The 123,336-nt window shown below is 34.2% G+C and overlaps 9 protein-coding genes and 2 non-coding genes across 11 annotated transcripts; 4 read left to right on the plus strand and 7 right to left on the minus strand.

The window, feature by feature from the left end:
• Positions 1-13,194: 13,194 nt before the first annotated feature.
• LOC138324981 (telomerase RNA component interacting RNase-like) lies at positions 13,195-21,975 on the minus strand. Its single transcript, XM_069270287.1, has 3 exons — positions 21,710-21,975; positions 20,810-20,884; positions 13,195-18,112 (listed from the first exon to the last, which is right to left on the minus strand). The coding sequence occupies exons 1-3, from the start codon at positions 21,947-21,949 to the stop codon at positions 18,005-18,007; spliced, it is 423 nt and encodes a 140-aa protein (XP_069126388.1). The 5' UTR covers positions 21,950-21,975; the 3' UTR covers positions 13,195-18,004.
• A 268-nt stretch (positions 21,976-22,243) lies between these two features.
• Positions 22,244-29,436, plus strand: LOC138324982 (NADH dehydrogenase [ubiquinone] 1 alpha subcomplex assembly factor 2-like). Its single transcript, XM_069270288.1, has 6 exons — positions 22,244-22,415; positions 23,347-23,442; positions 24,508-24,548; positions 26,341-26,415; positions 27,204-27,273; positions 28,806-29,436. Exons 1-6 carry the CDS (start codon positions 22,304-22,306, stop codon positions 28,904-28,906), a joined length of 495 nt encoding a protein of 164 aa, XP_069126389.1. The 5' UTR covers positions 22,244-22,303; the 3' UTR covers positions 28,907-29,436.
• Positions 29,437-39,382: 9,946 nt separating this feature from the next.
• LOC138324983 (carbonyl reductase [NADPH] 1-like) lies at positions 39,383-46,127 on the minus strand. The gene is made up of 8 exons (XM_069270290.1): positions 45,975-46,127; positions 44,630-44,711; positions 43,967-44,145; positions 43,055-43,167; positions 42,172-42,303; positions 41,622-41,763; positions 40,646-40,709; positions 39,383-39,616 (listed from the first exon to the last, which is right to left on the minus strand). The coding sequence occupies exons 1-8, from the start codon at positions 46,005-46,007 to the stop codon at positions 39,507-39,509; spliced, it is 855 nt and encodes a 284-aa protein (XP_069126391.1). The 5' UTR covers positions 46,008-46,127; the 3' UTR covers positions 39,383-39,506.
• Positions 46,128-46,887: 760 nt separating this feature from the next.
• On the minus strand, positions 46,888-58,191 carry LOC138324985 (carbonyl reductase [NADPH] 1-like). The gene is made up of 8 exons (XM_069270292.1): positions 57,296-58,191; positions 55,298-55,379; positions 54,545-54,723; positions 53,110-53,222; positions 52,221-52,352; positions 51,573-51,714; positions 49,993-50,056; positions 46,888-48,320 (listed from the first exon to the last, which is right to left on the minus strand). The coding sequence occupies exons 1-8, from the start codon at positions 57,326-57,328 to the stop codon at positions 48,211-48,213; spliced, it is 855 nt and encodes a 284-aa protein (XP_069126393.1). The 5' UTR covers positions 57,329-58,191; the 3' UTR covers positions 46,888-48,210.
• Positions 58,192-58,341: 150 nt separating this feature from the next.
• On the minus strand, positions 58,342-70,134 carry LOC138324984 (carbonyl reductase [NADPH] 1-like). Its single transcript, XM_069270291.1, has 8 exons — positions 69,344-70,134; positions 68,673-68,754; positions 67,871-68,049; positions 67,052-67,164; positions 66,001-66,132; positions 62,769-62,910; positions 61,490-61,553; positions 58,342-59,801 (listed from the first exon to the last, which is right to left on the minus strand). The coding sequence occupies exons 1-8, from the start codon at positions 69,374-69,376 to the stop codon at positions 59,692-59,694; spliced, it is 855 nt and encodes a 284-aa protein (XP_069126392.1). The 5' UTR covers positions 69,377-70,134; the 3' UTR covers positions 58,342-59,691.
• Positions 70,135-72,726: 2,592 nt separating this feature from the next.
• Positions 72,727-94,200, minus strand: LOC138324987 (uncharacterized). Its single transcript, XM_069270294.1, is given in 17 exon segments — positions 72,727-74,023; positions 75,052-75,103; positions 75,509-75,560; positions 76,250-76,986; positions 77,684-78,025; positions 82,432-82,559; positions 84,692-84,714; positions 85,264-85,395; positions 85,905-86,006; positions 86,812-86,910; positions 87,511-89,325; positions 89,441-89,599; positions 89,601-89,777; positions 89,828-89,921; positions 90,025-90,335; positions 90,371-90,590; positions 94,047-94,200. Coding segments are annotated over 14 exon segments (3,705 nt in total). The 5' UTR covers positions 94,055-94,200; the 3' UTR covers positions 72,727-74,023; positions 75,052-75,103; positions 75,509-75,560; positions 76,250-76,891.
• Positions 94,201-94,597: 397 nt separating this feature from the next.
• On the plus strand, positions 94,598-94,689 carry Trnam-cau (transfer RNA methionine (anticodon CAU)). Its single transcript is given in 2 exon segments — positions 94,598-94,634; positions 94,654-94,689. It is a non-coding gene; the product is annotated as a tRNA-Met (tRNA).
• Positions 94,690-97,790: 3,101 nt separating this feature from the next.
• Positions 97,791-100,336, minus strand: LOC138324986 (probable E3 ubiquitin-protein ligase MID2). The gene is made up of 3 exons (XM_069270293.1): positions 99,401-100,336; positions 98,698-98,797; positions 97,791-97,876 (listed from the first exon to the last, which is right to left on the minus strand). Exons 1-2 carry the CDS (start codon positions 100,073-100,075, stop codon positions 98,735-98,737), a joined length of 738 nt encoding a protein of 245 aa, XP_069126394.1. The 5' UTR covers positions 100,076-100,336; the 3' UTR covers positions 97,791-97,876; positions 98,698-98,734.
• Positions 100,335-102,509, minus strand: LOC138326213 (uncharacterized; the record flags this gene model as incomplete). The annotated part of the gene is made up of 1 exon (XM_069272340.1): positions 100,335-102,509. A coding segment is annotated over one exon (2,175 nt), but the record flags the coding sequence as incomplete, so codon positions are not given.
• Positions 102,510-106,752: 4,243 nt separating this feature from the next.
• On the plus strand, positions 106,753-106,844 carry Trnam-cau (transfer RNA methionine (anticodon CAU)). Its single transcript is given in 2 exon segments — positions 106,753-106,789; positions 106,809-106,844. It is a non-coding gene; the product is annotated as a tRNA-Met (tRNA).
• Positions 106,845-115,777: 8,933 nt separating this feature from the next.
• On the plus strand, positions 115,778-116,923 carry LOC138324988 (uncharacterized). The gene is made up of 2 exons (XM_069270295.1): positions 115,778-115,921; positions 116,345-116,923. Exon 2 carries the CDS (start codon positions 116,348-116,350, stop codon positions 116,696-116,698), a length of 351 nt encoding a protein of 116 aa, XP_069126396.1. The 5' UTR covers positions 115,778-115,921; positions 116,345-116,347; the 3' UTR covers positions 116,699-116,923.
• Positions 116,924-123,336: the final 6,413 nt, after the last annotated feature.

The following is a 123,336-nucleotide window of genomic DNA, read 5'->3' on the forward strand; positions in this document are numbered from 1 at the left end:
CCCGACACCCTGGGAACTGGACACTCTAACTCACTAACAATGATCTCATATCTATACAATACATCATGTTACAATACCTATGTTTACAATAATACAATACCTTATGTTACAACACCTATGTTTACAATAATACAATACATCATGTTACAACACCTATGTTTACAATAATACAATACATCATGTTACAACACCTATGTTTACAATAATACAATACCTTATGTTACAACACCTATGTTTACAATAATACAATACATGTTACGACCATAGACTGACCCCCACAACACAATCTCATATAGACTCACCTTAGCAGTACATACCCAAACCAAAGGGTATAATCCAAAGGAAATAACTCCAAACTAAAACTTCACATTTACAATATTACAATATATCATGATACAACACCTATGTTTACAATAATACAATACATCATGTTACAACACCTATGTTTACAATAATACAATACATCATGTTACAACACATATGTTTACAATAATACAATACATTATGTTACAACACCTATGTTTACAATAATCACAATACCTTATGTTACAACACCTATGTTTACAATAATACAATCATCATGTTACAATACCGTATGTTACAACACCTATGTTTTTACAATAATACAACACCTTATGTTTACAACATACCTATGTTTACATGTTTACATAATACAATACATTATGATACAACACCTATGTTTACAATAATACAATACATCATGTTACAACACCTATGTTTACAATATTACAATACATTATGTTACAACACCTATGTTTACAATAATACAATACATCATGTTAACAACACCTATGTTTACAATAATACAATACATTATGTTACAACACCTATGTTTACAATAATACAATACATTATGTTACAACACCTATGTTTACAATAATACAATACCTTATGTTACAACACCTATGTTTACAATATTACAATACATTATGTTACAACACCTATGTTTACAATAATACAATACCTTATGTTACAACACCTATGTTTACAATAATACAATACCTTATGTTACAACACCTATGTTTACAATAATACAATACATATGTTACAACACCTATGTTTACAATAATACAATACATCATGTTACAAACACCTATGTTTACAATAATACAATACTTATGTTACAACACCTATGTTTACAATAATACAATACCTCATGTTACAACACCTATGTTTACAATAATACAATACCTTATGTTACAACACCTATGTTTACAATAATACAATACATTATGTTTACAACACCTATGTTTACAATAATACAATACATCATGTTACAACACCTATGTTTACAATAATACAATAATGTTACATACCTATGTTTACAATAATACATACAACAATACCTTATGTTACAATAATAATAATACAACACCTATGTTTACAATAATACAATACCTTACCTATGTTTACAATAATACAACACCTATGTTTACAACCCTATGTGTTACAATAATACAATACATTATGTTACAACACCTATGTTTACAATAATACAATACCTTATGTTACAACACATATGTTTACAATAATACAATACCTTATGTTACCAAACCTATGTTTACAATTATACAATACTTATGTTACAACACCTATGTTTACAATAATACAATACCTTTTGTTACAACACCTATGTTTACAACACAATACATCATGTTACAACACCTATGTTTACAATAATACAATACCTTATGTTACAACACCTATGTTTACAATAATACAATACCTTATGTTACAACACCTATGTTTACAATAATACAATACATCATGTTACAACACCTATGTTTACAATAATACAATACATCATGTTACAACACCTATGTTTACAATAATACAATACATTATGTTACAACACCTATGTTTACAATAATACAATAATTACGTTACAACACCTATGTTTACAATAATACAATACATCATGTTACAACACCTATGTTTACAATAATACAATACATCATGTAACAACACCTATGTTATACAATAATATCCAATACTTATGTTACAACCTATGTTTACAATAATACAATAATTATGTTACAACACCTATGTTTTTACAATAATACAATACCTTATGTTACTACACCTATGTTTACAATAATACAATACATCATGTTACAACACCTATGTTTACAATTACAACGTTACGATTATTTTACAACAATGTTTACAATACCTACAGTTTACAAAGAAAATACATATGTTATGTTACAACACCTATGTTTACAAAATATAAATACATACAATACCAGTTTACAATGATACAATACCTTATGTTACAACACCTAATGTTTTACAATAATACAATACCTTTATGTTACAACACCTATGTTTACAATAATACAATACATTATGAATACAACACCTATGTTTACAAAAATACAATACATCAAGTTACAACACCAATGTTATACAATAATACAATACCTTATGTTACAACACCTATGTTTACAATAATACAATACATCATGTTACAACACCTATGTTTACAATAATACAATACATCATGTTACAACACCTATGTTTACAATAATACAATACCTTATGTTTACAACACCTATGTTTACAATACCTTATGTTAAAACACCTATGTTTACAATAATACAATACATCATGTTACAACACCTATGTTTACAATAATACAATACATTATGTTACAACACCTATGTTTACAATAATACAATACATTATGTTACAACACCTATGTTTACAATAATACAATACATCATGTTACAACACCTATGTTTACAATAATACAATACATTATGTTACAACACCTATGTTTACAATAATACAATACATCATGTTACAACACCTATGTTTACAATAATACAATACCTTATGTTACAACACCTATGTTTACAATAATAATACAATACAATCATGATACAACACCTATGTTTTACAATAATACAATAACCAATCATGTTACAACACCTATGTTTACAATAATATACAATACCTTATGTTACAACACCTATGTTTTACAATAATACAATACATTATGTTACAACACCTATGTTTACAATAATACAATACATCATGTTACAACACCTATGTTTACAATAATACAATACATTATGTTACAACACCTATGTTTACAATAATACAATACATCATGTTACAACACCTATGTTTACAATAATACAATACCTTATGTTACAACACCTATGTTTACAATAATACAATACCTTATGTTACAACACCTATGTTTACAATAATACAATACATCATGTTAACAACACCTATGTTTACAATAATACAATACTTATGTTACAACACTATGTTTACAATAATACAAATACATCATGTTACAACACCTATGTTTACAATAATACAATACCATGTTTATGTTACAACACTATGTTTACAATAATACAATACATTATGTTACAACACCTATGTTTACAATGAATTACAATACATCATGTTACAACACCTATGTTTACAATAATACAATACATTATGTTACAACACCTATGTTTACAATAATACAATACCTTATGTTACAACACCAATGTTTACAATAATACAATACTTATGATACAACACCTAGTGTTTTTTACAATAATACAATACAATACATCATGATACAACACCTAATGTTTACAATAATACAATACATCATATGTTACAACACCTATGTTTACAATAATACAATACATCATGTTACAAACACCTATGTTTACAATAATATACAATACCTTATGTTACAACACCTATGTTTACTAATTAATACAATAACCATCATGTTACAACACCTATGTTTACAATAATACTAATACCTTATGTTACAACACCTATGTTTACAATAATACAATACAATTATGTTACAACACCTAATGTTTACAATAATTACAATACATCATTACAATACCTAATACAATACAATACATATGTATTTAACACCTATGTTTACCATAACCCTATGTTTACAATAATACGTTTACTATAATACATTACAAGTACAACACCTATGTTTACAATAATCAATACCTTATGTTAACATACACAAAGGGGTATGAAACAAAATTACAAATTAGATACAATATTAAATGTGTGAATCATGAAGCAACACCGTATGTTTACACAAAAGTTTACAAACAAAATCATTATATCATAACCGATGAAATAAAATAGTGACTTCACTGGTTAAATAAAGTAAATTTATTTTCCATGCTACTTTATAAAATGAAATACGTTATTACACCTACGATACCATTGATTTTGCCCGCATCGTACAACAATGTTTCTATTATGACGTTACGATAACGTCGGGTTTTCCGCTCCATTTTCGGATTTCTTTTTTTTATCGTGGATTGCAAAAATCAAATAGGCCAATCAGACAGCCAGAAACAAAAGAAAAAATTATTATATACGAACGACAAATAGACATACACACACAGGACAAAATTCAATCATCAGTCATAAACAAGAAACTTTGTCTAGCTAGCTATACACTCTGTTCTTCCCTTTCAAATACGGCGTGCAATATCCTCCTCATATCCAAAGGATTTTTTACATATACAATACAGCATCTTACAACATTTATGTTTACAATAATAGGCTATTTCAAAACACATAGTTACAATACATATACCTGTGTTTACAATAATACAATACATCATGTTACATAACCTAGTGATTACAATTATACAATACCTTATGTTACTAACACCTATGTGTACAATAATACAATACCTTTTGTTACAACACCTATGTTTACATATAATACAATACATTATGATACAAACACCTATGTTTCCAATGATACAAATTATGTTACAAACTTATGTTTACAATAATACAATACATCATGTTACAACACCTATGTTTACAATAATACAATACATCATGTTACAAACACCTATGTTTACAATAATACAATAACATAATGTTATAACACCTATGATTACATACAATACCTTGTTTGTGGTTACAATAATACAATACCTCATGTTACAACACCTATTGTTTTACAATAATACAATACATTATGTTACAACACCTATGTTACAATAATACAATACCTTATGTTACAACACCTATGTTTACAATAATATACAATACATCATGATACAACACCTATGTTTACAATAATACAATACATCATGTTACAACACTATTTACAAATACAATCACCTTAGTTACAATATGTTTACAATAATACATTATGTTACAACACTATGTTTACAATAATACAATACCTTATGTTACAACACCTATGTTTACAATAATACACAATACATCATGTTTACAACACCTATGTGTTTACAATAATAACAATACCATCATGTTTACAACACCTATGTTTTACAATAATACAATACATCATGTTAAAACACCTATGTTTTACAATAATACAATACATTATGTTTTACAACACCTATGTTTACAATAATACAATACCTTATGTTACAACACCTATGTTACAATAATACAATATGAACACATACATCATGTTACAACACCTATGTTTACAATAATACAATACATCATGTTACAACACCTATGTTTACAATAATACAATACATCATGTTACAACACCTATGTTTTACAATAATGTTACAAACCATGTTAATACAATACCTTATGTTACAACCTATGTTTACAATAATACAATACATCATGTTACAACACCTATGTTTACAATAATACAATACCTTATGTTACAACACCTATGTTTACAATAATACAATACCTTATGTTACAACACCTATGTTTACAATAATACAATACATCATGTTACAACACCTATGTTTACAATAATACAATACATCATGTTACAACACCTATGTTTACAATAATACAATACATTATGTTACAACACCTATGTTTACAATAATACAATACATCATGTTACAACACCTATGTTTACAATAATACAATACATCATGTTACAACACCTATGTTTACAATAATACAATACATATGTTACAACACCTATGTTTACAATAATACAATACCTTATGTTACAACACCTATGTTTACAATAATACAATACCTTATGTTACAACACCTATGTTTACAATAATACAATACCTTATGTTACAACACCTATGTTTACAATAATACAATACATCATGTTACAACACCTATGTTTACAATAATACAATACATTATGTTACAACACCTATGTTTACAATAATACAATACTTATGTTACAACACCTATGTTTACAATATACAATACAAGTTACAACACAATACATTATGTTACAACACCTATGTTTACACAATAATGTACAACACCTATGTTACAATAATACAATACATCATGTTACAACACCTATGTTTACAATAATACAATACATCATGTTACAACACCTATGTTTACAATAATACAATACATCATGTTACAACACCTATGTTTACAATATATACAATACTTATGTTACAACACCTATGTTTACAATAATACAATACTATGTTACAACACCTATGTTTACAATAATACAATACTTATGTTACAACACCTATGTTTACAATAATTACTAGTTACATACAATACATCATGTTACAACACCTATGTTTACAATAATACAATACCTTATGTTACAACACCTATGGTAACAAGGTAGGAAGCGTCAGATCTTACTAAAGGTAATATAATGTAATTAAAGCCTTAGATACTATACAAATTAGATAATATATCCAAGTAAATATTTTGCAAAACCATAGGTACTTTATTTAAGCATTGAAGTCATTATTTTTTTCATTTCATAGGGGTATGAAAGAAATTTTGTTTGCAAACTGTGTGAATCCGCGCAACAAAATTTATATCATAACCCGATGAAATAAAATAGTGACTTCACTGGTTAAATAAAGTAAATTTATTTTCCATGCTACTTTATAAAATGAAATACGTTTACACCTACGATACCATTGATTTTTGCCAAGGGATTATTTTTTTCCAAATCAATACGAAACGTCAATTTTTCTATTATAACGTCATGATAACGTCGGGTTTCCGCTCCATTTTCGGATTTCTTTTTTTTATCGTGGATTGCAAAAATCAAATAGGCCAATCAGACAGCCAGAAACAAAGAAAAATTATTATATACGAACGACAAATAGACATACACACACAGGACAAAATTCAATCATCAGTCATAAACAAGAAACTTTGTCTAGCTATACACTCTGTTCTTCCCTTTCAAATACGGCGTGCTATCCTCCTCATATCCAAAGGATTTTTTCATATTCATTTCTTGATTTATACATAGGCTTTTCAAACACATAGTTCTGACATATATGTGATTTAAATATTTCAAACACACATAAAATTCTTTATTCTACAGTGATATACATATTGGTCACACAGACAGAAGTAGGTGAACAAATTTGTAACCACATTTAATGCTTGCATTTTGCAAAGATTTCAACTTTCCATACATTTGTGGGTAAATGTTGATACTCACTGGGAATGAAATTTCCCTTCACAGCCTAGCTTAATCAACATCCATATTTCTAATCAACAAGTAAGCTGCTTATATTTATTACGTAAATGTAAAATATATGGTAAACATGATCCAACAGGTATTCACTTACACGATGTTAAACAGCTGTTTCATTTCATTTTTAACACTTTAAGAAACATCTGAATATATTGAAACAGCGACATAACAAACCATCCTATAAATAGGAGAACAACAGCAAGCCATCAATTAGATGAGTGCTCGGGAACCGCAACATGACATTACTGAATTATTTGTATTTAGTGGTGGTTACTCTCGGTGTCTTTGAGGAGGTGAGCAGCACATCGAGGACACAGCGCGTGTTTCCGCATCGTCCGCTAACGCAATATGAACTGGATCTTTATGAACTCATGAGAAAAGAAGATACGGAACCGTCAACGAAGACAGGAGAGAGATGGACAACAGATAATAGTTCTGAACGGCGAGCAATACACGTTTTGAGTCCACAGTTCGGTGAGTTGGCATACCATTGTAAACTGCAACTTCAAATGTAGGTTTATGTCATTTTTTTGTCAAAACGAGCAGATCGCGGAAATTTTCCCGGCTAAATTAAATAATATAATAATTCAAAATATTCTATATAGTTATATTTAATAATAATAATATAATGTACATGTTTCTAAAACCGGCTCTAAAATAAGGTGTCAATGTGATTGATTTTTACCCTATTAAAGAATTTGTCATTTTTCAGCTAAAAATTAAAAACTCAACAGGTTAAATTTCACACTAAAATACTTAATATTTACATCACTGTGAACCGTATTTACAACAAAAATGAATGTTGAATGAAATTGGTATAGCTAAACATGTCGTCGCACAGACAATTTAAGTTAACATTATGTAGAAGAGAAAGGTGAGATTTTACCTCTCCATAAAGTTTAAGGATTATACATTTTCAAAATGGCCTCCAAGTCGGTAATTTCTTAAACGCGTTTACAACAAAAATTACAAACATTTTTTTATGTATATATTTTCTATGTGAAAACTTGATGCAAATACAATGTACTACAGAGACTATATTTTTGAAAATCACAAAAACTTATTAATGTTGAAACGAGACTTAAACGAGAACGAGAATCAATAAAACAAGTAATCTCTTTAAGTTCAGAAAAATTCTATTTTACGACAGGTAACATGCGCCTAATTTATTTTTTCATTTATTTTTTTCTTCATAGGACACTTCACAAGAAGACTGTACTTAAATCTAACCCCACAATTTTGTTTTCATTTTTTTTTTGTTTTTTTTTTTTTTCTTTTTTTTTTTTGCAAATGAACTTCTTTCCTCACAGGAAACTTCGGAAAGAAGCTGTACTTCGATCTAACCCCCATCCCTACAAATGCTATCATTACCCGTGCGGAAGTGGTCTTTTCTGCCTCCGACTCGGCCACCGAGATTGGCGGGATCACTTTACAGGATAGTGACGTGGGTAAGAAATATAAAAAAAAAAGTTTACATTATCTATAACGGAGTATTGGGCAGTTGCAGAACTATTTCGCCTTTGCATTAGTACAAAGTTACATCCCTCGAAATTCGCAATAACCAATATACTCCTGCAAGTACAGAAAATGTTTTGTTCTTGGACATTAATGAAAATGAGATTTAAATTTTAAACCAATTTCAAATGGTAAAATAACTTCATGCATTTAATATCGTGTATGTATTTACTTCCGTGATATTTGAAATCATTCGCACAAAGGTATCGAAATTTCAATATAAAATTTTAGTCTTGATTATACTATGATGAAACAACTTGATGATATATTTCTTTTATTCTAAACACAGTGCTGCTTGGAAATTCCACAACTTCTGGTTACAAAATTGACGTAAGCGATGCACTTCACGTCGAAACTACAAAGGGACACTCAAACTTTGTAGTTAACGTACAATTCCAGCAGCAAGTCCGTTTTCGGTCACATGACAGGAAAGATCAACGTCATCAACCCAACCATTGCTCGTGGTATTTGAAAACATTGATACCGATACATTCTTCCAAAAGACCAACCATGCACGTACTCGTAGAGCGAATGAAAACAGACGCGATGACCTTTCAAGTACACCAAACGAATCAGAGGAATGTGGCCTGCAACCTTTGACTGTGCACTTCGGGGAGATTGGATTAGACGATATCATACTTCCAACTTCGTACGAAGCAGGCATCTGTGTTGGGAGCTGCAAGAAACTACTATTGAATCAGACCATGTATCCTACATTTTATACATACCTGAACTCTTTGTTAGGCGCCGCGACATTACACTGTGTTCCGGTCACATTTAAACCTCTCACTGTCACTCGCATAGATAAAGGAGGAATGATAAATATCGTTCAGATGGAAAATATGAAGGTGTCATCTTGTGGCTGTATGTGACACCAGAACATGTATCAATTTGAAAGGAATTTTTATCAACATTTTCTATAGTTAGAATATAAGCCAACATGCTTTGTCCATAGATACTACTAATACTAGTATAGTTAGCATCATCCTCGATACTCAAAGGGTTCCTATCACTTACGATCTTTACACCCCTGGACTATCTCATAGTGAAATTAAAGGCAGCTACCGTTATACGGCTTGTTTGATGAACATCAAATGACTAAATTACCTGTTCTATTCTGTTGCATCCAGTTTTACTATGAGAGAGTCCAGGGGTGTAGAGATCGTAAGTGATCGGAACCCCTGGAATATCGAGGATGAGCTAGCATTGAGTGAAAACCATCTCCATTTACCCATACATTGTACACAAACTTAATGCGTTTTAAATAAATAAGGCTTTTCATGAACTGCTTCTTTTATTTCGGATTGTTGTCAACACCTACTTTCGTATGTGTTTTCACATACATGTATTGTATTGTCCTGATATTTTCTACTCTGGTAGGTGGTAGCAGATCACCAAAGAACAGCATGGCCACAGTTGATTTTTTATTAAGCGTGGAGGTCCGGTTTTCAAGCATGTTATTCTCGACATTTTAGGGTTTACTATCACTGTCGTAATATCCATCCCTGGACTTCGTCATAACCAAACCGAATGCCCTGTGACGGTGAGTCTGTCTACGAGAATGGATGAGCAGTTAGCTAGGTCCTTTTAATGAACATCGAAAGAATCGAATAAATTGTGGTTGATTGTGTGGCTTTAAAGTTGGGCGTCGCTCTTTGAAATCTTCAAAGAAGATTCTGCTAGCCTGTGATTGGTCAGATTTTTTTCTCCTAAACTGCCGTCATTTTTTCTACGATATATGCATTTATAGTCCGGGAGTGGATATAACGAGTGAAAGTAAACCTTACGTATCGAGGCTGCAAAAAATTTTACATCCAATATTGTATTCTCTAAGGGTTTCATTTGTTTTGTTTCATATAAACACTAGTGGGATGGATTTTACTTTTGGGATCTTGCATCTCGAAACGCGTCTTCCCCGGAAATGCTAGATAAAAAAGAAAATGGGTAACATTAAACGGTTAAAAACACCATTGCATACTAATCCAATGAACGAAAAGTCTAGAAATTCTTGTCATTTTGGGTCAAAATTTATATTTTGTTCATTTTTAGATATATTGTTGTGGTAACCATATAGCATAAACAACCGCAGAAAATAGACTATATACTGTATCTATACAATTAGCATATCTATATCAAAAATTCAAACGTTAAAGTAAATATTTATAAATATACATATATTTGTATACTAGGTATGTAATTCTATCTGATAAATACATGTATGTAATATAGTTTTTATTTACATTCCTTTGTCTCATTTTCATGAATTGTAAAAGTCTACCGATGATCTGCTACATGCCCGTCCAGAACGGTCTTACACGAGTGTCAATGTAATATAAGATTTATCAAACGAGTATAATAATTTGATATGCAACAAGCCTTCAGACCTTATAATTTGATATGCAACGAGCCTTCAGACTCTTAGCATCTACGATTATTTAACGAGTTTCATATTAGATTATATTTATTACATAACTTTTTTCAAGAGAATTATAAGCAAAAGTTTCGTAAAAGATATCAGACTTTTCCATACTACTATAATTATTTTTCTCTTTGTTTCTGGCTTTCTGATTGGCCTATTCATTTTTTTCATTCCACGATGAAAAAAAATCCGAGAATGGCGCGGAAACCCGACGTTATCGTGACGTCACAATAGAAACATTGACGTTGCGTATTGATTTGGAAAAAATGATCCCTTGGAAAAAATCAATGGAATCGTACGTGTAAACGTATTTCATTTTATAAAGTAGCCTGGAAAATTAATTATAAGCATTGAAGTCACTATTTTTTAATTTCATCGGGTTATGAAATAAATTTTGTTTGCAAACTGTGTGAATCCGCAAAGAAATTAAAAAATAGTGACTTCAATACTTATAATTAATTTCCCAGGCTTTTTTATCAAATGAAATATATTTACACGTACGATTCCATTGATTTTTTCCAAGGGATTAGTTTTTTTCCAAATCAATACGCAACGTCAATGTTTCTATTGTGACGTCATGATAACGTCGGGAATTCCGAGCCATTCTCGGATTTTTTTTTTTTTTTTTTTCATCGTGGAATGAAAAAAAAATGAATAGACCAATCAGAAAGCCAGTAACATACCCCGATGAAATTAAGAAATAGTGTCTTCAATGCTTAAATAAAGAAAAAACCGAGAATGGCGCGAAAACTCGACGTTATCCTGACGTCACAATAGAGACGTCGACGATGCGTATTGGTTAAGAAAAAAAATCCATTGAAAATATTATGTAGTCTGAAAAATTAATTATAAGCATTGACGTAATTTTTAACTTCATCGGCTGTCAAGCTATCGCTATACCAACTGACAGAGTGAAAGGAAGGGAAGTAACTCTGATGGATGAGAATGACATAACACCTGTAGGTACGAGAGAAATTGTCCCTACATTGATTGATATATGTTATTTCTGTCTTTTCTGTCATTGATTAACCTGTTACAGTACTATAAGTGGAAATCAAGCGTTAACACCATTGATTACATAGGTTTGAAGAAGTGGCATCCTCGATATTCCAGGCACTTCAGGTGAGAAAACTGACTAATCACATACCTATAGAGTCTTCATTCGAAGACTGAATAAAGAGCGAGGCCCCACTTAGAAGTCGTAGTGAACAACAGTGTATCGTTATTTGATTCTTTTAGTGTACAACAAAGAACGAAACTACCGGTCTCATCTGTCGACAGACACTTAACCTTCTGTTCGGTTATGACATTGTCCAGTGGTGGATATAAAGACAGTGATAAAACACCCCCCCCCCCCCCCCCCGAGATTCGAGGATGATTAGTGGTACCTTCGTTTTGACTCTATGAAAACAAACTACATTTCGATGGACAATTTCAAACGTGTAGTGCAGACATTAGTATCATTTACGATTGTCCAATTAAAAAACACCACATTTTTCAACAAGGGATCTTGGCGCTCACCGAAAAATTTTCTATATCTGGATGAGGGATCTTTTCTCTGCTTTTCAAACTTCCTAACGTGTAGGTATCCATTGCGATCTCATTTTTGTTTAACAAAACTGACATCGGGTTTTTTTTTCCTGAAAGATATGGCGTTACGCTTGCAAAAACGTGATATCACAATCAAAACCTACCAACAAGGAACATCAGTAGCAATGGATTTAGAATCAACATCAATCTGCTTGTTATATGAGTAACAGATTAACATAACAGGTAACACAGAGCATAATAATAAATGTTTATTTCTATTATCAGTATGCGTTACAGTGCATGATCCATGTGTGTCGAAGAAAAAAAAACGAAACAAAATCAAACAAACAAAACATAAACGATAAACAAAAGAAAAATGATGACCCTTTTATACTTAGTACATACACAGGTAAATTACAATCCATGAGAATCCAAAATAACAATCCAAATTAAATCTTCCACACAATACATCAACTTTTGTTCTCAGAGAAAAAAAACTTACATGTATTATTGTCTATTCTATACTTGCATATTTCACAGTCTTCTGACCTTGCGTGCTCGTATTGATTGTGACGTCATGTGTTTACGATTGTAACGTCATATTCATCAGAGAAATTGACGTGTTTTTCTCAAAACATAATGACGTCGCACAACAAAAGCAGACATCTGTGTAATATACAATGATAAAATAATCCATCTTTGAAGCTTGTTATTGATCAACTTCAGTTTAAAATATTGCTTGAGGAGAACCACTGTGAACCAGCTTCGGCAGTGCCAGCACCGGGTCACTTATTAAGACACTAACTCTTCATGGACATGAATGTTTGTACGCATTGAGGAACGTAAGTAAACTATATCCTTAATTTCCATATGAAAATATTAGATTAATCATTCAGAATCATCCAAAAGCAACAACTTTAATATAAAGTCAAAATCATATATGTAACTACATCATAAGCATAAGGTAATGCTGCTGTCTGGATGTGAATAGAATAACATTTTTTAAACATTCAATACTTTTTGAGCACTTTTTTGTTAGAAAACGACATGTAGAGCAATAGAAAAGTTCAACAAAAGATTTTTTTAACATTGTACAATACGATAACATACATTTATAGTACAAGTCAATATGTACAGCTGTCGATATTAAAAACAAACAACAACAAAATACAAAAATAAAACGTGTAAACGGCAGCAAGTTTCTCACATTAAGCTATAACGACTAAATAGCAATATTACAATGTTGTGAGTTTCCTGTCAGTCTTTATGTATTCAATTTAACACGTTTTAGTGATGGAAATTTAACCAGATTTTACAAAATAATCTTGGTACGTCTGATTCTAAACCAATCAAAACTTTATGAACGTAGCATTTTAGCAATTTTGTCAGTACTTTCTTATTCAATATCAATATTACTATGTTGTGATCACAGTAATTATAATTTTCGGTCAAATGTATTCAATTAAGTATAGCTTTCAACTTCAGATCTCATAAGACTTCTGGCCTCAGGATAATGAAACAATGAAGACTTCATTTTAGACTAGGGCAATCAAATATGACGTAACTTTTTGTAACGCCAGTTTTGATTGACTAAGTCTAAACTTGAGACTATTTTAGACTGTTCCGTGATCTTAGGGTCTGGGATAGGGGCAAGACAAGCGTTGCAATGACTCAACGAACAGATTAGTAAACAAAACATGTTCTTGTTGTCCAACGCTGTGGGGGACCCAGGTTTTGGCATCAAGAAACACAATATTTCAAAATTTCTTTTACCATATTCCTCAATGTCTAAACTCATCGAACTCCCTTGGAGGATCTGGAAACCATCCATGAAAGTATTCTGGATCCGCGATAAAAACGGTTTATTCTCACAGATCATGTAAACGGGAACGTTATCAAAAATTACTATATAATGTTAACAAAACGATCTAAAAACTTAACACAAACTCTTAAAGAAGAGTGGCAAGTGCAGAAGCTAGAGACAAACATTCCGAAGTATGCAAAAATCGCATGTTCAAATTTCAATAAAGAAAACATTAACAGGAACTGAATTGACTAAAATATGTAAATGAAGTATTTCAACTGCATTATGGAATAATTGCATTAAATAGGGGTTTATTTAGAAATGGCAAGAAGGAAAGATTTTCATTATTCTTAAGTAGTTATTTATACAAATAATTGTATATCAAAGCATTTATGCTTGACAGTATATTTAGGACCACTGAAAATTAACATGTCATTGACTTTTGAATGTAAACGTTCAATATGAACTAATTTGAATACACACATAACAACAAAATCAACCAAACACTAATTAAATGATTAGCATACACCTCTGATAAATGTCATGGGTTCACCATACTGACAAAACAACTGCAACCTCTAGGTATCGTTACAACAAAATGTCACTTAATATAAAACAAAACGAAATATGTAATCCTTATATTGGTCACACATTTAACACTTGTACAGCATAAACCTGTTTACACAAACGACCTCAACAGTATTGCTTTATATGAGTACATGTATATAAATATCTAAATATTAGCATAACAGTCAATCGAAATATTAGCATTGGTTCATGAATTTTAGAAAAATGTAACAGCTTAAAACATATCAAGCATATACCATCATTCAAGGAATTTAAACCATAGTAAACCTATGCTGTTCCTAAATTTTATTATTTCTATTTTAAAACATGGTCGTGAAATTAATTTTCATGAAATAAAATTCAATTTTATTGAAATTACGTTTCCTTTTAAGTAAGGTTAATATTTATTAGTTGAGATAGACTTTTGAGAATTACTTTGAAAGCAAATTTTGTAAGTAAATCTCATATGGGTTGATTTAAGGTAACTTTTATTGTTAGAAGTATCAAAAATCTTACATGCATGTTCATATTTTCTGTTCAATTGTTAGGAGAAAATTTAATGAGTACATACTCATCAGAGTGGCATACAGATTTATATGCATGTATTTTCATTACATTTGTTTTTATTGTGTGATAATTGCCAAGTAAATGCATTTTTTATTGTTTTTTTGAAATAAGATTAATGTTTAAACTAAATTACCTACTGCACAATGTAACAATTGATTTATGAATTTATCTGAGTACTGATTTACAACTTACGTTGTACATTGTTGATACAAAAGCCAAATAATCAGTTAAAATTTAAAGCATGACTGTGTATACCCTATACCTTCTTGACCTATATTAAATAAAAACATCTAAAAGAAAAATGATTGGACACTCTATCATTGCATCCTTTATCATACACCATTGAATACAATGGAGAATAGCATTTATGTAAACTTTGACCAGCAGAGAAGATGAAATGTTATTAGATCAAAACATTAGAATTTCTGAAAAAATTTGGGAGTACAAAATATGATCAGGTTCACCTTCTCAGTGACAATCTTCATCTTTATATATTTATATATTATCACACTATTGTGAATTATATCAGACTAACTTAAGTAATGTAAAAGTTTTGATATCATTATTTTTTTGTAATGCTGTATTTGTAACTAGAAAAATACATGTACATTTACTTCAAGAAAAATAACTCCTTACAAAATAATTGTATTACATCATTCCACATATAAGAGGAGAGGAGAAAAGGTAGCAGCCAGTCTGGGGTTCGAACCCTGGACCTCCAAGCACTAGCTGTATGCATATATATGCTCTACCGATTGAGCTACCTGGTCATCCATGATTTTCAGTGAAAATTTAAATATGAAAATATGTAATGTAACAAACATTCAATGTTGCTCATTAATTCCGTGGCACCAAAGGAACCAAGAATATTTATACACAACAAAAATTGAAGTTCTACAGTAATCAACATATACATATCTAATTCACCATAGATAGAAACAACCAATTATCATCAAACCAACTCAAAATCCCAATTTTTCAATTCCATTCTCAATTTACCTGTACTTAAAAATAAATAATTGCCTGTAATAAAGTGGATTGTTGTAGTTTTATATAATAGAATTTCAACAGTTTGTTAGCTCATATATGTCAAGTCACTAAAACAATGCTTATCAAACTTAGTATTGGACGGTTATAAAATAGGAAACAGAACAAGAAATGTTTTTTTCAAAGTAGTAAATAATTAAATTACAATGAGACATATAGTCGGCACAATTTCATATGGACATTGTATAATAATGAACAAAACCACAAACCCCTATAACCTAAACCAAATATAAACAGGATACAATAATGTAGAAATAATAAATGAAGTGATTATCATTGACAATAATGCTAGAAATGACAATAAAGATGTCAAAATTGGTGATTGAAAAATTCAGAGATTATTGATACCTATTTAACACATAAGGTGGCATTATTGTGGACATACACATGTCTTATTGAAGTAAAAATAACTTAATTTGTTATTCACTGGTTATAAATATATATAACAGCCTTCAGACATCTGCCAAAAAAGAAATAAACATATTTGGCCTAAAATGTCTAGTTTTAATGTAGATGCTTGTATATAACTGTTATGTTTTAGTGAACACCAAACCCAATTTACATAACCTAATTTATATAAATGAACTACAGACCGAATGTTGTATATCATTTAGCAAAAACATATAATAGTGTCAATACAGTTGTACTTTCTCCTTGATCAACCAGATTATTTCTTTCATTTACTTTGAATCAACTTCGAAGACTCTAACTATCAAACTTCATAAACATTTTCAAAACTTGATTCAAAGAAAAGGTTCAAGCTTTAAAAACTATCCTACAAATCATTATCATGTATCCAGTACATGTGTGTACCTGACCAAAAGTATTCATATCAGAATTTTAACGATTCAATGAAGTAGTAGAAGCTAAAGCATATTTTCATGAAAGCCTTTGTTATGATAATTCAACATTTTCATTGATCAATGTTGGTGCACCAAATTAAGTTGTTGTTCACTAATCTTCACAAATCCACAAATGGAGATCATATCCCTTCCACAATCTGGCAAACAGTCACTTCTAAGTGAATCTACTTTGTTCATTACTAGCTTTTGTCCACAAATACTCACTTTGCATGGAGTACTCATTTCACTAGTGGTCTGCTTTTATCCTCATCCATGCACATCTTAGATTTATACTCGTTCACTTCAGCTAAATACTTAGACCACGCGCTACCGTCCGAATCCACATCCTGAAAAGAATCTAACCTTTTCACACAACAACCAAATAGGTTCTATAGATTTTTAACAACTGTGCCTCTTTTAGAAAACCCATTTTTGTCTTTCTAATACATACCTGATAAAAAGTTAAATAATAAAAAAGATGAAGAAAATCTACCAGTATCTATTTTGAATTCATATGCAGGAAAAAAAAATTGTTCCTTAGCAGTAAACATGAATGCATGTCTATGAACACATTCCTGGTATTTCTTATTTTATTATTATTATGTGAATACATGTACATGTAATACATCATTTATCTTATATTTTATCAAATTGATGATATGTATCATTCATATGGAAATAATATAAGTAATTACATATTAGCAAGTTGGGTAAATATTCAATTGAAGTATATATATATATTTTATACAGGTAGCATTTACTGTATAACGTGCACTATATATATCAGAATGAAAAAGAAAGTTTTCAGCCAGAATCTGAAGTGTATATAATGTACATATACAGCGATACCGCTTATTATTTAGCAAAACTTGTTACAGTAAATAGTTTGGATCCCTTTGATCTCCCACACAGCTCGGCGACGATAAGATTGCAAAACGTTTCTGATTGGCCGACCAATCAGGGAACAGTACTGGCGTGAATGTAACACTGTGCTTGACCAGAAGTTTTGCCAGTAGGCGGGGTCAATGCTTGCCGTTAAAAATCCTATATTACTTTATCAATTTGTTTTGCAGTTGTTCAAATTCTATTTAAATGTTCATATTCGCTAAATTCAGCGTCCACTTTGTATCAAAGTTTTTACGTGTAAAATAAAATAGGATTTTTTTTATTACCATATATATACAGTACATGTATCAATTTCATAATATCGAAAATTTGCCTTAGAAATTAAAACGCACTGTAACACCAAAGCAAAAATTATTTATGAAAGTTTTTTGAAACCAGTTCAACCAAGTTTTTGCTACTGTATGTGATCTGAAAATTTAGAAATGTGGAACTCTCAGAATATTCAAAGCATGTTGGAATTTTTAACATTCTCTAACAGTTTGAAACACATGAAACATTCATATATCTAATATTTCAATAGTAATGTTGCATGTTAATTGTCTGTCAATGATATTTGATGCAAAGCTTCAGAAAATTTTACATTTAGATTGCCTAAGCAAATGTCAATATACATGTATATCGTTCCTGTTTGATTACATATATTTCAGTTTGCAAAAGCATATTTTCAACTGGATTAAAATTAAGGTTACATGTAGGCAGAAAGAGAGAGAAACACATCAGCAGATATTTTTTTTTCTGGTATCGAGCAATTATGTGTATCTTTGGTGAAAAACCATCAAATTGAAAAAATAGCATCGAACAGTTGCCCCCCCTATCATTCACACTGATACTGGTTTCTGATTGGTCAGCCAATAAAAAACGTTTGGCAAACTGATCTTTGCCGAGCTATTTAACGTTACAAGTTTTGCTAAATAATTAGCGGTATCGCTGTATATCATATAGGTTGTATAAGAATTTTAAGCAATTTGCAGATACAAAAAATATGACTAAACATATATGCCTATATGTGTCTACATCTTTGATTTTTTCATGTATTAAAAGCCAAGGTTATATCATGTGCTAATTATAAATAAGTACCGGTACCATGATCAGAATCCTCTAATATTGTACAAGAAAAAACAAAAATAATTTCCTAGCATGCTTCCTATACGTACAGGTTCACTTATATTGAAATTCAGTTAACCATCAATGAAGGAAGAGAGAAAACTTCTGAAGTTTTGATCATAGTCGAAGGGGAGACAACTACGAAGTATTTCATCTAAGATGACAACCAGAATGTAGGATATCTCTAGGGCAAACAAGTAATGCTCCACACGAGGCTCCATTTATAATGCGAGATCACGCCACAATGATCTATAGATTGTCACTGGGGATGAAATTCTGATCTGGTGTCAACTATTCACTTAAAACAAAAATATTAAAATTCGAAATAGACTTTTTCCCACTAATGACGAAAAATCATTTATAACAAATACATAAAACTAAATGATAATCTTATCCAATTTCCTTATTGAAGATTGAACTGAAATAAATATCATGATCAGTACAGATAGCTCTGGATCAACAGAAAACAGTCATGTCAAAAAGCTACAAGAAAATACACTCTACAGAGGAGTATAAGAAAGTATGGTAAAATAAGGTCAGTGTATAGTACTATATACATACTGTAAATGTCTACAAAAGGAAATAGTTATTATACATTTTTAGATCTGCAACTCAAAAATATAGATATGATCTCCTTTCATGTGCTCAATTTCATTTTTTCCCAACTTTATCTAAATATAAATGAAACAAATTTTTTAGGCAGACCAAACTGAAAAAAACAGTTTCGAAAAAAATCATGATGACTTTTATGGGGACTTTTCAAGTGTTTTGGCAAAAATGTAAGATTTCACAGTGTTTAACTGAATACAGAACTCAGAATGCCCACATTGAGTTATCTGCAGTGCCACCGTACATGAACAGGTACAATGCAAGCACCCATATATAATCTCCCTGTTAATAGCCTGAAATTTTGTGTAGTACATTGTGTAATTAGTTGAGTAGTCAGGTGCCAAACAGAGCCTAGAGAGGTCAGATTGGTTGGATCTCTTGGAAGGCTACACTGCATAAGCTGGTATTAGACCCTTGCTACTTACTTTTTTCTCTGGTTTTGGTTTCTTGGCCACAATACCAGTTTTGAGTGGGCGATTAGCACTTTTCCTCTTCCCTACCTGGCAACAGAAGTACTGACAAATTTAGACCAAGATTCTTTCACTAAACCCTAGCCATTAGCATTGGCATTAATACTGTAGAAAATGACAAGAGGATTATCAATTCTATTGTGAATTAATATGATAATAATGCTGATTGCAATAGGTGCTCACATATTGCAATCACATTAAATAATTTCTCTTAGGATGAACAATTTATCCAACAACTTAGGATGAACAATTTATCCAACAACTTATCTAGAATTGATGTACAGTTAGTGACAAGCAATAATGAAGTATTTAGACAAATCGAAATATATTAAGTGTGCACACACATAACCCATAACTTTCAACATTGTTTTTTTAATGTATGTACTGTTGGCAGAAAAGCATAATTTATAATCTCAGATGATTTGGTTGACGTGTAGTGTACTTTTCTGCTGCAAGTTTTATATAGTACATGTACAGTAGTGGAAAATTCATACAAAGTGTATAATATAAATCTATATATATATTATATACTGGTATATACTAACAAGATTTTTTTTTTAATCTTGTTTTATTCCTTTCTCATGTACCTTGAATAATTGCATGCAGATAATTATAATTTATCTCACGCCTACTGTCAAGGTAATATAAGCTTAGTCATTCTTAACAAAAAAAATATAAATAGGAGTTCAGAGTTGAAGATAGAGTTGTTTCCCTTGTTAGTTTCTCAAGTAACAAGGAACATAATTGATGATAAAAACGCAATAATAGAAAGACATCAAGCTCAAGAAAATCCCGTTCGAAATAAAGTTTAAACAATCTAAAAGGGTAAGCATTGTGTCCGATTTCCATCCTTACAATAGGTAAAACAACTGGCTTCTCTGTCTTAGGGGAATCGGAACTCTCCTGCCCGACGGATGAGGAAGATTTGTCTGTATTAGATGAGTTCGTTTCTTTGACTAGGCGTTCATGTTCATTTTGCTGATTCTTTTGTTCCATTTGTCTTTTAAACATTTCTAAGAAACTTCCATCATTCGAAAAACGGTTTCCAGAAAAACTTGGTGCCGGTGGAGCTCCAGCTCCTCTCCTCGCGGCCATTTTTAATAATTTATGTAAAGTGAAATTTGATTGGTCAAAACTATATCGTGTAAATATTTGCGATCAAAAACATCCCGGCGACAAAATAAGCTTAGGTCTAACATGTTACTGAGAAATAAAAACATTATATATATATACATCTAGAAATATCTGTACAGTATATTTCAGATGGAAAATCTAGCATTAAGCTTATTTATAATAATTGCAACCGAAAAACAACTGTAAACGATGCAACTGCTGCAGTAAGCACTGGCTGTTAGTCAAACTAGCTAGGCGCTTGTTGTCCATTCTCTGATATCACGTGTCTTTTAGTGATTCTACAAACAGATGAAATGAAAGTACGAAGCTGACGACATGCAGGCGATCGCACGTATTTTTCGAAATTTAAGAAATTCAGTGGCATTTTCGAAGTCAAATTTCATAGGAGAAGATCACTTAGGAAATAAATATTACGAGAGAGTGGCAGGTATGATATACAGTGAAGTCTTAGTTAGAGGTGGAGGTCAGACATAACGACATTCGGTTATTTTTAAAAGAGTTATTCCCCTTTAATTACTATAAAAGTACCATATACAGTGTACATACTGGAAAAAATATAGGTACTGTATGGAGTATTTTTTGGAAATCCACAAGCAGACACCTGTGTATAGGCTTGTCTCTACATCATTTTATATTTAAAAATACTAGTGATGGGAATCGGTTTCATTTTCATAATCGATACATTGGAATGTATTATGTAATTATAATGAGGAAAAACGGTATAAAGCTAGTATATTAATAATCCGAAATAAAAGGCCAAAATAAATTCAAAGTAAAATCAAAATCATTTCTATGGAATATATATTCAGCCACTATAGGGCCTTCTTCAGTCCGAAATAACACTAACACAACATGTAATTGGTTTTCAAATTCAGGAAATAATTGCTCTATTTGTTGGAATTATAAATACTATTCCGAGATTGCTGCGATGTCATTATGAAATATGTTGATAAACTGGTGAGAAATAACGAACTACAATAGATCTATTAGATCACTTAAATCACGATCAATAGTGCGGTAAGAAAACAGGCTAATGAGTCATGATGGATACTGTACTGTATTTATGGGAACAATGTCTGTAGGGTAATAAAAATGGGCTGATTATTTATTAATTGGTTTTACAATTTCTTAATCGATGATTGGTTTAAATATTTATTTTTCTTGACTAATTTTCTATTTTTTTCGATCATCAGCCTATCACTAAAAACTACTAACTTTATTTTACTCTTATTAATTCCGACATCTGCAACTGTATAGCATTACAATGTTAAAAGATGACATCATTTTTATTTATATAAACTTAAAAAGTGTATTTTTAACATGACATTGCTTTATCTGTCTATTTATTTATATTTCAGATGAAAAAAGTGCTAAGAAAGGTAATCGTTATGTGAAGTCATATGATGGACAGTCTAAAGCAGACAGTGAGCTGGAAATTCCTAATGAATGGAATGGTAATTAGTTATCAAAACATTTGTTTAATGCAAAACAATTGCTAGGTAGGCATTTTATCAAATTCTTCAAGACAATAAATCCAGGATACTATTATAACAAATGTAAGTCTCTTAGTTATCACTGACACAAGTTGTTGGAATTTAAACTTTTTGACCAATGGTCAAAAGTGACCCTGTGAAAAGGTCAAGGTCATTCATGAGAACACATACCGAAATATTTCAAGTCTAATATCAAATCTCTAGACATTTAATTAGTAAAATTTAGTTACATGTATTGACAAAAAGTTGTATACAGATTTTAGCCTAATTATTAAACTTCTGTGACATTGCAAAAATGTTATGTGTTAAGGTCTTTTATTGAACAAACTTGGAAGTCCTTCATCCAAGGATGCTATTGACTTAAGATCAGGTTTCCACAGGCATTCTAGTTTAATATTGATATGAAGTCATTTAACCAAAATTTTGATCAGTCATAGGAACTCCCCTTTATTTCTCTGTATCCATTTTTAAGGGGTGGACATCCTCGATACTCCAGGGGTTCCAATCACTTACGATCTCTACACCCCTGACTATCTCATAGTAAAATTGAAGGCCGCTCAGCGTGAAATATTTGACCAATGATCAATCACAGGCCAGTAAAGATTTTCTTTGAAGAATACAGAGAGAGCGATGTCCAACTTCAAAGGCACACAGTCAACCACAGTGTACCATTATACAGCTCTTTTGATGTACATCAAAGGACTAAATTACTGTTGCCTCCAGTTTTTCAATGAGATAGTCCGGGATGTAGAGATTGTAAGTGATCAGAACCCCTGGAGTATCAAAGGTGAGGGGTTGGGGATACTTCTGTTGATACATTAGTTGTTTCATTAACTTAAAAAAAGAATCACTTCTACACATGGCTGGTGTGCTAAGGAAGAATAAACTTTTGCATTTGGCTATCTGAAAAACAATGCTTCTGTTGGTACCATTTCTAAAATAAAGTATGCTCTCTTTTAATTGTGGGTGACACTTCAAATTATACAGTAATTATGAACATGAACATGTCTTCTCTTTTAATTTTAGCTTGGCTGAGGAACAGCAGGGATCACCCTCCCACCATTAAGGTATTTCTATGACAATAGCTTGCATGGTTTGAGATCACTGGTAAAACACAAATATGTTTACCATAATGATTTATGTCATTACTATCTGTGACATTGGAGACTTTGGCATTTTTAGCCTACCATCATCAGATGGTGGGCTATTCAAATCGGCCTGCGTCCGTGGTCCGTCGTCCGTCGTCCGTCCGTAAACAATGCTTGTTATCACTATTTCTTAAAAACTACTGCAGGGAATTTGTTCAAACTTCACATGGAGGGTCCCCTTGGTTCTTATTTGTGCCATACAGATTTTGTGGCTGATCGGAAAAACAAGATGGCCGCCAGGCAGCCATCTTTGGAGTTGAAGTTTGTAATCGATATTTCAGAACTCCTGAAGGGATTTTGTTCAAATCGATAGGTTACCTTGGTTTCTGTGCCATACAGATTTGAGACTGATCGGAAAAACTGAAGGGCCATCTTTGATTTTGGCAGTTGAAGTTTGTTATCAATATTTCTTGAGAACTTCTGAAGGGATTTTGTTCACTTGGAGGTTACCCTAGGTCCCTAGTTGTGCCATACAGATTTTGAGGCTGATGGGAAAACAAAATGGCCGCCAGGCAGCCATCTTTGATTTTGGCAGTTGAAGTTTGTTATCAATATTTCTTGAGAACTACTGAAGGGATTTTGTTCAAACTTCACATGGAGGTTACCCTTGGTCCCTAGTTTTGCCATACAGATTTTAAGGCTGATAGGAAAAACAAGATGGCCGCCAGGCGGCCATCTTGGATTTTGATAGTTAAGGTTTGATATCCCTATTTCTCAAAAAGTACTGAATGGATCTCAAATTTCATATGTAGGTTCCCCTAGGGCCCTAGTTGTGCATATTGCATTTTCGGACAATCGGTGAACAAGATGGCAGCCAGGCCGCCATCTTGGATTTTGATAGTTAAAGTTTGTTATCGCTATTTCTCAGATAGTACTGAAGGGATCTCAAATTTCATATGTAGGTTCCCCCAGGGACCTTGTGGTGCATATTGCATTTTGGGACCGATCGGTCAACAAGATGGCCGCCAGGCAGCCATCTTGGATTTTGTTATTCAAAGTTTGTTATCGCTATTTCTCAGAAAGTACTGAAGGGATCTGTCTCAAATTCATATGTAGGTTCCCCTAGGGCCCTATTGTGCATATTGTGATTTCGATCAGTCAACAAGATTGCTGCCAGGCAGCCATCTTGGATTTTGATATTCAAAGTTTGTTATCGCTATTTCTCAGAAAGTATTGAATGGATCTTTCTCAAATTCACATGTAGGTTCCCCTAGGGCCCTGTTGTGCATATAGTGATTTGGGACCGATTGATCAACAAGATGGCCGCCTAGGAGTCATCTTGGATTTTGATAGTTGAAGTTTGTTACCGCTATTTCTCAAAAGGTACTGAAGCGATCTGTCTCAAATTTTATATGTAGTATGTTTGAAAAAGTTTAAAAAGTAGAGAAAAGATCCATCTTTCCTTTGTCAGATATAGATCATTCTTTGGTGGGCGCCAAGATCCCTCTGGGATCTCTTGTAATTCATGTTTCATACAATGGTCTATAGATCTATAGATGTGTTATCACATTATTCATACACTTTCACAATTTTTATTTTTATGCCTGTGAACATCATCATATGTTTTTGCATATTCTGATTTCATTTCACTGCAGTTTGCACTGTATGCACCGTTTTTAAAAAAAGTAGACATTTCTCAGTAGGTGCGCATGTTGTTGATAGAAATCCAGTGGCTAGAGGCCTAAATAACATGTATTCTGATTTGATACAGGAAATTGAAAGAAATTATATGTTAATGATGAGAACACGACAGAGAGCGATGGAGGCTGATACGAAAGAAGATTTGGTAAGAAGATGGCTTCTGTTATTACAAAAAAAAGACTTTGTTTTGGTTTTGTATATATATGAATAGCTTTGAAGTAATAGTATATTAATGTTTTGTACATTTGTAATTTGACAAGAGATTGATTTTTTATCTGTGATAAACCTATGTAAAAAAAAGTTTGATCAATTATATAAGAGCGAAATTTTAAAGGCTCTCTATCTATCCAAAACAGATTTTGATTTTAAAAATGGGAATGTTAAACGAGATTGATAATTTTATAGAGTCGCAAAATTTATAAGCTTATTGTTAATACTACATTTATCATCGCCTTCTGAACAATGTAAATTTAATGTTAATTTTCATAACGCGGGTCGTATTATGTTTCCCATCATCATCCTAATTACCACAGATTAGTTGACTATCACTGTAAAAACGGCAACATAAATCTTCACTGTTAAGGTTAATTACAAATTACACAGGAAATCTCGCATTTGTTTGGTGTTATAACCTCATATATAGGAAATATATATACAGAATTGTTCAGCCTTTATTTTTAATTCTACTTCACAAATTTAACATAGACAGTGTAAAGAAGGTTTATGTTATTTATCTTTGTTGTCCTTGATCTGTCGTATGAATCTTCCCTTCACCAAAGCATGCTACTGGATTAAATAAATATCAAGCTTATTGTCTAAAGTCATCAAAGTACTTTAATTTGACATCAAAACTACTACCCTAAAACTACTAATACTAAAATGTTTAACTTTTTCCATTTTTTTTTTTTCATTTTTTTTTTTTTTTTGTAACAGGAAAAACAGTCATCAGGAACAGATAGTGCAATCTCCACCAATCTCAACTCCTCCAAATTAAGTCAAAAAGGTGAGGTGAAAATGTTAAAATTGGATTATTTCCCAAGATCAAGCTGGTGTGGATATTCAAACAAACAAAACCTGAGGTGTATTTGTTGACTGTGATATTATTGAACTCATTCCGTACTTTATTGTATTCTTTCCGGATTACATTCCATAAGTAGTTATTAGTCTAAACCCATCAACCCAGGTTAGTGTAATTATTTCAACTTGCTTATAAAATCATTTTATATTTATTATTGAAGACCTGCATCAAAACCTAATTTTTATATTGCGATCTGTAGCAAAGGTGCAACAAACCGACATTTTGTTATGATGTTTTAACATCTGTTTGATTTATGTTGTTCCATAAAAAAATATACATGGCCAAAATAAATATTTATTTAGCATCCAGCAAGTTTTGAACTTGAAATACTTTTCATATATCACAGCATTGAAAATTTGATTATAAAAGATTCATTGTGAAGAAATAATGTCTATATCAAGTGTCACCTAGTCAGAAACAGGGAAGAGGGAGGGTAAAATCCAATCAAATCTAGTTGACCATGGGGAAAATAGAGATGGTTGACAATAGTGCAGAAATAGTTAACAGTGCTAGGAACAGTCCATTATCAAGTTTTAGTATTATTGACAAAAAATTAATGAAAAATTTCAGCTTGTGTTTTACACATGTACCCTTGATTGAAAGTCAAGGTCTTTCATATGAACAAATTTAGTAGTCAGTAGTGTCAGCTTGCGAATCCACATGAACGACATCGCCCATCTCCCCTTGGTCACTCTGGCTGCTTGCGAATGGCAAAATATCCAATATCTGGGCCTCTTTTGTTTTTGAGAAGTCTTATTAAGTAACATTGTACAGAGCTGAACTACAAATACCATCAGTTTACTAATACTTAACCACAAAATGAATTTGATATTTGACTTTGGTGTGGCTATCACACACATTATATCCGAAATATATATAAACTGCCCTCCAATAGTTTTTGTTACACATGCATTTTTACAAATACATGTATACATACGGTACAGAAATATGTAAACCTTATTATTACAGGCATCAGTATATACATTTGTATATTTATTTATCAACTTTTTTACTCTCTCTAACTCATTAATTACATTTTTGAGAATTTTCTTAGAGACACATTGTCAGCGAATTTTAACATATTTGTAACATAACTTTTGGAGGGCAGGTTATTTAATTATATATATATATAGAAAAAGCAAAACTTAAACAAATTTGCGATCGATCTCTAACGTTTTCCCAACTGTCGCTGTACTTCAGAAGATGTATATATTGAATAAACAAATATTAATTAATATATATATATTGGATGGGGATGTGGGATGGGGCGCAGTGGTAGAAGGCGCAGGTATGTTTGGCTAGACGATTGGGTGCCGTAGACCGTGAGTTCGAAGCCTGTATAGGGCAAGAGTCAATAAATTGTCATGCTTTGTTAAATTGTGTTTCTTTGATATTCAATATATATACACATTTTATGTATTTCTCGTCATACATTAGACTGTGTTCTGTCTTTTCAGTACCACATCCTGATTTTGAAGATATGGAAATGACATCTGGGGCTAATAGAAACTTTGACTACAGAGATAAGGAAAAGCCCATTGACAGGACAGTATCTTGACACAAAAATCTCTGATACTTGAAAATCTGAATGTACATGAAATTTAATGTTGTTCCGAGGCTGTCAAACTAAACGTCATTTTGAAATCTTGAATGTTGAGAAAACATTATTTAATTAAATGAATTAGACAGGTAATCATCTATGAACAGTTATTTTCATATTGATTAACTAAATTAATTTGAGTCAGTTAAAAATATTCAAGTACCTGGTATTGTATAACTGTGTTGAAAGCAAGATATTGATGGAATTCTTTCTGTGGTTTAGGTGACTTATGTGAAGTTGTCTTCAATTTTAGTCTTCAGTCATTTAATTGCTATCAATACAATGTACATCAGTCATTCACCACAAAGAAATTCAAACTCATTTGTTAACTTGACAATGAAATGAACCTGATGATATTCTATTCTGTAGTACAGATTATTCACCACACTATATACATCAATAAAATTGTAAATATTTTTGATGTTATTAGATGATCTGGAAATATTGAATTGTTTTTGAAAAACATGAATAAATTCTGTGATATTTTACTTTGTTTTATTTATTTCTTGAAGCAGTAAGATTTGAATAAATTGAATGTATTTACACATTGAAGAAAGTGATTCTCAAATTCTCAGAGCAAGAGCAAGCCATTAATAATTCATCATTTAGGTACATACAGTTTATTCTGATGTCATTTTCTTACAAGAATGTTTTGACATCAACTTCAAAGAACTAGTAAAACATGGATTTTAGGAACATCTTATTTTGATGATCAATTTCTATTTACTACATATATATGGTAATGTATTACCACTTGGCGTTAAGTTTTAAAAATACAAAATCACTGACAGACATGAAACATTATAATACGTATTTAGCACAACGTCATTGTGATCAATTAAAATTTACTTTCCTTTGTTTTATTACATTAGTGACAATTCTAAGTTCAGTAAAAAAATAACGAGGTGATCTGATCACATGTACTTTAGAGTAGTGAAAGGAAGGGAGGTAACTCCGATAGATCGGACTAGTACTACCATCAGGTATATAATTCGGCTAGAGCAGAAGTGTTATACTCGTTTGACATTACATGTTGACATATATAAAATTTAAACAACCAGTACTAGTAAGAGTAGTTGGTATTTTAATTGTCCAACAATACACTTATATTGTGCCCTATTTTGTTTTGTGGTTATGTGACAGAATTAAAGGGACAATTCAGGCTAAAAGAACATTAAAATTTGTACATATATCGGAAACAAACCAGTTCTAATGGAAGTTAGATCAGTTGGTTTTACTGTAATATGCCAGAAAAGCCCATGGTGGTGAAATGCGTGTGGAGTGTTCAAACTCGCTCGCTGTCCGCCATTACACATTGTGGTCGAACTTCTTGTATGCCGAACCCTGTCCCTTGCTCGTAGAGTACTAGAACTGCTCAAATCGCTCTGACAATAGTGTGTTTACCTTATTAGGTGAATTGGCTCGTCTAAAAAAATCATTTTATCACCTCCTCAGTGGTTATGTAGTTCATATGTTAAACGTGCCTGACGTTGGCTCGGGTATGGGTACAGCGTCCATATTGTACCTGCTGAATCGTATTGATCAACGATTTATAATTACAACGGTATAGATTAAAATACTAAACAATGACGTGGAATTTGTCAACATTTTATGTTATATGTTTCATAAGAAATGTAGAACAATACATTTATGCCATATTTTGCTTCTTGGTTATGTAAAAGAATTAGCCTGAGTGAATTGTCCCTTTAACCTGACTATAAATTGTCCCTTTAATGTCCATATATTACAGTATTCAAACACACAGACACTTGTACTACAATATTGCGTAGTAAACATGATTTATTATAAATTAATTTAAGATGACACCAACATGTCGACAATATTGATCATACATTAAAGATAGGACATATGCATGAATAATGGTTTATACTCTTTAATTACAAAAGTGGTAAATATATTAATAATTTAATACAGGAATAAGTTTTTAAAACCCATGATTTATAAAAGATGAATTATATCTAATCATAGTCATACATATCTATCATTATATATTTGCATGCATTCAAAGCATTCGAACTCTTCCATTCAAAATCAAACACTCTGAAATTCTTTCATTCAACTTAGGAATGAGAAGCAAAAAAAAAATAATTCCGCTTCAAATGGTGTCTATGAAGACTTTTAGAAGTCATTTTGTTATAAAATGCAGGAAATGTGACACAATCAGTCTGCTTTCTGTTGCTTTTTCTTTATAGCTGCCTCTCGTTTAGCTTTCTTTTTCTTTTCTTTTTCCTTGGCCTCAATTTCCTGAGCAAGTTTCCATGCAAGGATTGCACTGATGAAGAAGAAAGGTGATAAACATAGAAGAATAGTGAAGACAAATTCCCATGGGCTAGTGGCTGCCCATTTTAAGATGTATTCTAACCATTCTCTCCAGTCAAACATGATTGTCTAGTTGAAATGTATACTTGTCCAGTTTACCACTCAGCTCGGAACACAGCCAACTCTTTTCTGATATTGGATATTTCTTGGTAATTTTTCTGTCCAGTATCTGCAATAAAATCATGTGGTGTTATTCAATTTATTGTAATATATAAACAAATTGTACATACATGTATGTGCTAGCAGATAGAAATCATCAAATCTATATATGTATTAACAAATGTATACTTATGATTTGTTACAAATACTCAAATATACTAATATACTCAAACATTTACCTGCATACATTTGCATGTGCATACAATGTACATATATATATATACACGAGACACTTTTGATCATTACGTCGTGTCTAACCAGAAGTTTCTCAATATCAGAAACATATATAACATAGAGATTGGAAACTCCTTCTTTGTCTTTGTTGACAGGCAGAGGGACCTCCGGTTTATAGGCATTTTGTCTTGGCCAACTTCTTGTAAGTGAATTCTTTTAAACCATGATATTTTTGCATCAACACAAAGTTTAAACATTATATGATGGTTTGATGTGATCAGTTTTCCCGATTGATGTTATTTAATATGATTTTTGAAGCACGAAAATAAGCAATTTTACCTGTTTTTTCGAAAATCAGGCATTCAATACCAGAAGTGCGTATTGTTTTATTAATAAATAAGTTAAAACGTTATTTTTTTATTCTATCCAAAATCGTTCTCAAACCATCTGAAAATTACTGAAATTTTACAACATATCAAAAGTTATTCTTTTTTATTCAACGACTTAAGAGTTTATCCTAAAAAAAAACGAAGCACATACAGAGGTACATCTGCCGAATGTAAAATTGGAGGAGTTGCCAATCTCTATGTATAGGCCTACTATATATGTTTCTGTCAATATCTACGTGAGAATATTATTGGATTAGTACATTGTACACATCAGTAAGTTACATATCTACATCATATAGCGGGATTACAATGTGACGTGTCCAATGTACAAGTTTCTGTGAGAAATAATCTTAGATTTCTAATGAAACCTACCTCTTTGCTTTTACAAAATAAACCTGAAATATGGCAAAATGCACAAAGAAGAACAATTACAACATAACTTAAGACCCATGGAGTATCACAAATACAGCCTATTAGCACTGCATCGCACACGCAGTTGTTTTATGCAATTCGGTCCGGCCTCCTTGAAACGGAAGTAAATTTTGACTAAGGGATATAATTCATATCCCTTCCACGGTCTCCTCATTCAGAGTTGTCGTTCTTCTACACACAGGACCATAGTAACTGGATCCCCGCCTCAGTTAACCGTCCCTTGCGTACGGCTTCACCTGAGTGAGCGAGCGCAGCCTGGCGGAAGAGTAGAGAACTAAGGGAAGGTGAACCAGTCTAACCATGGACCTGGCAACGAACATTTTTAACCAACAGTATTGTATGTACATCAAGGAAATTTAAAAAGTTGTGACAAGGATTCGTGACTGTCTCTTTACATTACTAAACACCAACGCGAGACGCCTATGAACCAGGGAATAAAAACCGTTTTTCTCAACAAATACTTGTCTTATCGAGTCAAACGAAACACCATTGTAAAGTTTATTAAATTTCACGACGTATATTACTTGCTTTAAAGACGGAATATTTAGAGGATATGTCTTAAATTTCGTTCAAAAAGATCGACAGCTCATGAAAATGACGGCCCCGCTTCAGAAAGTAAGACGGTAACCCTCGCACCCGCAAGCTACATCAAAGGCTGCGCCGGCGGATATCAAAGGAAAATCGGTCGTCGCCCAACTGTCACGGTCAGTGCACAAACACAAAAGCGCCAGCCTTGGACTTCCCCCAAAAGCCAGTGAGTGACTTAACGCTTCCAATATACGTCCCTTGATGTACATACAATATATTATTATAGTATAATTCAATGTTGCTTGTTACGAGCATTTCCATTGGCTTAAAAATTTACTTTATCAGCCCATAAAGAAAAAAATAGCGTCGCCGTTCTGTAACGTCGCTTCTGATTGGCTGAAATGACGGCGTAATAATTTCATAGACAAAAGAGTCCCAAAATGAATTTTAAATGTTTGAAGAGATGATCTTTTAGTAAAGTGAATTATAAGGATTAATTTGAATAGATTTTTATGTTATGGAGATATAACACAAAAATCTGAGTGTACTCTCATCATAAACCGCTTCCGCGGGTTTATTTTAAGTCCACTGAGATAAATTTGTGTTTATATCTTCATAACATAAAAAATCATATTCAAGTATAATCCTTAAGATAAAATCTGAGAAGGATTCCGTAGAGAAAAATTCAACAAGGCGGATTATGGTTAAAAGTAAGATGAGTACCACACGATGTTTTATCATGATATTTTTTTTTTACCTTTCAAAGATACACGGTCAAGACACCTCCCAAAGGAGATTCGTGGATGAACACCACAGTATATGGGTATTGTTATAACAACCCACTAAGCCGTAGATTTTGTGATTTTGGCTTGGTTTTTGAGGTAACCATTAGAGACGAGACGACATTTTCAATAGTAGGACAGGAGCAGATGTCCTACCAAGACTTTTTAATTCGTGAATTTTCCCGATTTCATCAAGCCATATCTTCGTCAATACTTGGCCCAATTAGTTCAACGAGCGACTACCCCCATCCGCACGCACAGAACAGTATGGGAAAAATAAATATTTATTTCTCTTTAATATAAGATATGCCGACAAAGTAGTATTAGAGCGGCCCAGTTAATTAAAATCATCAACGATTTATTGAAAAAAAAATAGATATGTTTTTCTCGACCGCCGAGATTTCATTAAACCCTTGATAATAAAATATATATTTTAACGTTACACTGATAGTTTAAAGAAATCGTGTCTGGGTCCCTGTGCTGCGGAAATCAAAATGAATACTTGAGTAAGAAAATTTGATTAATATTTTAATTTAAAGCATAGAATAATCCAAGACTCTATAATTGATTAAATGCGAACACAATTTTGGCCTGGGGTGAGAAATATACACGGAATGAAAAAGACTTTAAGATTATAATTAGTACACAGGATATTGGTCATACCCAACATCCCGGACCTCCCACCTATCAAAAGATAAAATGAATAAAGAGAATTGATTTTCGATAAAAAGCAAAAACAAAACCAAAGCTACAACCTCACATCACGGTAACAAAGACATGACGCAACCCATCATCAACCTTACAATGAAATGTGTCAAATCTGCTGACAACAACAAATCGACATAAATTAGGCCACACAATGGTAAATTCTGGTAAGAAAAAGAATATTTATTCCCCTTAGGCGAGACAAGAAATACGATACTCAAAATAATATTTAAAGTCATGGTAACACAAAATTATCAGTGTCCAGATTTGCAAATAATTGTAAATAGATAATCTAACATTTTAGTACCATATGCATTGGAGGCAAGTTAGAAAACACATCGCTAATTCAGAGATTTAAACAGAGATTTAAATAGTAAAAATATATCTACGTCTCTAGGTAATTATGTAATTATGAATATTCATTCATGTACATTATAACCCATTACACTGCAAGAAAAGAGGCGATTAATTGACAATTATTACAATTATTTGACAACACTCTGTTAACACTTTGGAATTGATATCTTGCGTAATTTGTTGTTTTATTATACGTTTTCTGGTAGTGCGAGCCGTGAGGCATGGCTTCGTGAAGTCCAGGCACAGATCATCAAAATACACGGAGTTTATTTCAGTCATCGAATTCCTCATTTAATCCTATACATTTATTCAAACTTAATTTGAACAAAACGTATTACTATAAGCCGTATTTTTCGTTCACTGCGTATAAAATACTTATTTATTTCATGACATGGCCTATCTTAAACGTTAATTCAGAGACATGCAATTTCTAATGATTAACATTGAGAATTAAACTTGAATAATCATTAATGGTCCAATTGTTTAATATTTTTGTTTTCTTTTTAATTTTGTAGAGCTTCCTTCTACTCCATACATGACAAATCTGATGATGAGGACTAGTACTCAGGGGGCCTTTTCGATTATGCGGTTTGACTGAATGGACCTAGTTGTTCGTTTATTAATTAAATACGGACCTGGTGATTTTATATTGTTTTCGAACGAGCCTTGACAAAGCCCTCACAGGCCTGTATCAAAAAATGCAGGTCCGTCAGGATTTATACTTTAAATAATGACTTTAACCAACGGTCGAACCGGTTGTTCCGAATAAAACGAAAACGGCCCTGATGTCCAGCGCTAGCTTCACTTATGAACACCTCACAACCAGCCTTATTTTATCGTGTGTCAGTGATTTAGTATATGTGTGACAAATTTCCTAGGTTATATATACACATACTTTTATCAAAGAACTCTTTTTGAAGTCAATTACAATTGTTGTCAACTACTTAATTTGGACATGCAACTTTGTTACACTTTTTTATATATATATTTTTTTTAATTTCAATTTATTAACTTCTTGATATCATGGATGAAAGTGTGTATTTTTTTTAATATTGATATATAACTTGTAATGTCTGAGAGATGTGTGTAGGTATGTCTACTGAGTGCATGGTGAGATTACAGGGGCTGTATATGTGGATACATTGTTTTCAACATTTACTTGTTGTTAAATAAATTCTAATTTAATTGAAATAATTTTTGTTTCTTCTCTTTTCATTCTGTAAATCCATTTAAGCTCATGGATAGAACTAAGTTCTGAAACAAAAATGGTAAACACATGATCACTTAAAGACAAATTGTGGCAATTTATAATACTTATTTGGTGAATGTTACTTAATGAGAGACTGAATGGACTTTGTAAATGACAACACACATTGCAAAGACAAATATATGGAAGATGTTCCTTGAAGTAAGACTTAAGGAATCAGCAGAGAATACAGAGACAAATACAGAACTGAAACAAAGCAGATATTATGGCATCCTGTACATGTTAATCCAAATAAAAATTAAATGAATACTTATCAAAACAGTCAACATTTTCTTTCTATGTCTCAGACATTTTGGAGAATTCACAAAACACTCCCAAAGTCTACTTGATGCCATAATATAGGTAATGATATTATAATCATTGATGACTATATGATGCAATGATATACATATTGTACAGTTGTTTCTGATATTAGCTGTATGTCGTATATAAAATGCCCTAAATGTTTTTATGTCGCGAAAAAATGCCCTATTTTTTGCCCAGAGCCCTGCCCTTTTCAAATCCTAACTGGAACACTGTTTGTGATTTATTTGTCATCTAATTGTGAAGTTTAAGTAATAGTTTACTTAAATATGCAAGTATACTTCAAGAATAAATCACATATTATTATATTTCAAGTTTAATCTTTCAGTAAACGTCGGAGTTTACTTGCATATATCAACTGAATTTTATACGAAATTAAAGATGGGAGTTTAATTCCCCTCTTAATCACAATATACTTAATTAAGCTGAAGTGAACAAATCTGTTATGCAGCTTCAAAGACCATGTGGCTTAATACCATTAATGGAATGTGGATTTTGTAAAAGGACAAAATGTATGTAAAACACTTGGTTTAACACGTTTTATGTAAACGCAAGTTGTACGTCTGTTCCACATACATGTACTATAAGGCTACCTTCCAATCAAAACTTTGCTTTCTCTTCAATGCCAAACCTATTCAGCCCTCTAAGATCCAAAATAAGGTGATTTTTGGACACACAATTCTGAGTGGGTCACCTAGATAGCTTCAGAAACAAAATCCGAAAGCTGGATTGCCGACTATCATTTTGAGAAAAACTCTTTGGAAGTCTACAAATAAAAGGATAACATGACTACTTTCTATTATATTAAGTATATGGCTGTTAGCCTCAATATTCAATATTCGTCTAAAAATGTACATGTTATTGAAGCGACCATTACGAGAAATTGTCTGTGAACTTTGTTAATTTATCTTCAAATTCGAAAATATTTTTGGTGTACATTAGTTCATCCATTGATATCATTAAACTGGTCGTCAGAATAAGCCAAAAAAAGAACTTCTCAGAAACATAGCCACTTTGTGTATTTTCTTCCGACAATGCTGTTTTTCGGTGTCAATTTCCAGCAGTGACCGTTGTCGTTGGAGGCGACGGGATCTGAGAATTAAGTGTACAGTGTATGTTTTAAGATATAGATCAGAAATTGGTAAGATAATATTCTACATACAAATGTAGTAAGATGTACACCAACACAATTGGCACTTTGAATTGGTGGGTCCAAATGATATATATTACACAGTATTACTAAAATTATCAGACCTCCCTATGGTTTGAGGGGACCTATGAAACGTCCTGATGTTTGTAAGGACGAAAAGAATCGTCCGTCTGTGCTGGTGGGTGCGGTGTTGATCCCCTTCCTTTCCCAGAATATCTCCCAATAAAGGACACGTAACCATAATTATGAGGCCTCCGCTCGCTGAGATATTTTATCATAACGTCAGACTGACAATGTATTGAATCTTCAGCTTTGTAATTCCTTTTATCCTTTTGTCAGATTGATATATTTTAACACTTCATTTAAAGCTGGTAAGACATTGTATCATTTTTTTCTCAATTTTCCGTTTTAGATGCCTTCAAAATATTGAAGATGCGAAGAGAAACAACTTTATTGGTATGGCATCCTCGATACTCCAGGGGTTTCTATAACTGACGTTATATCCACCCTGGACTATCTCATAGTAAAACTGAAGACAGCTGAAGAGAAAAAATCTGAACCAATCACAGGCCTGCAAAGACTTCATTTGAAGACTACTGAGAAAGTGACGCTCAACTTCAAAGCTACAATCAATCACAATTAACCGTTATATACGGTTCTTTTGGTGTACATTTAAGGACTAAAATACCTTATCCGTTCTGTTGCCTCCAGTTTCACTATGAGATATAGTCCAAGGGTGGATAGAACGTCAGTAATAGTAACCCCTGGAGTATCGAGGATGTTGATAAGTTGACTTTTGGCCTTTGTATAATTGAGTTACACGTGTCTAACAATTAAAAACGTTATCACTTGAATAGTCTTTACCGTCGCCGAAATACACTTCAAAATCGATATATGTAAGTTTATATCTTAAAGAAAAACCTTTAGGTGAAATGCACCATGTTTATAGCTTTACATGTATTTGCAAGCGATGGTAGACGTGTTTCATAATATATGTATGTTAATCCATTTTTAGTGTCAAGGTTAATTTTTTTTTACGTTTCATCGTGTGATGCAGCTGAGATTATGTTCTAATGATTAAGTATACAAAGATGTTCTGTCGAGTTGTCTCAAATAACCAGCTGTCAATCAAACCGCACATGACTTTACATTTTGTATTTTTTTACAAACATCTTGTTGATTACTTTGACATCTAATTTTATTTAAAGAAACCTAAACAAATATGGAGTAAAGATCGCATGCAAAAATTTTATTTAAAGAAACCTAGACAAATATGGAGTAAATATCGCTTGAAAGCTCACTCTCTCCATATTGAATCAGGCCGTCATAACGCCGTTCCCACAGGCAATAGATCTAGACTTTGTATTGTTTGTGACAAAAAAGATGTAGAAGATGAAATGCATTTTGTATTACTATGTACTGCTTATTTTGAATTACATAAAAAGTTTATAAAAGCATATTACCAATTATGTTACTAATTATGTTATTCTCATCATTAATTATGGTATTATAATCTAAAACTGTAAAGAGCTTAAATTTGCTGGGGAAATATTTTATCCAGGCAACAGAAAAAAGGAAAATTCTCATTAAACTGCAGCATAGCATACTCATATATTAGTAAATTTGTTTAATTTGTTTTGAAGTATATCGGAATTATCCTCCGCCATCTTGAAACATAACAATGATCACTGTATTATGTATTTGTGATATGCTAAACTTATATGCTGGATTGTATATGATAAATTAAAAAAATACAGTATATGTTACGATATTAAATAGGAACACATGCATGGATACATACTGCCTGGTGTTCGGACAGTAGATGTATTAAGAGAAAAATAAGACAACTTGTTCTGATAAGTTTAATACCAAGTTATAAATAATCACAGATATATTGCTAACAACATGACGTAACTTTCAGTCAATAAATAGTGAAATGACTAATGGTTTTATGAACCATAATTTTTTCTTTTTAAGATTTAGCCGCTTCCCATGGTCCAATCTTCCTATCAGACACATAATTTCCTTTTGGACTTGTTGTGTTTGGAGGCAGCAAGGCGAGGTAAAGAGGCGTGTCAGCACCTTGAATATGGAAAACAATAAAATGTGATTATAATTGTATTGATTTACTTTATATTTCAACAGATTAGTTTAATTTTTATTATGAACAATCGGCAAACATGTTACATAAGGTGCCGCTACTCGAAATGGTACACTTTTAATATATATATGAAGCAGAATGTTTAGTTTCTACACTGACATTAATTTTCCTGAACAAAAATTAAGGTGCTTAATAGTTAAAAGTAACATTGACATTTATCATATGTCATTTTCTTTCATGTTGCTTATTATCACAATTAAAGCATGAAAATAATAAAATTGTGAAAACAAATCCGGGAAACGACATCGTGCAACAACCCTAAAAACACCATATATTTTAAAACAAGGAAAACAATTACTGAATTATATATTTTTGCAGATATGTGACTTAAATAAACTAAAAAATGTTTGCAATTTCCTTCAATGGATTCAAACTTTATTAAAATCAAATTTAGGAGGTGTAACACAAGGTTGCGCCAAATTTAGGAGGTGTAACACAAGGTTGCGCCAGGGATGCGTCTATATATAAATATATGCTCTGCTGACAAGTAAACAAATCATGAAATAAAACTAAAGGCATCTGTTAGTTGAATGTTAACAGAAAACATTTCATTCAAGTACAAATTAGACATTTTTAACATTTATCCTCATTAAAGTGTACCGAATAAGATATTGTCACTTAAGATTACATAATAGAATGGTAAGTAAGTATTTCAGTAAGTAATCGAAGTAAGTAATATATAGTAGGTAAGTAAGTAAGGAAGGAAGGAAGGACACGAACGAACGAACGAACTAAGGAGGAAAACAAAAGGAAGAAAAGAACAAAATGTGTATGCGCATATGTAGCTGCAATATTGTAGCTCAAAAGACTTTTTTGACAGAAAATGGTGTCGTCTTTCCGGCCGAAAGGTATAGTAGGCCGGGTACGTATATTCGTTCTAGCGCATATGGTGAAAACCTAAGTCGATTAAGTGTTTGTTTGTTTGTTTGATTAAATTAATGTCCTATTACCTTGGTCGATGGTTTTAGGGCCCTTATGGGAGGACATGTCGGTATCCACATACCCAGGACAACACTGGAAGGTAAAAAACATATTATCATCATTATTCATGATTTAACTTTTGTTCTAGCATTCATGTTAGATGTTGAAAATATTATCATGATTTTTTTTTAATTTCATATACACATCATATAAATATCACCGTAATATCCTGAAAAACGACTTTTTGGGTTAAATATTTTTACTCGTGAATGTTCCCTACTGCGTACCAAACGTCTATTCCATATTTTTATCTGTAGCTACCGAGCGTTATTCTACAACGCGCTCGCTGTAGCCATGTATATTTTTTGTATGTTTGTTCCCATTGAAAATTATTAATAGTTTCCTCGCCAACCCTCTTATTGCGATGTCTTACAGTCGAGATGAAATATTCCTTCCCAAATGTAAGATTCTAATCACTTCAGTATGTTAAGATTGTTCAGCGTAATACCATGTAGCCTCAGTGTCCATAATACAGCACGCAAATGAAATTTTTGCTTTACATTATTAGTAATTTTACATATTTTTAATTGTTATTCCTAACGCCATTTTGCATTCGATCGTAACGAGATTTTATGTACTGAATAAGAACTACTTTAGCATAAAAATGAATTATCTTAAATATGCCTTATTGCGAAATCTATCTATTTGGATAGTATTTTCATGACGTCATTTTAATATAGACAAAGAAGGAAATGGCGACGCTTTCAAACGTTATTTGGATAAAATCGCTCACAATTCGGACTTACTGCAACGGAAGAACATTGCTAGTTAACTAGCTTTTGTGTTGTCAACTTTGAAGTTTTTACGTTTGCAATTGATTTCTGGAAAGAAGTGTTTTTAAAATGCAATATAATTAAGAATATATTGTTAAAATAACTTGCAAACTTTATTATGGCCATTGATTATAGCTCATTGTTCATATCATTACCGGACCTAGCGTCTTACCGCGTTCACTACTATATCCTTTCTCGTATCTTTTAACAGATCTCGTTGTTGGATCAAAGTCATGACCGTGACGCCAATCTTGGAGGCGCCATAGGCACTCTCAGGCCATCCTAGGTCGGCATGCTTTCCCTTCTTAGCTGCACTGGAAACCCAGATAAAACAATACAATCAACTATTTTCGTCAGTATTGCAACCTGAACAAGATTGGCGATTATCTTTAGATATGATTTGATCTAATTTGAAGCATAATTTTCACCATACGATTCAGCTTGAAGTGTACATTCTTAGATTTGCCCTGTGTGTAAAGACTACTTGACCACAACGTCCATTTTTGTCCATTGTGTGGTCTTTAAAGACAGATTTCATTGAATTAGTTAATTTTAATTGCTAATTTGTACAGAGCTAATTACGGATGCCAACTGATACATAATGTACAAAGTCCTTCATTAATGTTTTCTTTCATTGTAATTGGTTAATTTGTATCACTATTTTTGTACATAGCTAATTACACATGCTATAATTAGTAATGCGGATGGCAACTGATACGTACTCTACAAAGTCCTTCATCAAAGTCTTTAAGTCTTCCATACTAAGACGTGGGATATCTACCAATCTCTTCTGTAGGTCCAATGTACATTTCTTAAGAGCATACTGGGACGCCATACTGGATACATTGACCACCCTGAAAAACAGAGAATTTAAAATTACGACGAGAAAAATAAATGAGGTTTGGTGTTCAACTTTAACACAATAGAGCGGATCTTTTTACTCTATATTGTTGGAACTCGTTGCGTTATTGTTCGATTGTGTCTGATTCCATCTGCTTGGCACATTTAAGTGAAGATACACTTCTAAGACAAATCTATGTAGAACGAGGCCCTATGGGCCTTAATGGTCATCTGATTACTATAAATACAACATATGTAGTGCACGTGCGCAGTACAACTCACCTTTTCTTTGTCAAACAATTAAAGTTCCATTATATTTTCACAAAACTTTGCTAAGAGGTACATGTTCGTTAAGATGCCTTATGAAACGTCTTTCATTCGGAATCTTTCTAATGAGGATAATTAGTTTAATAATCAATTATACATGGTAGCCCTTCATCACAACATTTAAACATGTTCTTTAAATTATTATCCTCGCTTTGATAAAAGTAAAACAATGGTGTCTCAAAGTTTAGTCTGAAATTGTTTTGCCGCCATCACATCCTTTTATGAAAAATAAAACAAATTTGTTGTAATTTTTCATTCCTTTGCAGTATTTTATCATCACCATTACACAATGTAGTATCCAGGTGAGCGAGACCTGCCCTCAGTGACTCTTATTTAAATCTAAATCTACATGTTAACTTAAATTATCAGCTTTATGTAAAGATAATTTGTAAAACCGAACAAAAAATGTCAAATTCAAAGCAAAGATTCCAGATCTACCTTGCGTTTGGCCTCAATAGAGGAAACAATGCTTCACATACAGCAACCGTGCCATTAAAGTTGGTTTGGACGGTCACTTCCGCTTGCTCTGAGAAAGGTGCAGTGGAGGCTTGCTGAAACGAACGCGAACTAATAAAATATTACGAATACAGTAATTATATAATATCGTGAAGAAAACAAAGTAATATCAAATTGCGTTATCATTTGTACGTTAAAGCAACTAATACTTTAGATTTCACTGTTGAAAACAAAGCTAGGTGTTATGATTTTGATTTGATAGGGAGGAGGAGATCGTGTCCAATTTTATACAAGCTTTACACATTTTGTCAGGCCAAATATAGTTACAATCCATGCAGAATTCAATGACTAGAAGCGATAAAAATGATTTACCACTATTTCATCCCAATGGACCCCGTCTCTCCTTCCCCAGGGTCAAAAACATGGCCCTGCGGACCAGGTGAGCTAAAACGTCATTGTTCTTTTATGCGAAGAACCACAAAAATATTGTATGTTTATGTCTTATGCTTGATATTGAGCATATGCACAATAAGCTTGTATTTTCCCCTTTTGATTCATTTTTATTTCGACTCATTTTATAGTTAATTGATATTTTCATGGATTTCAAGAAATCCACATAAGTTTCTATCTTCATTCTTAACACAACATTATAGATTTTACAAAAAAAAAAAAAAAAAAAAAAAATTTCGTCTCTGCTTATTACAAAGTTTGCTCCTTTGCCAATAGGTAGCCAATGTGACGTCCTGGTTTTGTGAGTGAATCTCACGTCGTTTTTTCTCTGCAAAGTATGACGTTACGCTCACAAACACGTGACGTCAAAATCAATACCTACTCACAAGGGCAGATAACTCTGCAATATGCAAAGACGAAATGAACAGTTACTGTAAATTTTACCTTGTATGCAATACCAGCGTTATTCACGAGGACATCCAGGCCACCATAAGTCTCCTGAAGGAATGTTTTCAGCTTATTTATCGTGTCCGTCTTAGTTATATCAAGTTCGTGGAACTTGGCGTTGCAGCCTTCCTTCTTAAGATCCTCTACGGCTTTAAGACCGAGTTCTTTATTTCTGGCTGTTAAAAAACTCAATCTAATTGTTTTTTATTCGAGATAAAGAAACGTACAAGAATCAATTTGATAGTGAAAACGTAAAATGGTATAAAACAATGATTAATGAAGATTTCAGAAGTCATTTAAATAAACACGATATTTCTATCGCACTATCTTAATTAAATTTGTCACAATTAGTTAGTATGTCTCTGGATATACATAAATATTCATATATGAAATGACCTAGGTAAGTAGTTAAGAAAATAAGTTAATGCTTATCTCGATGGAAGACAGACGACAGACCAGGAGAGCTGGAATTCGTGTATCAACTGCTTATACAAACAAATTTAAAGCTTCCATCTCTACTTTCTTGGTCGTGCACCAAAAGAAACATAGTATTGTAAGATACTAACCATTTATTCTCTATATCACATCTTCTAATATTAAATATAATTGAATAAATATATATATGAGAACAAAATCACGTGAGCAAATACGCGGTCTTACCTGTCAGGTAAACATCCCCTTGAAACTGTTTACACAGCCCGCGGACTATAGCATATCCGATACCTTTGTTGGAGCCCGTCACCTGTACACAATATAGAACTACATACATATATACCTACTTGCATGTCGTGTTTATACATTTAGCGTCATTTTCAATAGTGACAAAAGAATTCCATTACTTATTAGCATGTGAAACCTTAAGAACTTGAATATTGATCAATATTTTTAGCTTCGACCGAATGTTAAAGTTTGATTTGCTTATGAACTCTACTTACATAACACTGAAAATTGGGTACATTGTTAAAGATAATTAGCAATGTTATTTGTTCTCCTTAACTCATGTTGTTCATATAAACAAATGCTGTAAACCTTTATCGAATACTGATGATTGTATATAACATTAATTGTAAATATGTTTTCTCTATGCATATATTATGATAAAAAGAAATAAAATGAATTTGAATTTAAATTAGTTAATGCCTAGTCACATGTACACAATATAGTGTGTATATCGTGTTAAAGTCAGTATCAGGATACTAAGTAACTAAATGTTAACTACTAAACGTAATATTAGTTAATATTTTGCATTGTTAAAATGGCATAATTTAGCTTACTGACATAATTATTCACTCCGAAACCGCACCTTCCGCACAAAAGAATAATATTAATCATGATATTTATTGTATATAAAGTATACACACTGGTAAATGTTTTGGCTCGGGCTCTCGTATCAAAGCAGGGCGCTCGTTTTTTAAACTTCCGGATGTAACAAAAATTGCACAAAAACGACAGGAACTATATAGAGGTACGTAAAAGAACATTTAATGTCCCATATCGAAAGATGTATACTTTTCATGAATTCGAAATTGCTCTTACTGAGTGTCGGAGGTATCAAGGCATATCTGTGTCAATAAATATTGAGTAGACGTCCAAACAAAGAAATATACTCGAAAAACAATCGCATGAAACTGCTATAGAACTGAAAAATCGTCGATTGTTTGCTTTTAAGAAGCGCTATTTAAAGAATGTTCTAAATTCCTGTCGTGTTTACAATCATTAACACATATCAACGCCAGTAAATGTTTAACATATATGTACATATACATGTACAACGCGAATAATTTTTGCACGTATAATAAGGTGTCAAGCTCATGATCAGTCGTTCTCGTCTTTGGCCGAAGTACATTGTATATGCGACTTCGGTTGTGACGTTAGAGCAACATATCTCGACAAATGCATTCACATACTCGTGCACGTATAAATTGTAAATCATTTGCAGATACAATAGTTTAGTTAATGATATTGAGCAGACGACTACAATATATATATTCATGTCGACACCTACCACAGCGACTCGCGTATTCCCACTAGTACTCATGTTGAAGGTCCGTTGTAGAATGCCCGCGGGGATACCCGGTGTAGTGGTTGTGATACTATTTATAGATATCACCGAGCACTAAAGAGGACGTGTTACAGTTTCTCACCCGTTATTGTTTCTCACCCCAAGCAGACATCAGAAACATGAAGGTTCATGTATGGAAAACTTAAACCGTTTATCCTGAATACACTGTATATTATTAGGCTTTAGTTTAAAAAAAATTGCCTAATATTAGCAAAAAATCATAATAAAATCAAATAAAACAACTAATATTGGCAGGTTTAGCGAACTAGGTAAATCTAGGTATATTTTGCATGCCAATGAGTTACTACACAAAAGAAACTTGAATTGAAATTGTTAGTATGCATCGGATCCAGATAAATAAGTATGTTCAGAGTACACAAAAATTATGATGTACATGTATTAGCTAAAACTTTGGTTTTAGCACAGGTGTTTGGCTCTATAGATATTTTCTATATATACAATGTACATATTTATACGATACGGTACGATATGTATGTAAAAAGTATAGCTACGTTTGAAAAGTAACATTGAATACTCATTGACTTGCATTGTTGTATACTGTACTCATCTGGGTATCTAAAAATGTGTGTACAAAAGTATATAAAATCATAACGATTGATTGTAAATAGACTTGAAGATGATTGTTTTAGTCAAATAAAATAACCCTCTGCTATAGAAAGACGCAATCAAATTAATCGTTGGTTCAATGTTTATCACACACACACAAAATCCTCTCGATCATGTTCTAATATTTATGCACATCTTGAGATATGCATACATTAATGTACTTTCGTGTTTAACTTAATGGCATGTTTACAAGTTGTTTTTTCTTCAAATTAACATGCACAAAATAATGTTCTTTTTTAATCAACTTTATTCATATAAAAATACCAACAATAAGGTAGTAACACAGTCATTGTATGGAATACAGCAAGGAAGTCACTACAAAAATATTAAATAGGTTCACAGCTGTAACTTTCCTGACACTTAAGTTATATTAGTTAAAAAATATAGCAACCATTATTGTTCGATTAAGGTATGCAAAACTTCATAATATGCATAACTTGCATCAAGGAGTTGTTAGTTATCCTAATAAATGTACATAATTTCGTCGGTGTTTACAATGTTTGATATTTAACCACATTAATGTTATTTCTTTCTTCAGTCTGAAGAATACATACTTACTGGTGGTTCAGATGTTAAAGCAAAAGGGCCTTAGCTTGTGAAAAAAGACGGAAAGCTCGGATATCAATTTTAATGAATATTTATTCATTTTCAAACATTTTATGAAAAATAATTCTGTGTTTTTGAATTTGTTATTTTTTGGGGAAAAAGTAAAGAAATGACGAATACATACTTGCTTATGGCCAAGATGTTAAAACATAAAGGGTCTTATATTTAAAATATGACAGAAGGCCCGGATAACAATTTTAATGACTATCAATTTTAATGAATGTTTAGCAAACTATGGTAGAAATATTTCATAATATCTTTATTTTAATCCATTTTAACTTAGTGTCGAAGTTAAATTTTTCTTACATTTCATCATGTGATGCAAATGGATAATGTTCAATTCTTTAAGTATACAATGATGTTCTGTCGAGTTGTATCAAATAACCAGTTGGCAATCAAACCGCTTATGACTTTACATTCTGTATTGTATATGTTTAATAAAAACACATGCGTGGATACATACTGACTAGCGATCGGACAATTGATGTATCAAGAGAAAAAAGAAGACAACTTGTTCTGTTAAGTTTATTATCGAGTTATATTTCAATTTTGATTGTTACCAGCATTTTCATTGGCTTAAAAATGTACTTTATCAGCCCAGGTGAGCTAAAAATGGCGTCGCCATTTGTGACGTTGCTTCTGATTGACTGAATTTTTATTAGTTTAACGTCCTATTAACAGCCAAGGTCATTTAAGGACGTACCAGGTTTGTTGTACACAAACCAAGTTTGTTGAACACAAAAATTTGAGTGTACTCTAAATAAACCGCGAAGCGGTTTATGATGAGAGTACACTCAAATTTTTGTGTTATATCTCCATAACATAAAATATCTATTCAAGTTAATTCTTAAATAAATAATTACAGATATATTGCTAACAACATGACAACTGCCAGTCAATATATAGTGAAATGACTAATGGTTTTATGAACCATGAATCTTTCTTTTTAAGATTTAGCCGCTTCCCATGGTCCAATCTTCCTATCAGACACATAATTTCCTTTTGGACTTGTTGTGTTTGGAGGCAGCAAGGCGAGGTAAAGAGGCGTGTCAGCACCTTGAATATGGAAAACAATAAAATTTGAATATAATTGAATTGATTTACTTTATATTTCAACAGATTAGTTTAATTTTATTATGAACAAGGACATAGTCATTCAGATCCCCCGCCAATGGAGATATCAAAGCTGAAGTAAGTTTGATTGTGGAGACTTATGTGTATGAAAAAAACCAGGAAAAAGTGCAAAAAATGAAAACCTAAAAATAGCGAAAGGTACTACTAGACCATAAAATGAATGTGTCTATGAAGTGGAAATATCTCTGCTGGTTTTAGAGTTATGCTCCGGAAACGAACCTGGTACAAAAATATGATATTTTCAGCAAAGTTTCCATGGTTACGGAAAGAATGCAAAAAATGAAAACCTAAAAATAGCAAAAGGCACTACTAGACCATAAGACCAATGTGTGTATGACGTTTCGAGGAAATATCTCTACTGGTTTTAGAGTTATGCTCCGGAAGCGATTCTTACACAAAAATCTACAATTTTTAGCAAAGTTTCCATAGTTACAGAAAAAAGTACAAAAAGTGAAAACCATAAAATAGCAAAAGGCACTACTAGACCATAAGACCAATGTTTCTATGAAGTTTCGTGGAAATATCTCTTCTGGTTTTAAAGTTATGCTCCGAAAACGAACCTGGTACAAAAATATGATATTTTCAGCAAAGTTTCCATGGTTACGGAAAGAATGCAAAAAATGAAAACCTAAAAATAGCAAAAGGCACTACTAGACCATAAGACCAATGTGTGTATGACGTTTCGTGGAAATATCTCTACTGGTTTTAGAGTTATGCTCCGGAAACCATTCGTACGGACGGACGGACGGAACCCATTTGTATATCCCCCGCCAACTTCGTTGGGCGGGGGATAACAATTGACAAACATGTTACATAACGTGACGCGACTCAAAATGGAACACTTTTAATTTATATGAAGCAGAAAGTTTAGTTTACACAGGCATTAATTGTCCTGAACATAATTAAGGTGCTTAATAGTAAGTTTGACATTTATCATATGTCAATTTCTTTCATGTTGCTTATTATCACAATTTAAATATAAAAATAATGAAATTGTGAAAACAAATCCGGGAAACGACGTCGTGCGAGAACACCATTTATTTTAAAACAAGGAAAACAATTGCTGAATGATATATTTTTGACAGATATGTGACTTAAATAAACTAATAAAAGGTTTCCTTAAATGAACATCTTTTATCATGTCTAGACACTTTTTAATCAAATCAAATTTAGGAAGTGTGTCATTTTTTATACTCAAATCTATTGAAACACAAGACTGTACCAGGGATGCGTCTATTTATAAATATATCTGACAAGTAAACAAATCATGAAATTAAAACCAAAGTCATCTGTTAATTTAATGTTAAAAGAAAATTTTGGAGTCAAGCACACGTTAGAAAATTTTAACATTTATCCTCAAAGAGTGTACTGATTTGGGTAGCGTCACGATATATACTAATGGTAATTAAGTATTTCAATAAGTAACCGAAGCAAGCAAGCAAGTAGGCAAGTAAGGAAGGAAGGGGGGAAGGAAGAAAGGATACGAACGAACGAAGAAAGGAAACAAACAAGAAAGAAAGAAACGAGGAAAGATGATGATGGATACCTTAGTCGATTGAGTGTTGTTTGTTTGATTACATTAACATCCTATTACCTTGGTCGATGGTTTTATGGCCTTTATGGGAAGTCATGTCGGTATCCACATACCCAGGACAACACTGGAAGGTAAAACATATTTTTATTCATGATTTTGCATTCAATCTCCTACCAATTTTTTTTCATATTCAACTGAAGACAAAATGCTCATTTGTTGTCAGACTCTCATACATATTCCAAGGGGATGGGTCATTGTGCATAAGCACGGGGACCTTTTGGCCTAATATCTAATGGTGTGTATGTATGTTAGTCTGTCAATAAATGAGCATGATTCTTATCCCTATGCAAAACTACAATCATTAGGGGTATGAAATCCAAATACACTGTAACTAAACTTGTTCTGAAACATTTTCTATTAAAAATGAAATTGGAGTTATCCCCCTTTCATTTGTAATTATTAATATTATTATAACTATACTGTAACTAATTCAAATTATTTGTATATATAAATATATGTATTAATGAATTGCAGAATGAATTCATGTTTATACTTTAAAACATGATCTGGAGATGACTTAAATAGGCGTAGCCTGATGTCCGATCCTATTGATGTACATAATATCAATAAATATTGTTCAAATTGAAAATTATTCACGATTTATAATTTTATTCTAGTATTCATGTTAGATGTAAGTAATATTATAAAAACATTTTGTTTAATTCCATATACACATCATATAAATATTACCTTAATATCCTGAAAAACTACTTTTATTGGGTTAAATATTATTACTCGTGAATGTTCTCCAACTGCGTACCAAACGTCTATTCTATATTTATATCTGCAGCTACCGAGCGTTATTCTACAACGCGTTCGCTGTAGCCCACTATTTTGTTTGTTTGTTTGTTTGTTTGTTCCCATTGAAAAATACAATTACTGCTCTAGCCAGCGTCTATAACACTATCTTGTTCAACACTACATATGTAATTCCTATTATCCATCATAATAATACACTGCATCTACTGTTTCCAGAATATTCTCCATTATCCTTTTATAATGAGGATCCTTTTTTCATTTGGCAAATATCATGCATTATTCAAACTTTGAATGATTTTTCTGCATAGGCACTCCACTATTATAGAAAAAAAACGTTCATCACAATATCATTATTTTGCTGTCATCTTATGAATCGAAAATAACATCATAAGTCAAGTGGACAGTGGTATTTCAACCCTTTTATAACATTTTCCTCGCAGAGTTTTAATATGTACTAACTAAAATCCACTTTAGCATTAAAAAAGATTATCTAAAATATTTTCCGTGCCATATTTATCGCAAAATCGATCTAAATTGTATTTTGATTACGTCATTTTACTATAGACAAAGAAGGAAATGGCGACATTATCAAACGTTCTTTGGATAAAATCGCTCACAACTCGGACATACTGCAACGGAATAACATTGCTAGTTAAGTAGCTTTTATGTTGTCAGCTTTGAAGTTTTTACGTTTGCAATTGTTTTCTGGAAATAAGTGTTTTTAAAATGCAAAATGATTAAGAATATATTGTTAAAAATAACTTGCATACTGTATTATGGTCATTGACTGTAGATCATTGCTCATCTCATTAGCGTCTTACCGCGTTCACTACTATATCCTTTCTCGTATCTTTTAACAGATCTCGTTGTTGGATCAAAGTCATTACGGTGACGCCAATCTTGGAGGCGCCATAGGCACTGTCAGGCCATCCTAGGTCGCCATGCTTTCCCTTCTTAGCTGCACTGAAAACAAAGATAAAACAATACAATTAATTATTTTCGTCAGTATTGCAACCTGAACAAGATTGCCGATTATCTTTAAATATGATTTGATCTAATTTGAAGCATGATTTTCACCATACGATTCAGCTTGAAGTGTACATTCTTAGATTTGCCCTGTGTGTAAAGACAACTTGACTACAAAGTCCATTTTTTGCCCCTTGTGTGGTCTTTATAGACAGGTTTCATTGTAATGAGTTAATTTTAATTGTTATTTTGTACAGAGCTAATTACGGATACCAACTGATGCATAATGTACAAAGTCCTTCATTAATGTTTTCTTTCATTGTAATTAGTTAATTTTAATTACTATTTTTGTACATATATGAGGGATCTCAGCTGATACATACTGTACAAAGTCCTTAATTAATGTTTTCTTTCATTTTAATTGGTTAATTTGAATCACTATTTTTGTACATATCTAATTACACATGCTATAATTAGAAATACGAATGCCAACTAATACTTACTCTACAAAGTCCTTCATCAAAGTCTTTAAGTCTTCCATACTAAGACGAGGGATATCTACCAATCTCTTCTGTAGGTCCAATTTACATTTCTTAAGAGCATACTGGGACGCCATACTGGATACATTGACCACCCTGAAAAACAGAGAATTTAAAATAACGACGATAAAAAAATGAGGTTTGGTGTTGAACTTTAACACAATAGAGCGGATCTTTTTACTATATATTTTTGGAAGTCGTTGCGTTATTGTTCCATTGTGTCTGATTCCATCTGCTTGGCACATTTAATTTAGTGAAGATATACTTCTAAGACAAGTGTATATATAATGAGGCCCAATAGGCCCTAATGGTCATCTGATTATTATAAATACATGTACATATGTAGTGCACGTGCACAGTACTACTCACCTTTTCTTTGACAAACAATTAAAGTTCCATTTTTATTTTCACAAAACTTTGCTTAGAGGTACATGTAAGTTAATATGCCTTATGAAACGTCTTTCATTTAGAATCTTTTTAATGAGGATAATTAGGTAAATAATCAATTATACATGGTAGCCCTTCATCCCAACATTTAAACATGTTCTTTAAATTATTATCCTCGCTTTGATAAAAGTGGAACAATGGTGTCTAAAAGTTTAGTCTGAAATTGTTTTGCCGCCATCACATCCTTTTATGAACCATAAAACAAATTTGTTGGAATTTTTCATTCCTTTGCAGTATTTTATCATCACCATTACACAATGTAGTATACAGGTGAGCGAAACATGCCCTCTGTGACTCGTATTTAAATCTAAATCTACATGTCAACTTAAATTGTCAGCTTTATGTAAAGATAATTTGTAAAACCGAACAAAAAATGTCAAATTCAAAGCAAAGATTCCATATCTACCTTGCGTTTGGCCTCAATAGAGGAAACAATGCTTCACATACAGCAAGCGTGCCATTAAAGTTGGTTTGGACGGTCACTTCCGCTTGCTCTGAGAATGGCGCAGTGGAGGCTTGCTGAAACGAAACGCGAACTAATCAGATATTACGAATAAAGTAATTAAATCATAACGTGAAGAAAGCAAAGTAATATCAAATAGCGTTATTGTTTGTACGTTAAAGCAAATAATACTTTAAATTTCACTGTTGAAAACAGAAGACAGGCGATATGTTTTTGATTTTATAGGAGTGGGGAGGTCGAGCACAATATTATACAAGCATTACACATTTTTTTCAGGCCAAATATGGTTACAATACATGCAGAATTCTATGACTAGAAGCGATAAAAATAATTTACCACTCTCTCCTTCCCCAGGTCAAAGCCATGGCCCTGCGAACCAGGTGAGCTAAAAACTGCTTTGTGCTTTTATGCGAAGAACCCTCAAAAATATTGTAGATGTCTTATGTTTGAAATTTAACATAAGCACAATCAGCTTGCATTTTCCCCTTTTGATTCATTTTTATTGCGACTCATTTTACATTTAATTGATATTTTCACGGAAGATAAGAAATCCATATAAATTTCTACCTTAATTCTTAACATAACAGGCTCCTTTGTCAGTAGGTATCCATTGTGACGTCCTTGTTTTGTGAGCATCGTTTTTTCACTGAATTGTATGACGTTATGCTCACAAACACGTGACGTCACAATCAATACCTGCTCCCAAGGACAGATAATTCTGAAAAATGCAAAGACGAAATGATAAGTTACTAGGAGGGGGGGGGTGTCAAGCACAATATTAAACAAGCTTTATACATTTTTTTCAGGCCAAATATGGTTAAAATCCATGCAGAATTTTATGTCTAGAAGCGATAAAAATGATTTACCACTATTTCACCCCAATGGGCCCCGTCTCTCCTTCCCCAGGGTCAAAGCCATGACCCTGCGGACCAGGTGAGCTAAAACGTCATTATTCTTTTATGCGAAGAACCACAAAAATATTGTAAATGTCTTATGCTTGATATCGAACATATGCACAATAAGCTTGTAATTTCCCCTTTTGATTCATTTTTATTGCGACTCATTTTACATTTATTTGATATTTTCAAGGATTTCAAGAAATCCACATAAGTTTCTACCTTAATTCTTAACATAACATTATGAGTTTTACAAAAAAAATCAATTTATTCGTCTCTGCTTATTACAGAGTTGGCTCCTTTGCCAACAGGTATCCAATGTGACGTCCTGGTTTTGTGAGCGAAGCTCACGTCGATTTTTCTCTGAAAAGTATGATGTTACGCTCACAAACACGTGACGTCAAAATCAATACCTACTCACAAGGGCAGATAACTCTGCAATATGCAAAGACGGAATAATAATTAAGCTACTCTAAAATTACCTTGTATGCAATACCAGCGTTATTCACGAGAACATCCAGACCTCCATAAGTCTCCTGAAGGAATGATTTCAGCTTATTTATCGTGTCCGTCTTAGTTATGTCCAGTTGGTGGAACTTGGCGTTGCAGCCTTCCTTCTTAAGATCCTCTACGGCTTTAAGACCGAGGTCCTTATTTCTGGCTGTTAAAATATACTGAACTCAATCTAATTGTTGTTGTTTTTTTACTTCAGATAAAGGAATCAATTTAATAGTGAAAACGTTAAAACGTAGGAACATTATGTAGTAGTAATTGTGTAAGGCATATGTGAAATAATTACCATTGACACAACGCATTAATTTATTTCAAAATGGAATTTGTTGATACAATGATTCCATAAGAAAATGGTATAAAACAATGATTAATGAAGATTTCAGAAGTCATTTAAATAAACATGATAGTTCTATCGCACTATTTTAATTAAATCTGTCAAAATTGGTTAGTTTGTCTCTGGATATACATAAACGTTCATATATGAAATGATCTAGGTAAGTAGTTGAGAAAATAAGTTAACGCTTATCTCGGCGGAAGACAGACGTCAGACCGGGAGAGCTTGAATTTTTGTATCATCTCTACTTTCTAAGCCGTGCACCAAAAGAAACCTTGTATTTTAAGATACTAACCATTTATCTCTGTATCAAATGTTTTAATATTAAATATAATTGAAGAAATATATATATGAGAACAAAATCACATGAACAAACACGCGGCCTTACCTGTCAGGAAAACATCCCCTTGAAACTGTTTACACAGCCCACGGACTATAGCATATCCGATACCCTTATTGGAGCCGGTCACCTATACACAATATAGAACTACATGTACCCACTTGTATGTCGTGTTTATACATTAAGCGTCATTTTCAATAGTGACAAGATCATTCTATTACTTATTAGCATGTAAAACCCTAGCCGCTCAAAGAACTTTGAATATTGACCAATATTTTTAGCTTTGACTGAAAGTTTGATAGTTTGATTAGCTAATGAACTCTACTTATATAACACTGAAGAAATTACAATGTATGTACATTTTGAAAGATAATTAGCAATATTACTTGTTCTCCTTAAAGGGCCACTACCTTTCCGGAGGAAAACATAAAGGTTTCTTAAAAACATTAATAACATCAGAAAATATATACCAATGGCCTAAGATGAGGTTACAACACCAAACATAATGCAAGATTTCCTGCGTAATGTTTGATAACAGTGGAGAGTAATTTCGCTGTTTTGCCGTCTGACGCCGTGATAGTCAACTACCGCGCGGTATTTAGGACGAGCGGCGGGAAACATAAGACGACCCGTGTTATGAAAATTAACATTTTATTTTTGTTAATCAAATTGTTCAGAATGTGATGACACGTGTAGTATTAACGGTAAGGTAATAACTTTAGCGACTATACAAAAATGTCGATCTCGTATTACTTTCCCATTTTAAAGGGCCACTACCTTTCCGAAACGGCTTTCAATTTTTAAAATAGGAATGTAAAACGAGATCGATAATTTTGTAGAGTCGCAGAAGTTATTAACTATACGTTTACTAGCACACTTATCATCACCTTCAGAACTGTTTAATAAGAATAAATAAAATGTTAATTTTCATAACGCGGGTCGTTTTATGTTTCCCGCCGTCGTCCTAAATGCCGCGCGGTAGTTGACTATCACTGCGCCAGACGGCAAAACAGCGAAATTAATCTCCACTGTTATAGTACATTAGACAGGAAATCTTGCATATGTTTGGTGTTGTAACCTCATCTTAAGCCATCGATATATATTTTCTTTTGTTATTAATGTTTTTAAGAAACCTTTAAATTTTGCTCCGGAAAGGTAGTGGGCCTTTAAAAATTTAAAGCCGTTTCGGAAAGGTAGTGGGCTTTTAACTCACATATATATATAAACAAATGCTGTATACCATTATCGAACACTAATGATTATATATTACATTAACCGTGGACATGTTTTCTCTGTGCATATACATGTATATATGTATATGTATTATAATAAAGAGAAATAAAATGAATTTGAAACTGAAAGTTTTAAACTACTAAACGTAATGTCAGGTAATATTAAAGCCCGTTATGTTTTGTTAAAATACCTAATTTAGCTTACTGATATAATTATTAATTCCAAAACCGCACCTTCCGCACAGAAGAATAATATCAATCATATTATTTATTGTATAAACGTATACACTTGCAAATGTTTTAGCTCGGGCTCTCGCATCGAAGCAGGGCGCCCGTTTTTTAAACTTCAGGATGTAACCAGAATTGCACAGAAAACGATAGAAACTAGCTTAGAGGTACATAAAAGAAATGTCCCATACCGAAAGATGCATATTTTTCATGAAGTCAATATGCTCTTACGTAGTGTCGGAGGTATTAAGGCATAATTCTATTAATAAATATTGAATAGACGTCCAAACAAAAAAATATACTCGAAAAACTATCGCATGAAACTGCTATAGAACTGAAAAATTGTCGATTGTTTGCTTTTAAAAAGCGCTATTTAAAGAATGTTCTAAGTTCAAGCTCATGATCAGTCGCTCTCGTCTTTGGCCGAAGTATACGAGACTTCGGTTGTGACGTTAGAGCAACCTATCTCGACAATACATTCACATACCCGTACACGTATACATTGTAAATCATTTGCAGATACAATAGTTTAGTTTAATTATATTGTGCAGACGACTACAATATATAGATTTATGTCGACACCTACCACAGCGACTCGTGTATTCCCACTAGTACTCATGTTGAAGGTCCGTTGTATAATGTCGGGGATACCCGCTGTAGGAGTAGTGCTACTATTTATAGATATCACCGACGTGTTACAGTTTCTCACCCGTTATTGTTTCTTTTCGTTTATTCGGAACAACCGGTTTGACCGTTGGTTAAAGTCATTATTTCATGTATAAATCCTGGCGGACCTGCAGTTTTTGATACAGGCCTGTGATGGCTTTGTCAAGGCTCGTCTGAAAACTATATTAATAAACGAACAGCTACGTCCAACCAGTCAAACCGTATAATCGAAAACGGCCCAGTAACATGAAGGTTCGTGTATGGAAAACTTAGTTCGCTTATCCTGATACACTGTATATCATTAGGCTTTTGTTTGTTGTTTTTTTTAAATGCCTAATTGTAGCAAAATATCACAATAAAATCAAATAAAACAACTAATAAAGGCAGGTTTAGCGGACTAGGTAAATCTAGTTATATTTTGCATGCCAATGAATTACTACACAAAAGAAACTTAATAAATTGTTAGTATACATCCAAATAAAAAAATGGTATGATCAGTGTACACAAAAATTATTATGTACATGTATTAGCCAAAACTTTGATTTTAGCACAGCTGTTTGGCTCTATAGATATTTTCTATATATACAATGTACATATATATACGATACGGTACGATATATGTACAGGTATGTAACAACGAATACTCATTGACTTGCATTGTTGTATACTGTTCTTATTTGGGTACATAAATGATGTGTGTATAAAAGTATATAAAATCATAACGATAGATCGTAAATAGACTTGAAGATGACTGTTTTTAGTCAAATAAAAATAATCCTCTGCTATGGAAAGACGCAATCAAATTAATCGTTGGTTCAATGTTTATCACACACACACAAAATCCTCTCGATCATGTTCTTATATTTATGCACATCTTGAGATATGTATACATTAATGTACTTTGGTGTTTAACTTAATGGCATGTTTACAAGTTGTTTTTTCTTCAAATTAACATGCACAAAATAATGTTCTTTTTTAATCAACTTTATTCATAAAGATACCAACAATAAGTTAGTAACACAGTCAATGTCTGGAATGCAGCAAAAAGTCACAACAAAAATATCAAATAGGTTCACAGCTGTAACTTTCCTGACACTTAAGTTATATTAGTTAAAAAATAGCAACCATTATTGTTCGATTAAGGTATGTAAAACTTCATAATATGCATAACTTGCATCAAGGAGTTGTTAGTTATCCTAATACATTTGTAGATATACATAATTTCGTCGGTGTTTACAATGTTTGATATTCACGATAAACCACTTTAAATTTATCTCTCCTACGACTTATTTCTTTTTTCAGTCTGAAGAATACATACTTTCTGATGGCTCAGATGTTAAAGCAAAAGGGCCTTAGCTTGTGAAAAAGACGGAAAGCTCGGATATCAATTTTAATGAATATTTATTCATTTTCAAACATTTTATGAAAAACAATTCTGTGTTTTTGAATTTGTTATTTTTTTGGGAAAAAAGTAAATAAATGGCGAATACATACTTGCTTATGACCAAGATGTTAAAACATAAAGGGTCTTATATAAAAAAAATGACAGAGGGCCCGGATAACAATTTTAATGACTATCAATTTTAATGAATGTTTAGCAAACGATGGTAGAAATATTTCATAATATCTTTATTTTAATCCATTTTAACTTAGTGTCGAAGTTAAATTTTTCTTACATTTCATCATGTGATGCAAATGGATAATGTTCAATTCTTTAAGTATACAATGATGTTCTGTCGAGTTGTATCAAATAACCAGCTGGCAATCAAACCGCTTATGACTTTATATTCTGTATTGTATATGTTTAATAAAAACACATGCGTGGATACATACTGACTAGCGATCGGACAATTGATGTATCAAGAGAAAAAAGAAGACAACTTGTTCTGTTAAGTTTATTATCGAGTTATATTTCAATTTTGATTGTTACCAGCATTTTCATTGGCTTAAAAATGTACTTTATCAGCCCATAAAGGAAAAAAATGGCGTCGCCGTTTGTGACGTTGCTTCTGATTGACTGAATTTTTATTAGTTTAACGTCCTATTAACAGCCAAGGTCATTTAAGGACGTACCAGGTTTGTTGTACACAAACCAAGTTTGTTGAACACAAAAATTTGAGTGTACTCTAAATAAACCGCGAAGCGGTTTATGATGAGAGTACACTCAAATTTTTGTGTTATATCTCCATAACATAAAATATCTATTCAAGTTAATCCTTAAATATATAATTACAGATATATTGCTAACAACATGACAACTGCCAGTCAATAAATGGTGAAATGACCAATAGTTTTATGAACCATGAATCTTTCTTTTTAAGATTTAGCCGCTTCCCATGGTCCAATCTTCCTATCAGACACATAATTTCCTTTTGGACTTGTTGTGTTTGGAGGCAGCAAGGCGAGGTAAAGAGGCGTGTCAGCACCTTGAATATGGAAAACAATAAAATTTGAATATAATTGAATTGATTTACTTTATATTTCAACAGATTAGTTTAATTTTATTATGAACAAGGACATAGTCATTCAGATCCCCCGCCAATGGAGATATCAAAGCTGAAGTAAGTTTGATTGTGGAGACTTATGTGTATGAAAAAAACCAGGAAAAAGTGCAAAAAATGAAAACCTAAAAATAGCGAAAGGTACTACTAGACCATAAAATGAATGTGTCTATGAAGTGGAAATATCTTTGCTGGTTTAAGAGTTATGCTCCGGAAATGAACCTGGTACAAAAAATGATATTTTCAGCAATGCTTCCATGGTTACGGAAAAAGTGCAAAAAATGAAAATATAAAAATAGCAAATGGCACTACTAGACCATAAGGATAATGTGTCTATGAAGTTTCATGGAAATGTCTCTGATGGTTTTAGAGTTGTGCTCCGGAAGCGATTCTTACACAAAAATCTACAATTTTTAGCAAAGTTTCCATAGTTACAGAAAAAAGTACAAAAAGTGAAAACCATAAAATAGCAAAAGGCACTACTAGACCATAAGACCAATGTGTCTATGAAGTTTCGTGGAAATATCTCTTCTGGTTTTAAAGTTATGCTCCGGAAACGAATCTGGTACAAAAATATGATATTTTCAGCAATATTCCCATGGTTACGGAAAGAATGCAAAAAATGAAAACCTAAAAATAGCAAAAGGCACTACTAGACCATAAGACCAATGTGTGTATGAAGTTTCGTGGAAATATCTCTACTGGTTTTAGAGTTATGCTCCGGAAACCATTCGTACGGACGGACGGACGGAACCCATTTGTATATCCCCCGCCAACTTCGTTGGGCGGGGGATAACAATTGACCAACATGTTACATAACGTGACGCTACTCAAAATGGTACACTTTTAATTTATATGAAGCAGAAAGTTTAGTTTACACAGGCATTAATTGTCCTGAACATAATTAAGGTGCTTCATAGTAAATTTGACATTTATTATATGTCAATTTCTTTCATGTTGCTTATTATCACAATTTAAATATAAAAATAATGAAATTGTGAAAACAAATCCGGGAAACGACGTCGTGCGAGAACACCATTTATTTTAAAACAAGGAAAACAATAGCTGAATGATATATTTTTGACAGATATGTGACTTAAATAAACTAATAAAAGGTTTCCTTAAATGAACATCTTTTATCATGTCTAGACACTTTTTAATCAAATGAAATTTAGGAAGTGTGTCATTTTTGATACTCAAATCTGTTGAAACACAAGACTGTACCAGGGATGCTTGTCTTATAAACATATCTGACAAGTAAACAAATCATGAAATTAAAACCAAAGACATCTGTTAGTTTAATGTTAAAAGAAAATTCTTAATTCAAGCACACGTTAGAAAATTTTAACATGTATCATCAAAATGTGTACCGATTTGGGTAGCGTCACGATAAGATACGATTGGTAATTAAGTATTTCAGTAAGTAACCGAAGCAAGCAAGAAATTAGGTAAGCACTGTAAGTAAGTAAGGAATGAATGACACGAACGAACGAAGAAAGGAAACAAACAAGAAAAGAAGAAACGAGGAAAGAAATGAAAAAAAAATGTGCATGCGTATATGATGAAGAATACCTTAGTCTATTGTTTGTTTGATTAAATTAATGTCCTATTACCTTGGTCGATGGTTTTATGACCTTTATGGGAGGTCATGTCGGTATCCACATACCCAGGACAACACTGGAAGATAAAACATATTATTATTCACGATTTATCATTTGTTCTAGTATTCATGTTCGATGTTAGTAATATTATAATATTTTTGTTTTTGTTTAATTTCATATACACATCATATAAATATCACCGTAATATCCTGAAAAACTACTTTTATTGGGTTAAATTTTATTACTCGTGAATGTTCCCCTACTGATTACCAAACGCCTATTCCATATTTATATCTGTAGCTACCGAGCGTTATTCTACACCCCGTTCGCTGTAGCCATGTATTTTTTGTTTGTTTTTTTGTTTGTTCCAATTGAAAAATTACTGCTTTAGCCAGCGTCTATAACACTATCTTGTTAAACACTACATATGTTATTCATATTATCCAACATATTAATACACTGCATCTACTGTCTCCCAGAATATTATCCATTATCTATTTATAATGAGGATCCTTTTTATTCATTTGTCAAATAGAACGTTTCATGCATTATTCAAACTCTGAACGATTTTAAAAATTGAAAGATTAAAAAAAACGTTCATCACAATATCATTACTTTGCTGTTATATTAAGAATCGAAAATAGCATCATGTGTCAAGTGGACAGGAGTATTTCAACCCTTTTATAAAATTTTCCACGCCAACACATAGTATTGAGACGTCTTACACTCGAGGTGAAATATTCTTGCATATCTGTAATATTCTAATCACTTCAGTATGTTTAAATTGTTCAGCGTAATACTATGTAGACTCAATGGCCATAATACAGTTCGCAAATGAAAATTTTGCTTTACATTATTAGTAATTTTACATATCTTTAATTGTCATCTTTTTATTCAATCGTAATAAGAGTTTATGTACTGACTAAAAACCACTTTAGCATTAAAATCGATTATCTGAAATATTTTTTGTGCCATATTTATCGCAAAATCGATCTTAATTGTATTTTTATGGCGTCATTTTACTATAGACAAAGAAGGAAATGGCGACGCTATCAAACGTTTTTTGGATAAAATCGCCCACAACTCGGACATATTGCAACGGAATAACATTGCTAGTTGAGTAGCTTCTATGTTGTCAGCTTTGAAGTTTTTACGTTGGCGATTGATTTCTGGAAAGAAGTGTTTTTAAAATGTAAAATTATTAAGAATACATGTATATAATTAAAACTAACTTGCATGCTGTATTATTGCCATTGACTATAGATAATTGCTCATCTCATCAGCGTCTTACCGCGTTCACTACTATATCCTTTCTCGTATCTTTTAACAGATCTCGTTGTTGGATCAAAGTCATGACAGTGACGCCAATCTTGGAGACGCCATAGGCACTCTCAGGCCATCCTAGGTCGGCATGCTTTCCCTTCTTAGCTGCACTGGAAACCCAGATAAAACAATGCAATTAAATATTTTCGTCAGTATTGCAACCTGATTGTGGAAAAGACGCAAAGCTCGGATATCCTTAGATATGATTGGATCTAATTATAAGCATACGATTCAGCTTGAAGTTTACATTCATAGATTTGCCCTGTGTATAACGACTACTTGACCACAAAGTCCTTTTTAGCTCACCTGGCCCGAAGGGCCGGTGAGCTTATGTCATGGCGCGGCGTCCGTCGTCCGTCGGCGTCCGTCGTCCGTCGTCCGTCTGTCCGTCAACATTTCTTTTAAATCGCTACTAGTCATAGAGTTCTGCATGGATTGTAACCAAATTTGGCCACAAACATCCTTGGGGGAAGGGGAACAGAACTTGTATAAATTTTGGCTCTGACCCCCCGGGGGCAGGAGGGGCGGGGCCCAATAGGGGAAATAGAGGTAAATCCTATAAATCGCTACTTGTCCTAGAGTTCTGAATGGATTGTAACCAAATTTGGCCACAAACATCCTTGGGGGAAGGGGAACAGAACTTGTATAAATTTTGGCTCTGGTCCCCCGGGGGCAGGAGGGGCGGGGCCCAATAGGGGTAATAGAGGTAAATCCTTTAAATCGCTACTTGTCCTAGAGTTCTGCATGAATTGTAACCAAAATTAGCCACAAACATCCTTGGGGGAAGGGGAACAGAACTTGTATAAATTTTGGCTCTGATCCCCCGGGGGCAGGAGGGGCGGGGCCCAATAGGGGAAATAGAGGTAAATCCTTTAAATCGCTACTTGTCCTAGAGTTCTGCATGGATTGTAACCAAATTTGGCCACAAACATCCTTGGGGGGAGGGGGAACAGAACTTGTATAAATTTTGGCTCTGATCCCCGGGGGCAGGAGGGGCGGGGCCCAATAGGGGAAATAGAGGTAAATCCTTTAAATCGCTACTAGTCATAGAGTTCTGAATGGAATGTAACCAAATTTGGCCACAAAAATCTTTTGGAAAGGGGAACAGAACTTGTATAAATTTTGCCTCTGGTCCCCCGGGGGCAGAAGGGGTGGGGCCCAATAGGGGAAATAGAGGTAAATCCTTAAATCGCTACTAGTCATAGAGTTTACTTGAATTGTAACCAAATTTGGCCATAAACATCCTTGGGGGAAGAGGAACAGAACTTGTATAAATTTTAGCTCTGGCCCCCCAGGGGCTGGAGGGGTGGGGCCCAATAGGGGAAATAGAGGTAAATCCTTTAAATCGCTACTAGTCATAGAGTTCTGCATGGAATGTAACCAAATTTGGCCAGAAATATCTTTTGGGAATAAGAACTGAGTTTGTATAAATTTTGGCTCTGACCCCGCGGGGGCAGGAGGGGTGGGGCCCAATAGGGGAAATAGAGGTTAATTCTATAAATCGCTACTTGTCATAGAGTTCTGCATGGATTGTAACCAAATTTGGCCATGAACATCCTTGAGGGGAAGGGGAACAGAACATGTATAAATTTTGGCTCTGATACCCCGGGGGCAGGAGAGGTGGGGCCCAATAGAGGAAATAGAGGTAAATCCTTTAAATCGCTACTAGTCATAGAGTTCTGCATGGATTGTAACCAAATTTGGCCACAAACATCCTTGGGGGACGGGGAACAGAACTTGTATAAATTTTGGCTCTGGCCCCCGGGGGCAGGAGGGTGGGGCCCAATAGGGGAAATAGAGGTAAATCCTATAAATCGCTACTTGTCCTAGAGTTTTGCTTGGATTGTGACCAAAATTGCCAAAAACATCTTGGGGGAAGGGGAACAGAACTTGTATAAATTTTGGCTCTGGCCCCCGGGGCAGGAGGGGCGGGGCCCAATAGGGGAAATAGAGGTAAATCCTTTAAATCGCTACTTGTCATAGAGTTCACATGAATTGTAACCAAATTTGGCCACAAACATCCTTGGGGGAAGGGGAACAGAACTTGTATAAATTTTGGCTCTGACCCCCCGGGGGCAGGAGGGGCGGGGCCCAATACGGGAAATAGAGGTAAATCCTTTAAATCGCTACTAGTCATAGAGTTCTACATGGAATGTAACCAAATTTGGCCAAAACATCCTTGGGGGAAGGGGAACAGAACTTGTATAAATTTTGGCTCTGACCCCCCCCCCCCAGGGGCAGGAGGGGCGGGGCCCAATAGGGGAAATAGAGGTAAATCCTTTAAATCGCTACTAGTCATAGAGTTCTGCATGGAATGTAACCAAATTTGGCCAGAAATATCTTTTGGAGAATAAGAACTGAGTTTGTATAAATTTTGGCTCTGGTCCTTGGGGGCAGGAGGGGTGGGGCCCAGTAGGGGAATTATAGGTAAATCCTATTAATCGGTACTTGTCCTAGAGTTCTGCATGGAATGTAACCAAATTTGTCCACAAACATCCTTGGGGGAAGGGAAACAGAACTTGTATAAATTTTGGCTCTGATACCCCGGGGGCAGGAGAGGTGGGGCCCAATAGAGGAAATAGAGGTAAATCCTTTAAATCGCTACTAGTCATAGAGTTCTGCATGGAATGTAACCAAATTTGGCCACAAACATCCTTTTTGGAAGGGGAACAGATCTTGGGTAAATTTTGGCTCTGGCCCCCCGGGGGCAGGACGGGTGGGGCCCAATAGGGGAAATAGAGGTAAATCCTATAAATCGCTACTTGTCCTAGAGTTTTGCTTGGATTGTGACCAAATTTGGCCATAAACATCCTTGGGGGAAGGGGAACAGAACTTGTATAAATTTTGGCTCTGACCCCCTGGGGGCAGGAGGGGTGAGGCCCAATCGGGGATTTAAAGGTTAATATTAAAATTCTCTCAGAAAAGAAACAATTAACCAGTATTCAGAATATTACTTGGCATTACAAACCAGGTGAGCGATACAGGCCCTCCGGGCCTCTTGTTTGTCCCTGGTGTGGTCTTTATAGACAGGTTTTATTGTTATTAGTAAATTTTAATTGCTATTTTGTGCATAGCTAATTACGGATGCCAACTGATAATACTGTACTGTACAAAGTTCTTCATTAATGTTTTCTTTCATTGTAATTAGTTAATTTTAATTACTATTTTTGTACATATGACGGATCTCAACTGATACATACTCTACAAAGTCCTTCATCAATGTTTTTAAGTCTTCCATACTAAGACGTGGGATATCTACCAATCTCTTCTGTAGGTCCAATTTACATTTCTTAAGAGCAAACTGGGACACCATACTTGATACATTGACCACCCTGAAAAATGGAGAATTTGAAATTACGACGAGAAAAATAAACGAGGTTTTGGTGTTGAACTCGCAACAGAACGGGCTTTTTTACTATATATTGTTTGAACTCCTTGCGTTATTGTTCTATGGTGTCAAATTCCATCTGCTTGACACTTATAAGTGAAAATATTTTTCCAAAACAGACAAAGCATGAAAAAACTATGCCAGATGGACCTTTATGGCCATCTGAATACTGTAAACCAACTGTTGCGGCTATCAAATTTCAAGATTTCAATTTCAAATTAAGTTCGTGAAGATATTTATTCGCGGATTTAACAATTGAATGATAATTCCTGTCAAAACAAATGATTTAGATATTAATTCGAGGAGAAAAACATTCGCAAATTTACTTGGGTCGCGAAATTCGTGAAAGTAAATCGCACACGAATGAAAGTTTACAGTATCATAAATAGTATATAGTGCACGTACGCAGTAAACGCTCACATTTTCTTTGACAAACCATTAAATTCACATTATGTTTTCGTAGCACTTTGTCAAGAGGAACATGTACGTTAACATCCCTTATGACAAATCCTTCATTTGGAATCTTTCTGATGAGGATATTTAGATTACAAATCAATTAAACATAGTATCTCTTCATCCCAGCATTTAAACAGGTTCTTTAAATTATTATCCTCGCTTTGATAAAAGTGGACCAATTGTGTCTCAAAGATTGGTCTGAAATTGTTTTGCCATCACATCCTTTTATGAAAATTAAAACAAATTTGTTGAAATTTTTCATTCTCTTTCCAATTCAGTTAATCATTATAATATCCAGGTGCCCTCTGTGCCTCTTGTTTAAATCTAAATCTACATGCTAACTTAAATTGCCAGCTTTATGTAAAGACAATTTGTAAAACTGAACAAAAAAGATCTACCAGATCTACCTTGCGTTTGGCCTCAATAGAGGAAACAATGCTTCACATACAGCAAGCGTGCCATTGACGTTGGTTTGGACGGTCACTTCCGCTTGTTCTGAAAATGGCGCTGTAGAGGCTTGCTGAAACGAAACGCGAACTAATAAGATATTACGAATAAAGTAATTAAATCATATCGTGAAGAAAACAAAGTTATATCAAAAAGCGTTATTATTTGTACGTTAAAGCAAATAATACTTTAGATTTCACTGTTGAAAACAGAAGCCAGGCGATATGTTTTTGATTTTATAGGGGCGGGGAGGTCGAGCACAATCTTATACAAGCATTACACATTTTTTCAGTCCAAATATGGTTACAATCCATGCAGAATTCTATGACTAGAAGCGATAAAAAATGATATACCACTCACTCCTTCCCCAGGGTCAAAGCCATGGCCCTGCGGACCAGGTGAGCTAAAAACGTCATTGTGCTTTTATGCGAAGAACCACAAAAATATTGTAGATGTCTTATGCTTGATATTGAACATATGCACAATTAGCTTGTATTTTCCCATTTTGATTCATTTTTGTTGCGGCTCATTTTACATTTAATTGATATTTTCACGTAAGATAAGAAATCCGCATAAATTTCTACCTTCATTCTTAACATAACAGGCTCCTTTGTCAGTAGGTATCCATTGTGACGTCATTGTTTTGTGAGCGAATTTCATGTCGTTTTTTCTCTGAAATGTATGACGTTAACACGTGACGTCACAGTCAATACCTACTCGCAAAGACAGATAACTCTGAAAAATGCAAAGACGGAATGATAAGTTACTGTAAACTTTACCTTGTATGCAATACCAGCGTTATTCACGAGGACATCCAGACCACCATAAGTCTCCTGAAGGAATGTTTTCAGCTTATTTATCGTGTCCGTCTTAGTTATATCCAATTGGTGGAACTTGGCGTTGCAGCCTTCCTTCTTAAGATCCTCTACGGCTTTAAGACCGAGTTCCTTATTTCTGGCTGTTGAAATGAACTCAACTCAATCTAATTGGGTTTTTTTTACTTGATATAAAGACATTTACAAGAATGAATTTGATAGTGAAAACGTAAAAACGTAGGAAAAGGATGTAGTAATAATTGTGTAAGGTATACGTGAAATTTAATTTTCATTGATACAACACATTAATTTATTTCAAAATGGTATTTGTTACAATGATTCCAATATACTTTTTCATATGAAAATTGAATAAAACAATAATTAATGATGTTTTCAGTGTTCGTTTAAATAAACATGGTATAAATGGAGTTCTATCGCACTGTCTTAATTAAATCTGTCAAAATTGGTTAGTTTGTCTTTTTCTTCCTGGATAAACAAAAATGTTCATATCTTAAATAACCTAGGTAAGTAGTTAAGAAAATAATTAAATGCTTAACTCGCCGGAAGACAGACGTCGGACCGGGAGAGCTGGAACTTGTGTATACTATAAGTATCAATTTGAAGACATGTCTAGATCTATGAACTAATAGACAACTCAGCAAAGATACTAACCATTTATTCTCTACATCATATTTTGCAATATTACATAACATTAAATAAAATTGTGTATATGAAAAAAAAATCACGTGAGCAAACGTGACCTTACCTGTCAGGTAAACATCCCCTTGAAACTGTTTACACAGCCCGCGGACTATAGCATATCCAATACCCTTATTGGAGCCCGTCACCTGGACATAATATATAGAGTGTATGTCTTGCTTAAATATTTAACATTATTTTCCATAGTGACAAGAGAACTCCGTTATTTATTAGAATGTAAAACCATAGCCGCTCAAAAAACTTTGTAATATTGATCAATATTTTTGGCTACGACCGAATACTTTACTTTCATAATAACACTGAAGAAATTGTTTGCATTTATACGGATAATAAGCAGTATTATTTTTTTAGATGAACAAATCGTGTATACCTTTATCGAACACTAAATTAAGATTGTATATAACATTAATTGTAAATATGTTTTCTCTATGTATATATGATGAAAAAGATATATAATTAATTTGAATTTGTTAAAGGCTAGTAAACTGTACACAATATATCACGTATCAACGTTAGAAAAATGTTTAACATATACTATACAACGCGAATAGTTTTCGTGAGCAGATTAAGGTCAGACCTACTAGCTCTCGTCTTTGGCCTAAAAATAACATAACATCGTCTTTGGCCTAAAAATAACATAACATATACATTGCAAATCATTTGTAGATAGTTAAATGCAATTTAGCAATCGGTTATAATATTCATGTCGACACCTACCACAGCGACTCGTGTACTTCCACCAGTACTCATGTTGAAGGTCCGTTGTGTAATGCCGGAATTACCCCTGTAGCAGATCTAGAAAGTGCTACTATTTATAGATATCACCCTAGCATTAGAGAGACCGTTACTGTTTCTGACATGACCCCGTTACTGTTTCTGACCCCAAGTAGACATCGGGAACATGACTGGTCATGTATGGCCCCTGTATAGTTACTCCCCGCTTTCACCGAAACGGAGGATTGTCCATCTGTCCGTCTGCCTGTCTGTAACGCTTGGTTTCCGTACAATAACCACGTGCACCACAACTATAAATTTTGTACCAAGGGCTCGAATGAGTTCGCTCGGCACTTTCATCGGACCCTATTTGGCGGCATTATGGCCCTTTGATTAACGGAAAACAGCATTTTCGGTTGTTTCCGTTTAATAATTCTCACAAATATTACCAGATTTTCTCGAAAGTTGGTAACACATTGTTACATGTTCAATTGGGACTTTGATTGGACCCTATTTAGCGGAGTTGTGGCCTTTTGATTAACGAAATTGGGGGATATAAATTCCACAAATTTGCTTGTTATATTTTGCGCATGCCAATGAATGCTTGACGGCCGGGGTTCGATCTCTGGCAGGGACGTGAAAAGGTTAGTGATCACCTGCCCGATCTTCTGGGTTTTCTCCGGGCACTCCGGTTTTCTCCCACATTGAGACCTCTCGCGCGCTTACATCCGAGCCATCCAAAGTGATTTGCATAAGTTGTATAACTTGTTTTCCCAATCGATGTAAATTAAATAAATTGTATTTGATTACTACACAAGAGAACCTTGATACGTTGTAAGTATGCATCCATATAACTAAGTGTACACAATATTTATGTATGTACGCTTGCATATGTATACATATACTTATTATTTAAACTTTGGTTTTAGCATAGATGTTTGGTTGTATGTATTCATTTAAATATATAAAAGAAGTGTTATTATGTTTGATAATTGTGGATATCTACAAAGCTATATAATACCACACCGCTTCTTCGTAAATAGATTTGAAAATGACTTTTTTTAAATAAAATAAATTCAATTAATATATCACAAAAAATCCTCTCGGTCATTTTTTTTACATTTATGCACATTTTGAAATATGCATACATAAATGTACTTTCGTATTCAACTTCTATTTTACACGTTTACAAGTTATGTTTTCAAATAAACATGCACAAAATAATGTTCTTTTTTAATCAATTTTATTCATAAATACCAACAATAAGGTAGTAACACAGTCATTGTATGGAATGTAGATATCGAATTATTTAAATTACTGATCATATCATAAAATGGACAATTAAAGTTCCAAAATCTTCCCATAAATTTAGATTATTTTATTATTGTTCTTTTCATAGTTATATGTACAGAGAAAACATAGTTACACTACAGTAACCATAAGTGTTCGATTAACATACAGCACTTGTTTCATAATATGCATAACTTGCATTAAGGTGTTATTCATCCTATAAATGTACACAACTTCTTCTTTACAAGGTTCGATATTCACCTTTAATCACTCATACAACTTATTTCTTTCTTCAGTCTGAAGAATATATGCTTTCTGATGACCCAGGTGATATTTTAACGAATATTTCAAAATACTTTATGAAAAATAACGCTATGTGTTTCTAATTTGTTATTTTTTGAGAAAAAAAGAATAAAGATACGACGAATTTATATATAATTTTGATGACCCGGATGTTAAAACATGAAGAGTCTTATCTTGTAAAAAAAACGACAAAAGGCCCAGATAAGAATTTTAAAGATGCTCCACCGCTGACAAATGGTATTTTTTCACTATCAAAAACAGGAGCAGACGATTGAGTATTTTTGTTCAGTTACAAAAGTTACGTACTTCACACCATTAACACATTTGAAAAGTTTGAGCTTCTAATTTTACATCAAGGTAAAGATATGAAAAATAATTAATTGCATCCCGAAAAATTCCGTGGCACTATATCCTATATGGAATGAAGTACTGATTGCGCATGCACCAAAGGCAAAATAAATTGTTTTTATATTATTTTTTGTGTTAATAAGACAGATATATCACAGGTGTTCGTTTCTAATATAAGTATAAGTATAATACTGGGTCAAGGTCTATAACTCGGCCGGCCATATAACACTACCCAATTTCAGAAAAAATATGATTATTAACCAACCGTATAGGATATGATAATAAGAATACTCTCAATCGACAGCCAGATAATTTATCTTTAATTTGGTATATGATACAATATATATCATGCCGTATAAATGTCACTAGGTATCCAGAAACATCGGAAAACAGCCAGATTTCAACTGGTCGGACACTGTGGTGTCCTCCGATAAACACGCCAGGGCTCTAATGGGTAGCTCAAAAACCACTGCATGTCAACACTTCAGCGTCATAAGAATAAAAGTTTGGTAGAAAACAAACTTACCGGTTAGTAAATCCATGGATAAATACCATCCATTTGCCTAACGTAGCCCTTTGAAATTTCCGATTGAAAAATTTATGTCTCTAGCCGCCATGTAAGTATGTGTGCAGTAGATTTGTTTTGTCGGCGTTGATTGGCTCTCGAAAATTAATTGACCAATCAACGCCGAGAAAACAAATGTACTACACACATATCAACATGACGGCTAGAGACACATTTTTTCAATCGGAAATTTCAAAAGGCTGTATTGAGCAAATGGATGGTTTATAGTTAAACACTAACATACCGGTAAGTTTGTTTTTTACCAAACTTTAATTCCTATGAAGCTGAAATGTTGACATGCAGTGGTTTTTGAGCTACCCATTAGAGCCCTGGCGTGTTTATCGGAGGACACCACAGTGTCCGACCAGTTGAAATCTGGCTGTTTTCCGATGTTTCTGGATACCTAGTGACATTTATACGGCATGATATATATTGTATCATATACCAAATTAAAGATAAATTATCTGGCTGTCGATTGAGAGTATTCCTATTATCATATCCTATACGGTTTGTTAATAATCATACTTTTTCTGAAATTGGGTAGTGTTATATGGCCGGCCGAGTTATAGACCTTGACCCGGTATTATACTTATACTTATATTAGAAACGAACACCTGTGGATTATATACACGATTACACACCAATTATTGTTCAAATGATGAATATCATTTATGCTCTGTCGGCGATGGAGCATCTTTAATGAAAGGTTATTAATTTTCAAATATTTCATTAAAATAATATGTTTTTGAAAAAAGTGTAAAGAAATTACTTTGAAAAAACGACATTTAATACAAAAAAGTCGTTACGCACGCGATCTTTGCTTTGACCCTCCACATGACCCAAATAAAAAAAAAAAAAAAATAAAAAAAAATATCAATAATCATAATTATTAGCATGTGTACATTTTATTGCATTATCATGTTGATCAGTTTTATTGTTCCAGAACTTTATTTCACGAGATCATGTATATACATATGTATATACGACTAGATTTGAGTAAAGAAAATTGTGTACACGTCATCTCACATGCATTCATACCAAACTTAGGAATGCTAAAATATAGTTACATGTAGATAAAAACACTCGCTAACGAAAAAATATAATAAAGTAAAAGTATAAAATGGTCCTGGCCTTAGGATCATGAAACTGCCTTATGTCCAAATTAGTCTTGGTTTAGAATTAACCAATCAAAACCGAAGTTACAAAAAGTTACGTAATATTTTATTGGCTAAGTCTAAAGTTAAGTCTAAGATTATTTCATTATCCTGGAGCCTGGAATCATCATCCACCAATCGTTTTTCAAACTTCCTTCTTACGGCTCAACTCGTATACTGTATAGTTGTTTTAATTAGCGAGGAATTAAATTCCACTATGTTCACGATCAAATGAATTTCCGCGAGAATTAATATCCGGGAATAAAACGGAATGAATTATAACTAAAGATAATCATTGTTATTTATAAACGATTCGCGAATATTTCTTCCCGCGAATAAGTATCGAAATTAGACAACTATACAGTAGCATTCGCCCGATTTCTTACATATGTAGTTTTGGAGACATATTTCACGAGGGACAAAATTACATTCAGTCTTCTGCTCTTACAAGAACAAATGATGTTAGTTTTTCCATACCACACGAAATGCCTTTCACGAATAAATGACAATGCTTAAAACACTATAAGTACAAGTATTAACTTTCATAATGAATAAATTAATATACATTTATTAGTCTTCCAACGCCCATTGCCTTCCGTTAAAGAATGTCACTGCACAATTACCTTTCACAAATACATGTCCATGTTTGTCTTTCTACAGACTGCAACTTCCTGACTCTTATCACCAATCACGAATGAATAATAATTTTCGTTTTCAAAAAATAACAATGTTGGGATTATCACAGTAAGTGTCATTCACAAATAAATCTAATTGTTTATTTTTAACATGGTATACGCTGTTTTTCCACACATAAAACTGACTTTCATTAATCAGTTAAATAGCAATGGTAATATTCTTTTTTCCCAAAAGTTATTTCCATTCGTGAATAATTTTTGACGTCTAAATCTTCTTCAATTTTAATTGTTTCCTTAATTACATGTATTTAAAATTTCTATTTAGCATAAGTTTCCTCTTTTTACTCTCACGCTGACCCATTAACGTTTCCCAGTCAAAATTTTCGACCTGTAAATTAAAAGTGTATATATTAGGACGTGTACACGTAATTGTTTTAAGACGCTAACGAAAGTTACGTAATTGAATCTTTTAGTGTCACATTCAGGTAATAGTGTTGCTCCCATACTTGACAGGGTTATCCAGGGAAAAGACAGCTTTAATTTTCACACGCTTTACAATGACGTCATCGATATATGCGAAGACTACTGATGAGGATGATATAAATTTTTCGATTTTTTTTTTTTTTTTTTTACAGTATTAGAGAAAAATAATGAAACATGAGTCTGTCAAGTGGACAGGGATATCTCAACCCGAGTGAAAGATTTTGCTCGCCTCGGGTTGACCAGCCAATCTGTTTGAGATATCCTTGCTCACTTGACAGAACCATGCAAGGTTCAATTATTCCTGATGTCCTATAAAGTTGAGAAAATGTCAATACCAAATCACGTCATTCGCAATGGGAAAATCTTAATCAATACCGACAGTGTATTGTGAATTTTGTGTCAAGTGGATAGAGATATATCAACCCTCGTGAAAGAGATTTTGGCTGGTTAACCCGAGGCTTACCGAGGGTTGACGATCAAAATCTTTCAAAAGAGTTGAGATATCCCTGTCCACCTGACTGGCCCGTGTACAATTCTTTTTCACTCATACTTTAAAAGGAAATGGTGAAAATTAAGTCGACATGAACGTCGCTGTGCGTAAAACGGTTGCCACATGCATTGATGACGTCACTGTCTAGCGCGTGTGAACTATCTTTTCCCTTCCCCGGTAAAGAGACGGAGTTATCTTTTCCCTAGTAACCGCGGGATAACCCTGTCAAGTATGGGAGAAATTGATATCTTTGACAATGAAATAGCAATCAAGGTCGGCTGACATAGCATATCCAGTCACCGATACTGTAATTTCAAACACCGTATAGCCAGTTAAATAATTCTAGATATTTTGCGGATCACATTTTCGCGATTATAGAAATATACCTGGTTATATGGTATTGTTACTATATTTTAGAGAGTGAAAAAAATCCGGTAAGATACCTTCCTGTGCCAGTATGTTATGTTGGTCGATTGTGAGTATTTTGACCTTCGTCTGGAAAAAGAGAGCGACAATTTGCTATGATGCGACGCATTATTTGTTTGAAATGCATAAATTACCTTATTTTATTGGATAATATAAGAAACAGCAAAATTATAACAATAGAAATACATTAGTAAAGGGTAAACAAAATATTTACCTTTCTTTTACTCCTAGTAAAAAAATAATTAAAGACTTTCAGAACGCAGGCTTCAACTCACTGTGTAAGTTAATTTAACAAATAAATCATATGAATGTATGCTAGACAGAAATAACATCAAACTTTAACTATATAAACTATATCCCAACCATACGGTAATATCCGGGAGAAATATTTATGTACACAAGAAATTGGGGAAAACAAGTACATTAATCAAAACAGATATTGCCATTCATGTTACAGTAACGATCCAGTTTTACCTCCTCGTAATTCTGTAGTAAGCCCTTGGTTTAAATGTAGATGGATCAACAGCTGTAAATAAAATTAATGCATGTTGGTATTAGAAGCAGCAACCTTTTGATATCTGAACTATCTATCACGAAACTGCTAATATTATAACTTTAAAGATGCTCCACCGCTGATACAGCATAAATAATATTCATTATTTGAACAATAATTAGTATTTAATCGAGTATATATATGTCTAATTAAGACAAAAAATAGTATAAAATAATTGATTTTGCCATTGGTGCATGCGCAATCAGTACTCCATATATGATATGGTGCAACGGATTTTTTTCGGGATGCAATTAATTATTTTTTATATTTTTAACTTAAAGTAAAATACATTTTGTAAGTAGCTCAAACTTTTCAATTGTGGTAATGGTGTAAAGTAAGTAACTTTTGTAACTGAAGAAAAATACCAAATCGTTTGCTCCTGTTTTTGATAGTGAAAAAATACGATTTGTCAGCGGTGGAGCATCTTTAATAAAATTTTGGGATTTCGACTTGCTATAATTAAATTTATCGACTACCACACAATTTATATAAAAATTATCTATTCTTTAATTATATTCCTTAAATCGAATTAATCATGTAAGATAAATTTAAGGACAACTCGTTTAAGGTTTCAATCCGTCATGGCCACCACAAGGCGAAGACCCCTAGTTATTTATCATACAAACTTTATATGACTACAGCGTTATAATAGAACAAAATACCTCCAAGTGATCGATACTTTTTGGACGCGAGGCGTTTTCTCCTGAAACATATTTGAAATATGAGAAAGAAATTAACGTAAATCTAAAGAATGTATTCATATTCCGTATACTTATAGGGTAATATTGTTATTGCATGAACAATACAATACTGTACTGTTAAAACCCAATACGTATCTAAAAATAAATAAAAACAATAACGACTGACTAGGGAGCGCTCACTAGTCAGTCTTTATTGTTTTTATTTCTTATAGATTTCGTCCGTAAGGATTTTTCTTTAAATTTATCATATATCTGTATATATGTATATATATGATAAAGATTATTTTAAATTGTTATATATCATTGATGTATTTAAAAGTTAAATTTCAAAAGAATAAATCAATCAATTATATCCTATATTTGCACTGCATTATTACATCCACATGTCCATCCATTCATCAATTAACTATTCGATTATGCCTCTCAATCACCCCTACATACATTTACGATAAGAATTCACACCATCAACGTTTGTTTTAATATGTTATTTTTGTGTCTTCATGTAAAGTCACATATCATACGCTTAAAATTTGCTGGACAGACAGACCTTAATTTTTCGATGGTCAATTGTGTCATATACATGTATAAACGAGTTTCTAATGTTTATTTTACCTCAAAACTCTGTGATAAATTCCGGATGTTTATCTGGAGCTGTGACAATATCATCTGGTCAGGAGATTCGTCCATGGCATTAGAAGCTGGCAACCGCCGAAAAAATGTTCAGTATACAAATGTACATTATCTAATGAGCTAATGCTTAGCATTGTTAGAGTTCAACGATGCATGTCAATCGTATGGGCCATACTTACAAGATAGAGACATGAGCACAATAAAACTCAACTAGTAAGTGATCATCAAATATTATTTTATCAAAACGATGTATTTGTATATGTGCAAAAGTGGTTTTGAGCTGTTTTACGATCACAGTGACTTAAAATTTCTATTGCAGCTTGATAGTCATGGACTATTTGGTCATAAACATAGCATCTCAAAAATATTAAAACGTAGGTAATAGGTAGGTAAAACATTGTCGTAAAAATAGAATACCATGAATATTTATCTTTTCAGGTTTTAAAAGAATTTTTTTTTTTTTTTTGAAATGGTGTCAAGGTGAAATGAAACCAAATGGGTTATATCTCGAACAGTCACCAAAATTTAATATTTCCGTATATACTGCATTGGTACACTTAAATTAAGCGAATGTTCCTATAGTATTAATACGTTCTCACAATTCATATTTAAAAAAACCATATACATATCAGTAAACAAATAAAAAACGAAAACCAAATTATCTTGTTTACGCGGCATCCATTTCTATCATGTATGATCAACTATCTGATGTGCAAACAAAAGATGTTTCTTTATCAAAAATAACAATAGAAACCAACAGCTTACCTGTAATAATTAGGATGTGACATGACTTCCCGGGTGTTGTTTCGTACGTCACAGAACTCGTCATCGTCCGGAAGTAAGGAGTAACCTTCATAAGATATCTACTGCTTGCATTGAGTAAACACGTATTTGGGGAGTTAAAAAGAAGAGACCCTGGACTGATCCTGCCCTTCCAGAGATGGTCCTGACTGGAACACCCCTCCTTTATTTCTATGGAGTATGTAATGATGACCGATGGAAGCGGGATATCCGGGGTATCCCACAGTTCGTGTGTTGTGATAGGTGCTTGGATGGTATCTTCTGGTATATATACCACTCTTTGGTGGGGACGTATTGCTGAACATGCTGATAACAAAATGGTTTCAACAATCCAATCATATATGCATTTTATGTTTCTGCGTTACGTGTTAACGTGCAATTTCTTTTCTTCATCAGTGAATATTACTTTATATCTTCCAGCAGAGTTCTTTACAAAAAACATGCATCAAGTAAGCTTCGTCAGATACCTATTTATTGTGGCTCTGATTATTTCTATAATCAATTGTGCAGTGGTATAGATGTATTCTTAATAATAAAACATTCGGCTCGGCCACAATCATTAAATGATCTTGTTCATTGACAAGAAGCTCAACGAAATGAAGACAAACTTATGTTCTCACTACCCATACATGTATTATGTAATTATACGTAGTCAGATTTGATTGCGCTTGACAATTGGTCAATGTCTAGTATTTACAATGTAATGAGTATGAATAAGATAACAATGTCAATTCATGTCTTTTTCGAGTAAAATTCAGGAGAATTTTTGGACAAGCTCAGTTCAGGTCAAATTGCCTGTGAATTACAATGGGGACAACCTACGTCATCGGAAGTGATATCGGACACACAAAAACAATGAAAAAACGCCCGCTTCAAGATGAAAATCGGCTGAAATTATGACATAACAGCAATGCATCTTCTAAACCTATCGCGCGTCAAAGACAGTGTATTGTTAGAGATTATATGAAGCTATTAAATATCGTCAAACTAGCTCAGTTAATGCAAACACCTCGACACAATATTTTTTGACAGCAGGGATATCGGTCACATTTTATTCAATAAACTGTTAAAAGTTGTAAATAAATAGATGTTGCTGTCACAAAACCGTCCCGTTTACTAATATGTAATATATGACTGTCGAAAGAAAATATTTCCTTCATTATATCTGCTAGTGGAGAAACATAGACGGTGCTTAATTAGAAATTATGAAAGTGATATCGGTCACATCCAAAGTTACGAAAATTGAATATTACAGCATTGTACATGTAGTCGTTATTTACGCATTCATGCAACTCCAATGGATACCCATCAAAATACTTTTATTGAATTGATCTTTTTAACCCACCATCAGCAAATGGTTGGCGAGCTATGAAAATAGCCTCCACCCATTGCTCGTCATCCGTCCGTCTTTAATTTCTGTTATTTCTCTGAAAGTACTGAATCGATTTATTTCGATACCGCTACATGTATTTACCAGAGAATATTAAGGATCTTTTTTAAATTTCATCTTTAGAAAGTCATCTTTCTTGATTCTAATAGATGAACTTGTTGCTATGGTTCAAATTCAACATGTGAGCTTAATACTTAATGAACCTTTCTGGAATTTTTTAAGTACTACAGGTATCTCTCTCTTTACTCTTGTTGTGCCTAATGCACCAATGGGAAAACGCAGTAATCGACAACTTCAAGTTCGTTACCATGTAGACATACAATTATCAAATATTTTGTTCGATATAGATATATTTTGATAATCATTTTTAACATAGGATTGTATTTATTAATGCTCATTTTTGAGACAGATAAGATTACAAAATAATGAATATTTGGCTATCTTGAAATTATTTGACTACCACGGTGATTTATAGCATTCATATACATATATTTACTTTTTCACTGCAACCCTAATATGTATACCTACCAAGCGCATTTGACATTCAGGGGTGCATGATCTGCTATCCGCTTATATTTATGTGATGTCATAATTTTTGTGCCATCGATCACAGAAAATGGCTGTTTCGTCCTTGACGATATTGATTTTTTTCTTTATAGATACAAATATCTTGGGATGTTATCATACAAGTGTTATCAAATGAAAATGTATTCATTAAATTGCATTCAGTTGACAATTAAGGGAGTATGAATGCCAACTGGACATCTGTTAATTCAACATGAAGCGCTAAAGATATTGGACCAACATGTTAAATTGACCGATTTGTAAATCCAATGGTAAACGTCACGATATCTCTTGGCCCTCCTGTTATCAACTGATTTGCTTTTATAATTTGTTTGCATATGATCATTTGTGCTATTGTTGTTAAGATATATTCTAAGTACCTTTTCAATCGTTATTGTGTGTGTTAAATCTGTGGAGAAATTATTAGTGAACTGACATGTAGAACTGTACTAACGCTATCAGCTAAAAACCCTCAGTGATCCTGTCTATCATGTATTCACGTATTTCTGTAGCTTATAGATCAGTGTGCTTTTCCTTTTGTTTACATCGGATGCCTTTACATCTTTAAGTTTTATGTAGTTTCTTCTATATTGTCACTGCGAAGTTTTTAAATTATACGCAAAGACAATGCAAGAACAAAGGGTGTGTACAAATACATGTATAAACAAAAACTAAACAATATACAGTGTACGAATACCAAAGTATTCAGCAAAAAAATTGTTACGATAAAAGCTAATGATGTATCATGTATCTCGGTAGTATTTCCTCTTTACTTGCATGATTAGTTAGGGAAAACAACGCTGCAATATTTCAGCAATCTTTACGAAGCGACAAAGCATTTCAAAATCTTTGGATGTTACCGTTACCCTGTGAACGACATTCTTTTTAAAAACAACAAAACGTCAGCTAGGTTATACATGTATGTCACTTTTGTAGCGGATAAAATGAACTATAGCTACTATTTGATATATAAGGTATTTCATGTCAGTAAATAACAGTAAAGTTAAAAAAAATTACACTTGACATATTTTCGGTGAATAAAATGTGACCAATCGCCACGCTGTGAAAAAAAAGACAGACTGATGATGAGCAATAGACGAAAAGCGATTTCAATAGCTCATTAACCATTTGCTGATAGGGGGTTCAAAAGTCGTCTTTCAAGATCAGATAAATTCAATAAAAGTATTTTGGCGTCTTATCCACAGTTTTCGTAACTTTGGATGTGACCGTCATCCCTAAAGTTCTAAGTGTGACCGATATCACTTTCATAACTTCTAATTAAGCACCGTATATGATTCTCCACTAGCAGATATAATGAATGAAATATTTTCTTCCAACAGTCATATATTACATATTAGTAAACGGGACAGTTTTGTGGCAGCAAAATTTATTTATTTGCAATTTATAACGTTTTAGTGAATATAATGTGACCGATATCCCTGCTGTCAAAAAATATTGTGTCGAGGTGTTTGCATAATCTGAGCTAGTTTGACGACATCTAATAATTTCACAGAGTCTCTAACAATACACTGTCTTTGACGCACGATAGGTTAAGAAGATGCATTGCTTTTATGTCATAATTTCAGCCGATTTCATCTTGAAGCGGGCGTTTTTTTCATTGTTTTTGTGTGTCCGATATCACTTCCGGTGACGTAGGTTGTCCCCATTGAATTAGTGCGTGTTGATTCATTGGAAATGTAAAAAAAAAAACATATCTAATTTTACGAAAAAGGTTCTCCCGATAGAGTTTCAGTGCTGCTCGAAATGACCACAGGGGGCCAACTTAATGAAAATGGATGTTGTCATACATTTTTTTGTATTTGGAGGATGGACTGATGAATATAAATGACAGTCATGTGATTTTTTCCCGAAAAATACGAGATTTGAAAAATTATTAAAAAATCGGGATATTTACTATAAAACAGAGAAAGGGACGACAGTCGCCATATTCCGATACGTTTGTTTTCGCGGAAAATTTGAATATTAAAACGAATCGGAATATCTCTGACGAAACCCATTGAATTACACTGCAGGGGAAGTCACTCTAATCGCTCTTCACTAGGACGTTGCTTTCGATGTCACAAGTCAGAAAGCGCCGGTAATTTTGGATTAAAATATTGCGTTCGACTATATAGACATCGTTTATATGCTTTTGCATGGTATGTGTGTTATTATGGATTATCGGAGGACTGATGCGTGATTATGACTCTAGGAAAAAAGGTATACTATTGTGAAAAAAATTACTTTAATCGAGGTGGGGGTAAAAAATCCAATATGGCGACTGTCGTCCCTTTCTCTGTTTTATAGTAAATATCCCGATTTTTTAATAATTTTTCAAATCTCGTATTTTTCGGGAAAAAATCACATGACTGTCATTTATACTCATCAGTCCATCCTCCAAATACAAAAAATGTATGACAACATCCATTTTCATTGAGTTGGCCCCCTGTCGAAATGACCAATATCACGAACCTTACTAAATGTCGTAGTTTATAACATTCTGTATTTGCATATTACAGAGTTATCTGCCCTTGGGGTAGGTATCAAATGTGACGTCATGTGTTTGCGAGCGTAACGTCATAGTTTTCCGAGAAAATGACGTGAATTGCGCTCACAAAATAATGACGTGATAATCGATACCTACCCACAAGGGAGCGAACTCTAACATGCAAAGATGGGTAATCAAAGTGAAATGGTATACTCGCAGAATAAAATATTTAATGTAAGCATACCAACTACAATGGCTGCATTTACTTACCGAATGTTAATTTTAGCTGTTGTAAATGCGTGGTTACTAGGAATAAACTGAGAGGAGTAGATGAAGGTGTCATGCTTGTTAGATTCACGGTCGGGATAGCTTCGGTTTCTTGTTGAAATTTCCATAACCTAATACAGGAAGAATAAGTTAACTACATATTCTTTTATATTGCTTATTGTATGGAATAATCGTATAGAATCAGGTCCACTACCATCCGAAACAAAAAACAACAACTTAAAAACAATAACAACTAAAAGAAAGCAAACTTATATAGATGCCTAAAATACGATAGCTCATATACGCCTTGTCAATATACACTAAAGCAACATAGTTTTGACAGTAATTTCACGTAAAAACGTTGTCAGCAACCACAAAAGCAGTCGTTTTATGTCAAGTGTTGTCCATTCTTTTTTGTCAAATTTTGCTTTGCTTTTAGTTTATTTTGTTGGCCCGTAAACGCCTGTCACTTTTCTAACGTTGCTTTGGGATAATTAACATTCCTTTTTTGATAACAACCGACTGATTTATTGGGGAAGGTGATATTTTGATACCTTAAGTTGACATTTTGGTGGTCTCTCGTTATCGTTGTGATCTATTATGGGCATGAAAAGATTACGGAGAAGAAGCGATTATATTTCCGGCTAACCAAGCTCTGTATCAGTGCTGGCTTGGTTCTGTCAACAGTAAGGGGAGGGGTGAGTGCAGGTCGAAAGGGGTCAGTTTAAACGACCTCGGTGAGATTAGGTCCCTGAGGAGCTGTCAGCTAATTTTAGTAGGTAATTAAGATGATTGCGATCTATTGTCTGGATAATTAGAGAGACTTTTGGTTAGACAGTTCAGGTTCGGATGTTGGAGCTGAGATGTTGTGGCGATCTCATTGTATGTGGCTTTGTATAAAATATGTAAATAAACTGTAAATTATTCTACTGATTTGAGTCTGACTTGAACCACACTAATCAATTATGGGGCAAGGAGATATTGGGGGTAAGGGAAAGAAGGTTACCTGCTTAGCGTTTAATACCACCTTTGTCCCATCAGACGGCCGAGTGTTATCAACGTTAGAAAAGTGACAGGCGGATACGGGCCAACACAGCGTTGACGAAATAAACTAAAAGCAAAGCGAAATTTGACCAAAAAAAATTGTACGACACTTGACAAAATTCGACTGCTTTTGTGGTTGCTGACAACGTTTTTGTGTGAAGCTACTGTCAAAACTGTTGCTTAAGTGTATTTTTACAAAGCGTAAATGGGTCATCGTACTAAAATGAGGTTACAGCATTAAACAAGCTTCCAAGTTTTGTCGTCTGGCAGAAAATATAAGGCGACCCGCGTTATGAAAATTAACATCTAGTTCTTTTCAATTAAACTGAATGTGATGATAAATGTAATATTAACGGTAAACTTTCGTGAATCTACAAATTTAAAATTACATTTCCATTTTATAAAAGGAAGCGAACCTTAAACAGAAAGATGGCAAACCAGGTTCCGTGTATAACAATAGTAATTTTATAGATAAAAATAAAATTTCTGCGCGAAATCTAATGTTCCTGAATATGACAAGATCATACTTGTAGTGTTAAAAGTAAATAAAATAATAAATCACTAATAAATTACAAAACGTTTTCGTTTTCGAGAGAATATTATTTCACAAACGACTAATCTTCGCTTTTAAATGTTTTCTGTATGAATTTAAAGTTGTCCAATCTTTTTTATTCTAAGAGGGTTTTAAACAGGACTACTAAATGCTCTCCTCGACACATATACCCATACATTATAGGTACAAAATATTGTATTAATACACACTCTCACTCACACACGCAGCATTCCGTAACAACAATAGAAAAGGAGAGAAAATGAGGTACAAAGAAAATATGGGGACGTTTGGGGTGTAAAGAAATTATCTTTTGGAGTCTATGATATATTCGGACACAATTTAAAAAAAAATAGTTTTTTTAAAGAAACATTATTATTTATGAATCAAATTTTGAGTTAGGATTGATATTTGGAGCCAACTCTTTTGCAAGTTGTAAATCAACTTTACAGGTTGCTAAATATTAGATATAGCACAATTCATTGACATTTTCCATTTTCAAAGGAATCAGCACAGAAATCAATATTTATGATTTATGCGCAGATTCCCCAGAAGATAAAAAAACATATTGATATTTTGTGATGTCCAAGATTTCAGTATTTAGAATGTAAAGTTGTAAGTATTTTAAGCTTTAAGTGTTTCTGAATTTGATTTCACGTATTTACTTACTGTTCCTGTACGCAGTTCACTGTCTGTAAAGGTTAAAATTGTTCAATATGAATAGACTATTGTTCAATATGAATAGACTACATGTTCAAAGTTAAGGATTTATCTTAGAGAACTCTTCATGATAGCTTTCTCTTTAAACCAATAAACAGGCAATCTGATGTATTAACCCCGGTAACCAGGTTACTTTTAGTATCTAGCAATTTACTTTCGTATTTTATTAACAAAGCTGAACTAAACAAAATAAACCATGAGAAAGCAAAAAGGAAATTTCCACAAATTAAAAGATAAATTGACAAAATTTATTGAACACAAAACGTGCAAAAAGTACGATTATGATAATGACAGGATTCCAAAAGTAATTATTACACTAAACAAAAATAGGGGGAAATCCTTAAATCTACAATGTAAAAATTCTACAATTGCCTAAAATAAAAAAATAAAATACTTTTAACGTCACAAGAGTTGGCTGAGCAAAATAATTTGATTGAAGATAAAAACAATACATGCAATTCGAGTAAACTCTTTCTTGAGTTATGTAAAGCATTTTTAGAAAACATATTTTTAGTCTGTACCTTGAGGAAGTGTGTTTTCGTGGTTCTATTCACACTGTCCAGCGATACTTGAGCTAGTCTCGCCTCTCTGTCCACAATGTCCCCGTATTTACGCCTTAATAAACTTAAATGACGCATCTTGGAATCAAAGTCCTACAACAGATAGTTGAAAGGTTGCGAATAAAATCCTTTGTTGGTTTCATCACGTCATTCAAAGACGGCCTCCCGTGTGTGTGGTGTCGTGTGTGTGTGTGAAGTGGGTGATGCGTGTTTTAGGAGACTGTGATATACTTGTGTTGTGTCTTCTTGTATAGTGGAAACTCTTGCCCAGTGCTATGTCACTTAGGCATGCCTCTGAAGACACCAAGTCGAAATTTTGCGAGATCACCTTAGATATTAAACATTGATATCAAGCTATCATATGACTGTTTCTTAATTCACAGCGAAAACGTTTGCTATGTAGCCGATTATTTTTACGCATCAAAATTTCGCGGTTTAGCTTCAATGGCCGATTATTTTTACGCATCAAAATTTCGCGGTTTAGCTTCAATGGTATATATAATTTTTAATGTTTCACTGATCAAATGTTTGCGATCATCGCGATGATCCGCAAAATTGGGAAAATATAAATATCTCTGATGGTTATCCGTCCTAATTCTTACCTTCTTCCCTTCCTTGATCAGGCTACATTCTTTCTCGTTTAGTATTTGTCTCAATGCTGCAAATTCATGTTGGATGTTTTGTTTCTGGTAAATCCACTCAAGCTTGAGATAGAAAAAAAATATTCAAATCAGCATTGGTAATATATTCTTGAAAATTAGACCCATTGGATATCTTCAAAATATATTAAGTACATGTAGGGTCATCATTGAATTAAATCATTATACAATGAATGTATCAGGTATATCATAAGACCTGTCAGAATAAGTCTTTCCCAGACTGTTTGAATTGGGTCACTCCATCTGATTCGTAGAAGCGCTCGTCATACCCTAAAGCCATTGATTTCAATCTCTTGCTCATTTGCGTTACGTTACATATTTGGCGTTTCAACTAAGCTTTTCTGAGTTTCGGGGAAATTGACATGTAATACTGACGAGTCCTATGGATATATAGAGAACGCATGGTCAGTGTCCTAAAACATAAACTGTATTTTAGTGGGGGTTTGTCTTTCTGTCCCGAACAAAAATACAGCTGATATTGTAAGTCACTGACCATGTGTTCTTTTTATCCTGCAAAATAACCCAAATGCATTTGATATTTTTTTATATATTTAGCAGTGTTACATATTCGTAACACACATGTCCGACTTTCAAACAATATATCAATCAATAGGAGATCGATAGAATCGACGCAAGTGAAAAAATATTGCTATTTTCCGCCAGTGCCGAAGACAACAAAAATACATGTAGTAGGTGTATTCCGACAATGCAAAAATACTTGCTGCAGGATAAAATTCTGTATCGTTTGCACAACAAACGACTTATTGTGTGCGGGTATACTAACATAGCAATGGTTCAGTGATGTATTATCTAATTACTAATATCACTGAGAAAATGTGGCAATACCTACTCTTACTGACTCTTCACACTCCTGAAGCGCTGTCAGGTTAATGTGGGCTTTCTCCAAACATCTCGACCCGACCTCTCTCTGTAACTCAATCAGCTGTCTCTGAAGATAAATCATACAGGTATTACTTTCTCCATTAGTAGTCATGGCATGGTTATTGGTAAAATCTCATTAATTTGCATAACTTATACTAGCAGCTTTACCATTATGAAGTGAACTGACACAAACGTACTTTATGACCTAACAATGGTTTTGTAAGCTCGCGATTTGGCTATAATTAAGGTATTAATTCGAATCATAAACCTCCAAAACACTCATCATAATTTTCAAACATTTTCAACTTGAAGACGTTCATTTACCATAAATGTAGAAGTACAGGCTAAGAACTTACCAATGACAGCATATAAGATCGGGTAATTTTTTTTATGAAAGTCGATATCATTGCATCAACATACACGAATATCTAATGTTGCAAAGATAACCCGAATGGCATTCATTACGTAATCATATGATAAATAAGTCTTGTCATAAGTTTTCGCTACAACAGAAGACATTGTTAGAAATTGCAGAATAGCATACCATCGTGCCTGCGACAATAGACGGCGGTTTTTACCGAGAGTGACGAAAAAGCTTCCTATATGATGCCGGTAAAATCTGGTTTTGTTGAACTTCATTTAATAATGACAATGATAAAATGCATACCTTTTCATTTTTGACGTAAATTTCCAATTTCTCCACGTCATGCAGGGTATGACCGGAATAGGCTAGACTCGCTGCACAGACTGGATGGTCACAAGTAAGGCAGTACCAATTCAGCGGTTCCTCGTGAACTTCACAGCGTAAGACGGTCTGTCCCTTCTGGATTCTGTGATTCCTAAACCGTGTGTGGCGTGAGTGGAGAGCATGTATACATATGGAGCAACAGTTTATGAGACAGTCTTCACATGAATATCGTGCTACTTTTCTATTATCACAATATCCACAAATAGCAAGTGTATCAGACTCTTTACAGCGCCGTGTTCTTAGCGCAGCCGATTGCCTCGCTTCCTGTGATTGTTCAGGGTTAGATGTTTTGAGTGAAGATATTTTCTTTCCTTTTAGTTTATCACAGTATGATGACGTAGGTGTCTCTGATGTTCGACGTAAAGGCGAATCCACTTTGGTAGGACTTTTGACTTTCAAACAAAGGTCTTTTGAAGAAGCATCTTCGGTTGTTGTTTTTGGCTTAAGAGAATAATGCTGAGATAATGTTTGTACCCGTCTTTTACGACATTCAGATGAAAAATGTGTCTTCACTTTCTGTTTTAAGGTTCTCCCGGAGCTATTACTCCGGTACATCGGCATGTGTTTGACTATTTCTTCGTCAGATGGCCCCATGTTGTCTTCTTCATACGAATCACTTTCTAGTGCACAACTTTGAAATGCATTTGTCAGATTCAGAGATTTGTCTGCTTCTTCCAATAAATGTCTTATATTCAAGATTGAATGAGTTTTATGTGGAAATTCATCTTCTTTGAAAATGTCTTCGTCTGTTGTATCGCCCTCCTCCGTACTGTTGTTTACGTCCGTTGTTGTACCACCCTCCTCCGTACTGTTGTTTACGTCCGTTGTTGTACCGCTCTCCTCCGTACTGTTGTTTACGTCCGTTGTTGTACCGCTCTCCTCCGTACTGTTATTTACGTCCGTTGTTACACCACCCTCCTCCGTACTGTTGTTTACGTCCGTTGTTGTACCACCCTCCTCCGTACTGTTGTTTACGTCCGTTGTTGCACCGCCCTCCTCCGTACTGTTGTTTACGTCCGTTGTTGTACCGCCCTTCTCCGTACTGTTGTTTACGACCGTTGTCGTACCAACCTCCCCTTTATTGTTGTTTACGACCGTTGTTGCACTGCTCTCCACCGTACTGTTGTTTACGACCGTTGTCGTACCAACCTCCCATTTATTGTTGTTAACGACCGTTGTTACACCGCCCTCCTCCGTACTGTTGTTTACGACCGTTGTCGTACTAACCTCCCCTTTATTGTTGTTAACGACCGTTGTTACACCGCCCTCCTCCGTACTGCTGTTTACGTCCGTTGTCGTACCACCCTCCCCTGTACTGTTGTTTACGACTGTTGTTACACTGCTCTCCTCTATGTGGTTGTTTATGACCGTTGTTACACCGCCCTCCTCCGTACTGTTGTTTACGTCCGTTGTCGTACCGCCCTCCTCCGTACTGTTGTTTGTGTCCGCTGTCGTACTGCCCTCCTCTGTACTTTTGTTTACGACCGTTTTCGTACCGTCCTTATCTCTACTATTGTTTACGTCCGTTGTTGAACCGCTCACCTCCGTACTGTTGTTTACGACCGTAGTCCTACCGTTCTCTTCCGTACTGTTGTTTACGACCGTAGTCGTACCGCTCTCTTCCGTACTGTTGTTTACGACCGTTTTCGTACCGCTCTCTTCCGTACTGTTGTTTACGACCGTAGTCGTACCGTTCTCTTCCGTACTGTTGTTTATGACCGTAGTTGTACCGCTCTCTCTTCCGTACTGTTGTTTACGACCGTAGTCGTACCGCTCTCTTCCGCACTGTTGTTTACGAGCGTAGTCGTACCGCTCTCTTCCGTACTGTTGTTTACGACCGTAGTCGTACCGCTCTCTCTTCCGTACTGTTGTTTACGACCGTAGTCGTACCGCTCTCCTCCGTACTGTTGTTTACGACCGTTGTCGTACCGCTCTCTTCCGTACTGTTGTTTACGACCGTAGTCGTACCGCTCTCTTCCGTACTGTTGTTTACGACCGTAGTCGTACCCGCTCTCTTCCGTACTGTTGTTTACGACCGTTGTCGTACCGCTCTCTTCCGTACTGTTGTTTACGACCGTAGTCGTACCGTTCTCTTCCGTACTGTTGTTTATGACCGTAGTTGTACCGCTCTCTTCCGTACTGTTGTTTACGACCGTAGTCGTACTGCTCTCTTCCGTACTGTTGCTCTTTACCCGTAGTTCGACCGTAGTCCGCTCTCTTCCGCACTGTTGTTTACGACCGTAGTCGTACCGCTCTCTTCCGTACTGTTGTTTACGACCGTAGTCGTACCGCTCTCCTCCGTACTGTTGTTTACGACCGTAGTCGTACCGCTCTCTGTTGTTTATTCCGTACTGTTGTTTACGACCGTTGTCGTACCGCTCACCTCCGTACTGTTGTTTACGACTACGCTTCCGTACTGTTGTACCGCTACGCTCTTCCGTACTGTTGTTTACGACCGTAGTCCTACCGTTCTCTTCCGTACTGTTGTTTATGACCGTAGTTGTACCGCTCTCTTCCGTACTGTTGTTTACGACCGTAGTCGTACTGCTCTCTTCCGTACTGTTGTTTACGACCGTAGTCGTACCGCTCTCTTCCGCACTGTTGTTTACGACCGTAGTCGTACCGCTCTCTTCCGTACTGTTGTTTACGACCGTAGTCGTACCGCTCTCTTCCGTACTGTTGTTGATGTCCGTTGTCGTATCACTCTCCTCTGTACTGTTGTTTACATCCGTTGTTGTACCGCCCTCCTCCGTCCTGCTGTTTACGACCGTAGTCGTACCGCTCTCTCCTCCGTACTGTTGTTGATGTCCGTTGTCGTATCACTCTCCTCTGTACTGTTGTTTACATCCGTTGTTGTACCGCCCTCCTCCGTCCTGCTGTTTACGACCGTTATCGTACCGCCCTCTTCCGTACTACTGTTTATGAATGTTTTCTTTTTTTCCTCCTCTCCTTCATCACATTCATCTTCAGGTTTGTCTGTGTTTTCCATTGTCAATCGTCTAATGAATAAAACACATTTAGGTAACATATCAACAAAAACATAATCCCAACTTCAACTCAGTAAAACAATGGTGAAGTACAGTATACCAAGAAGGTTCAAAGAGAGTACATCCAGCTAGTTAGTCACAATAAACAGATGTCGTCAATCTCGTCGTAACTACGTAATTACCTTCACTTAAATCGCTGATGATACTTATTTTTTATTACTTAAAGATATTTTTAATCCACGAATTTTATCTCGACGAACTAGATTTGAACGAGAACTCGTAAAATTAAGTAGCCGCGAATGGAAGTTTACAGTAACCGATTGAATGTTTACCATAAAACTTTTCTTTAGTCTTTGACTCTCATTGTTTTTGTTTTTTCGTCAGTAACTAAAATTGGTAACAAAAAATATTGAAAAAGATGATGCACGTGAACACCTTATGTAGATACGAAAATGGTGCTACTATCTAGAAATGGAAAGTAAATAATTTGGCAATAGCTATCATCACACTATCTACACAGCTTAGTGGTAGGATGGCAATTTCAAAAGCAAAAATATATATAAAAAAGTTTTGGCTTCCTATATTTAACATTTTTTATGTTATAATCTTGAGAATTACCAATTGTGTAACCATTTGAAAAATATAGTTATTTGGGCTTTGTATAAAGATATAAAAAGTTGTCTTTTTGTATTTTTGAACGCGAAAGATGATAGTTCTATAAAACTATCCGTCCGTATAGTTCATACAACCTGACACACCGTGGTATTAATCCCACCTCAATCCCATTTCGACCAGTTCCTTAAAGATGCTCCACCGCTGACAAATGGTATTTTTTCACTATCAAAAACAGGAGCAGACGATTTAGTATTTTTCTTCAGTTACAAAAGTTACTTACTTTACACTATTACCACCATTGAAAAGTTTGAGCTTCTAATTTTACTTAAAGTTAAATATATGAAAAATAATTAATTGCATCCCGAAAAAAATCCGTGGCACTATATCTTATATGGAATGAAGTAATGATTACGCATGCACCAAATGCGAAATAAATTATTTTATGTTATTTTTTTGTGGTAATTATGCATATATATACACGATTAAACATCAATTATTGTTCAAATGATGAATATCATTTATGCTCTGTCGGCGATGGAGCATCTTTAAATTAAGATACCCCAATATATATAATGAGAAACTCTCCCTGTTCATCTTTGCAACTTACACACAGAAATTCTTCATGTCTACTAAGGTTAGAAATTGACATACGGGTCCTTAAATTGGGATATCAGAGCGTAAGTACATATAAACAATAAAGTTTCACACATCCGAATTTCATCTCAAAAATTCGATATATAGTAGATCTATTTAATCCTTCAGGATATCCATTTTCCGAAACATCATAAAAGCGTAATCATTCATGAACATGACTCCATACACTACGGTAAACAAAGTAATTTTCGTGTGCTAATATTTCACGTATATCGCGACGATTGGACATCGCGAAATTTTATCTTCGCGAACATGTTTTGATCAAGAATGCGGTAAAATGACCGTGAAAAAGTCGTTAGCCCAAAATAAGATGGTATACAGTAAATCAAAATGCTTGCCACGGAAAGTATATTTCGGTTTTGTGAGTTGAGTTACAACGGTTGTTGTGACATTTTTTATCGACATCATTGGTTAAAGATTTTCCGCTGCCGAGAGAGAATATAAAACAATATTTATCCGCATTCGTACAATAATTGATGTTTAATCCTGTAATCTAATTAACACAAAAATACATATAAATAAGTTGTTTTGGTTTTTGTTGTCTGTAAAATTAGTACCTCATTCCATATAGGCCATAGTGTCTTGATTGTTTTCGGGATGCAATTAATTATTTTAGATAATTTTATATTGAAGTAAAATAAGAAACTCAAACTTTTCAATGATGGTAATAGTGTAAAGTAAAATTAACTTTTGTTACTGAAGAAAAATACTAATTCGTCTGCTCCTGTTTTTATTAGATTCGTCGGCGTTGAAGTATATTTAACCGCCCGTCTGTGTTAGTAAAATGTGTTCAACTCTAAAAGTTTTGCATTTGTACATAGCATACACACCCATTTCTTGTGTATTGAAGGGTCCATTACTTTGGCTGAGACAGAGAGTGGTACTAGTAGTTTGATGAAATACGGTGAAGTTTTTAATCCGTCAGAGGTGGATACGGCGAATATCTATACCTGGTATCAGCTTTAATTTCTCATATGGATGAGAAATACCGCTTTATCGCTCTCAGACGGTTCTAACTTATTACCTCGTGTAGAAGTAACGAATGGAAGGTGACAACACATGGGGGTTGGGGGGGGGGGGGGGGAGGGACAAAGCCCGAACTTTTTCGTCGTTCTGCCGTCATTTTTAACGGCAGATATAATTCTGACTAACAGGGGTTCTGACCTTGGAATCGAGGACGCTGCCTGTCCCAGGTAAACATTGTGTATAGGGTGTGTATGTATACACAAGGCATTGTGGAATCGGTTTCCCTTATAAGGAGTTGTTTACTGAAGGGAGCTGTGTCTCGGGCTGCTTGGTGATTGACAGGTTGAGTAAGACGCGCGACGAGAAGGTCGGAAGAATCGGAGGAGCCGGCACTGACCAATCAGAATGGAGTGATTGATGGGCAAAATGCATGACGGTAGGAAGGATGGATGTTGGCTAATCAAAGTAAAGTATGCACGTGAAGTTTTGAACCTCGAATTATACGATTTTTTACTTGATTCATTTGGATATATTTTGTGTTTTTAACAATGTAATTTATTGCATTGGCAGTATAGTTGATTGTCCTTACCATAATGTGGACATTTACTTGTAGATTTATGTGACTCGACAGTTTATGTGTACGTTTTTTGAGTCTTTTAATTTTGTGTAATGTTCAATAAAATGTATGGAGTGTAAGTAACTCAATTTGAGCTTTGGAGGCTTTTTTTAGTTACCCCTGTCGTAGAGGGCTTCCGTCTCAGAGTTATATATAGAACAATGTCTCGCGGTATGTTCAAAAAATGTTTTACGTTTACAGATAGGCCTAATTCTTATAGGTATGTTCACTTGTTTAGGTTTTACACTCATTTGGATAATATTTGTTGATATTTGTTCACTTGCAATACAGTGTGCCAGATGTTGTTACCAATTCGATTTTAATAAACGACATATAAGTGCCTCGGCAATTACTTGATAATATGATTATTAGTACTTGGTCTTTCCCTAGGTAACAGTATACCGGGTGGGCCCCCAAAGCATAAATAATTTGAATTAGAACAGTAACCTCGTGATTTGTATTGTGTCTGATTCCTCGGTTGTTTTTTTCGTTGTAGTAAGATGATTTTATGTAATGCTTTCCTATAGGAAATTCTAGGCTGAACATTTTTCTCGAGTAATGAACTTTGAATGCCTATAAACATCAACATGTTCACACATGATATGTTGTTTACTTACATGTACATCACGGTCTGTCAGCTCGTGACCCATTATCGTTCTAAGCAGATATATCCTACTAAGCGTTTGTGCTGATGACGAGTGTACACAAAACTGAGATTAAACAATGGTTTACATATAACATGTGATTTCATATAAATATTCACGTTTCGTAAAACTACCTACCTCTTATTCGTCCTACATTGTATTCAATTTATTTTGTGATACCCGGAACTCCCGTGGGTTTACTTTCGATTTGACAATATGAAAATAAAATTTATCAAGGGAGACGATTCTGTCATTCTTACGCTGACGCTCCTACATTTCCTGAAATCTTATCATTGAACTCGGCTAACATCGGCTAGTTACGGAAACTACCGACAGTTTCCGGAAGTTCCGAAGATTTCCGGAAATTTCTCCGAGATGTTATAATTGCTTGTGATTGGTGACGAACGCTGCCGATGAAGACAATATTGACTTTCGACACCTTCCGGAAATTTACGGAAATTATCGAAGGCTTCCGCCGTTGAATGATAGGTCCCAATAGCACATTTTCCAGTCTACATGTATCCGCCTCGGTAGCGCAGTAGGTAGCGCGTCAGTCTCATAATCACACTTAAACAGAGCGATCTGAAGGTCGTGAGTTCGATCCTCACCCGGGGCAGGTTTATTTTTCTACTTTTCCCAAGTAAGAAATGAATATATACATTTGTTCAGATAGACAAGATGATATAGAAAATAATTTTCCTAAAACTGCATGACCTACAATACAGTAGTTATTGTAACCGAAGCTACAAAAAGCCTTGAGTCGAGGCCCAATCCATTCTCGAGTTCTTAAAAACTGAATCCTTGGTAATATTTGTAGATTTACAATCAATCACTTTCAAAATGGTTGAAATCATCTGTGTGGGCTGGATGATCAGTTTTATTTGTGTAAATAACTCCCATCATTGTTGGTAATGGTAGATCTGTCTGTCCTAAAGGGTTCTTGAAACTAAGTTCGTCATCAGAGACAAAAAGATGTAGAATTTAACGATTTTATTTTTCTAGAAGGAAAATTGAAAATTTAATTGTTTTATTAATGTGACAAACACACAAAATATACAGTGCTTTGATATACTCTGTATTTTTTCTGTATTATGTATGCTAATAATGATAATGAGTTAAGTTTTAGCCCGAGTCTATTTCTGGGGAACAAACATCTGAATGGTTAGTAATGAAAACTTTTTACAAATTTAAATTGCCATGATTGGTCAATTGATGCATTTTGACAGCTAATACATAATATAGAGGAGGGTCTAAAAATGACGGGATAAAACCCACAAAACAGCATTGAAATATTTTTGGGGAAAGTAAAATCAACATTGAGTTGAAAAATAGAGGGTAAAACCCCTTTGACCTAAAATCCCATCTGTGAGTTCTGGAAATTAAGATAAGTTCGTAGTGGATCGATTAAAGAACTTATATTCACCATGCAGCACGCCCTATTACAAAGACTTCCTTCAAAATGGACATTATTATTAAAGTGTTGTGCTTTAAAAGGACTATATCTTCCCTATTATACCATGAATGTCATTTACAATGAAGCGAGGATCTCAAGTGCCCTGTAGACAGGAGAATGTAAAATTTTTCACAGAAAGTCCAAGGCCAAACAAGCACGGGCTTTAATGTATAGGTAGTCACAAAAGGACCATAAAAAGGTCAATAGGATGATCATCTGAAGGTTTGGTTTGTTTATTTGGTATATCAAAGTTATCTAAGTTAAGTTAGGATAACTTATTATAAACTATCGGGTGAAAATGATATGAAATAGAAATATGATTTACTAAACTGCTCTCCTCGAGTTTTTCTTGAGTACATGTATACACGATCTAGTCGATATCCCAGGGTCACTATCTAGGCCATAGCCAAAAAACTGCAGGGCTCCTATATTCGGTTTGTTCATTTGAACCGCCTTTCAATTTTACTATGAGATCGTCCAGCGATGGGGATTAACCGGACAACCATTAAACTGTCGCAGCATTCCGTAAGCAACAAAAGAAAAGGAGAGAAAGATGAGGTACAAAGAAAAAATAAAAATGGGGACGTCCTGGGGTGGTAAAGAAATAATCTTTTGGAGTCAATGATATATTCGGACAACAATTTAAAAAAATATTATTTATAAAGAAACATTAATTATTTTAATGAATCAAATTTTGAGTTAGGAGATTGAATATTTGGAGCCAACTCTTTTGCAAGTTGTAAATCAACTTTACAGGTTGCTCTAAATATTAGATATAGCACACAATCATTGACATTTTCCATTTTCAAAGGAATCAGCACAGAAATCAAAATTTATGATTTATGCGCAGATTTACCCAGAAGATATAAAAAAAACAATATTTTGTGATATCCAAGATTTCAGTATTTAGAATGTAAAGTTGTAAGTATTTTAAGCTTTAAGTGTTTCTGAATTTGATTTTCACTAATTTACTTACTGTTCCTGTACGCAGTTCACTGTCTGTAAAGGTTAAAATTGTTCAATATGAATAGCATACGCGCTAAAATTAATGTAAATATGACTACATGATTCAAAGTTAAGGATTTATCTTACAGAACTACTTCAATAATTAGCTTTCTCTTTAATACCGAATAAAAAGTCAAACTTATGTATTAACCCCTGTAACCAGGTTACTTTTAGTAACTACAATTTACTTTCGTATTATTATTAACAAAGCTAGAACTAAAACAAAATAAGACATGAGAAAGCAAAAAAGGAAAAATTTCCACAAATTAAAAGATTAAACTAGACAAAATTTATTTGAACACAAAACGCTGCAAAAAGTAACGATATGATAACGTACAGGAATCCAAAAGTAATTATTACACTAGACAAAAATGGGGGAAATCCTTAAATCGACAATGTAAAACAATTCTACAATTGCCTAAAATAATTAAAAAAAATTACTTTTAAACGTCACAAGAGTATGGCTGAGCAAAATAATATTGATTGAATATAAAAACAATACATGCAATTCGAGTAAAACTCTTTCGTGATTTATGTAAAGCTTTTTTTAGAAAAAAAACATGTTTTTAGTCTGTAGACTTGAGGAAGTGTGTTTTCGTGGTTCTATTCAAACACTGTCCAGCATACTTTGAGCTATTCTCGCCTCTCTGTTCCACAATGTAGCCCCGTATTTACGCCTTAATAAACTTAAATGACTGCATCTTTTGAATGAAAGTCCTACAACAGATAGTTGAAAGGTTGCGAATAAAATCCTTTGTTGGTTTCATCACTTTCATTCAAAGACGGCCTACCGACCGTGTGTGTGGTGTCGTGTGTGTGTGTGAAGTGGGTGATGCGTGTTTTAGGAGACTGTGATATACTTGTGTTGTGTCTTCTTGTATAGTGGAAACTCTTGCCCAGTGCTATGTCCACTTAGGCATGCCTCTGAAGACACCAAGTCGAAAATTTTGCGAGATCACCTTAGATATTAAACATTGATATCAAGCTATCATATGACTGTTTCTTTAATTCACAGCGAAAACGTTTGCTATGTAGCCGATTATTTTTACGCATCAAAATTTTCGCAAGCTGGACCTCATACTAGAAATCTAATTTTAACGAATCAAAATTTCGCGGTTTAGCTTCAATGGTATATAAAATTTTTAATGTTTCACTGATCAAATGTTTGCGATCATCGCGATGAACGCGCAAAATTGGGAAAATATAAATATCTCTGATGGTTATCCGTCCTAATATCTTACCTTCTTCCCTTCCTTAGATCAGGCTACATTCTTTCTCGTTTAGTATTTGTCTCAATGCTGCAAAATTCATGTTGGATGTTTTGTTTCTGGTAAATCCACTCAAGCTTGAAATAGAAAAAAAAAATATTCAAATCAGCATTGGTAATATACTCTTGAAAAATTAGACCCATTGGATATCTTCAAAATATATTAAGTACATGTAGGGTCATCATTGAATTAAATCATTATACAATGAATGCATCAGGTATATCATATGACCTGTCAGAATAAGTCTTTCCCAGACTGTTTGAATTGGGTCACTCCATCTGATTCGTAGAAGCGCTCGTCATACCCTAAAGCCATGGATTTCAATCTCTTGCTCATTTTGCGTTACGTTACATATTTGGCGTTTCAACTAAGCTTTTCTGAGTTTCGGGGAAATTGACATGTAATACTGACGAGTCCTATGGATATTATAGAGAACGCATGGTCAGTGTCCCTAAAAACATAAACTGTATTTTAGCGGGGGTTTGTCTTTCTGTCCCGAACAAAAATACAGCTGATATTGTAAGTCACTGACCATGTGTTTTCTTTTTATCCTGCAAAATAACCCAAATGCATTTGATATTTTTTTTTATATATATTTAGCAGTGTTACATATTCGTAACACACATGTCCGACTTTCAAACAATATATCAATCAATAGGAGATCGATAGAATCGACGCAAGTGAAAAAAATATTGCTATTTTCCGCCAGTGCCGAAGACAACAAAAATACATGTAGTAGGTGTATTCCGACAATGCAAAAATACTTGCTGCAGGATAAAAATCTGTATCGTTTGCACAACAAACGACTTTATTGTGTGCGGGTATACTAACATAGCAATGGTTCAGTGATGTATTATCTAATTTACTAATATCACTGAGAAAATGTGGCAATACCTACTCTTACTGACTCTTCACACTCCTGAAGCGCTGTCAGGTTATTGTGGGCTTTCTCCAAACATCTCGACCCGACCTCTCTCCTGCAACTCAATCAGCTGTCTCTGAAGATAAATCATACAGGTAATTACTTTCTCCATTAGTAGTCATGGCATGGTTATTGGTAAAATCTCATTAATTTGCATAACTTATACTAGCAGCTTTACCATTATGAAGTGAACTGACACAAACGTACTTTATGACCTAACAATGGTTTTGTAAGCTCGCGATTTGGCTATAATTAAGGTATCAATTCGAATCGTACACACCTCCAAAAACACTCATCATAATTTTCAAACATTTTCAACTTGAATACGTTCATTTACCATAAATGTAGAATTACAGTCTAAGAACTTACCAATGACAGCATATAAGATCGGGTAATTTTTTTATGAAAGTCAATATCATTGCATCAACATACACGAATATCTAATGTTGCAAAGATAACCCGAATGGCACTCATTACGTAATCATATGATAAAGACGTCTTGTCATAAGTTTTCGCTACAACAGAAGACATTGTTAGAAATTGCAGAATAGCAAACCATCGTGCCTGCGACAATAGACGGCGGTTTTTACCGAGAGTGACGAAAAAGCTTCCTATATGATGCCGGTAAAATCTGGTTTTGTTGAACTTCATTTAATAATGACAATGATAAAATGCATACCTTTTCATTTTTGACGTAAATTTCCAATTTCTCCACGTCATGCAGGGTATGACCGGAATAGGCTAGACTCGCTGCACAGACTGGATGGTCACAAGTAAGACAGTACCAATTCAGCGGTTCCTCGTGAACTTCACAGCGTAAGACGGTCTGTCCCTTCTGGATTCTGTGATTCCTAAACCGTGTGTGGCGTGAGTGGAGAGCATGTATACATATGGAGCAACAGTTTATGAGACAGTCTTCACATGAATATCGTGCTACTTTTCTATTATCACAATATCCACAAATAGCAAGTGTATCAGACTCTTTACAGCGCCGTGTTCTTAGCGCAGCCGATTGCCTCGCTTCCTGTGATTGTTCAGGGTTAGATGTTTTGAGTGAAGATATTTTCTTTCCTTTTAGTTTATCACAGTATGATGAAGTAGGTGTCTCTGATGTTCGACGTAAAGGCGAATCCACTTTGGTAGGACTTTTGACTTTCAAACAAAGGTCTTTTGAAGAAGCATCTTCGGTTGTTGTTTTTGGCTTAAGAGAATAATGCTGAGATAATTTTTGTACCCGTCTTTTACGACATTCAGATGAAAAATGTGTCTTCACTTTCTGGTTTAAGGTTCTCCCGGAGCTATTACTCCGGTACATCGGCATGTGTTTAATTATTTCTTCATCAGATGGTCCCATGTTGTCATCTTCATACGAGTCACTTTCTAGTGCACAACTTTGAAATGCATTTGTCAGATTCAGAGATTTGTCTGCTTCTTCCAATAAATGTCTTATATTCACGATTGAATGAGTTTTATGTGGAAATTCATCCCCTTTGAAATGTCTTCGTCTGTTGTACCGCTCTCCTCCGTACTGTTGTTTACGTCCGTTGTTGTACCACCCTCCTCCGTACTGTTGTTTATGTCCGTTGTTGTACCGCTCTCCTCCGTACTGTTGTTTACGTCCCGTTGTTGTTACGGCTCTCCTCCGTACTGTTGATTACATCCGTTGTTACACCACCCTCCTCCGTACTGTTGTTTACGTCCGTTGTTGTACCGCCCTCCTCCGTACTGTTGTTTACGTCCGTTGTTGCACCGCCCTCCTCCGTACTGTTGTTTACGTCCGTTGTTGTACCGCCCTTCTCCGTACTGTTGTTTACGACCGTTGTCGTACCAACCTCCCCTTTATTGTTGTTTACGACCGTTGTTGCACTGCTCTCCTCCGTACTGTTGTTTACGACCGTTGTCGTACCAACCTCCCATTTATTGTTGTTAACGACCGTTGTTACACCGCCCTCCTCCGTACTGTTGTTTACGACCGTTGTCGTACCAACCTCCCCTTTATTGTTGTTAACGACCCATGTTACACCGCCCTCCTCCGTACTGCTGTTTACGTCCGTTGTCGTACCACCCTCCCCTGTACAGTTGTTTACGACTGTTGTTGCACTGCTCTCCTCTATGTGGTTGTTTATGACCGTTGTTACACCGCCCTCCTCCGTACTGTTGTTTACGTCCGTTGTCGTACCGCCCTCCTCCGTACTGTTGTTTGTGTCCGCTGTCGTACTGTCCTCCTCTGTACTTTTGTTTACGACCGTTTTCGTACGGTCCTTATCTGTACTATTGTTTACGTCCGTTGTTGAACCGCTCACCTCCGTACTGTTGTTTACGACCGTAGTCCTACCGTTCTCTTCCGTACTGTTGTTTACGACCGTAGTCGTACCGCTCTCTTCCGTACTGTTGTTTACGACCGTTGTCGTACCGCTCTCTTCCGTACTGTTGTTTACGACCGTAGTCGTACCGCTCTCTTCCGTACTGTTGTTTATGACCGTAGTTGTACCGCTCTCTTCCGTACTGTTGTTTACGACCGTAGTCGTACCGCTCTCCTCCGCACTGTTGTTTACGACCGTAGTCGTACCGTTCTCTTCCGCACTGTTGTTTACGACCGTAGTCGTACCGCTCTCTTCCGTACTGTTGTTTACGACCGTTGTCGTACCGCTCTCTTCCGTACTGTTGTTTACGACCGTAGTCGTACCGCTCTCTTCCGTTCTGTTGTTTACGACCGTAGTCGTACCGCTCTCCTCCGTACTGTTGTTTACGACCGTAGTCGTACCGCTCTCCTCCGCACTGTTGTTTACGACCGTAGTCGTACCGTTCTCTTCCGTACTGTTGTTTACGACCGTAGTCGTACCGCTCTCTTCCGTACTGTTGTTTACGACCGTTGTCGTACCGCTCTCTTCCGTACTGTTGTTTACGACCGTAGTCGTACGGCTCTCTTCCGTACTGTTGTTTACGACCGTAGTCGTACCGCTCTCCTCCGTACTGTTGTTTACGACCGTAATCGTACCGCTCTCTTCCGTACTGTTGTTTATGTCTGTTGTCGTACCGCTCTCTTCCTTACTGTTGTTTACGACCGTAGTCGTACTGCTCTCCTTCGTACTGTGGTTTACGACCGTAGTCGTACCGCGCTCTTCCGCACTGTTGTTTACGACCGTAGTCGTACCGCTCTCTTCCGCACTGTTGTTTACGACCGTAATCGTACCGCTCTCTTCCGTACTGTTGTTTACGACCGTAGTCGTACCGCTCTCCTCCGTACTGTTGTTTACGACCGTAGTCGTACCGCTCTCTTCCATACTGTTGTTTATGTCCGTTGTCGTACCGCCCTCCTCTGTACTGTTGTTTACATCCGTTGTTGAACCGCTCACCTCCGTACTGTTGTTTACGACCGTAGTCCTACCGCTATCTTCCGTACTGTTGTTTACGACCGTAGTCCTACCGCTCTCTTCCGTACTGTTGTTTACAACCGTAGTCGTACCGCTCTCTTCAGTACTGTTGTTTACGACCGTAGTCGTACCGCTCTCTTCCGTACTGTTGTTTATGTCCGTTGTCCTACCGCTCTCTTCCGTACTGTTGTTTACGACCGTAGTCGTACTGCTCTCTTCCGTACTGTTGTTTACGACCGTAGTCGTACCGCTCTCTTCCGTACTGTTGTTGATGTCCGTTGTCGTACCGCCCTCCTCTGTACAGTTGTTTATGTCCGTTGTCGTATCACTCTCCTCTGTACTGTTGTTTACATCCGTTGTTGTACCGCCCTCCTCCGTCCTATTGTTTACGTCCTCTGTCGTTCCGCCCTCTCTTCCGTACTGTTGTTGATGTCCGTTGTCGTACCGCCCTCCTCTGTACAGTTGTTTATGTCCGTTGTCGTATCACTCTCCTCTGTACTGTTGTTTACATCCGTTGTTGTACCGCCCTCCTCCGTCCTGCTGTTTACGACCGTTGTCGTACCGCCCTCCTCCGTACTACTGTTTATGAATGTTTTCTTTTTTTCCTTCTCGCCTTCATCACATTCATCTTCAGCTTTGTCTGTGCTTTCCATTTTCAATCGTCTATATGAATAAAACACATTTAGGTAACATATTAGCAAAAACATAATCCAAACTTCAACTCAGTAAAACAATGGTGAAGTACAGTATACCAAGAAGGTTCAAACAGAGTACATCCAGCTAGTTAGTCACAAATAAACAGATGTCGTCAATCTCGTCGTAACTACGTAATTACCTTCACTTAAATCGCTGATGATACTTATTTTTTATTACTTAAAGATATTTTTAATCCACGAATTTTATCTCGACGAACTCGATTTGAACGAGAACTCGTAAAATTAAGTAGCCGCGAATGGAAGTTTACAGTAACCGATTGAATGTTTACCATGAAACTTTTCTTTAGTCTTTGACTCTCATTGTTTTTGTTTTTTCGTCAGTAACTAAAATTGGTCACAAAATGTGTTATGGTGGGTATAGAAACTATTGATATTGAAAAAGATGATGCAGGTGAACACCTTATGTAGATAAGAAATGGTGCTACTATCTAGAAATGGAAAGTAAATAATTTGGCAATAGCTATCATCACATTATCTACACAGCTTAGTGGTAGGATGGCAATTTCAAAACCCAAAAATATATGAAGAAGTTTTGGCTTCCTATTTTTAACAATGTTTATGTTATAATCTTGAGAATTACCAATTGTGTAACCATTTGAAAAATATAGTTATTTGGGCTTTGTATAAAGATATAAAAAGTTGTCTTTTTGTATTTTTGAACGCGAAAGATGATAGTTCTATAAAACTATCCGTCCGTATAGTTCATACAACCTGACACACCGTGGTATTAATCCCACCTCAATCCCATTTCGACCAGTTCCTTAAAGATGCTCCACCGCTGACAAATGGTATTTTTTCACTATCAAAAACAGGAGCAGACGATTTAGTATTTTTCTTCAGTTACAAAAGTTACTTACTTTACACTATTACCACCATTGAAAAGTTTGAGCTTCTAATTTTACTTAAAGTTAAATATATGAAAAATAATTAATTGCATCCCGAAAAAAATCCGTGGCACTATATCTTATATGGAATGAAGTAATGATTACGCATGCACCAAATGCGAAAATAAATTATTTTATGTTATTTTTTGTGGTGATTATGCATATATATACACGATTAAACATCAATTATTGTTCAAATGATGAATATCATTTATGCTCTGTCGGCGATGGAGCATCTTTAAATTAAGATACCCCAATATATATAATGAGAAACTCTCCCTGTTCATCTTTGCAACTTACACACAGAAATTCTTCATGTCTACTAAGGTTAGAAATTGACATACGGGTCCTTAAATTGGGATATCAGAGCGTAAGTACATATAAACAATAAAGTTTCACACATCCGAATTCATCTCAAAATTCGATATAGTAGATCTATTTAATCCTTCAGGATATCCATTTTCCGAAACATCATAAAAGCGTAATCATTCATGAACATGACTCCATACACTACGGTAAACAAAGTAATTTTCGTGTGCTAATATTTCACGTATATCGCGACGATTGGACATCGCGAAATTTTATCTTCGCGAACATGTTTTGATCAAGAATGCGGTAAAATGACCGTGAAAAAGTCGTTAGCCCAAAATAAGATGGTATACAGTAAATCAAAATGCTTGCCACGGAAAGTATATTTCGGTTTTGTGAGTTGAGTTACAACGGTTGTTGTTTTATCGACATCTTCCATTTTCACTTGTTATAAGGAGATGTGAAACATTGGTTAAAAATTTTCCGCCGCCGAGAGAGAATAAACAATATTTTTCCGCATTTGTACAATAATTGATGTTTAATCCTGTAATCTAATTAACACAAAAATACATATAAATAAGTTGTTTTGGTTTTTGTTGTCTGCAAAATTAGTACCTCATTCCATATAGGCCATAGTGTCTTGATTGTTTTCGGGATGCAATTAATTATTTTAGATAATTTTTATATTGAAGTAAAATAAGAAACTCAAGCTTTTCAATGATGGTAATAGTGTAAAGTAAAATTAACTTTTGTTACTGAAGAAATATACTAATTCGTCTGCTCCTGTTTTTATTAGATTCGTCGGCGTTGAAGTATATTTAACCGCCCGTCTGTGTTAGTAAAATGTGTTCAACTCTAAAAGTTTTGCATTTGTACATAGCATACACACCCATTTCTTGTGTATTGAAGGGTCCATTACTTTGGCTGAGACAGAGAGTGGTACTAGTAGTTTGATGAAATACTGTGAAGTTTTTAATCCGTCAGAGGTGGATACGGCGAATATCTATACCTGGTATCAGCTTTAATTTCTCTGATGGATGAGAAATACCGCTTTATCGCTCTCAGACGGTTCTAACTTATTACCTCGTGTAGAAGTAACGAATGGAAGGTGACAACACATGGGGGTTGGGGGGGGGGGGGGGGAGGGACAAAGCCCGAACTTTTTCGTCGTTCTGCCGTCATTTTTAACGGCAGATATAATTCTGACTAACAGGGGTTCTGACCTTGGAATCGAGGGACGCTGACTGTCCCAGGTGTACATTGTGTATAGGGTGTGTATGTATACACAAGGCATTGTGGAATCGGTTTCCCTTATAAGGAGTTGTTTACTGAATGGAGCTGTGTCTCTCGGGCTGCTTGGTGATTGACAGGTTGCGTAAGACGCGCGACGAGAAGGTCGGAAGAATCGGAGGAGCCGGCACTGACCAATCAGAATGGAGTGATTGATGGGCAAAATGCATGACGGTAGGAAGGATGGATGTTGGCCAATCAAAGTAAAGTATGCACGTGAAGTTTTGAACCTCGAATTATACGATTTTTTACTTGATTCATTTGGATATATTTTGTGTTTTTAACAGTGTAATTTATTGCATTGGCAGTGTAGTTCGATTGTCCTTACCATAATGTGGACATTTACTTGTAGATTTATGTGACTCGACAGTTTATGTGTACGTGTTTTTGAGTCTTTTAATTTTGTGTAATGTTCAATAAAATGTATGGAGTGTAAGTAACTCAATTTGAGCTTTGGAGGCTTTTTTTAGTTACCCCTGTCGTAGAGGGCTTCCGTCTCAGAGTTATATATAGAACAATGTCTCGCGGTATTTACAAAATGATAACGTTTCAGATAGGCCTAATCATATAGGTATGTCACTAGTTTAGGTTTTCACTCATTGGATAATAAATGTTGCTAATTGTTCCATGCAATACGTGTGCCGAGTTGTTACCAAATCGATTTTCATAACGACCATAAGGACGGATAATTGAAAATTAAGTCCTGGTCTATTAGGACAGTATACGCCAGCATAAATATTACTTAGGAAGAACTCGTGCATAGAAAAGTATTACATGGAAGTTAAAATGTTGTCTTAAGATGATTTTATGTAATGCTTTCCTATAGGAAATTCTAGGCTGAACATTTTTCTCGAGTAATGAACTTTGAATGCCTATAAACATCAACATGTTCACACATGATATGTTGTTTACTTACATGTACATCACGGTCTGTCAGCTCGTGACCCATTATCGTTCTAAGCAGATATATCCTACTAAGCGTTTGTGCTGATGACGAGTGTACACAAAACTGAGATTAAACAATGGTTTACATATAACATGTGATTTCATATAAATATTCACGTTTCGTAAAACTACCTACCTCTTATTCGTCCTACATTGTATTCAATTTATTTTGTGATACCCGGAACTCCCGTGGGTTTACTTTCGATTTGACAATATGAAAATAAAATTTATCAAGGGAGACGATTCTGTCATTCTTACGCTGACGCTCCTGAAATCTTATGATTGAACTCGGCTAACATCGGCTGGTTACGGAAACTACCGACGGTTTCCGGAAGTTCCGAAGATTTCCGGAAATTTCTCCGAGATGTTATAATTGCTTGTGATCGGTGACGAACGCTGCCGATGAAGACAATATTGACTTTCGACACCTTCCGGAAATTTACGGAAATTGTCGAAGGCTTCCGCCGTTGAATGATAGGTCGGAATAGCACATTTTCCACTCAACGTGTATCCGCCTCGGTAGCGCAGTAGGTAGCGCGTCAGTCTCATAATCACACTTAAACAGAGCGATCTGAAGGTCGTGAGTTCGATCCTCACCCGGGGCAGGTTTATTTTTCTACTTTTCCCAAGAAAGAAATTAAAATATACATTATTTCAGATAGAAACAATATGATGAAGAAAATAATTTTCCTACTAAAACATAGACGCATGACCTACTATACTGTATTTATACAACTCAAAATACTGTTCATTGCAATCGAAGCTACAAAAAGCGTTGAGTCGAGGTCCAATCCATTCTCGAGTTCTTAAAAACTGAATCCTTGGTAATATTTGTAGATTTATATAATCAATCACTTTCAAAATGGTTGAAATCATCTGTGTGGGCTGGATAATCAGTTTTATTTGTGTAAATTACTCCCATGCATTGTTGGTAATGGTAGATCTGTCGATCTGTCCTAAAGGGTTCTTGAAACTAAGTTCGTCATCAGAGACAAAAAGATGTAGAATTTAACGATTTTATTTTTCTAGGCGGAAATTGAAATTTAATTGTTTTATGTCTCTCGTGCATAATAATAAATGTGACAAACACACAAAATATACAGTGCTTTGAATACTACTCTGTATTTTTTACAAATTTTGCTGCCAATTATGTGATGCTAATAATAGAGGAGAGTTTAATGAGTGTAAAAACCCAAAAACAGTTTTAGCCCGAGTCTCAAACCAACATTAATCTGGGGAACAAACATCTGAATGGTTAGTAATGAAAACTTTTCGATAACAGGTGCTTCTGTAATTTAAATATCGTTAAATGATAAAAATGGTCAATTAAAATTTCTTTTTGACAGCTAATATATAATATATATAAATCTACTTAGAAGAGTTTCTAAAAAATCAGCATTAAAACCATAGAGCGGGATAAAACACAAATTCAGCATTGAAACATTTCTTGGGGAAGTAAAATCAGCATTGAGTTGAAAAAATAGAGGGTAAAAACCCCTTTGACCTAAAATCCCATCTGGAGTTCTGGAAATTAAGATAAGTTCGTGGATCGATTAAAGAACTTATATTCACCATGCAAGCACGCCCTATTACAAAGACTTCCTATCAAAATGACATTATTATTAAAGTGTGCTTTAAAAGGACTATATCTTCCCTATTATACCATGAATGTCATTTTACAATGAAGCAGAAGTGCCCTGTAGACAGAGAATGTATTCACAGAAAGTCCAAGGCCAAACAAGCAGGGCTATAATGTATAGGTCACAAAAGGTCATAAAAGGTCAATAGGATATCATCTGAAGGTTGGTTTGTTTATTTGGTATATCAAAGATATCTAAGTTAAGTTAGGATAACTTATTAAAACTATCGGGAAATGTTTTGAAATAGAAATATGATTTCAAGAAACTGCTTTTCGTTTTCTGTAACGTATCACACATCTTCGATATCCCAGGGTCACTATCATTGGCATAGCAAAACTGCAGGCTCTATATGCGGTTTGTTCATTTGAACAGCCTTCAATTTTACTATGAGATCGTCCAGCGATGGGTTTAACGACAACAAAGTGATGTCGACATTAATAGGGTTGCCATTTCTCACGTTTTTTGGTGGGAGACTCACGATTTTGATTCCCGAACTATGAAGGCATTCTCCCAAATCCTCACACCAAGGCATATGAGACTTATTATATACTTGTATATTAACAATTATAACCACAAATTCTGGATCGTAATCAACAGAATATACATATGTTCGACCCTAATCTATTGTTAACATTTTCTAGTTAGAATTCTTATACTAAATTATCTCCCCTTGTTTGAAACATACTATCGAAACAGACATGTCGCATGATTAAAAAATGTTTTAGCGATGTTTTTAATATTCTAGAGACTGGTGGCCAGTCTTATGCACAATGTACTTGTAAAGCTACAAATATACAGAGTTTTTTCTTTTTCACTTTTAATGAATTTTAACAATTTTGAAGTGATGCGGTTATATGATGAAAGTACACACATACACCTACACCAGATCGACACTGCTAGCCCACTGCGCAAAATATCTCCCACTGAAGTGTCTCTTGAGGGGAATGGGTGTTGCGGTTGTCTTAAGATTTATGTTAAAACTGAACCCCTCCTCCTTTCTCAACACAGGCTCAGAACTTCAGGGTGTGTGATGGGAATACTGACCATGTCTCTGCCTCATCGAAGCACGTACTAACTGAAGATCACACAAAAACACATAAAAATACCTAAACCCATTTATTATAAGGCTTCTAAATTATATACAAGAGAGTTTAATTGACTTTAAACATATTTTATTGTCATAATAAGTACAAAAGAGTATACAAATGTATATACATATAGAATGGAAATCTCTGTATGGCCGATATCTTTTACTGTTTCATATAAAGGCAGATATCAAAATGGCTGTTCATCGGAGTCAATTAAAAACAGAACTCTGAACACTGTAGATCGATTGATTCTAAAACCAGACGATCGGTAACGTGGTCACTTTTGATTGAAATATTTACAGGAACTTGAGCTCTCCAATTATAGAAACTCAATATATATAGTGTCTGAACCCAACGAAGCATAAGTTATATCACATTTAACTTACACTGGGCATATTTTGATACTATAATAAGCTGTTGTCGACATAACACATTTATAAAGTTTCCGAAGAAAAAGAATTGTATTGCACAAGGTTATGAAGGCACCGTGCCAAAGCTTGCATGCTTCTTGGTACATTATGTAAGTACCACAGTCAAATGCATTAAGTAGTTGTTTTAAGACGGTAATAACATATAACAGAAATGAAATATAACACAAGACTTGGTATTATTCTCTTTTCGCAAGGGTCACATAAAATTACAAAGAATCTGTTCAAATTCTTGAAGCGCACGTGCTTGGTGCATATGTAAACTTATGTAAGGTATGTGACGGCTAATGTAGAATCTGTGCCAAAACATCAACAATTTTTAAGTGCATGCGGCAGACCAATTTGTGGGTGATAGTAATCTATGTGTTGTTGTGTAAGTGAATTGAGTCGGGCATGTAAATATACAGATCTGAAAGTCTTTATGTCTCCGGGGGAGAAACGATGATTGTAATCCAATATTGTAAATGTTATTGAATGCATTTCAACTTTTGATGGGTTTATTTTCATGCTTTGTAAGAAAACCTAAAGATGTGTTTATAGTATTGGCTAACTGTAATAGCTGTAGAACACAGAGGTATTTTAGTGGATCTTTCTAAATAATTTAATTTCAACTGCCATGAGAAATTTAAAAATCAATATTAGCTTCCTACTCATAACTTATGTAAAATATATACATTTTTTGGAGTGTGTTGTTGTTTATTTATATATTTTTTTCTTTATTTCGTTTTGTTCTTGTCTGTTGTTGTATCTTTGAGGTAAAAAATATGCCGTTTAAGTTAAACAATTGGACCGGACACAAGAATCCCGACTTATATATGAACTCATTACCGTTTATATATCAAAATGCAGACTTATGAATTTCTTATATTGTGTTCATATATGATAAACACGTATTTCCTAACGTATGCATTAGGTAAATAATTAACTTAATATACAAGTAGATATAGAAATTAACATGTGCATATGTAGATAGTGACACTCTTCTTTATTTCTCCATGAGTTACTAACTTAATTAGGTCTCCGACCGCCTCCAAGGACGAACCCGGCTCCTAATTGGTACTTTTTGTGTACTGCCATGAAAAAACTCGAATTTGAATGTTGAATTCCTCTTTTTGAACACGGGCACATACAATTTGTATTATTGTATAGTCCACCTTGACAGTATTTGTTTCTATTTTAAAAAACACAGAAAACTTTATTTACGACAAATACAACCCAGCGTCCTGCCATTCGAATTTACCCCTTCTGCCCATGTTTACGTGCCGTTTACAGCGCACACGGACTAGTTGAGATGTACTAACGGGCCCCCACTGTCAGGCCTATACGTGTTTACACCGGTTTGTGGTCATGAACTCCGATCGTTACCACGTGGTGTTATTGATGTACAGACAGTAATACATACGACACTAAAATCAGCTGAATAGGCAGATATTTACATAATAAAACAGTAGTGATGATAATGGCTAATAAATCATATCTATAAGCTATTATGACTATTATATGATATTATGTTATGATAATTTCAAGTCTTAGCTTTATTTTTTCAAAAGAAAATGTGTTTTCCGCTGTAATTCCTACACAATAGTAATTGGTTCATAACAAAAGAAATATCCTAAGTCTTCTTAGATTGGAATCAGAAGCCTATGGTTATACATTAATTGGTCAACAAAGTGTCATTTTCAGTTCACCTCCCAGACCCAAAGGGACCTAAGAGTTAGTTACAGTAAATATAATTATGAACCCGCCGATATGTCATAGTGTTCGTATGGCTTATTATTTTTGACATGAATCGGCAAAGACACATCATATCGAGCCTATATACGCCCTAAAGGAGAAATAATTAACCTTATTTTCTGAAATCCTTATATTACAGTATTTTTTATATTATCTATTAATTAATTAAATTGAAATAAAATACAGTTCACACAAAACTATATCTACTGGGAGAAGGTGTTGATAAGTTGAAATAACCTTTGCAGCAATAAAAATCGATTAGGTCGCTGATCTGACGAGTCTGTATCTCAAAGTTGAATTGCCGATATAATAGCTAACAGAGTAAAACGTGCCAAACAAACTTCTATAATAAATTGCGTACATGTTTACAGAATAATTGCTTGACACTTTACTGCTGTCATTATTCAGGTATTAATTAATTAACGCTACTCTACATAACGGTGAACACGTCTGTCCAATGACCTCGAGTTTACGGGGTCAATGGTCGATAATTCACTACGCCATGTTAGTCATGGATGCCAGAATGTGATGCTTTGCAATACCATTACACCAGACTCGAACGTTCTTGATTACCAAGACACTTAACAACACATTCAAACTGGCCTCGGCACCAGTCTTGGATATACATGTATATATATCCCTTATCGACATTTTAAATGACACTTACAATAGGACAAACTAACTGACCTTAGTGGCAGATCTGGACATTTTAACAGACTCAATGACATATATGACCTTCAATAAACCTTTTTTGCAATCTGATAAAAATCATCTGTTCATGGCTTGTTCATTCAGTTGAAGTATTTAGTAAACGAAGCCAAGAATAGATGATAATAATCAGATTGTCTTTTTTGTCCCTATCTTACTTTTAAATATAGGGGTCAGTAGCGCGAATAACTTTTCGGACAGGACTTACTATACAATAAAGTAAGGTACAATGGCAACTAACAATGTTGTTATTTGTTATTATTATTCCATATTATCATACAGACTGGTTTTTTTTATTCATCACAACGAATCCGTGTACAACGCGTCATCTTTATATTTACTTTCTGTAAAAAAACAATAAAAGAAATTAGCATTTTATTAGGACAACGCTACCTTGTTATGACTGTCGGACACATACCTTACCTGGCTGAAAATTCACAGGTGATAAACAAACTCAGGTGACAGATAACTAATGTGGTGTTATTGCTTACCTTGGAATTTAAATTGTAAGATTAGTTGTTATTTTTTCATGCGATAAAGGCACTGTTTACTTCGTTCACAATTAAATGATCTATGTATAGGATTATACACGTATCATGGACATGTATATATTATAATTATATTTATGGTATTAATAGTCACACCACTGCACGTCTAAACTCGATCAAAAACTGGGTGCTAAATACCCATGGAACAATGAAATGTTCGATTAGAAGATAGTAACAAAAAGTAAAAGAAATTCATTCTTTTTGGTTATTTATCTTGTTGGCAGAAACTTTATGAATATAAATGGATAATAAAATAAAATATATTGGTAACATTTTGCATGTGTATACATGCACACCTTAGGAAATCGCTTCAAGGACCTATGGTAGGTAACATGTATTTTAAGATCGTAAAATAAAATATGTTTTCACTATTTTTCTTTTGGAGAGTTGCACACAGACACATGCATTTTTAAAAGTTTTTATAAAACATTTAACATAGATATGTACGTATAATCTAGGTCTTTATATAGATGCTTTTGATACAAGTACCACTTGTGGATGGCACTATACGTGATTCAAATTTTGTGTTATAGAGTAATCGGGGATTTCGGGGACCAAATATACTGAGACAAGGTTTTTTTAATTGATATGATGACTGAGAGTAATACATGATAACGGATACATACAGGGATGCAATGTATAATGTACAATACAGGACCTCTGTACCTTTTGCTTTCTCTGCACGTAGCATGCTGCACAATATGTTGCAGCAACATCTTGGCAGTTATCTGTCTAACGTTCTGAGTCAAATTGTAAACTTGCCAACTCGGATCCGGAACGACTGTCGTATATATAGGTACATGTGTACCGATCAGAAAAGGAAGCAGACGAAATGGATTTAGAATAATGATTACTAACGTTAGTATTATGTTTTGTATGCACACGACTGACAACCTTGTTGTATACTCTATAAATAGCAAGATCGGACTAGAAATAGACTCAAGTATTTGTGTTAACCGTATTTGTTACGTTATAAACAATTTAGCTATCTATATCAAAATATACCCGTGTACACAACAAGTGTATTTTTTTGTTCTTTTTTGTCATTGCTATTGATCATTCAATAGTGACATTCATATTGGTAACAGACTTGGTCACTCGAAATTGGTCATGACTCCAGATTTAGACATGACTTCAGACTCGGACATTTTTCCCAAGTCCTTCACTATCCATGGACATTTGGACTTCACTGATACTGTAGAATTTGACATTCTACATACTGTGTCTGGCCATTTCATTAGACTTTGAATTATAACGGCATGCCATTTACACCAGACATGGACATAATGACAGGAACGCTATGCTTTTGATATAAAACTTCCACATTTTGTGTGAGGGTCAGTGTCCAAACAGGCATTTCAGTGCCCAGTTTCACGATCATTCCTAAACTATAAGGAATTCCTTAGCTGAAAAGTCTCCATAGATAAGCATTTCAGAAGCTCAGGACAAAGCTAAATGTTACTTTACAGCTAACGATCGCCTATTTCTACTTAAAGAATAATTTCGGATTGTTCTGTCTTTCCTATTTCTTTTTATCCTATTCTCTTTTTATTTTGTTAACTAAACGAACTTTCTCCGACTTCAGTAATGTTTCCCTATGGGAAATAACCGTGAAACTCGACCCCTTTTAGATATGGGATGCTTTTGGGTGGAGTCTGTAGGTAAATAGAACGACAAGGTCAGGAGAAATAGGGCTACCATTTACCCTACTATAACGGTTAATACTAATATTTGTTTAATGAACTAACCTACTACATGTATTTGTTCGATTTGTAATAAGAAAATGACAAGAATCGTATAACTCATCTGTATTATTAGGTATCTTGATCACTATATATATATATATGTATTATCTATTGTAAAACAAAAGTTTATTAGCATTTTATGATAATGTAATTTTGTTATGACTGTCGGATACACACCTTACCTGGCTGAACCTTCAGACGGGATAAACAACCTCAGGTGACAGATAAAACTAACGATATGTTTACCGTACCTTGAATTTAAATGTAAACTTATTTGTTTGAGGTGCAAGCAACTTTTTCACTGGTTTAATTAGGTCACAAAAGACCTACATATAGGCACGTGCAACATATTACGTATAGTTCTATCACAACATAAAATCCAAATATTGCGAGGAAAATTTTAAGTACTCGATTAAAATTAACAAACTTACAAATAGCATTTCATAAGAAATTGTCTGTTTCGTCTATTTTACTTGTTAACAGAACTTAATTTTATTATTTGTGAAAGAATTCTGTTGTTAGTAACCGTTCGGTGCATTTTGTATGTTGTATGTGTATACATATCGGAAGGAACACGCCACAATTTATTTATATAGAATTAAGGAAATGATCAAACGTCTTGATAATGAGAAGGGCGCTGACCTTGCTCGGTTGAAACCACAGGGACCTATATAAGTAATATGATTAGGTACACTAGTGTCTTATATATATGACACATTTTAATTATCTGACTTTTCGAGGACCTGAGCATGATATGTGAACTACATGTAGATTAGAAATATCATTATAGTATACCGTAACTATACACTAAGTAGATCTTATAATTGCGCCCCAGCCTGTGAAATCATTTGCAATTTAATGCTAAAATATATTATGAACGCGACGCATTTTTTATATTTTCATAAGAATGAACTGCGCGACCTGCAAAATGGTTTGTTCGATCAGATCCGCTAAATATCAGGTTACGTTTGCTCATTTGATGCATGCATCAACTAGCTAACATATACACAGATGCTTAAATTTATTACATGGATATAAAGTATTGACAACTTAATAGGTCATGCATATCTGCAGTAAGAGCACAACAGACACGTCTGTGTATTTTACTTCCCCTGTAGCCTAGCTAATTGTTGTGCATCCAGCTGCGCACTGCTCATGTTGCAGCAGCATCGCTCCTAGCAGTTTTTCTAATTTGTCGAGTCAAACTGTAAATTGTCAACATAGATCCGGATTGAACGGCTAAATTCCGGTCTGAAAATGAATTAACTTGTGTTGTATGCACAACTGTCAACATGTTGTTGTTCGCTAACAGACTATTTAAAGATCAAAAATAGACTATCTTTGTTCACCGTATTTTTAACAACAGATGTCTGACCTTATTTTTAACTTGGAGACAGCCACAAAAGGCATTAATGCTATCGATTTAAACTTATGTGTGAACTCAATAATTCAAAATATTAACGACCCGTGTACATAGCAACTGTACTTAAAAGATTTGTGCTAACATTTCGCCCGAAACATCAATATCTGGCGGCGATCAAAACACGTGGTCACATGACTCCGGGTCTGAGTAGTGTTAGTAAACACTCGCCCGGCCAACGGCACGTGGTTTTCTCAAGGTCGTTCGAGCAAGTTGTTTACGAAAAATTCTGTGGGGTTCAATTTCCCGCGACAGGGGCCGGCTATATAAACGTCTGCACGCCTTCACGAATCAAAACAAACCAGAGACGCAACGACATTCATAGAGAAAGAAAAGACTCTGCAGTTTTCGCCTGAAAACAACGAAGAACAGTAAGTTTATGTTTTTATTTGGTGTTTCCTACGGATAACAATTTGTGTTTTTAAAATTTAATGGACTGTCATTGCCATTTATTGGCGTTATACATTGTATGCTGTTAAAAGAAAGTTTTTTTTATATTTTTTATTATTTTGCAAATTTTTAATGCAGACATTGTCAATAAATAAATAAATGCATGCATGCAAGCATTTTTAATCAAAACACAATTTATTTTTGTAATATCGCAAATGTGTTTTTGATATCTCTTGTATTTTATTAACTGGTGACATTTTCATCTCGTGTTGCACCTGACATATAGAAAACTATTTTACAATATATTGGATTGAATTGCATATTGATCAAAACATCTGCAGTTTTCAAACACTTGTTACAGAAGTGTTAAATGCAATAAGTGATTCATTTGAATTGATTTTCAGACAATGGACCCAAAAATCTTCCATAAACTGGACGGTGTGAACGAGCCACACTATGCTCCGCATCTGAACACAGTTCATTCACGAAAATCTGTCGACTACAACTGGCTGAACAAACCCCCGAAGAAGCCGAAAGTCGAGATTGCAAAGGCTATTCAAATTGGACGCCAGTCGAGCGTGGACGATCCTAGTTCTCCTGTTGGATCCCCGACCCTGTCCGTGGGCTCCGCACCAGGGTCCACCGCCATGCCTAGCTCGCCTCCAATTTCCACATTCAACTTCAGCAATTTCACTACACAGCCAACGCAACTGAAATCTGAGAAACAATTCTACCATGCATTTGACTTCAAATCCTAAACATTGTCAAGGACTTGAATCTCGATCTCAAACTTTTCAACGGAATCGACTATATTGGTGTAAATAATGGAATTTGAAAAAAAATGAAGTTAACAAAAAAAAAAAAAAAGATACGGGTTTCTGTTAGCGTGTTCTGGTAATCAAAGGACATGCGGACGTTTTGACACTGGATAATGTCTATCTTGTATCTGAGGTAACGCAAGTACATTTGTAGGTATATATTCGCTTTTCTAAGTCAAACTTGAAAAAAAACATTATAGGGGTAAAAGTTCGCTACATGTATGTATCTAGTCTTAGACGCTATATCGATTGAACTGGTCGCAATGTCACAATATCAATTTATACATGTGTAAAGAAGAATAAGAGTTGCCATGATGTGTATATAAGTTAATTCATCGAACATGCCATATTTGTGTACTAAGTGCTATTTTCATTTTCTAGTGTGGAGAATATGAGTGCTGAGTAAGTTTTTTGTGGTTTGCTTGTTTACATTTGTTTTTCATAATTTAATCTTTTCAAAATAAACATATTTTTGTATAAAAGTATATTTGCTTTGTTCCTCGATACTTGTCAAAGCGAATTAAGTCGGTGTGTAATTAGCATTGCTGGTACAAAACCGGATGAAGCTGGCGTGTTGAATCTTAGGGACGCGGCCACAATGTTTGTAAACAACACCACGTGGTCGTCTTCCCGCCAGATGGGTCGGAACACGTCTGGCTAGTTGCTTGATTTCTAAAGATAACCCCAGAGATGTCTCGATGGCTGCACCTGCGCACTTTCTATGACCTATTTACCGACTGAAGGAAGATTTAGTCTACCGGCCTTGAACTGCTTGACAGCCGGGGCACGATCGACAATAATCGGTATGTCGGTCATATGGTGACTAATGCTGTAGAATGTCTCGGTCTGCATGGTGATAACAATAAATCTAAGTTACTCAGAAAGTACAAAGTAGCGTTGAAATTTTCGAAGCAAAAAAGGTAGATACTGGAGTCTGATCGATAATTATAAAATGGCTGGAAGAAAAGTTGTATCTACAATGTAGATTATACCATATCTAGAGTAAGAAAATGATTTATCGATGGGGAATAAGAAACCGGATACAACAGCACATGTAAACAATATTTAAAATAAACAGGAAACAACATCTTGTATAATCATCAAATCCTTTAGTCTTTCCTAACCGAAACAATAACTGCTATAAAGATTCTTTAGTGTTACAATTAGGTACAATGACGTTTGGATTCGATTCTCAAAACGTTGAACTTTTATCGCAACAAATTCGAGTTTACGTTATACACGTCCCTTCGTATTTATACATGTACACCGAATCTGTTCATATCTTTTTCACGCATGCTATCGGTTTTGACAAAACATTCCGTCAAAACCAAAGATTTATAAGTGAGAATCGCCTCGTGCATTTTAACTTTTTAGTTGTGTCCAACAAAATAGCACGTGGTTACACGAAAGAAAACTAGTGGAAGGGAGATAACTCTTATACAGTTCTACACCATTGCTTTGTTTTCCGTCAAAAGGAATGACGATGTATTTTCTTACGCTCGGAAATACATTTGGTACATGTATATATGTACAATTGTAGGTTCAGGTAAGGATTTATAAGTGATAAGGATTCGTCACTGTCTCTTTACACTATAAATACAGGGTGTCCCAAAAACATGACGAGTAATTAATTTTGCAATACTAAAATTTTTTGGAAATTCAAAATGATGTGGAAAGTAGGAGAATCCACATTTAACTTAATAGGGTACACATGTACAGGTTACATTGTCATAATGTGTGATGACGTCATAAAAGAAATGATGAAATTATCAATGATGTCACATTTTGATGACTTTCTAGCACCATGCATCCTCGATATTCCAGGGGTTCCGATCACTAACGATCTCTACACCCCTGGACTATCTCATAGTAAAACTGGAGGCAACAGAATAGAACAGGTAACTTAGTCACTTGATGTACATCAAAAGAGCCGTATAACTGTACACTGCGGTTAACTCTGTGGCTTTGATGTTAGGCGTTGCTCTCTCTGTAGTCTTCAAATGAAATATTTGCTAGCCTGTGATTGGTCAAATGTTTTCAGCTGAGCTGCCTTCAATTTCACTATGAGATAGTCCAGGGGTGTAGAGATCGTAAGTGATCGGAAGCCCTGGAGTATCGAGGACTTTCAGCACCATGAAGATTCAGACTAAAGTTATTAAAATCTACAATGCGATCGGAAAATTACCTACTTTAATAAATAAAACTTTATGAAAATGTCACCCAGGTATGCTGTCCATCTCAAGGAAGTAGATTTACAGAATTGTGATGTGGTGAGGAATTTCAGGGACAGAGGTCATCTTTCATCGAAAAGAAGGGGTGGACATCTCGCGCCCTTTCTTTCACTAAAAGTTATTGGTTTTCTGAAGAAATCGCAAAATTAGCGAAATATGACTTTCTCTCGATTTTCAATATAAGTATTAACAAAAAGATGTTTGTCTAGGTTGTTACGTATCGTTGTACAAAACAGATCACTATCTTTCTAATGGCAAATAGATCAAATTCCTCCGTCTATCAAAACATTTTTTATAAAGCGTCAAACTCGGGACATGTTTTGGGACACCTTGTATATAGCTACTAAACACAACGCGAGACGTCTATGAATCGGGAATAAAAACCATTTTTCTCAACAAATACTTGTCTTATTGAGTCAAACGAAACACCGTTGTAGGTCATATAAGTCCTTGGTTTAGGATTTAATTTTTTTCTACATTGTATCTACAATCGTACAAAAGAATTCCTTATGTACTTTTTATACAAAGAAAAATGTTAGTACCGACGAAATCAAGAAGTAGCCAAGGAAATTGAGCACATGTATGGTCCAGGACTGAATACCCTTGGCAAGCGGAGTTGCGACTAACTATACCTTAGTTCGGAATCGGTTTTAGTATAACCATCCGTTATATAAATACAACATATAACCTTTACCTTCGTTTTATTCTGTGGAGTCGGCGTTTTTGCTTTAATTTTCTCTTGCTTTGCTTGATACCACAACGTAAGATCAGAGACATATACAGTGGACATATCTTTGTCTCTGGTAAGATGATGGCAGCAACTCGAGAAATAAGGTCCGATCTTTGGAGGATTATAACTACCCAAAAGATTAATTTTAATTAATTAAATTTCATGATTCCAGATATTTTATAGGTTTCAAAATGAAAATATACGATTTCAGCTAAATACATGGTGTAGATTACATGCATTTCACATCACCTTTTAGTCCGCCCCGAGAGTTTGACTAGTCGCAGCTGCGATGATGTAGCTCTGATCATGAGCACAGGCGTCTGCATCTGGTTTTGGAAAAACAAAATGTAGGGATAGGTTATTATATTTTTATTATCAAACCAGAAGCAGACGCCTGTGCTCTGAAAGACGGACGGAAGATTTCTGACAGATAGTCCTGCCGGGGAACGGATCCGGAATAAAGGCAGGGTATGATTATTCGTTCTAGTAGTATATATCCCAGCGCTAGTGCATGGGGCCCCAAGAGTCTGCTTCGAAAGGATGCGACTCCGCTTTATGAGAATGGTTTCCTTCCGACCACGATAAGTTATTTTTGAAATTTTTCATAGTAACATTTTTATACAATATTCTTAGCTTTTCATAAATTTCATGTCCAGATCCCAAAATTTATCAAATGGTCATTTTCCACAGAATTCTGGGAAAGTACTACAATAATTTTAAGATGACATTCCTGTACACTTCCGATCACTGATAATGGCCTAAGATATATAATATATATGAAGACTTTTTTTACCCCCAAATCCATTAATTTTAAATTGTTTAAAAATTAGTTCATTAGATTCAATTACCCATTGTTTATTTAGCTTTCTACTTTTTACATCTTTGTACCTCTAGTTGCTATAATTTGGTAACTTGAAATATTTGGTCACCTTTAAATCAGATATACGATTGTTTTTCCCTGGTTACTTGAAGCATTATCTGAATGGTAGTACATACATGTACATTGTATGTATACATTTAAAATATTGAAGAAAAACAAACAATGTTTTATCCAAATAGATTAAAGTTTATTTTAGCTTTTGTATTTTTGATGACATGCTGCAGAGTACAGTATATTAAATATATACTGGAACTCTTTGGTCAGTGATAAAACTTTATATTGGGAGATACGATACATACATTGTATTACCGTATTCAACCAAAGAAGCGCATAGGGCACTTCAAAAATTGAAATAAATAAGGGGTTGCTTAACAGAACCAATTTGGACTAGCCTTTCATAAAATTATTGAACAAAGTAAGACATACATTATTTTGTAAAATAAATTGATAAAGAAACCAAGTTTTCATTTTTCTTTTTGAATTTAATTCAAGGAAAGTAAACTTAAAGTCTTAAAAGGGGGAAGTGGCACTTATTGGGTCGAATACGGTATATGTAGCTTAGTACTATGTTATTAGGAGAAAAATCCAACTGTGATAAAAAAAAAACTTCACGATGTACAGTGATAGTACCTCTACATCAAACAATGTTGAAATACTGATCAACCTAAGAAAATATTCGAAATTTTAATTTTAAGAACAAATCGATGTAAACCTGAAAAATAGTATACTTAACTGGCCTTGGGGCGAAAACTGAAGTTCTTCATTTTGAGTTCTGTGAAAATAAACACTAGTGTAAAAGAAAGTGTTTGGCAGTATTTTGTTTATTGGCATTTAATATGATTAATAATATCAAAATAATTTCAATATAAAGTCCATAAAATGCTAATTGAATATGTATACCCTTCAATAGATTTTAGGAGTTTATGTAACAATTAAAGATCATCAAGTTATAGCCCTTTCTATGTTTTATTTTGGTTTGCTTATTTGAATGTCCTAAAAACAGCAAGGGTTATTTAAAGACATCCCAGGTTTAGATGGTGCAGGAAAGCCGGAGTATCTTGAGAAAAAACATCGTTCAGCAACTGCCCCACGTGGGATTCAAACAGGTGATACAGAGGTGGAGGGCTGGTAGCATGTTTTTCAATAGATGCATACATTTTTAATTCTATTATAAAGAATTAACAAGAGGAATCTAATCAATCATTAAAAAAATGCTATTTGTTCAAAATATATTCAAACATAGCTATGCCGTTTTCGATTATACGGTTTGACTGGTTGGACCAGTTGTTCGTTTATTAATTAAAGATGGACCTGGTGATTTTATATTGTTTTCAGACCAGCCTTGACAAAGCCCTCACAGGCCTGTATCAAAAACTGCAGGTCCTTCAGGATTTATACTTGAAATAATGACTTTAACCAAAGGTCGAACCGGTTGTTGATTGTTCTGAATAAACGAAAACGGCCCTACTATCTCTCAATATCAAAACAAATGCAAAGGGACATAACTCTGATTAAGTTACAGTATGTAAGATTCTAACATACCAACAGACATTTATTTAATACTTCCCTTGTGAGCTGGTAAAGGTTTGTTATTTACATACAACCTATCTATCACAACTTTCTCTGAAGAGGATACGAAAAATTATCATATCAATACGCTAGATATGTTTTTAAGAGAAACATTCTGAACAATTTTATCAAACCTTTTGTGTTATCAATTACAGTAGCTTTTAAATGAACTTTATTCTATAAATATTATTTCCATTGTCAATTTTAAGCAATAAGTGTTATATCAAATTATTTTCTCTAATTGTTTTCTTTGCAAAACTGCATAACATGTAAAGCTGAAAAATACCACAAAGCCAACTAATTGCAATTAACAAAATATCTAAAAACATCTGTTTGTATAACTGCAGGCAGTAACATTACACGATATTAGAATATCAATTATAAATAAACTTTGAAAGATTAACAAATATTTTCAAATTAATCCACAAATCATTTTGGGGGAAGAGTACACATAGAGAACAGTGATACAACAGTGAGTTGTAATATATATATTTTTAAAGATTACAACTTAAAATTTGCAATCATTTTAAGATATACAGTACAATAAAATCATGGATATAATGTATTTGTCTGAACAAACCTGTCTCAAATTTTGACTTTAATATGGAATGGAATAGATTTCTGTCTTTCTATGAGAACCTAAAATGTCTTTTTTAGCAAGTAAAAGTTTTATCAAAATGCCACTATCCAAGTATGATTCAATAACACTACCATTATTCGGTTTGGTTTAAATGTCCTATGAACAGCCAGCGACACTATCGTTATGGAAAAATCATGATTTACTATATAAATTTGCATGAATAATATTCTATTCAACCCAAATACCATAATTCACAATTTTTTCTTTCTAGAAGTGATTCCTTTAAATTAAATTTCATTAGGAGTATTCATACTGGTATTCATATTGATTAAAAGACAAAGTCTAAGTGAACGGAGGGGTCTCTTAAAATTAATATAGAGATTTCAATTGGAAAACTTAAGCCCTGTGTGATGTTTACATTGTGCTGTTTGTGTACATTGTCTAAATCATTAAGATTCAGTAGTCGTGATTTCTCTAACAATTGTTTATGGTCTGAAAAACAGATTTTGTATGCTGTAAGACTATCAGTGTATCCCAGTAGTCTCCCTTTGATTTAACTCCCTTTGGTGATACTGAAGAATATAAAAT

This window comes from Argopecten irradians, chromosome 6, assembly GCF_041381155.1.
Source record: "Argopecten irradians isolate NY chromosome 6, Ai_NY, whole genome shotgun sequence".
NCBI classification, from domain to species: domain Eukaryota; kingdom Metazoa; phylum Mollusca; class Bivalvia; order Pectinida; family Pectinidae; genus Argopecten; species Argopecten irradians.

Coding starts and splice junctions, on each gene's coding strand:
- LOC138324981 (XM_069270287.1), bottom strand. CDS start 21,949: ATGGCCGCGAGGAGAGGAGCTGGAGCTCCACCGGCACCAAGTTTTTCT. Junction 20,885..21,709: donor AGCCAGTTGTTTTACCTATT/GTAAGGATGGAA, acceptor TTCTGTTGCCAG/GTAGGGAAGAGGAAAAGTGC. Junction 18,113..20,809: donor AACCAAAACCAGAGAAAAAA/GTAAGTAGCAAG, acceptor GATTCTTTTCAG/GATGTGGATTCGGACGGTAG.
- LOC138324982 (XM_069270288.1), top strand. CDS start 22,304: ATGCAGGCGATCGCACGTATTTTTCGAAATTTAAGAAATTCAGTGGCA. Junction 23,443..24,507: donor AATTCCTAATGAATGGAATG/GTAATTAGTTAT, acceptor TTTTAATTTTAG/CTTGGCTGAGGAACAGCAGG. Junction 24,549..26,340: donor ATCACCCTCCCACCATTAAG/GTATTTCTATGA, acceptor GATTTGATACAG/GAAATTGAAAGAAATTATAT.
- LOC138324983 (XM_069270290.1), bottom strand. CDS start 46,007: ATGAGTACTAGTGGGAATACGCGAGTCGCTGTG. Junction 43,168..43,966: donor ACGCTGGTATTGCATACAAG/GTAAAATTTACA, acceptor CGTTCGTTTCAG/CAAGCCTCCACTGCACCTTT. Junction 41,764..42,171: donor TTGATGAAGGACTTTGTAGA/GTACGTATCAGT, acceptor CTGGGTTTCCAG/TGCAGCTAAGAAGGGAAAGC.
- LOC138324985 (XM_069270292.1), bottom strand. CDS start 57,328: ATGAGTACTAGTGGGAATACACGAGTCGCTGTG. Junction 52,353..53,109: donor CTATTGAGGCCAAACGCAAG/GTAGATATGGAA, acceptor TCTGTTTTTCAG/GGTGGTCAATGTATCCAGTA. Junction 51,715..52,220: donor TTGATGAAGGACTTTGTAGA/GTAAGTATTAGT, acceptor CTTTGTTTTCAG/TGCAGCTAAGAAGGGAAAGC.
- LOC138324984 (XM_069270291.1), bottom strand. CDS start 69,376: ATGAGTACTGGTGGAAGTACACGAGTCGCTGTG. Junction 62,911..66,000: donor TTGATGAAGGACTTTGTAGA/GTATGTATCAGT, acceptor CTGGGTTTCCAG/TGCAGCTAAGAAGGGAAAGC. Junction 61,554..62,768: donor AGGATATAGTAGTGAACGCG/GTAAGACGCTGA, acceptor TTTATCTTCCAG/TGTTGTCCTGGGTATGTGGA.
- LOC138324986 (XM_069270293.1), bottom strand. CDS start 100,075: ATGGGACCATCTGATGAAGAAATAATTAAACACATGCCGATGTACCGG. Junction 98,798..99,400: donor TTTACGTCAAAAATGAAAAG/GTATGCATTTTA, acceptor ATTTATCTTCAG/AGACAGCTGATTGAGTTGCA.
- LOC138324988 (XM_069270295.1), top strand. CDS start 116,348: ATGGACCCAAAAATCTTCCATAAACTGGACGGTGTGAACGAGCCACAC.